This window comes from Ochotona princeps, chromosome 17, assembly GCF_030435755.1.
Source record: "Ochotona princeps isolate mOchPri1 chromosome 17, mOchPri1.hap1, whole genome shotgun sequence".
NCBI lineage: Eukaryota > Metazoa > Chordata > Mammalia > Lagomorpha > Ochotonidae > Ochotona > Ochotona princeps.
Window position 1 is genome coordinate 29,779,250 of NC_080848.1, and position 138,996 is coordinate 29,918,245.

A 138,996-nucleotide genomic window follows, 5' to 3' on the forward strand; every position below is an offset into this window, starting at 1 on the left:
CCTCATAAGCAGGCACTGTGCTGAGGACCTGGAGAGGAAACAGCTCAGCCACCAGGGCACCCAGGGCTGCTTGGGTCTAACTGGGAGGAGGAGCAGCTATCAGCTGCCTCTAGTTACTCCCCTGGAAAAGGGCAAAAAAAAGGTCAGGTAGAGGCAGATGGAATAATGCCACTAGAAATGGACGTGGGAGTGTGGTCCCAGTGTGTTTGAGTGCCATGTAGGAGAGTGGGTCGGAGTTCCAGGCTCCTGGCTGTGCCTAACTCAGTCCTGGCTGCTGTAGCCATTTGGGGAATAAACCAATGGACATAAGATCTCTCTTTCTCTTTTTCTTCTCTTCTGTCTGTCAAATCTTTTAAAAAGAATCATTTATCATTATGATACATTTTTAATATTTATGTATTTATTTGAAAGGCAGTTACATATAAAGGGAAAGAGACAGAGACATTATCCATCCTCTGGTTCGTTTCACAAATGGCTTCAATGGCCCAGATAAGGCCAGGCCAAACCCAGAAGCCAGGAGCTTCATCTGAGTCTCCCATGTGGGTGTAGGAGACTAAACACACGGACCATCATCAGCTGTCTTCCTAGGCCCATTAAAAGAGCTGTATCAAAAGTAGACAACTGGGGGCCCTGCGTGGTAGCTAAAGTCCTTGCCTAACAAGTACCGGGATCCCATATGGGCACCGGTTCTAATCCCGGCGGCTCCACTTCCCATCCAGCTCCCTGCTTGTGGCCTGGGAAGGCAGTTGAGGACAGCCCTAAGCCTAGGGACCCTGCACCCGTGTGGGAGACCTGGAGGAAGTTCCTGGCTCCTGGCTTCGGATCGGCTCAGCTCCAGTGGTTGCAGCTCACCTGGGGAGTGAACCATCGGATGGAAGATCTTGCTCTCTGTCTCTCCTCCTCTCTATATTTGCCTTTCTTTAAAAAAAAAAAAAGTGGACAGCTGGAACTCAAACTGGTGCTACTGTGGGAGATTGATATCACAGGCAGCAGCTTAACTTACTGTACCACAACACCAGCCCCTGGGTTTGTGTGTTTGAAGCCCACCAACCCAGCTTGTTCTCCACTGCTTTACAGTTTTGGCAGGAACAGCTGCCAAAACAGCTGTTTTTCTCTCAATAGGACAAGTTCAGGGCTGCATGCTCTGAAACAGAACTCAGGTGCCGGCCCCTCCAGGCTGGGAAGGAGACGGCCCCTCGCCGCCAAGGCAGCCTCTGTGTGGCAAGCACTCAGATGGCAGTAATGGAAGAGAGGAATGTGGAAGATCAAAGTTACGGTCACTAAAACGGAGCTCAGGAAGCACCTGAGACAGGTAGAAGGCCAGAGAAGGCCTACCTGATACACCCCACAAACTGATTTCTATCTTTTTTTGTTGTTGTTGTTTTTAAGGTTTATTTATTTTCATTGGAAAGTCAGATTTACAGAGAGAAGGAGAGACAGAAAGATCTTCCATCCATTTGTTCACTCTTCAAATGATCGCAGTGGCTGGAGCTGAGCCAATCCGAAGCCAGGAGCTTCTTCCGGGTCTACCATGCAGATGCAGGGTCTCAAGGCTTTGGGCTGTCCTCGACAGCTTTCCCAGGCCACCCAAGCTCCTGGGCCAGGCATGGTGCTGGCCACCTGGGGCACAGAGACCATCCGCAGTGCAGCCACAGTCTTATCAGGGAGGTACCTATTGGGACAGTCTGGGTTACAGTTTCAGGAAATGAAGAAACAGAATCAGGGAAAACCTAGAAGGACCTCAGTAAGTGCATTGTGTCTGTGCTGAACTTAGAGGATGAGAACTACTTCCCGGGGAGGTGCCCACCAGCACCTGTACAAGAATGATAAGGAACTGATAAGAAAATCTGAATAAGTAGAGAGACTTTATGTTCCTAACAAATGTTTAGTTTATTGTTACAGTTGCTGTTTTAAGACTTTTGTTATTCTTTAGTTTGAAAGCCAGAGTGACAGAGAGGGAAGTGAGAACAAAAGATCTTCCATTTGCTGGTTCACTCCCCAAATGGTCTCAATCAGGCAGAAGCCATGAGCCAGGAACTACCTGGGTGGCAGAAGTTCAAGCAGTTGGGCTCTCTGCTCCCTCTTCCCCTAGGGGCATTAACAGGGGGCTGGGTGAGAAATGGAGGAGCTGGGACTCTGATTTGGGATGCTGGAGCTGGGAGTGGCAGCTTAACCCACTGGCCCGGGGAAGAGATGCTGGCTCCCCCTCACTTTGTCTCTAAGTGCCAGTCTGGACGATGGGCTGATGGAGTTGTGGTGCTTGCTGTCCAGTCCTTGTGGTGCAGGGTTTCACTGAGCGTAAGTGGGGCCAAGTCAGAAGGCACAGGCAGCTGAGTGCCAAGTCAGGGTCTGGCAGGGGTGACAGGGTTGGTGCCTCTTGGGCGGGGGACACAAGACCTCATCACAAAGGACTTTACCTTGGCTGCCACGGGGAATTGGGTCCCACACAGTCTGGGTCTTGCTTTTTAAAAACTGCTGACAAGGTGATAAGGTAGAGAATGACCAAGCAGAGCACCACCTGGATTAGGAGCCTCTGGGTGTAGCAACCCTGAGGAATCAGGTTTGCATGTTCAGAAACATTTCCTGACAGCAATAGGGCCACTCATAAACGGGTCTCTCAGAGCCCACAGGGGTGGAGACCATTGTTCTGCCAAGGCCCATTTGTATATTTATAGCATCATATGTGTACCATACAACATAGCAACTTGAAATTTAGCCGGTAACACCTGCATTGTATTTTGAATTCTCTGCTGTTGCCTTGGCAGGATCAGACCCAATGCTTTCGTTGACCTCCTATGACCTTTGGGCTGGACATTCCCTGCCCCTGCCAGGGGTTTCACGGTGCTGCTGGGAGGTGGGGAGGACTGAGAAGGGGCTTGGGACCCCCCATAGACCATCACTGATTCTGTAAGAGCGCTGTCTCCTGTATGTTAGAGAGAAAGGTTGAAAATGACAGCTATACAGATAACTGTGAGGGTGGATCAGACTCAGGGCAATAGACACCCAAAAGAATGATTTAGCACAATTCAGTAGCACGAGGGCCTGGAAAGAACCCCTGAGAACTGAGAGGAAAGGTCAGGTTAAAGAAAAACAGTAATGCGGAGTTTAGTGGCCAGGCTTATGTGATGGGTGAGGAAAGGGTCACCAGGGCTGTGGCAAGGACAGCCACCCGTGATTGAAATTTTACTCGGAGTTGAGCTCTGCACTGGCTATGGCTCATGCAGAGCATCTTGCTTAACCTACAATGCAAGTGTCATTTCACTTAGAAGCAAACTGAGACTTCTGTGAAGTCAGAAACTGCTCGAAACCCCACAGCTAGAAAGTGTCAGAAACAGAATGTGAGCCAGCTCTGACTCGAAGGCTGTGCTAGCCAACCAAAGCAGGGGTGTGGACAGCTCCAGGACCGAAATAGAGAATTGTAGACTAGAGACGTGGACTTGAGAGTCCTCATAAAATAATTAAGTCCATGCAGCTCTGGATAACCATTAAGCAAATTAAACATGTACTTCTGATCCAACTTCCTGCTAATGTGCACCTTGGAAGGCAGCAGGTGATGGTTTAAGAGCTTGGGTCCCTGCCACTCAAGTAGGAGCCGTGAACTTCAAGTACGAGGGCTTTGGTTCCAGACTGGCCCAGCCCTGCTGATGTGGACATTTGCGGAGTGAACCTGTGGGTGGGAGATCCCTTTGTTTCTCTGCTTAAAAAAAAAAAGGTGGGAGGGGGTGCAGAGCAGTACATGGTCCCTGATAAGTGGGTGGAGCATGCAGGAAAACTTCCTGGAGAAGTCTACAGGGCAGCGTTAGTGCATCCAAATGTCCCAGGCACACGCTTCCCTCAGCAATAGCCATTCCAGCAGCCACTTTCAACAGGTTTGGGGGTTAGGCCTCAGTGGAGAGTGGCGGTCATTGAGGCAACAAGGCTTAATGAGCAAAAGTGCACCTGACTGAGTGGGCGGTCATCTCAGCAAAGACCCAAGCACCCAGTCTGCTAAGAGCTCACCCGGCAGAGCAGGCGAGAACCAAGCACCCAGCCTGTGTCCAGACTAGGGTCCAAGTTCGCCTCCCCTCCTCTCTCTAGGAAACTGTGGGTGAGGCTTTCTGGGTCTGCTCAGCATAGGACAATAGGACCTCACAGCCCCATGGGTGCTGGGCTTACAGGATTGCCCCGCACGTCCCCCAGAGGTGCCTGAGCCCGTACACCAGCGGGGCTGACCAAGAGAAGCAACTCCAGGGCCCGGCAGCCTGTGGCCTGGGAAAGCAGTCGAGGACGGCCCGAAGCATTGGGAGCCTGCACCCGCGTGGGAGACCCGGAAGAGGTTCCAGGTTCCCGGCATCGGATCGGCACGCACCTACGGTTGCGGCTCACTTGGGGAGTGAATCATCGGACGGAAGATCTTCCTCTCTGTCTCTCCTCCTCTCTATATATCTGACTGTAATAAAATAAATAAATCTTAAATAAACCTTTAAAAAAAATACCATGATAAAAGCAGTTTGTCTTCTTTTCTTTCTCACGTTCTTTTTTTTTTAAGATTTATTTATTTTATTACAGTCAGATATATAGAGAGGAGGAGAGACAGAGAGGAAGATCTTCCGTCCGATGATTCACTCCCCAAGTGAGCCGCAACCGTAGGTGCGTGCCGATCCGATGCCGGGAACCTGGAACCTCTTCCGGGTCTCCCACGCGGGTGCAGGCTCCCAATGCTTCGGGCCGTCCTCGACTGCTTTCCCAGGCCACAGGCAGGGAGCTGGATGGGAAGTGGAGCTGCCGGCGCCCATATGGGATCCCGGGGCTTTCAAGGTGAGGACTTTAGCCGCTAGGCCACGCCGCTGGGCCCTTTTATCATGGTATTACTGTCAAGGCTTTTTAAAGAGAAATCTGTCAGTGGTTACACAATCTCATTTTTTTTATATATAGAGATCAGGAGTGTGTTTACTGAGTTGTATAAGTGTGTGTTTCACTTTATGAGTAACTTCAGGTTGTTTTTGAGTTATATAACTGCTTCATTTTATGACGATTAGTATGTGAGACATCTAATTACTCTGCCTCTATGTCAGCATTTGACATTGCCAATCCTTTTACATATAATATATTGTCGCTGTCCCGCAGCGATGGACTTGGTGCACGGAGCCGATAATAACACGCGTGGACCCCTGACTGATGGTCAAAAGCCGAGGTTTATTAGTAGCATCAGACTTTATACTCTGAGGGTCATATAGGATAAGGGAGGAAGTGCTGAGCTTATCAACAAAACCATTAATGCTTGTTTGGAACTCCTTTTGTCTTGTATATTCCACCAGGTGTTTTCATATACATATGCAGATGATATCCAATAAGGTATACAAAAGGTAGCCATTTGGTTATTCTCCTCCAAATATTATCCAACCAACTGTAGTCCTGTGCTCACTGACCTTTTCGGGTCACAATGTCCTCCTACAATATATAATATAATATAATATAATATAATATATCCAATATTCACTTTATTTTCATTAAAAAGGTGGAGTTACAGAGAGAAGGAGAGACAGACAAAGGGCGGAGGGAGTTATCTTCCATCTGCTGGTTCACCCCCCCAAATGGCCACAATGGTTGGAGCTGGGCTGAACTGAAGCCAGAACCTAGACACTGCCTTCGGGTCTCCCACGTGGGTACAGGGTCCCAATGCTCCGGGCCGTCCTCTACTGCTTTGCCAGGCCACCAGCAGGGAGCTGGAGTCAAGCACTCCACTCTGGGCTGCTGTCTTCACCATGGGCTCCTGAACAGCCCAGCTGCTAGTCCTTCTCAGTCTTTTCCAGTTGCTCCTACCAGCGGTATGTGGTGGCTCCTGCCCACATTCTTAGAAGGACAGATTATGAGGAGGTTCTCTTGAGTTTATTTGCTGTACCTGTATCTATTCTTTGGTGATAAAAGATAAAAGGTCCTTATCTTGCAGTCCAGGCCCCATCCCCAGCCTTTTATGTTGACTTTATCAGGCCCTAATCTCTTTCCCTTAGCTTGTAATTCCTCTGACTCTACTCCTTTCTTTTAAAAAATAAATAAATAAAGAGCCTGGCGGCATGGCCTGGTGGCTAAGGTCCTTGCTTTGCATGTGTCAGCATCCCATATGGGCACCGGTTCTAGTCCCAGCAGCTCCACTTCCCATCCAGCTCCCTACTTGTGGTCTGGGAAAGCAGTTAAGGACAGCCCAAGGCTTTGGGACCCTGCACCCGCGTGGGAGACCCGGTGGAGGTTCCTGGTTCCCGGCTTCAGGTCGGCACAGCACCGGCCATTGCACTCACTTGGAGAGTGGATCATTGGATGGAGGATCTTCCTCTCTGTCTTTCCTCCTCTCTGTATATCTGACTTTGTAATAAAATAAATAAATCTTTAAAAAAAATGGTAGCCAAGTGGCTAAAGTCCTCCTGTATCCCAGCTGCCCTACTTCCCATCCAGCCCCCTGTCTGTGGCCTGGGAAAGCAGTAGAAGACGGCCCAAAGCTTTGGGACCAAGTGCCTGCGTGGGAAGAAGCTCCTGGCTTCAGATCAGCTCAGCTCAGCAGATGCAAGATCTTTCTGTCTTTCTCTCCTTCTCTCTGTAAATCTGACTTTCCAATAAAAATAAATAAATCTTAAAAAAAAGAATGGGGTGTGGAACAAATGGTGGCCCAACGTGACATCCCCCGACACCCCATCACAATGTTGCAGCACCAGCCTCTGTTGTGAGAGCTGACAGGCCTTCACCCAAAGCTGTCCAGCCAAAGAACTCCAAGAGATCAGAGCCCACTTCCCTGCCGGCCCCCAGCCCCTGCCCATTAGCTGCCCACCCAAGAGCCCATTCTGCCCTGCTCAAGCCCAGGTCCCACTGTAGGGCTCAGCCCCTGCACCCTCCCTCCTTCCGCGCCCTGAGCAAATGCTGCCCCAGCAGGGATTGGCTTGTGGGTGGGGAAGAGGGGAGTTTTGTAGTGATTTCTCCAATTATTTGGGGGGGAGTCTTTTATAACAATTGATATCTTTTGTTAGTCTTTTTTTTTTTTTTTTTGGCTACTCAAAAATGAATTTGTTAGACACAACACTGGGGAAGATGGGGAAGCATCTGTGTTCTGGGGAGCCACTGCCAGGCTCAGCAGCGGATTCCCATGCCAATGGCCATAACGGTCCCAAAGGTGCCACCACTCTGCATCATGGTCTTCCCAATGCCACCCATCAGCTCACAACCCCGCATTCCGATCCTCAGGCAGAAAAAGGTGCCAAGAGCGCCCTGGCCGCCACGCCCACGGCGCAACCCATCACAAAGCCCATCTTGACGCGGTTGAAGCAGCCGGGTGGGACTGTCCATGGGGACCCACGGCTACCGGCATCTCGCTCACGGCCTCGGAAGCTCAGCAACACTGGCTTATTATTGTTTTTTAATTGTCTTTGAATAAACAGGAATTTGATGTTTTTTAATGAATAGTTTTTCAGGTTTTTTTAAAGATTTGTTTATTTTTATTAGAAAGACACATATGCGTAGAGGAGAGACAGAGAGGAAGATCTGCTGATTCACTCCCCAAGTGGCAACAACAGCCGAAGCCGAGCCGATCCAAAGCAAGGAGCCAGGAACTTCTTCCAGATCTCCCGTGTGGGTACAGGGTCCCAAGGCTTTGGGCCGTCCTCAACTGCTTTCCCAGGCTACAAACAGGGAGTTGGAAGGGAAGCAAAATGACCAGGACACGAACTGGTGCCCATATGGGATCCCAGTGTGTGTAAGACAAGGACTTTAGCCACTATGCTACTGCACCAGGCCCAAGAAATAACACTCTTACCCACCAATATTCCCAACTACAACATCCAAAACTAGACCAGACAGGAGCCAGGAGCCAGGAATGCAAAGTCTCTCACACGAGTGGTAGGAATGCTACTACTTGGACTACCTGCTGCCTCCCAGGGTCCGCATGAGCAGGAAGCTGGAATCTGGAGCAAGACTTGGACACAGACCCAAGCACTCACGCAGGTGTCTGAAGCCGTGTCCTAACTGCTGGGCCAGATGCCTACCTGGACTTTCTGTGTGTGCCTTATCTAAGATTTCCAAAAAGGAAAAAGATCTTTGCCAGATTTAAGGTCACAAGATTTTCTGACATTTTTCTGTAAATGCTATTGGGATTATTTTTTTAAGATTTATTTATTTTTATTGGAAAGGCAGATATACAGAAAGGAGGAGAGACAGAGAGAAAGATCTTCCGTCCGATGATTCACTCCCCAAGTGACTGCAACGGCCAGATGAGCTGATCTGAAGCCAGGAGCCAGGAACTTCCTCCACGTCTCCCACACATGGGTGCAGGGTCCCAAGGCTTTGGGCCATCCTTGGCTGCTTTCCCAGGCCACAAGCAGGGAGCTGGATGGAAGCAAGGCTGCCAGAATTAGAATCAGCGTCCATATGGGATGCTGGCGCATGCAAGGCGAGAACTTTAGGCGACAGGCCACCATGCCAGGCTCCATGCTATTTTTTTTAAAGATTTATTTATTTTTATTGCAAAGTCAGATATACAGAGAGGAGGAGAGACAGAGAGGAAGATCTTCTGTCCGATGATTCACTCCCCAAGTGACCACAACAGCCGGTGCTGCGCCGATCCAAAGCCGGGAACCTGGAACTTCTTCCAGGTCTCCCACGCGGGTGCAGGGTCCCAAAGCATTGGGCCGTCCTCAACTGCTTTTCCAGGCCACAAGCAGGGAGCTGGATGGGAAGTGGAGCTGCTGGGACTAGAACCGGCGCCCATATGGGATGCTGACACATGCATTCAAGGCGAGGACTTTAGCCGCTAGGCCACGCCACCGGGCCCTCCATGCTATTATTTTTGTATTTATATACATACACCCTTTCTATGAATCATTTCAACTTATTATGTTATGATTTGTATAAGGAAGTTCCATTTTGCAATTGCTTTTCTGTTGCACGGACTTTTTGGTTGAAAACAACTGGCCAGCAGGTGTGGGTCTGCGCCGCTGGCGCCTTCCTTGTTTAGTTCTGCCCTGTGTGTCCTGTGTCACTATCCTAGGTGGAAGGTCTTGAAATTCTCTAACTTTGTGTTTTTTGAAGACTTGACTGTTTCCTTTAAAGCTTATTACAGTCTTGTTTTGAGGTAGGAAGATTAAGATTAGCCAATGTGTGAGAAGGGGACGGAAGGAAAGCAAAGTGCTTGGGAAAGGAATGGAGCCCCTTGGAAAGCAGCAGGAGCTTTCCAGCACAAAGTCCGGTAGCCTCCCCCTAACTTGATAGGGGGTTCCTAACGAGGATCCTCCGCCTGGCGCCTGGTAAGCCATGCAAGCAGATAACATATAGCAACTAAACCTCCCAGGGTTTTCACCCCTAGGAAATGCTCTCTTTGGAAGAGGGTTAGGAAGGAGAAAGGGGTAGGAAGAAGTAGACCCCACGCCCAGTGAACCCCAGGCTGAATGCATAACCTTGTTGTACTTCCTTTCCTCTTCTCATGGTTGTTTGTTTTTGTTTTTAAGATTTATTTATCTTCATTGAAAAGGCAGATACACAGAGAGGAGAGACAAAGAGAAAGATCTTCTGTCTGCTGGTTCACTCTCCAAGTGGCTGCAATGGCCAGAGATGAGCTGATCTGAAGTTAGGAGCCAGGAGCTCTTCCAGGTCTCCCACACGGGTGCAGGGTCCCAAGACTTTGGGCCGTCCTCCATTGCTTTTCCAGGCCACAGTCAGGGAGCTGGATGGAAAGTGGGACCACCGGGATTAGAATCAGTAACCATATGGGATCCCAGTGTATGTAAGACCAGGACTTTAGCTGCTAGGCTACTGTGCTGAGCCATTTTTGTTTTGTTTTAAGATTTTTATTTGATTTTATTAATATGACAGGCAGAGTTACAAAGAGAGGCAGAGAGGGAGGGAGAAATCTTCCACCCACTGGTTCATTCCCCAAATGGCTGTAATGGCCAGAGCTAGGCCATTGGAAGTCAGGAGCTTTATTCAGGTCTCCCACCTGGGTTCAGGGGCTCAAGCACTAGGGCCATCTTTTACTGCTTTCCCAGGTACATTACAGGGAGTTGGGTCAGAAGTGGAGCAGCTGGGATTGGAACTGGTGCCCAGATCATATAGGATGCTGGCACTGCAGGCAGAGGCTTAACCACAGTAGTACACCACCAACCACCACCACCAATTTATGTGTTTGGATAGCAAAGTGACAGAGAAAACACTTGGGCATCTTTCACTGCTTTTCCAGGTATATTAGCAAAGAGCTGGATTGGAAGTGGAGTAGCCAGGACCCTGGCATTGCAGGTGGCAGTGCCGGCCACCAGCACCTTTATTCCTTTCTAACCTTGGTAACTCACAGTGCACTTGGTACTATGCATTGTGGGAGAAAATGCATCTTGCTCTGCTTTTCAGCTTTTAATTAACAAAAGTTGACTGGGAGGTGACCAAACAAAAGAGCCCAGATAAGAGGAATTTGTGACAGACTGCAGGGTGCCCAGCCTTTGTCACATCAGAGGAGTCCCTGTTTAACCAATCCCCCCTTCTCAGCGCTTTTCCCCTGTAGTTAGTTTACCAAGGCTAAGAGTACATCAGGGACGCTGGAGCCCCCCTTCCCCGGGTGGGGGCCCTCTGGTGAGCGCACTGTTTCCTGTGTCTGTCCACTCTCTGGTGTACCGTCCACGTCCAATAGCTGGGCCTAACTTGGTACAGGAATGAAGTAGATTGGGCACACACCTCAGTCATCTGAACATGCGCATCTGCTATTTTGCTCGTAGCTATTCTCTATCTCACATCTCAAATCCTTCTCTTTCATAGGAAGGCCTCTGCCCACAACGTCTCTGCTAACATGGCCAGTTTCACCACAAGAGCCTTGTCATATTTTGAGAAAGATTGTGTTATTTGGGGTGGGCGTTACGGTGCAGTGGATTAAGCTGCTGCTTGGGAATCCTGGCATTGACTCCTGCCTCAGTTTCCTAAGCCAGTGTGCACCCTGGGAGGCAGCAGGTCAAGTACTTGGGTCCCTACCACCCACCTGGGAGCCTGGGTGGAGTTCCTGGCTCCTGACTTCGGTTTACCCCAATGCCAGTTGTCGTCATTGTGGAGTGAACCAGTAGATGGTTTGCTCTCTCTCTCTCTCCTTCCCTCTCTCTGCTTTCTAAATAAATAAAAATAAATAAGCATTTTTGAAAAGTATGTTGCATTGTTATGTTTTTATTGGGAAGTCAGATATATAGAGGGGAGGAGAGACAGAGAGGAAGATCTTCTGTCCACTTCCCAAGTGGCTGCGATGGTTGGAGTTGAGCTGATCCGAAGCGAGGAGGGAGCCTCCTCCAGGTCTCCTGTGTGGGTGCACGCTCTCAAGGCTTTGGGCTGTCCTCGACTGCTTTCCCAGGCCACATGCAGGGAGCTGGATGGGAGTGGGACTGCCGGGAGATGAACTGGCACCCATATGGGATCCTGGTCCATACAAGGCGAGGACTTTAGCTGCTGGGCTATGCGCCTGGCCCTGTTGCATTATTTTATAGCTCATTTTGGAGAAAATATTGACATTACACAAAACTGACTAATCTAATCCATATGTCAGCAGTGAAATAGGTTCTTGTCTTTACACAAGAAAGAACGCAGGCTTGAAACAAGGTAGCGGTGAGCAAGCCGGAAGGTTTTCTAGGGTAGGACGTCTGAGAGAACAGGCGGATGGGCCCTCCCCAGAGGCCATGTGAAGACAGCCCAGCCATACCGACCGACCGAGGACAGCCAAGTGAGAGAGCTGGGATTGAAGGCTGCCAGCGGGCGTCCGGCCTGTTCTCAGTGGACACTTCCAAGGAGGGGGCCTAGTTCTCCCTGCCCGTCCTTCAGCACCTCCCTCTTCTCCTGTACAGAGGGTTTGCTGGGTGTGCAGCAGACAGAATTTCCCAGCATTGTCAGGCTGGGCAGCCCCCTTGGCACCTGGCAGAGCAGATTCTCCCAGGGTGTCTGTCTTGGGGGGGATGTCTGTACTTACCTGTAGGGTCATGGGGATCTGGACAGGACTCTGGTTGGAGCCCTGAGCCACTTCCCAGCTGTGCTGCTGCTGTGCATCCAAAGCCATACTGATCTCCAGAGGCACAGCACACAAGGGTGATGCCTGACTGCCCCGCCCCTCACACACACACACACCCCAGATGCCTTCCTCCCCTCCCCCATCCCTCCTTTCTCATTTTTATCCTTCTTAATCTGGTTGCAGATTTATCAATTTCATTGACTTTTCTTCCAAGACCCAGTTTTGAGTCTGATTTTCAGTTTCATTCCTTTCTATTGTAGTTATATTTTTCATTTCTTTCACTTACTTTATTATTTTTTTAAATTAATTTTGCTTAGAGTCATAATTATACAGGGTGGGAGAAAAAGAGGGAAAGAAAGAGAGAGAGAAAGAAAGATCTTCATCCACTGGTTCACTTCTCAAATGGTCACCACAGTCAGAGAGCTTCCTGAAGCTCTTGGGCCAGTCTTAAAACAGGAGCTTCTTCTTAGTCTCCCACATGGTTCAGGGGCCAGAGGCCTTGGGCCATCCTCTGCTGCTTTCCCAGGCCACAAGCAGGGAGCTGGACCTGAAGTGGAGCAGCTGGGACTAGAACTAGCGGCCATATGGGAGGCTGGTTCGGCTGGTGGAGGGTTAGCCTAAGTCGTGGTGCTGGCCCTGTTTTTGTTGTTGTTGTTTACTTTTCTTTTGTTTGTTTTACTAGCTGCTTTATGAAGAAGCCTTAGCCTCTTATTATAGACCTTCTAACACCACATGGATATTGGGGTCTGTGTAATCCCTGGCACTGTAGAGTGCTGCACAGTGTCCCTGGCCTCTAGTTGCTTGGTTTTGCAGCACCTAGCCGCTTCTGTGACAGCCCCAGGTGTCTTCAGATGTGGCCAGCTGTCCTGGTATTCAGGGAACAGACCTGGTGGAAAGCCACTGCCGTATCAAACATCTTAGTGCTATGAGCTTCAGTTGCGTCCAACACATTTTGACTTCTCATTCAGCTACATTCTGAAGTCAAGTGGTTCAGCTGGTGACTAAGACACTTGTATCTAGGCTGTGTAAAGCTGCCAGCTGTGGTGCCAGGATCCTATATGGGCACTGGTTGTAGTCTAAGCTGCTCCACTTGCCACCCAGCTCCCTGCTAATATGCCTGGGAAGGCAGCAGAGGGTGATCCAAGTGCTTGGGCCTCTGTACTCCTGGGGGAAATCCAGAAGAAGTTCCTGGTCCAGCCCGAGCTGTTACAGTCTTCTGGGAGGCATGAACCAGCAAATGGAAGAAATGTCTCTCTCTCTCTCTAATTCTGCCTTTGAAATAAATTAAAATAAATAAATAAATAAAATTCCATCCTGCGGCAGAGGACCTGTGATTGGTTCTTGGCCGTTGCTCCTGACCCAGCTTCCTGCTGGTAAGGTACTGGTGATGGCTCAGATGCTTGAGTCCCTGCTACCCAGGTGGGGGACCTGCACTGCTCTTGGCTCCTGGCTTCAGCCACCGGGGGCATCTGAGGAGTGAACCACTGTACATTACTCCCTGAGGCCCACTGGGCTTTCACCAGGCACCAGCTCTGAGCAGCCATTCTCATTTTGAGGCCAGCTCAGGCCCTGCTTTCCCGCAGGGAAACTGTGCACCCAGTGGGGACCACGCTCTCCACTGCCTCTCCTGGCCGCCAGCAATGCTCCCAGGGTGAGGGTCAGTGTCTGGGCTCCCTGGGCCCTGCCAGGGCTGCAGACACCAGGGGCCGCAGCGCCCTCTGGCGGCGCTGGGCGGGTCTGGCCCTCCCTGCGCCGTCCGGGCTCGCCGCTGAATCTGCGGACACTGCTGCCCTCTAGTGGAGCCCTGGAAACTGCACCCATCGGCGAGCTTCTCTCCTGGTCCAGCTTCTGGGTGTCAGCTTGGACGGTCCACAGAGAAGCAGGGGACCGGCGGGCGGCCGCATCAGGGCACGAAGGACGTGCCTGGGCCTTTCCTGAGCCGGTCACTGTCACAGGACCTATGTGTTGGGCTTCACTGCCACCACACAGAGGCCCGCCCCTCTCCTGGGTACTGGAGGAGAGGGTGCGGTGGGTGCAGGCTGAGGCGTTTTCCCTGCATGCAGTGTGCACAGGAGGACCCCAGCGAACTTCTTTCTCTTTGTTTTTTTCGTGGTAGAGTCACCTCTCCTCAGTTTGGTGGTCGGCAGAGAGGAAGCAGCCAAGCTCTGAGACAGCCCCAGTCTCTTCGTTCTCACACAACTAACAGGAGAAAATGGACCCAGTCCTCCACTGTGAGGACATTTGGTGCCAGACAAGGCCAGGGTCAGGCCTTCCTAGAGAAGCTTGGAGCCCAAACCAGCACTGTCACAACAGCTCTGAAACAAAAAAAAAAAAAGCGGGGATTGGAGGGGTTGGTGCGGCGCCGTGGCCTCGTGGCTAAAGTCCTCGCCTTGAACTCATTGGGGTCCCATATGGGCGCCAGTTCTAGTCCTGGCAGCTCCACTTCCCATCCAGCTCCCTTCTTGTGGCCTGGGAAAGCAGTCGAGGACGGCCCAAAGCCTTGGGACCCTGCACCTGTGTGGGAGATGGAAGAAGTTCCTGGCTCCTGGCTTGGATTGGCGCGCACCAGCTGTTGCAGTCACTTGGGAAGTGAATCATCAGACAGAAGATCTTCCTCTCTGTCTCTCCTCCTCTCTGTGTATCTGACTTTGCAATAAATAAAAAATAAATAGATAAATCTTTCTGAAAAAGAAAAGAAAGTCACAATGGTCCACCTGAGCCGGGACCTCAGTGGAGGCTTTTGCGAGGTGAGAGTAGTGCCTGTCACTTCAGCATCAGGGGCTGGACTGTGTCGTTTCCACAGTGCCAGGACCCTGTAAGGTCTGCCATCCGTCCCCTCTGAGCCCAGCACACCCAGGCCAAATGCCTGAGCCGTGAGGCCTGCTGTGTTGGGGTCAGAATGGAGACCCAGAAATTAGGCTTTTTCTGTGTGCCGCAGAGAGCCCTCTGTGTTGACACCTGGCCTCCTCTCTGCCTTCCCACTGCCAGACAAACGCCCAGCCATTCTTGCTAATTAGATGAAGGTGCCCTTGAGGGGCCAAGTCACACAGGGGGCAGGTTTCCCCTTGTTCTTGTGGGTTCCCAGAAGTGGAACGACCAACATACAAGGGATTCTTTTTTTTTTTTTTAATATTTATTTATTTTTATTGGAAAGCCAGATATACAGAGAAGAGGAGAGAGAGAGAAAGATCTTCCATTTGCTCATTCACTCTCCAAGTGGCCGCAACGGCTGGAGCCAATCTGAAGCCAAGAGCCAGGGGTTTCTTCCAGGTCTCCCATGCGGGTGCAGGGTCCCAAGGCTTTGAGTTGTCCTTGACTGCTTTCCCAGGCCACAAGCAGGGAGCTGGATGCGAAGCCTGGCCACCAGGATTAAAACTGGTGCCTATATGGATCCGGCACTTACAAGGCGAGGACTTTAGCCATTAGGCTACTGCGTTGGGCCCAAGAAGCTGTTCTTGCAGATGAGGGGACGCTGCTGGCATTGAGATCGCCAAGAGTTCTCTGTCCAGCAGCGAGGGACTTGGTGCACTGAGTCAATGATAATCATATGCAGGGACTTCTGACTTGTGGTCAACAGCCAAAGTTCATTAGCAGCAAAAAACTTTTAAAGACTGAGGGACAGGTAGGCATACAAATGGAGGGTTTGAAACAGGATGTGGTTTATTTGCTAGCATGCAGGGGAGTCAATCAGTACACAATGTGTTCCTCTAGCGGCTACTAATAATTAACAGCATGCAGAGAAGCAGCACCTTTGTTTGATCTGTTATCAAAGCTTGAGGATCAGTGAGTTCTGGCAGTCTAACTGCCTCAGAACCTTTGCCCCGAGGCTCCCCACATCCTCTCTTAAACAGTTGTCATCCTCTCTTAAACAGCTGTCTTCCTTGGGTTCCTAAATTCCCCGGAGCTTCCTTCCAAGCTTACAGTTCCTTAGGCCTTTAGCTCAGCAGGATTGCCCAGGCAGATTCCTTTTTCTTTCCACAGCCCAGAGCAGGTGGAGGGAGCCATGGAGATGGTGTGTCTTTCCCAGGGCTGTAAAGAGAAGGAAGCCCTTGAAAAACATGAATCTTCCAACGCATGACTGCTCATCTCTCCAGATCCACCTGCTGGGAACCCCCTCCATCAAGCCACTGGGTCCTTGGTCAGTGAAATCCATCAGGGGCTAGTGTGAGGGTGAGGCAATTGGGGGGTCCCTAGAATGTAAGACTGTAACATTCCAGGAGTTCTCATTCTCTCTCTCTCCCTCTCTCTCTCTCTCTCTCTCCCTCTCTCTCTCTCTCTCTCTCTCTCAGATTTATTTATTCTTATTGGCAAAGCAGATTTACAGAGTGACAGAAAAATGTTCCATCCAGTATTTCATTCCTCAAGTGGCTGTAATGGCCACAGCTGAGCTCATCCGAAGCCAGAAGCCTCAAGCCTCCTCTGGGTCTCCCACTCAGGTGTAGGGTCCCAAGGCTTTGGGCCATCCTTGACTGCTTTCCCAGGCCACGGGCAGGGAGCTGGATGGGAAGTGGAGCAGCTAGCATATGAACTGGTGCCCATATGAGATTCATTGTGTGCATGGCAAGGGCCCCAAGGTGTCATGCTTGTAGTTGAGATGTGCTAACTAATGCCAACACAGCCCTGAGAGTGAATCATTTGTCTCTGCCGCCTTGTCCTGTTCTCACTCCATGCCCTCAGCTCCTGGAGGACAGAGATTGTGACTTCCAATCTGAGGAGTCCCCAGAGCCAGAGCAAGGCAGGGCTCGTGGCCAGTGCTCAGTAGTCATCTGTTAGTATTATGGCAAGGTATGTTATGGTATGTTGTGTCAGGCACAGCAGGTCAAGCTGCAGCTTGAAACGTTGGCTGCCCATGTCATAGTCCCTGATACTCTGCTTCCAAATGGCTTCTGGCCAATGTGCCTGGAAGGTGACAGATAATGGCCCAAGTGCTTAGGTCCCTACTGCCCACCTGGGGGACCAGGATAGTGCCCCTGGCTTCAGCCTGGCCCAGCCCCAGATGTGGCAGACTTCTGGGGAGTGAACCAGCGGCTGCAAATTCTTTCTCTGCCTCTCTCTGTCACTCATTCAAATAGAGTAGCTAAAAATAAGAAAACAGGGCCTGGCGTGGTGGCCTAGAGGCAGCAAAAGTCCTTGCTTTGCACGCACTTGGATCCCATATGGGTGCCAGTTCTAATTCTGGCAGCCACACTTCCCATCCAGCTCCCTGCTTGTGGCCTGGGAAAGCAGTCAAGGATGGCCCAAAGCCTTGGGACCCTGTACTCATGTGGGAAACCGGGAAGAAGCTCCTGGCTCCTGGCTTTGGATCAGCTCAGCTCTAGCTGTTGTTGTCACTTGGGAAGTGAATCATTGGACGGAAGATATTCCTTTCTGTCTCTCCTCCTCTGTGTATCTGCCTTTCCAATAAAAAATAAGTAATAAATCTTTAAGAAGTGAAAGAAGAACACAACAGCCCACATTTGTGCCATCAGCCCTCATCTGTCTTTCCTCAAGGAAGAATGGCCTAGGTGGGGCAGAGCAGTTGTCCCTGTAGCTCGTGACCCTCTGACTGGCTGGTCTGCTCTCCCTTCAGGTAAGCTGAGCAGACAGGTGTTAGAGTGTTGGTATAATGTTAGTATGTTAGAATGTTAAGAATATTAGCGTTAGGCGATATTAGGCACATTAGGGTGAGAAGCCACTACTTTGCTAGGTCAGGAGGCACCTGGGAAAGCTCCACTTTAGTGATAAATCTGTCTCCCTTGTTTCTTTGTAACCTTATCCATCAACTAACCCAGGTGCAGGAAGGCAGGGGCACAGTTCCCCGGTCCCAGTCCCAGGGACTGGAGGAGCCATAAAGATAAGGGTGCCAGGATGGGATGAGCCATAAATAATAAGTGTGGGAATGTAAATAATGAGTGTGAGAACAGAATAGACTGCTTGCACCCAGGAGCCACATAAGTCTAAATTTGTTACTTTTGAGTTGACTTTGATATATGTTACAGCCAAAAAGGGGTATATAATCTCCAGCCTTATGCTAGGTCGGGGTCCGATCCTCTTGGCTGGCCCCAGCATGCTGGCACAATAAACTCTGTTTGCTTTTTGCATTACCAGCGAGGCTCTTTGTCATTTTCTGGGGGTTGACTAGCTGGCACCCTAACGTCTGGGGGAAGCTCTGGCCCGGACTCTAACATAGGCAGGAAGATCCAAGGTCCTGGCAAGATTCACAAAGCTCGAGCTGGAATGTGAAGGGAGTGTTGCTCTTGATTCTTTCCGACCTGCTTGCTCCCCACAGCCACGTGAGGACGGGGACAGGACCTTTCAAACGTGACCTCACCAGGGACAGCCTGAGAATCTGCACTCAGGCGCGCATGGAGTGCATCGGCGCTCATCTCATCACGACTGGGCCCGCACGCGGGCGCAATCTATTGCTTTTGCCTGTGCATGCTGAGCGCTGATTGGCCCCGGTTTAGAAGGCGGAAGGAGTAGCGCATGCGGAATCGCGGCGGGAGGCGCCGACAGCGGGGAGGGCATGGCGTCGCTGCGGTGCAGCTCGGTGGTCTGCGTGGTCTGCCTGGAGAAGCCCAAGTACCGCTGCCCGGCCTGCCGCGCGCCCTAGTGAGCGGGGCGCCCGGGGGAGGGAGGGCCGAGGGACCGGGCGTGGATCCCGGGAGGCCCAGGGGAGGGCGGCTGGGAGCTCCGGGGGGAAGGCGGGAGGCTTTGGGGTCCGGCGGGGTTCGCTGCTGACGCCTGCCCGTCTCCTCGCAGCTGCTCGCTCGCCTGCTTCCGGACGCACCGAGGTGAGCCCCCCGCGCCCTGGGCTCCGCGCTCGGCTTCTCCCCGGCCCCGGGGCCCCCTCTCCCGTGTCCGAGCCGCTGGCCGGTCCGAGCATCCCTCGCCGGCGCGGAGGCCGAGGCCGAGCTCCTCTCTAAGCCGTGTGTTGGTGGCAACAACGGGTTTGACTGAAAGCGCTAAACCTGGTCAGAATAAAGAGAAGCCACGGGCCAGTTAGAGAGGGATGTTTATCTGCATCTAGAGAAGCCCAGACGTTTTTTCTTTTCTTTTTTTTTTAAAGATTTATTCATTTTATTACAGCCAGATATACAGAGAGGAGGAGAGACAGAGAGGAAGATCTTCCGTCCGATGATTCACTCCCCAAGTGAGCCGCAATGGGCCGGTGCTGCGCCGATCCGATGCCGGGAACCTGGAACCTCTTCCCGGTCTCCCACGCGGGTGCAGTGTCCCAATGCATTGGGCCGTCCTCGACTGCTTTTCCAGGCCACAAGCAGGGAGCTGGATGGGAAGTGGAGCTGCCAGGCTTAGAACCGGCGCCCATATGGGATCCCGGGGCTTTCAAGCCGAGGACTTTAGCCGCTAGGCCACGCCGCCGAGCCCACACTTTTTAAAGATTTAATTCGAAAGAGTGTGCCGGGGGGTGGAGACAGATGTTCACCTGCTGGTTCCCTCCCCAATTGGCGGCACCGGCCCTGGCTGCGTTAGGCCAAGCCAGGAACTTTCTCTTGCCTCCCATCTGGGTGCAAAGGCCCAAGCACCTGGGGCTACCCTGCACCGCTTTCCCAGGCCGTAGGGAAGTGGAGCAGCTGGGACCCTGCGCATCTAATTCTTAAAAGTTTTTAAGTTCCTTAAAAAGTGAAGCTCATTAGACGGAATGAGACATAGTAATTTGTAAGATTTATTGGCGCTGGCGTTGTGCTGCAGCGTGTTAAGCCGCTGCTTGCCAGCTGGCATGTTGGATCTGAGCACCAGTGCACCTGGTCAGCGGGCAGTTGCTCTGGGCCATGTGCTTGTGCCTGACCCATCCTTTCCAGCCCTGGCCCATTCCCACTGCCAGGAATGTTTTCCTTCCCACGGCAGAGCCTCTTGGAGGCCTGCGGTGTTGTGTCCTGGCCTCCTTGAGGGACCTAGACCAGCTCTCTCCCTTACCTCTAGCATTGCTCCGTGGCTTCCATTGGAAGCCCGGGGGGGGGGGGGGAGAGGGCACACACACCCACCTGCAAGTTTGGCTTGATGTTTTTGAAGTCTGTGTGCCACTCAGGGGGCAGCCCTGCAGGATAAGGAGTCCCCAGGCGACCTGTTGCCTCAGCCCTGTGTCTCCCTAGCTGGCCTGCTTGCTGAGATGGCTCACTCCCCCCGCAACACACATACACGTGCCACAGGGTGCGGCGGCCTCCTTGGCCTGCCTGGGAGAGCTGATGCCTGAAATGTGTCTCTTTCAGAGAAGTGCACTCCTGAAACTCGACCCGTTGAGAGAAAACGATCAGCTGTTGCTGCTAAAACTGTGAAGCCGGTGGAGAACCAGGGTGAGTTAGTTGGTGGGCTTCAGACAAACACACCAGGCAGGATTTCCTATAGGCTAAGTGGGCCACAAGGTGCGCGAGTGGGGGAGGGCGAGCTGCAGGAGATGACTCTGTGAGGCAGTGCCAGGTGGGCAGAGAGGCAGGGCAGTGCTGGGGCTGGGACCCTGTCAGTTTTTTGGGGGGCATAGATTTATTTATTATTGTTTTATTGGAAAGTAATTTACAAAGAGGAGAGGTAGAAAGATTTTTCCATCCACTGGTTCACTCCATAAGTGGCTGCAGCTGCCAGAGCTGAGCCAATTTGAAGCTAGGAGCCAGAAGCGTCATCTGGGTCTCCCACATGGGTGCAGGATCCCTAGGCTTTGGACTGTCCTCAACTGCTTTCCCAGGCCACAAGCAGGGAGCTGGAGGGGAAGTGGAGCTGCCAGGATTAGAACCGGTGCCCATATGGGATCCTGGCTTGTGCAAGGCTGGACTTTAGTCACTAGGCTACAGGGCCCGGCTCCCTATAAGAACCTTTTTAAACAAGATTTATTCATTTGAAGGTGACAGAGAAAAATGTTTCCTTGGCTGGTTCACTCCCCAAATGGCGCAGTGTTCCAGTGGTCTGGAGCTCCACCTGGCAGGGGCCCTGCTTTCCCAGGTGGCTTAGAAGGAAGGAAGGGAGGAAGGGAGGAAGGGAGGGAGGAAGGAAGCAGAGCAGCTGCAGTGATAGCCTAGCCTACTGTACCATGCTGCTGGTCTCGGGCGCCGCCCTGAGTCACAGCCACAGCGGGGGCTCCTCCCAGGCCCCAGCATCAGGCTGAAGCCAGGAACTCCATTCTCGCCTGCCACATGGGTGACAGATGCCTAAATGTTTGGGTCATCATCTGCTGCCTTCCCCAGCACCCCAGAAGGAAGTAGCCCCTAGGGTTTGAACCCATCCTCCACTGTGGGATGCTGGGTCACTGTGTCAGAATGTCAGCCCAGGCTTTTCCTGTTGGAACTGCTGCTCAGATGTGGCCCATGATAAGCAGTTAACTGTTCTGTATTCCTTAGGTGATGACGACTCCATAGCTGATTTTCTAAATAGTGATGAAGAGGAAGACAGAGTTTCTTTGCAGAATTTGAAAAGTTTAGGTAAGTCTGTTGTGTTTATTTCTCTGTCAGGCCTTGAGATACATTTCTCTGCTGTATGCAGCATGATTGTGAGTCATTAAATGGGGCCTGGCCCTGTAACCTAGTGGCTGAAGTGTCCCCTTGTTCATCTGAGAAGCACTGCGGTTAATTATGGGCATAAATGAGATACTGCAGTCAACTTGCAGCCATCCCTCTGGTTCCCACTTAAATTTGCATTGGCTTTGTTACTTGTTAAGGGGACTCTGCTGCGTTAAGAAGCTTGCTGCTGAACCCGCACCTGAGAGAGCTGATCATCAACCTTGATCAGGGGGACAACAAAGCCAAGCTCATGAGAGACTACATGCAGGAGCCCCTGTTTGTGGAGTTTGCTGACTGCTGTTTGAGAATTGTGGAACCGTCCTGCAGTGACGAGTCTTGACGTGGATTGTTACGGTGTGCAACTCCCACTCCCGGAGACCAGCGAGTGAGGGGCCTGAAACAAGGCAGGGAGCGGCAGGACCCAGGCGCCTGAGGTAGGCTGGTCAGCTGCCGGGGCTCACATTTCAGGCACATGGAGTGGACTGCAAATGGCAAATCCTTTATACCGAGGAGACTTGACATTCAGATGGTGGTTTAAACTGTTTTATATTTGGTATACAGTTATGGTAGACATCAGTGGTAGTGTGGATCAAGTTTTATATCCACTGAGGTGAACAACAGTATTAAATAATATCAAGACAGAGTGCTTGTTAAATATGTTCATTGTCCTTGATTCTTAATGTGTTTGAAATTACATTAAATGAATACTATCATGAAATACTAAGATTTCATTCCTTTTATAAAAGGAATAAATGCAAAACCATCCCCAGCCACCTTGAGGCTGGCTTAGTTTTCTTCAAAAGTGCCTGTAGGGAATGAGGTGCCCTGGAGGTGACAGTCACTACTCCAGGCTGGTGGTCATGGCTTCCGCCAGTTTGATTTGTGCAGGTAGTGCAATGTCAGGTGCTGGGTGGCCCTAGCCCTGCCCCCTGGCCACTGCCGGAGCTGGAGCCTGGAGAGGGAGGCCTGTGGGGCCCTGGCTTTGCTGGCCACAGCTGTGAATGGAGCTGCTGTGGGAGTAGTTTGGCAGCTGTCTGTGGTTTCGATGTCTTTGGCAAGGCAGTTGGCAGGAACCCTGCAGAAACAAAGGCACCTAGGATCACCTGGCCAGGCGAGGGACGAGGCTGAGAAGAGGTCATGGCCTGTGTCTGTCCAGCAGAATCTGATTAAAGCCAGTAACATGGCAGGGCCGAGGCTCGGGGCAGATGTCAGCATGGCGCAGGGGAGACTTCTTGCAGTGAAACTTTATCGGGCCCTGGAGGGAGGGGTGGAGACAGAGCTTAACTGCAGTTCTCAGGCCTGCCAGGGCCTAAAGGCATCTTGCTGAGCGAATGCCAGGAATGGGGGTAGGGAAGTAAAAGCAGTAGCAAGATTAATGTTCTCTTTATCCTTACCTAGAACTCTAAAGCAGTTAGCTTACAGTTAACATTCTTGCTAATCTGCAAATTTTCTGGAAAGATTGTATCTAAATTTGACCTATACTAATCCCTCTGGGATGGCAATTCTGTTTCCTTCACTTCCTTGCAATGACCCCGTGGATAGACTGAGTATTAGCCCATTCTGTAGGTAAAGAAGTAGGATACTGGAGAGATGTTGCTCCTTGGGCAATGTCACCCAGTGACTGGGACACAGGCCCCAGTCCCTGGGCTTTGGGTAGCACAGCTTTCCCCTCTCCTGAGGCCTGGCTTGCTGGGCTGACAGAAAGGTCCAAGTGTGCTGGCCGAGTCTTCCTTGGCCACTCATACAAGACTCAGAACAGGTGCTGTCATATGTAGGGGCAGTTTTTAAAAAGCAAAAGGCTCTGCAATATTCTCTGTTAAAGCAGAAGAAATGACCCCCTCCTGCAGTGGGCTGGCTTTCCAGCAGGACTGAGGCTCCCCCCCCCCCCCAGGATGCTGAGCTTGGTCTCCGCCTTTCTCAGTGGGGTGGGAGGAGGAAGCCAGAACTATTGGGCCAGGGTGGCTATTCTGTCAAATGTGGCTTACCTGAGGCAGTGCTCGGATGGATGTGACCCCAGCCTGGTCTTGTGCTGTCTGGATAGTGTAGCCACGGGGGCTGCCTCTGGGAAGCTGAAGGCAAGCACAGACCACTAGTTTCCTCTGAAGGCCATGGACACCCACACACGCGTTAGCCAGGACCAGTCCGAGGGGCCAGAAGCGGACAATTGCCCCCTGGAGCTTGGGCTGCTCTGGGTGCAGTAAGGAGACGCTCCGGGATGGGGGAGCCACAGCCAAGTATTTTTCTTCTACACCATCCAGTTCTTCAGACACAAGAAAGGCCATTCTCATCTTAAAAAGAAAACATCCCGTTATTGGTATAACTTAAAGCTGCTATGCTACATGGAATTATGGAGAGGGAGATCATCTGTTTGACTCTTCAGATGGCCACAATGGCCAGCACTGGGCCAGGCCGAAGCCAGGAGCTTCTTCCAGTCTCCCACGTGGATGGCAGAGGCCCAGTCACTTGGGCCATCCTTGACTGGGAGCTCATGTGAAACAGCCAAAATTCAAGTACCCATGCTGGTGTTGTGGGTGGCAGCTTTATGCACTGTACCACAATCATGACTCCTTATCTCACCTTTAGTGGAGGCTTTCTCTTTGTTGCAAATTCTTACATATCAGCCTCACAGAGTGAAACCATCTGGCTGCCAGCAGCTGGATGTCCTCAAGTGCCCTGGGCATCCTTGCCAGGCGAATTGGTAAGTTCACAGAAAATGAAATTAAAAGCTTATTTTGGAGCAAGCAATGTTGAAATCTGCAGTTTTTTCATAATACTCTCCCTGAATATTATAGAGGTTTTTACATATCTGAGACAGCTGTGTCTAAGCCTTACGTATGTTTTAGCCTTATTGGGAAATAATCATGTACTTAATATAAAATCTGGTTCTTAAAAATATTTGAGGTACTCACTCTCTAAATGCCTCCTAGGACCAGGTAGAAGCTGGGGGTTCAGAAGTGAGTGGCAGGGACCAGTTTATTTGGGCCATCAGTGGCAGGAAGCTGCAGCCAGGTACTGAATGAACGCAGGCAGGCACTCATATTTCATGTGGCTACCTTGATGACTAGTTTAAATTTGCTTAACCCAGTGACTGCGCTTCCACAGCTCAGTATAGGCTCTTTCAAACTTCCCTGAAGGAGCCAGCACTATGATACAGTGAGTTAAGATGTCACTTGTAACGGTGGCATCCCTTATCAGAACACTGGTTCCAATCCAGCTCCTGCTAGTGTGCCTGGGAAAGCAGCAAAGGTGGCCCAAGAACCTGGGTCCTGCCACCTGTGTGGGAGACCTGGCTGGGTTTCCTGAGCTCCTGGCTCAGCTGTGGCTGCTATGGTCATTTAGACACCAGCAGATGGAAGATCTCTTGTATCCTTTTAACTTTGCCTTTTAAATAAGCAAAGAAATCATTAAAAACCAGCCAGAGCTACCTTACAGTGTCAGAGGTGTTTGGTCTGACAGGAACACGAGGCCCAGGTAGCTGAAGGGTCTGCCTGAGGCATCACTGTTACTGCTCCAGATCCAGCCTTCCAGACCCACCTGGCCCCCGAATCTCCACCTCCCCACCCTATGTCTCTGTCGTACTTACTCTCCACTGCCGCCATGCGTGCTTGATGATCGTGGCAGCTTTGTGCAGCCTCTGGATGTGTTTCCGAGTTAACCAGGAACGAGCAGCTAAGAGGGTCCCCAGGAACATGAAAGAGTAGGCAAAGTTAGCTGGTGCTGGAACAGTGCCAGTGTGACTGTGAAATGTGAAATGTTATTGCAGTGAATGGCCACCTTATGCTACAAGGCCCATGGCATGGTGTGGTCTAGCCTTGCCAAGGCAACCCCAGGCTTGCTCAGAATTCAGTGAATCCACAGCATGCTAATGTGTAAGCTGGTGATTTTGTATGCTCCATGAGACATTACAGATACCTAAATGGCTCTTGGCAGGAAAAAAGGCTTCCAACTCCTAAGGTTTTAAAGTCAAGCCTAGGAACAGTGTCCAGACACCTGGCGTTTTGGCTGGCGGCAGGCCCAGCAGAGTCTCCTCCCCTCTCTGGCTCTTCAAGGGCAAGGCCCAGAGAGCAGGTGGTCCATATCTTTTATAACTACATGTCTCTCTTTAAAAAGGATTTATTTCTATTGGAAAGGCAAACAGAGAAAAAAAAAGGGGGGGAGGGATCAGCAGGAATTTCCGTCCACTGGTTCAGTCCCCAGGTAGCCACAATGGCTAGAGCCAAGACGGGAGCCAGGAGCCAGGAGTTTCTTCCAGGTCTCCCACGCGGGTACACAATCCCAAGGCACTGGACCATCCTCTACTGCTTTCCTAGGCCACAAGCAGGGAGTGGGATGGAAGTGGATCAGCCAGGACACAAACTGGCATCCATATGGGATCCTGGTACGTGCGAGACAAGTATTAGCCACTGAGCCATTATGCCGTCCCTTTTTTAAATGCTCAAATGTCACGCTTATTCAGGAATCCATGGGGCAATGCACCACATACCCAAATGCTAACAAAGTAACTACTCACTGGGGGGAACCATCCATTCTGTTAATCCTACAAAAAGAGCTATTTTGGTGGCAGGGCAAGCTTAAGCTTCCACTTGCACTGTCGGAATTCTCATGTGCATGCCATTTTGAGTCCAGGCTGCTCCACTTCCAATCCAGTTCCCTGCTTATGGCAGAGGAGGATGATTCAAGTTCTTGGGCCTCTGCACCCATGTGGAAACCTAGAAGAAACTCCTGGCTTCAGGTCAGCTCAGCTCTGCTCTGGCTGTTGTGGCCATCTGGGAAGTGAACCAGTGGACTAAAGTTCTCTGAAACAAAACTGTTCCATTCTGTGCTAATAAGACATTTGAACTCTAGATTTATAAAAGTTTCCTGTTGGGCCTGGTGTGGTAGCCTAGCAGCTTAAGTCATTGCCTTGAACATGCTGGTATCCCATATGGGCGCTGGTTCTAATCCTGGCAGCTCCACTTCCCATCCAGCTCCCTGCTTGTGGCCTGGGAAAGCAGTCGAGGACGGCCCAAAGCCAGGGACCCTGCACCTGCTTGGGAGACCCGGAAGAAGCTCCTGGCTCCTTGCTTCAGATCGGTGCAGCTCCATTTGTTGCAGTAATTTGGGGAGTAAATCAACGGATGGAAGTCCTCTTTGTAAATCTGACTTTGCAACAAAAATAAATCTTTTAAAAAAAGTTCCCCATTACTTCACCAACCCAGGCAACTTTACAGCATTGTCCAGTTCATCTGTAGGTGCAAATACACCTTTCAGAGGTGGAGGTGGTGTCAGCTTTCTAGGTGGATTTAGCATCCAGGTTTGAACATGTTATTGAAAGCAGTTTTCTATTTGTCAAAATCTTCATAGGAAAGGCCCATTTCCTAGCCATAACTCCATCACTGACAGGTATCTGGACTGTTTCTCATGTTTTTTGAGTGAATGTCTTATTTTGATTATTCTAATTCATGTGGTTTTCGTTTTTTTTTGGCCTCTTTCAAAACCCTGTGCCTTGCAGGTGGTGATGGATTTGTCAGAAAGGGGGAGAAGGCCTGTGAAGGGGGAGCTATAGGCCAGTTTTCACCCCCCACTACCTGTGGAGCAGGTTACCACAGAACTGGATAGCTTGGAACAAGAATGATAATCCCAGGGAGCCACAGGCAGCCACTTGTCCTGCAGGAGGTGGAACCTGTACACTGCAATGGATGGGCCTCGATGGGGCGTGAACAGCCCGTGTGCAGCCGCTGATCAATAGCCCCACTCACCTGCCTGAATGCGCACAGCGGCCTGCCTTTGCCGCTCCTGCTTTCGGTGCTGGTGGCGCTTCCAGCCACGCTGGATGCAGCGGGCACATTGCTCTAGCACCTGGACACGCCTATGTTCCAGAAGCTCCAGCTGCGAGAAAGGGCATCTGCTGAGGCCCTTGGCTCCTTCCCTGGCCCAAGGAGCAGTCAGACTGAACTGTTGAGCATGTACCTCTGCCACTGAGAGGCTCCCCATCCCAGACCAGCTTACCACGGAGTTGGTCATGAACACCTTGGTCTTGCCGCAGTGCACTGAAGCTGCCATGGCATCGGCAGGCTGGACAGCTGTGGCCGCCATCTGAGTTAGAGCTGGCAGGATATGGAGAATGTCCTGGAGCAGAGACAGCAGCATGGCCGACTCTGCCTGTGGGGTCTGTTCTGGGGATGACAGGTGGCCCAGTCAGTGCCTAGTCACCTCCACAAGCTGGCTGTAGCCTCCCCAGCACCCTGCAGGCTCCAGTACTGCAGTTCTTGCCTCCAGCCTAACTCCTTTTTGGGGGGAGGCTCAAAGAGTCTCCTCTGTTGTCCTTCAAGGCTCTGGTTATGCCAGGGAGACTTAGGACTCCCCCCTTGGGGCTGTGCCGTGCAGCTTCCATTGCCATGGGTTCCTTGGGCAGGCTGAAAAAAGGGGACTTGGCCCTGCCAAAGTAACTGTAGGTCACTGTCCAGCATGTTACCCAGTCTCTGTCCCCCCACTCCCCATCATGCATGGGAAAAGGAGACAAATTGCAGCCCTGTGAGGACCCAGGAGTTCTCGCTGCCTGCTATCTGCCATCCCACAGCACCAACTCCTGCAGAGGATGCATTACCTGAGGCTCTGCCCACCGTTAGGGCCCTGTGCCTCTCTGGCTGCCAGAGAAAGAGGCTGGAGAATGAAGAAGAATAGCACAGTCACCCAGGGGCCAAAGTGGTTTGGTAAGAGACAGGAGAGCCAACCATGGAGAGAAGAGAGAAAGGGAGAAAGGTGAAAGGAAACAATGTTTCCGGGGGTCTCCTGGACCCTGAGGAAAGCTGTGAGGTGTGGGGAGCATGTGGCTGGGCTGGGGTCCTTGGGGGCTTGTACCTCTTGAGGCTCCTCCCCACCGCCTGTCCTAAGCCTCAGTTATGTGCATCTGCAGTCAGCAACCCTCACGTAAGACCTCAAGTCAGACCTCTTCCCAGGCCTAAAGGTTGCCCAGGTGCATCTCAGACACATCCACTCGACAAGTCCAGGGGCCTGGAGCTCGGCTGGCCTCTGCAGGGCTCATCACTACCCTACCACCTCTTCCTTTGGCTTTCTCCACTGACTGGGCCAACTTACTTCTCCCTCGATCTAGTCAGGCATGTCCCACCAGTTTTTTCCGAACAGTTCCCAACTGTCCTCACATCCCAGGCCTCTTGAGTGGCTTTCAGCCATACTCCCAGGGCATTCCACGAGGCCCTGTGTGGTCTCTAGAAAGTATGAGGCTGACTAAGTCCTCCAGCCATCTTAGTGGCACATCCTCATCTGCCCAAAGAATAAAGTCTGGGTTCTTCCACTCCCTCCATCACAATCCCGGTCTCACTTCCCACCACCTCCTGTCCTGAAGAGCTGCACTGAGCGACACTGTCACCTCCTGCCTTCAGGCCTCTGTCAGGTGACCTCAGCCACGTAGAAAGCCTCTACCTGACTGACAGGCCTCCTCTAGGAACCCATTCCCTAGCCACACCTCAGCACAGTGCTGCCTTTTGCTTTCCATGCTCTTAGATTCCTCGCTGAGTCCAGGACCCCAAGAGCAAGGCTGATTTGCTCATCTTTGAACTCACAGCCCCAATGTCTGGGAGGACTCAGAGTGGGTGCTGGGTGTCCTGTGGTTGAACAAATGGCTCACACATGAGCCCCACTCACCAGAGCGCCCCTTGGCAGGATCTGGGCTGTGGAGGCCTGAGGATGTACGAGGACAGAGCCTTCTCAGTAACCCATATCTTTCCACAAAGTTCTGGTGAGAGATCCTAGAACCAAAGCAAGAGAATGACTTCAACGTTTGCAGGTACATGGCTGAGATGAGCAGTAACACTGTCAGGGGCTGTCCCAGCCCCACCACAGGGATCAGGTTATCTTCTGGAGAGGAGACTAGGCTCACTCAGTGGGGAGCTTGTGCAGTATATATTTGTTTGAAAGGCAGAGATAGAGGATATATATAAAGAGAATGCACACTTTCATCTGCTCATTCAGACCTCAAATGGCAGGTCCAGTGCAGTAGCCTAGAGGCTGAAGTCCTAGCATTGAACGCAATAGGATCCCACATGGGCGCCGGTTCTTTTTTTTTTTTTCCTGGCATGTGCAAGGCAAGGACTTCAGCTGCTAGGCTACCGTGCTGGGCCCTGGACACCGGTTCTAATCCCTGTGGCCCCATTTCCCATCCTGCTCCCTGCTTGTGGCCTAGGAAGGTACAGCAGAATGGCCCAAAGCCTTGGGACCATGCACCTGCATGGGAGACCCGGAAGAGGTTCTGGGTTCCTGGTTTCAGAATGGCTCAGCTCCAGCCGCTGCGGCCACTTGGGGGTAAATCAGCAGACGAAAGATCTTTTCTGTCTCTTTCCCTCTGTATATCTTACTTTCCAATTAATAATAAAGCAAATCTTTAAAGAACGCGAGAAAAAGAGAAAAATGGCTGCTCTGGCTGGGACTCAACCAGTCCAAAGCCAGGAGCAAAGAACTCCATCTGAATCCTGCATACGGCTGGCAGCAGCCCAAGTACTTGAGCCATCCCCCGCTGCCTCCCAGGTACAACAACAGGGAGCTGCACTTGAAGTCGAGCAGCCAGGGCTAGAACTGGCATTCTTATATGGGACACTGATAGGGATACCCTCCTGTACCACAATACAGGCCCCCCTTTTTATTTTTATTTTTATTTTGAGAGTGTGAGAAGCAGTTCTACAAAAATCCTTCCATTGCTTTACTCTACACATGCACACAACAGCTGGGACTATACCAGGCTGAAATCAAGAGCTGGGAATTCAGTCCCTATCGCGTTGTTGGAAGAGACCCAAATACTGCTGCTTCCCAGGGGGCTGCTAGTTGGAAGCTGGATCCCAGTGGGGCTGAAACTCAAACCCAGGCACACTGACAAGGGATGTGAGTGTCTTGACCACCATGACAAATGAGACCATTTGTTCTTATTACCTGGCCCTATCCATTGGTTTACTGGCCAAATGCCTGCAAACCCCAGTCCAAGGAGGGCACTGAAAATTCAATGCTGCTTTCTAGCATGACTGACAGAGATCTAAGTAATCTGAACTATCACCTGCTGCCTTCTAGAATCCACATTAACAAGAAGATGGAACTGGGATTGGAGCTAGGACTAAAACTTAGATACTCTAATATGAAATATAGGCACCTCTTTTGGTTTTTTTTTTTTTAATGTATTTATTGGAAAAGCAGATTTACAGAGAGAAGAGACAGAATCTTCTACCTGCTTGTTCACTCCTCAAATGCATACAACCGCTGGAGCTGAGCCGATCAGGAGCTTCTTCCAGGTCTCCCACACGGGTGCAAGGTGCCAAGGCTTTGGGCCATCCTCGACTGATTTCCCAGGCCACAAGCAGGGAGCTGGATGGGAAGCAGGGCTGCCAGAACACGAATTGGTGCCCGTATGGGATCCCGGCAGTTACAAGGGGTGGATTAGCTAATTGAGCCATTGCTCTAGCCCAAGAGATGCAGGCATCTTAACCCTGAGCCTGTATATACCCTCCCTTCATCCCCTAAGGAGACCATGTTAAATACAACAGGACTTCCCACTCTTATTGGGGTGTTTGCATCCTGCCTCCTTCCAACACAGTTGATGGGCCTGAGACAGACCGACTGCTTCTACCACGCGCACATGCTTGGGCATGTCTCTCACATCTGACTTGTGACCCCAAAGCTTCCTCCTGGTTTTTCTGCTCCCTATCATGGTAATAGCTGATGACATCTGATGTTGTTAATTCTCCCAGTCACTTCTCAAGACTGGTTTCTGTCCCTAACTACACTGCCAGGACTCTTGGATCTGATCAATTATGTAACCAAATCCAGGGGCCAGTTCCTAGCCACCTCTTTTTCTGGCCTCTGAGCAGAAGCTGAACTCATCTCTTTGTAGAGAAAGCATTTTCTTTAATTAAAACAAATCTTAGGGCCTGGTGTGGTAGCCTAGCAGCTAAAGTCCTCACCTTGAACACGCCGGGATCCTATATGGGTGCCAGTTCTAATCCCGGCGGCTCCACTTCCCATCCAGCTCCCTGCTTATGGCATGGAAAAGCAGTTGAGGACAGCCCAAAGCCTTGGGACCCTGCACCCACGTGGGAGACCTGGAAGAAGCTCCTGGCTCCTGGATTTGGATGAGCTCAGCTCCAGCCACTGCAGCTACTTGGGGAGTGGACCAGTGGATGGAAGAGCTTTCCCTATGTCTCCCCTCTCTGTAGATCCTACTTTCCAATAAAAATAGAAATGTCTTAAAAATTGTATATACAAAAAATAATGGAAAGAGGAAAATATACCACCCTAGCATTAAAGACAGCCAAAGCAGTAAATACATGTATATTTGAATAACAGATCTGTAGGTTTATCCCTGCTGTGCCCCACCCCACTCACCGAATGGGGAAGCCAGCCGCACTGATGTGGATGGTCTCCACCAGGCCACAAGCCTCCAGCTGGCTCAGGACCTGCAGTGTGGAGAGATCAGGTAGGTTGCAGTGGTATGGGGGCCAGCAGGCCAGAAATGCTATCCTCTCTGCTCAGGCCCACAGCAGCAGGGAGCTGGAGGCAGTGGGGGGAATGTCTTGGGGAGGCAGCAAGAACTTATAGGACCTTGAGAAAATGTCCCTACTTGAAAGGGCCCTGTGGGTCCCACATCCCTGTGTTGTTGCATGGCTTCTGACACAACAGAAGTGGGGGTCCTGGTTCTGTATCCCACCCCCAGTGCATATGCGACCTCACAAGTGGCTGTGCAGCACGCGTTCTGAGTGTTTTTATTTTTGCCAGGCAATACAGTTGTTCTGAGGGGCCAGGAAGCCCACACTATGAAGATCCTGAAAGGATCTGAGTCCAGGCCTTCACTAAACTGCCCAATGTTCCTGACTAGACACCAAGGTCAAGTCTACCTGGCAATGCTGGGACACTCTTAAACACTGTCCACCAGCACTCATACCTCCACCATACCCCTCAGGGCTTCAAGATCCAAGCAAAGGACAGCTGCTGACTGTGGTGCTTTTGTGCAAACTGAGAAAATCAGAAGTTGCCACCTGTGTATGAATTATCAAAAAGTAAGACTTGTAGTTTGCTATGAGACACCTATTTGGACTCCTTCAGTCTCTTGTAGGGCACATTGCTTATTGAGCAGAAAGCAAGATGCACTGAAGGCCTTCTTAGCTAACAACGACCTCCTAGAAGTGCACAGACCACACAACCATATGTGACTGCCCTCCTAGACAGGAATGCTCTGTCAGGCCCAGCCTGAGATACCCACTCTGGTCATCCCACTTGGCAGTGTCCTACCCTGATGTCCCCAAGGGCCTTGGCCACATGGACTCAATACAGAGTGGTTTTGACCCAAATGAATTACCTCTTCCTGGAGGAAGGTCTGTGCCTGGCCCTGGCTGTTGGGCTTGATACAGCGAATGTAGTGTGGGGTAGTGCTGTGCAGGACCTGCAGGAGCTGCTCCAGAGAGGCCTGCAGATGGGGAGATCCGGAATCAATTAGGGATGGGGCCTGCCTGGAGCCACAGTTGGGCCCTGCATAGAGGCCATGTCAGCATCACCAGGATCCTCATGTGCCTTGGGGTGAACTGCCAGGGAATGCTCAAGGGCAAAGCACACACCTCTGCTGAGCTCTGCACACTTCTCTCCCCGGCCTTCAGGGGCCGTGCTGGATGACCGACCCTCACTGAACATGTCAGCCTTCTCCCCCAACAATTATCCTGAAGAGAACAGCCTCAACCCCCACATTCATTCACACAACAGCTGTCACTGATGGCCATCCTGTGTGAGTGGCCAAAGTTGGGCCACAAAAATGCTAATCGAACCTGGTTCCTCTGGGTGCTACTCACGGAGGTGATGGTGAAGCTGAGACTTGCCAGTCAGGATGGTGGGAGTGAGGAGAGTTCAAAGGACAAGGGTCAAGAGCACCCCAGGAAGGTGGCGCAGCATGCACAAGGGCTGAGCCAAGCTAGAAAGCAGCCCAGCAGGAGAGGAGTGGGTCGGCTGTCACTGGAGGTAGGAGTTATATGGGAAGAGGGCAGGTCACAGAGGTTTAGATGACTGGCACCCATGTCAACATAACTGAGAGAACCCTGGGCTTCCTGCGATGGCATCACACCTGAGGGACTGCTGCCTTCCACACTGAGGAACAGATCTCATGGGGACCAGGACTCTGCTTTACTCACCGCTGCTGCCCAGCTAGAACCAATCCTGGGAGGCGCCTGTGAGTGAACTGGGCACCTCCTGTCGGCACCACCAGACCTACCTTGAATTTGGATACCACAGTCAATGCTGGGGCCCTGCCCTGGCCTGAGGGCTCCTCCTGGGTCTTCTCTTCAGGGTCAGGAGGAAACAGTACCCGGAGCAAGAGGTCCTGGGATTGTTGCAGGAGTTTATTCAGCTCAGGGGGAACAGAGTCCTGTTGGGGAGGCACAGGGTGGCAGGAAGAGTTGTTCCCAGAGATCCCATGGGCCTGTCCCCCGCCCAGCCCAGCCCTGCAGGATGGCTTTCAGGGAAGTCAAGAGGAGCTGGTCCACTCCGGAAGCCAAGAGGCAAACCAGCATAATGTGAGTCACTGCAAGGTCACACTTGAGCTCCAGAGATCTCAGGCACAGGGGCCCAAGCTGGTGACGCTGGACTCTGGCAGGAAGCTCAGGAAGACAGCGCAGGATGGGAAACAGCATGGGTGGTGGTGACTCCAGCCAGGCCTACCTTGTTCTTCTCTACCAGGCCTGCTGTGTGGTACCGCACAGGCCCCGCGTAATGCATCACAATGAAGCTGGGCTCCCGGCTGAGCTTGTCGTGGCCCAGGCAGGGACTTCCTGCCAGGGCACTCTCAATGCGCGTCTGGAGTTGGGCCGCACTGCTTGGACGATTCAAGCGGCACTCCTGTGATGGGAGTGGGCAGGCCACCATGGGCTCAGTGCAACCCTCACCATCCCCTCCCACCGAGAGGCAACAGTTACCCCAAGAGTCCAGTGGACAGAGCAAGAGGCCCAGAAAGGGTAAAGGAGAGTCATCAGGACCCAGAAGAGCTCCCTGGCTGGCCTGCCCACCTCATTTATGAGGGAGCAGATGCTGATGGGGCTCCCCTCGATGAGATCCAAGCATGTCTGGTTGTCCCGGTAGTTGACAAATGACCACTCCAGTCCCTCCAGTGCATATTCTTCCTAGGGTCAGACAAGGAACAGGCTGGGAGAGGGCAGCTGTGGCCTGGATGGACCATCCACAAGGGGCTTCGCCCCATACCACTGTCCAGAATGGTGTGGTAGAGTATCTCACAAATACAATTATTACTAGTCAATTAAAAATGGGGAATAGCAATGGTCTTACCCACTTTCCTGTAGCCCTTGACCCTCTGAGCCCTAATCAACTATGTAAAGATCATCAAAATTAAAAAAAAAATTAAAATAAAAATCGGGAATAGCACTGTGTTATAGCATGCTAAACCTCTACCTGTAATGCTGGCTTTCCAATAAAAATAAGCCTTAAAAAAAAAAAACAAGAGGGGAATAAATAAATCATATTAACAATAATAAAATAAAATGAATCAAAATGCTCTTAGTGAGAAGTGGCCAGGACCAGAGGGCCAGGAGAAGGTGCCCCCCAGACCCCATTTGTCTATCCCTCACCTGCTGAGCTCTTAGGTAGTGGGCCACAAAGTGCTGCTGCAGCTTCTCATTGGTGTAATTGATGCACAACTGTTCCAGACTGTTGTGAGGAAATGACTCAAACCCGTACACGTCCAGCAGGCCTGGGAGGATGGGGGAGAGCCACGGGGCCGCTCAGGAAGCTGGGGGTTGGGGCAGTGCAGGCGCACAGGGCAGCTCACACTTGGCAGCCTGGGGATGAGGCTGCACGTGAGGCACCAGCAAGTAGCAAAGCGACTTGCCCATCCCTGCCTCCCACACATCCGCTTCCCCCAGAGCTCTGAGCAGACAAAACACCCAAATGGCAGGTGGGTGGCCCACATTTGGGTCTGAAGACAGTCCTGATAGATCCCTCTTGCAGGAAAACCAGGTCCCAGGGAGCATTTTCCTTCTCAAATCCAGCTAGGTAGGCCTTGGGCTGACCAGCCTAACTCAGGCCTCTAAGCTTTACTCTCTTCCCTAGCTGCTGGCCACACCAGGGTCACAGCTACTTTAGCCTCAGTCATGCCTCTGTGTCCCTGTTAATCATGCACTCTGGGGCCCGGCGGTGTGTCCTAGCAGCTAAAGTCCTCGCCTTGAACACACTGGGATCCCATATGGGTGCCAGTTCTAATCCCGGCAGCTCCACTTCCCATCCAGCTCCCTGCTTGTGGCCTAGGAAAGCAGTCGAGGATAGCCCAAAGCCTTGGGACCCTGCACCCACGTGGGAAACCCAGAAGAGGTTCCTGGTTCCCGGCTTCAGATCGACGCAGCACCAGCCATTGTGGTCACTTGGGGAGTGAATCATTGGACGGAAGATCTTCCTCTCTGTCTCTCCTCCTCTCTGTTCTGACTTTGTAATAAAAATAAATAAATCTTTAAAAAAAAATCATGGGGCCCGGCGGTGTGGCCTAGCGGCTAAAGTCCTTGCCTTGAACGCACCGGGATCCCATATGGGTACCGGTTCTAATCCCGGCAGCTCCACTTCCCATCCAGCTCCCTGCTTGTGGCCTGGGAAAGCAGTCGAGGACGGCCCAATGCATTGGGACCCTGCACCCGCGTGGGAGACCTGGAAAGAGTTTCCTGGTTCTTGGCATCGGATCGGCATGCATCGGCCCGTTGCGGCTCACTTGGGGAGTGAAACATTGGACGAAAGATCTTCCTCTCTGTCTCTCCTCCTCTCTCTATGTATCTGACTTTGTAATAAAAATAAATAAATCTAAAAAAAAAAAAAAAATCATGCACTCTGATCCTCTCCCCTCAACAACTGTCTTGCAATGGGAGCTGGGGACCTGGGGGAGAAATGGAGCTCCCATAAATGAGTCTAGACAGCTATGGATGGGTTAGACATGGGCAGTGGACAGCAAAAATCTCGTTTGTGGGCAGGGCAGACAGGCACGGGGGGAAGATACACAGTGGCCACAGGCTCCTGTCTGCCTGCCCTCAGCTTCTCTTTGCTGGAGTGCGCCCAGCAGGACGAGCACCTGCTACCTATAAAAGTGGTCCAGGAGTCAGGGTCTGCGCAGATGCTGCTGTTGATCACCGACACCAGCCAGTCAAAGAGCCTGTAGGGGAAAGAGCAGGGGTGCTGCTGAGGGTGACGGAAGGCAGGGCTGCTCCCTTAGCCAGCGTGCTCTGCTCTGGAGGGTCCTGTGTGCTGTGCCTGGCAGGTCAAAGGTGAAATCCTCTCCTGCTCCTTGCTGCTGATCCTGCCTGAACTACAGAGATGCAGACTGTGGGCACGCCTGTCTCCAAGTGCGCACAAACCTGGCCTGTGCTGGCTCCTGGACAGGCAGGGCTGATGGGCAGGCATGGGTATGGTTTTTAAAGGACTGGTCTCACTCAACTCTCTGGACACTCCACCTCTGCAGCCAAGAGCCTAAGGTTCTGTTACATTCCTGGAGCCACCAGTCTGGAGGTCAACAATGGCGTGCCCCACTTTGGGACCATCCCAGCCCAGAGAAGGCAAAGAACAAGGTGGAAATATGCACAGCACCATTCAAGGTTTCTTCTTTACTACATTCCTTAGAGTAATTATAACTTTTTCAGTTTTACAAAGAAAATGGTTTCTCTTTTTGCCAGTGATTAGGACAGTAAGTACTAGGGCTGGAGGGCCCGGTTTCGTGGCCTAGCGGCTAAAGTCCCTGTCCTGAAAAATGGGGGTGCAGGAGTCACAGGAGCCAATCATGCAGGGGTATGCACTGTGAAGGCCAAGATCACCTTTGGGGCCTGCTTTGTGAGTCAAGAGCAGAGTAGGGTTTCCTTACCAATTCATGGTCAAGGTCAAAGCAGGCTCCTATATTTTAATAGTGAACTGGATCTCAGCCAGGAACGTGACAACTCCTCTATTCAGTACTCAGAAGGAGAGGCCAGCTCTGCCCAGGTAAGTCCTGGACACTGTGCCTTGCTGTCCCAGGGGCCTGAAATCTGCTTCATTTGGCACCACACTACCACCCCCGTTTTCTGGGCCTGTGCCTGTTGTTTGACAATGTTTGGTCCAATCCCAAAGCGGGGAGACTGTAGGGGAAGGCAGGGCCCAGGGTAACTGCTCACCGGGAGTAGACCAGCTTGGCCAGACAGTCTCTGCGGGTGTCGCACTCGGCTCGGGAGCAGGGCTTCTGGAACACCTGCCTCTGCCTGCCTGCCCTGATGGTCCTAATCCGCAGGGTCTCCAGCAGTGTGTCCTCGGGGAGTTGCAGCAGCAAGGCTGACGTCCTGATGGGGCCTAGGAGGGGTGAGTCCTCCTTAAGCAAACCACCCTGCATCCTAGCAGTCCTCTTCCCGAGGCACTGTGGTAAAGCCGGACAGAAGAAACCGAAGTTCTGATAGGCACGCTGCTGTAAGGTCTCCGTAAGGGGCAGAAGCAGGGACCAATCACTTCAGAAACTCTCCAAGTCTTGACTTCCCATGTGTAAAGCAGCAATGAAATGGTCTCACCAGCGATGGGGAGAGGAGTCAGTCACCCAGGGCAGGGCCTACAGTGCACAGCCTGATCAAGGGAACCTCAAGAGAACTCTGACCCATTGGCCTCCCACCTAATCCCAGCAATGCTGGCTACTTTCCTGGCAGGTCCTGCCTTGCCCCCCAGCCTTGCCCCTTACATTTGTCACTGTCCATCAGGCGGCAGGTCTGGGCTTCATCCTCTGAGTCAGCAAACAAGATATTGCCAAGGTGCAGCAGCCCAGCTAGGACCTAGGGGCAGAAAAGAGTGATTCAGGAGCAGGATTGGACAGGATGAGGGCTGAGCCGGCAAAGAGCGGCTCCCCTGCTGAGTGTCCTGAGGACAACAGAACAAGAAGCCCCAGCATGGCCCGTGCAATTTTTTTTTAAGGACTATTTTATTTTTATAGAAAGGCAGATATACAGAGAGGAGGAAAGAGAGGAAGATCTTTCATCTGCCAATTCACTCCCCAAGTGGCCACAACAGCTAGAGCTGAGCCAATCCTAAGCAGGAGCCAGGAGACTCTTACAGGTCTCCCACATGGGTACAGGGTCCCAAGGCTTTGGGCTGTCCTCGACTGCCTTCCCAGGCCACAAGCAGGGAGCTGGATGGGAAGCAGGGCTGCCGGGACATGAACTGGCATCCTGTGGGATCCTGGAGCATACAAGGCAAGGACTTCAGCCATTAGGCTACCGCACTGGGCCCAGCTGGGTGCAGTTCTATACCCATTACATGCAACCCCTCAGTGTTTTCAACAAGCAAGAAGACCTATGCTACAATGATGCCCATAACACAGACATGACTGCAGGGGGTTAAATTCCAAGCCTGAGAAGACCTTTTTGAGAGGCAGGATTAGAACCAGGCAGTCTATGGGCTTGGCACAAAGGCTCAGTGGCTAAATCCTCACCTTGCATATGCCGGGATCCCATATGGATGCCAGCTTGTGTCCTGGCTGCTCCATTTCCCATCTAGTTCCCTGTTGGTAGCCTGGGAAAGCAGCAGAGGATGGTCCAAAGCCTTAGGACCCTGCACCTGTGTGGGAGATCCAGAGGAGGCTCAAGGCTCCTGGCTCCGGGTGAGTTCAGCTCTAGCTGATGCGGCTACTTGGAGAGTGAAAGAGTGGATGGAAGATCTTTCTATCTCCCTGTCTGTACATCTGCCTTTCCAATAAAAACAAATAAAGCTTAAAACAAACAAAAAAAGAGCCAGGCAGTCTAACTTCAGATGCCTCCCAGGCCCACCCACCAACTGTCCCTTTACACCTCTCCAGGACCACACCTGTTGGCTGTGGACAGGGTTACCTATGTGGCACCTAAGAGCTCAGTCCTGGCCCCCTCTCTGCACTCTTGGGATCCGACGGCCCAGGCCGGAGGGAGTGGTAATCTCAGTACACAGGGTGCCTCTGTGCCTTCACACTCAGTGCTCCACAAGGGTGAACCCTTGAAGCCTTAGACTGGTACTGAGCAAGTAGGACCCTCCCTGTTACCTTGTATGACACCTGACACGCACCTCCACCTGCTGCTGGCTTTTTGGCCATAACCACACAGGCGAGGACTGATGTGGCTGTGGCAGAGGTTCCAGTCACCCCTAATGCAGCACGCCTTGGGCCTGTGCCTACATGCTGTCCTTCTGGCTAAGCTCTAAGCTAGCAGTACCCACACTGGATATAACTCCTTACTGCCAGAGGCAAAGGAAGTCAGTTTCCACTCACTGCCCCCTCTCTGCATTGGCCTTGCTGTCCCCGCTGCTAACCTGTGCTATTTCCTCCCATTGCTCTGGGGTTGGGAAGAGAGAAGTAAGGGAACGCAGTCTTTGCAGTAGCAAAGACCAGGAGAAGAGAGGACAGATGAGAAAATTTCAGCCCACCAGGGTCAGAAACAGTCAAGAGACATGGGCTTGGGGAGAGAGGAACACACAGAAGGGGAGGATCCAGGGGCCAGCACTGCATAGGCTGCTGCTTACAGAGCCAACATCCCATACTAGAGAAAAATTGACTCCTGGCAGTTCCATTTCTGATCCAATCGCCTGCTAGTGTGCCTAGGAATGCAGTGGAAGATGGACTTGGGTTCCTGCCAGCCACATGAGAGACCAGGATGGAGTTCCTGGCTTTTGGCTTCAGCCTGGTCCAGATCTGTGTTGTTGCCATTTGGGGAGTGAACAAGATTCCCCCGTCACCCGTTTCTTTTTGTTGCTTTGCCTTTTGAACAAACTACTCAATCTTAAACAACAAGAGCCAGTAAAACAAAACAACTGGTAGGAATTACTGAAGTTACTACAACCAGAACTCTGACTCAAGGGCTTTCTGGCCGACATGTGTCACTACACAATGACCTGTGGCCCAACCAGCACAATGCGCTGGATCACTGTCCTCGGTGCTTGTCTTGGCCCTGATTCAGGCTCCCTGGAGATTGCACAGCACGGCCCTACATCCTGGATGCTCAGTGATGGGTGTCACAAGCCCAGGGAAGGCCCTGGTGCAAGGAGCTCCTGTCATCTCTGCCAAATATAAGTGACACATGCGGACTTTTCTCTGACCTGAAAGATGTTGTTCTGGGTGGAGGTGTTGATGCCCAAATGCAGCATGGCTTCCCGGGTCACCTCGAAGCAATCCTCTGAAAAATAATCCATCACAGCCTGGGATCAGAGCCCCAGATCAGCAAGGGTTGTGAGGGGTAAGGGAGGCAGTCCTCATGCAGGGGAGGGGTTGGGGGGTCTGTTAAGTCAGGCCAGGACACTGGCTGAGGTTCCCCTACCTTCCAAGGTCCTGTCCAGATTAGGCAGCCAGGAAAAGGCAGCTCCTTTGGGGAGGTGCCAGCGAACCCTCTCATCCTCACTGGCTCCTTTGCAGATCTGAGGGGAGAGATGGGTAGGTGACTGAGTTGGCAGATGGGGGTGCAAGGAAAGCTGAGGCCCCCGTGAGCCTGGAGATGGACAGAGGAACAAGGAATGGCAACAGCATCCTAAGGCTGAAAGGTCCCTGGAGAACGCCTAGGCAGGCACAAGGGCAGGATACAGAGCTTTGAACTTCTCCAACTCAATGCAAGACATCCTCCAGGAAAGCCTTTAGTCGAAGTCAGCACAGCCCCTGCTCAGAGCATAGGCGGCCTAGAGTGGCAGACCCTAGCATGCTCCTAATCTGACAGCCGTGGAGCACTAGGCTAGCAGGAAAAAGCATAAGTCTGGGGGAGCCAGCATTTTGTGAGACAATGGCCATCACAGGGAAGCCCTTGGTCTGGCAACAGTAACAAGGCTTCATCCAGAAACACTCCCAACTCTCAAAGACATGCTGGAAGCAAAGTCCAGTTCGGGCCAGAGATGCTGCATACTGGCGCTGGGGATGTAGTACAGCATGTGAAGCAGCCACTTAGGACATTTGTATCCAATATGAGCTTTAGTTCAAATCGCAGGTCTTCTGTTTCTGATCTAACTCCCCACTAATATGTCTGGAAAAGCATAAGATGGTATGAGCGCTTGGGCCCTTGCCACCCCTATACAATCTGAGAGTTCTGAACTTCTGGCTTCAGCCTAGCCAGTCCTCACCTTTATGGTCGCTTAGAGAGTAGACCAGTGATAGAAGAGTTCTTCCTCTGTCTTTAAAATATTTTTAAGTGCTGCATAAACTTGGAATGAATTAGCAGCATGTAAAATGGCCAGACATGGAACATGCTCAGGGCTTAGAGGCAAATCCACAGACCCATCCCTGCCCTGTACCTCTGAGTCCTGCCTGGCACAAACCTGATAGAAGATGTGGAAGTTCCTCTCGCTGGAAGCCTGGGAGGACACTCGAGTTTTCTCTAGGAGATAGGTCTGGACTGCAGCTCCAGTCATCTGCTGGGCACTGAGCACATGTGGGCAACAGCCCATTAGCTGCCAATTCATTCCTTTGACATTTACTTGGCATTCACCGTGTAACAATAGACTGCAACTTAGCAAATCCCCCATGCAGCACAAATCCTCTCCGTCAGAGGGAGTCATGAGGGCTACAGTCCACTCAGAATGACTTTGGCGGCTCTGGGACACGCTGTATCCAGCGCAGGTGGTCAGGGCCAACAACCCTGGGCTTTTATCACTTCTGGCCTATCCCAATGTAGGAGTACCAATCCCAGCTTGAAGCTTGAGGGAATGGCCCAAAGAGGTGGCCATCTAGCCAGAAGTCCCTGGACAGGCTAAGAGAAAGGAGGAACACTGTCAAAGATCCCTACATGCACTCCTCTTGTTAGAAGACCACCCTCAGAATTCAGGCATCCCAGAGAATCCCACCAAAGATTTTTCTGCCCATAGAGGAGGTTCGGGCAGGAAGCTCCTGAGGCACTTTGACTTCCCACCCTCCACTGGCCAGGAGGCAGCAAGCATCACCTGTTCAGCTGGAGCTGGATGAACTTCCCAAAGCGACTGCTGTTGCTATTCCTCAGTGTGCACGCGTTCCCTGCAGATCACACTTATGTTCATGCCACTCCCCGAGGCTTAGAGTTCTCCTGGCCACAGGTCCACTGGAAGCCATTTCCCTATCCTCAAGTCCCCTATCTCAGTGTCACAAAGCGCAGGGCCAGGGGATGGGCTCTCAGGCTTCAGCCACAGCAGTTCATAAGAGCTTGTTTCCTGACAAGGAACTGGAGTGAGTGAGCCCCAGCAGCCAGGGGCTTTCTTCTCTGAAGGGGAAGCTGTCATTGGACAACATCTGGCCATTCAGGCCCCCACATGGGCACCGACAACTCTGTATCACAGAGAAGTTCCCTGGTTCTTTGAACCAGGAAACTGCATGGCAAGATAGGATTTGGACCACATGCACCACAATGTCCCTCCAGCACCATCTCACACATGCTTAGAGGGAAGATAATGATCAAACAATATCTCTTAGGAGGTTGGGAGTCTGAGACACAGACATTCACCCTTAACCCCTAGAGGGTCTTAGAGCACCTGCTTCTCCCTGGAATGTAGCAAATACAGGGACATGGGACTGAAGTAGAGCTCACCGAAAGCTTCCATAACAGGATTGGAGTTGAGAATCCGCTGTTCGATCCTCTCTGCAATCTTGTGGCTCTCCCAGGATGTCGGTGAGGTGGCCACCACAGCATAGAATTTCATCAGGCAGCGAGACGTCCATGTCTGTGGCAGAAACAGTCCTGTGGGACCGAGTCCACAGGCCCTCCTGCAATTTTTTTCTGCTAAGATTTACTTATTTGAAAGATTTACAGAGAGAGAAAAAAACAGATCTTGTATCCATTGGTTCACTCTCGCAGATGGCTGTGATAGCTAAGGCTAGGCCAGGCCAAAGTCAGGAGCTTCATGCACATCTCTCACATAGGTAGCAAGGATCCCAATAAGTGGGCCATCTTCTGCTGCTTTCCCAGGCCCAAAAGAGCTGGATCAGAAGCAGAGCAGCTGGGACAAGAACTGGTATTGCAGGCAGCTAAGCCACTACTCCAGCTTCCTGCTGCTTTTTTTTTTTTAAAAAAGACTTATTTATTTATATTGGGAAATTGGATTTACAGAGAGGAGAGACAGAGAAAAAGATCTTTCATGCTCTGGTTCACTCCCCAAGCCAGAACTGAGCCGACCCAAAGCCCAAAGCCAGAAGCTTTTTCGGATCTCCCACGCGGGTTCAGGGTCCCAGAACTCTGGACCATCTTCAACTGCTTTCCCAGGCCACAAGCATGGAGCTGGATGGGGCCTCCAGGATTAGAACCAGGGCCTTTATGGGATCCCTGCACAGACAAGGCAAAGACCTTAGCCACAAGGCTACCGCTCTGGGCCCAAAATTCTTTTATTTCTAATCATCTGAAGTGGGCATATGTCTAATTTCCAATTTCTTTTTTTATTTTTTTGGTTTTTTTTCCTGTTATTCAATTTCTTGTGGAAAGACAACTAAACACAAGTGTTACCTATTGACTTTGTATCCTACTAACCTTGGTAAACTTCTCAGAACTTTTGCTGCTACAGTAGCAAGTGTTGATTTTCTAAGTTCTTTAAGTCTTTCTATGAGATAAAACATGTTCCTCTACTTCTATTGTTACAGAACTTGTGTAGAATCAGCAACTTTTCTTCTTTCAATGTTTGATAAAATTCACAAAGTAAAGCAACCTGATGCTAGGTCTTTATTTCTTTTTCAGATTTTTTTTTTTTTACATATACAGGTTATATTTCTTCATATATCAACTTCAGTAGTTGTTACTTGAAAATATTGCTCTATTTCATCTGAATTACAATTTGCTGGCAAAATATTTCACAAAATGTCCCATCAATATTTTTTTTTATTTTAAGGTTTGACTGCAGGGTTATCATATTATTCATCTTTTCCAAGTAATAGCTTGGATTTCATTTTTCTTCTATTGGTTTTGTTTGCTATTTTATTCATTTCCACTTTATTTCCTTCTGTTTTCTTTGGATATAGTCTTTTCCACCTTACTTTTGTACAGTCTGTTTTAAGCTGAAATGTGTTTCCCTCAAGTTTGCATGCTGAACTCACAACTCCTCATGAGAATACATGAGGGTGTCACGTGGAGGTGTCACAGCAAGTAAAGGCATCAACATCCTACCTGGAGACCAATCCGAGCCTCAGTGGCTCCACTTCCTATACAGCTCCCTTCAAATATGCCTGGGGAAGCAGAAGATAGCCAAGGTGCTTAGGCTCCTGTACCATGTGTGAAACACTGAAAAACCTCCAGGCTTTGGAACAGCCCAGTTCTGGACATCTGGAGTAAAACAGCAGCTGAAAGATCTCACTATCTTTCCATCTCTGTGTAACTCCGCCTTTCAAGCAAAGAAATAAATCTTTTGGGCCCGGCATGGTAGCCTAGCGGCTAAAGTCCTTGCCTTGAACACACTGGGATCCCATATGGGCCCCGGTTCTAATCCCAGTGGCCCCACTTCCCATCCAGCTCCCTGCTTGTGGCCTGGGAAAGTAGCAGAGGATGGCCCAAAGCATTGGGACCCTGCACCCACATGGGAGACCTGGAGGAGGTTCCTGGCTCCTGGTTTCGGATCGGCACAGAACCAGCCGTTACGCTCACGTGGGGAGTGAACCATTGGACGGAAGATCTTCCTCTCTGTCTCTCCTCCTCTCTGTATATCTGACTTTCCAATAAAAATAAATCTTAAAAAAAAAATTATAAATAAATAAATGAATAAATACATTTAAGACTTTAAGTCTATGGAGTGTTTGTATCAGGACCAGGCCTCCTCAGGTGCTGATGCCCGTGCAGTGGACAGCATGCTCAGATGCACACAGGGGACATCACAGCCAGCTCATCTACGCCAGAAGAGGACACAGAGTACCTTGTCAGAGGACGGAAAGCAAACAGGCTGGACCTCTCTCCTAGCCAAGCTTTGCAGCATGTTTCTGGGCCTAGGAATACGCTGATGTGGACCTGGTCATCCAATAGACCTTGGAAAGATTTTCTTAACCCTAGTGCCACAAAGCCGACAATGTCTCAGAGCTATTGAAACCACTGAAGTAACACCCTTGGAACACCCTTCATCATAGGAATGTCCTCTATTCCTGAGTGCCAATGCAGTTTGAGAACAAGAAGTGACCCCTTCTCCCTCCCCACTGCAGACACAGGAGAAGAAAGAAATTGAAACATGTGTCCCCTCTACCTTCCTCCATGCCTCGACCCTTCCACCCTATTCAGAGACCTATGTAGGTATATGTCTTTCTCAACTATATAAACTTAAAAAGGAAAAGGAAACAAAATACTAAAGAGGGGCCAGCCTGATGGCTCAATTGGCTGATCTTCTGCCTGCAACCACAGGCATCCCAAATTGGTACGAGTTCGTGTCCTGGCTGTTCCACTTCCCTTCCAGCTCCCTGCTTGTGGCCTGGGAAAGCAGTGGAGGATGGCTCGAGTGCTTGGGCCCCTGCACCCATGTAGGAGACCTGGAGGAGGCTCCTAGCTCTGAGCTTCAGATCAGCTCAGCTCAAGTCACTGCAGCCACTTGGGTGGGAAGTGAACTAGTAGATCGACAATCTTTCTCTCGGTCTCTCCTTCTCTTTGCAAATCCGCTTTTCCAAAAAAAAAATCTTAAAAAAAAAAAAAAAAATAGGGCCCAGCGGCGTGGCCTAGCGGCTAAAGTCCTCCCCTTGAACACCCCGGGATCCCATATGGGCGCCGGTTCTAGTCCCAGCAGCTCCACTTGCCATCCAGCTCCCTGCTTGTGGCCTGGGAAAGCAGTCGAGGACAGCCCAATGCATTGGGACACTGCACCCGCGTGGGAGACCCGGAAGAGGTTCCAGGTTCCCGGCTTCGGATCAGCGCAGCACCGGCCATTGCGGCTCACTTGGGGAGTGAATCATCGGATGGAAGATCTTCCTCTCTGTCTCTCCTCCTCTTTGTATATCTGACTTTGTAATAAAATAAATAAATCTTTAAAAAAAAAAAGAAGATACTAAAGAATACATTCCCTAAAATAAAGCAAGACGTGCTGGTGCCATAGCACAGTAGGTTAAGCTTCTATCTGTTCCTCCCTCTGCTACCCCTCACTGCCAACAGTCTAGAATGTAACAGGTATGCAGGGTTCAGCAATTCTCATATACCTGAAAGATGGTCCAAAGAAGCCCTATTAAATGTGCAAAAGCTAACCTGGGCCTGCAGCCCCCTTTGACCAGCTCTCTACTCTTTACTCAACCTCGTCCAATTTTGTGCCTTACTTGCTGCAGTTTTGCCATCTAGGAGGCTGTACCTCTGTCCTGCCCCACAGCCCAAAGGATTCAGATGGGCTAATCTAATAAACCCTTTCCCACAGTGGCACTGCTACGTGCCAGGCGTGCCACCAAGTGTTCTGTGTGCACTCACTCACTGAACTCTGACAGAAATCCTAAGACTCAGGTATTGATCTTCTTTCCCCTCAACTGCGTAAGTGAGAGAGCTGTGCTTTGCAGAAGCTCAGTACCTCTCAGGTATGTTCTTAGTCACCATGCTGCAATCACTCAGAGCTAACTTCTCTTTTATGATGTCAGAGCTGGGACAGACCTCTGATGAGCAAATAAATGAAGGCTCAGAGAAGAAAGCATCTGTCCTCCAGGCAGTCGCAGCGGCAAAGCCTGGACCGGAAAGAACCCCGCTCTCAAATTCCAGTCTAGTGCTTTTTCACCACTGCATCCTGATCCCAGGCTCAGGCAGTGACTCCATAACAGATCAGCTCTGCCTCCTGCTCCCTTCCCTTCCCCCCAGCCAGTTATAAGTTCATCCAGTGAGAAAAAGGTCCCCCTACCTTTCCAGCACCACTCTCTCCACTGACAACAATTGACTGGTTGACAGGCTCAATCAGGCTCTTGACATTCCTGTAGGTCTGTTCACCCACAGTGAAGATGTGAGGCTTTAGCTTCTGAAACATGAAGGGGTTAAAAATGATAGGAGGACATGCCTGAGTACAAGGAGTTGTGACATGATGATGACTGAAAAGAGGCTACTAACAGCAATCAATGCTAGATGCTTCCTCCAGAAAAAAAAAAAAAAAAAAGTTTGGATAAAACTGTTGCTGAATGAAAATTGTAGGAGGTCATGGATTTGGACAAAGGACCTGCACTGGAAGCAACAGACCTCACTTATATAGTTTTGCTCAGTAACTGAGCTTAGGCTAGCTGCCAGTTAAGAAAAGCGTAAACAGCTAACTGGTTAATCTATAACCAACTGACTGGTTGGCAGACTAGGAAGTAATTACTCAAGTTTTCTATACCACATTTCTCTTATTCTATAAATAGCATCTGATGTACATCTTTGCTGGGGGTTCTTTCTGGTCTTGAGCAGGCCCAATCCACAATTCTGTTATTTTCCGCACATTCACTATACTAAATTTAATGGGCCAAGCAATTTCCCATATAAGACAGTGTCAGGTCAGGTCCAACTCCAGAGCTCCAAAGGTGGTTTCACATATTTGCCTTCTCAGCCTAGAAGCAATGCTGGCCTTTGGCTAGTTCTCAATGTCATTAACACTTCCTGTACTCATTTTCTCTTGCTAAAGTAACCTCATTTTATTGTTAGTGTATGTTACTATATTTTGAAATTTATAAAAAACTTTCTCTAGAAATTAAAAAAACTTTTTCTAGAAATCACTAAAAGGTATGTGCATGTGCTATACAAAGAACTTAATGTTATATGGGGATCTGAGGTTCAGGGGAGTTAAATAACCTTTCAAAAGCCACTCAGCAAGTATGTACTTCCATGGCATCTGAATCCCAGAGCACCTGTTACTAACAGGCCTCTGCGTGCTAGGTATCCAGTTGAGGAAACTGGTAAAACCATGACCTGGCATCTGCGGTACAGAGAGGCTCCCAGGACAGCCTTCCTGGATTGCACTTGGACACGTCCCAGGGTAGGGACTCCTGGAGAGCTGGGCTGTGATCAGCTGTGATCTCTTTCTTGCACCTTCTTGAGGGAACGGGTGTCCTCTAGCTGCCTTTGTCCCACTCTCATCTGGGCTGTTAAACTTCCAACCATTGTGCCTCCTTGTCTCACTTCTCTGAATGCAGGTCCTAGAGGGCTCTGTTCAGCCCCCACTACCACCAGCACAAAGCAGCCCTGTGATGGTCCTTCAGGCCTTCACAGAGGGCCCAGTGGTCCCCCTCAGCACGCTCATCTTCTGCCTTTAGCCTGCCAACATCACCCCTGCCCGGGTCACACGATTTTAATACTGACAAGCCCATGCTCTGGCTGCACTACCAACCCCACTCCCATCCCTAAAGAATTTCTCTTCTTAGTAGAGAGGAACATCTTCTAAATGTGTAAGCAGTCCTTAGTTTTTTTTTCTAAAAATGGTATTTGCTATATACACAAATATACCTTTGTAAAGTCTTTCCTATTAATACATATAAAAATGCTTTCCTTTTTGTCTCTATTTTAGGTTTCAAACTCAGTGAAACCAATATTTATATCCCATTTTTGCAACTTCTGCTTGTGGTCAGTGCCCAAAATTCTAGGAGCTCCTGTTGGGCAGGGCTGTGGCAGCTGTGGGGAGGCAACAGAAGACGGCCGAGCCTTACCTGGGGCTGTGGTGCGGTGTGGTACTCTCTCATCAGTTGTGGCGTGTAGAGCTCAGGGACAGGCTTGAAGGGGTTCAGAGCCACTAGGGTGCAGCCAGCATTGGTGTAGAATGTGTCTGCCGAGTACCGGGCCTGCAGGCACCTCAGGACTGAGGCAGAGACACCTTTAGCAAGCTCCTGCTCAGCTACAAAACCACAGAGGCACATCTGCCTAACAGACCTCCCTCTGCAATTAACCAAGTGCCAGCAGATCCCAGCAGCTCTCTGGTGAACAGATACAAGATCTAATTAAGATGCGCCCCAAATGTCGAATGTCGAGGAAAGCCTGCCCTGGGGAGGCTGGGAGCAGCTGCCAGGCTCCCAGGAGTAGCAGCCTGGAACAGTCCACCTGGCTCCCAGTCAAGATTCTTGCCTGCCTCAGTCTAAATTTGAGGAAACTACATTCAACATCCTCATCACAACTGCACCCTACTGAAGATGGCACTCCAGAGCTGAGGGAGACCCATACCTGTCTCCAGTGTCACCGGATTCACTTTAGTGAGGTCGTCCAGCTGATGCAGTGGAGCCTCCCCACCCAGGAACTCCCACAGGTCTTCACTGAGGGATTCCATGCCTTGAGCACCAAAGCCTGGACTGCGGCCATTAACCTAGAAGTAAATAACATGCAAGTTGTAATTCACACCATGGCAGCTACACAAGGGCAGGAGCCTCTATAGCAGACAGAGAAGAGGTTTCCACAGTCCCAGTCTGGTGGAGGGTTCAAATCTCAGTCTCGTTAGTGCCTGGCCCAATGAGCCACAGCTTTCTTATTTACAAATAAAGGAAAATAAATGAAACTCACAGGTTATTGGGAAGAAAAGCAGAAGTATACAAAGTATTTTATCAGTGCCTTACACACAGTATGAACTTAATAAATGCTATCCCACTCATTTGTGAACTGTTCCAACCAGGTCAGGAGTAGGCCCACATGGAGGGCTGCTCTCTAAGTACTGCAGGGGAAAAAAAACAAGAGTTGGGTCCCTTTCCAAAGAGACCATTCAGCTTGCAATCAAAAACAGCTGTCTCAGTCCCGCTTCCCATCCAGCTCCCTGCTTGTGGCTTGGGAATGCAGTAGAGGATGCCCAAAGCCTTAGGACCCTGCAGCCGCATAGGAAACCCAGAACAGCGTCTGGCTCCTGGCTTCGGATAGGCACAGCACTGACCATTGTGGTCACTTGGGGAGTGAATCATCAGACGGAAGATATCTCTGCCTCTCCTCCTCGCTCTACATATATGACTTTGCAATAAAAATAAATAAAATCTTAAAAAAAAAAAAAACTCTCTGCAGAAAAACCAAACCAGGAACTTCCTCCGGGTCTCCCATGTGGGTGCAGGGTCCCAAGGCTTTGGGCCGTCCTCTACTGCTTTCCCAGGCCACAAGCAGGGAGCTGGATGGGAAGTAGGGCTGTGGGGATTAGACCAGGTGCCCATATTGGATCCAAGTGTGTCCAAGGCAAGGACTTTAGCCACTAGGTTATTGCAGCGGGTCCTCAGCTGCTCTACTTCTGATCCAGCTCCCTGCTAATGCACCCAAGAAAGCAGCAGATGGCCAAAGTGTTTCAGCTCCGGCACCAACATGAGCGATCCGGATGGAGCTCCTGCCTAGCCCAGCCCTTGCTGCTGTGGCCATTTGCAGAATGAACTATCAGACAGAAGACCTCTCTATAACTCAGCCTTTCAAATAAATATTCAAAAAGTATGCCTTTAACTGTTTTAAAATACATCTTGGAGCAGGCATTTAGTCTCCTGGTTGAGATGTCTGTGTCCCGATCAAAGTACCTGGATTTAATTAGTGGCCCTGACAACCGATTCTTGCCAACATGAACCCAGGGAGGCAGCAAATGATGAATCATCATCCCTGCCACCCATCAGAGAGACTTCCACTGAACTGCCAACTCCAGGCTTGGCCCAGGCACTCTCCCAGCCATTGTAGGTATTTCGGGAGTAAATGAATGGATGAAGATTCTGTCTCTCAGATGAAAAATAAATAGGAAGCAGGCATTTGGTACAGTGGTAGAGATGCTGCTGTGGCACCTGCATGTTCTGTTGCAGGGCTGGGTTTGAGTCCTGGCTATGCTTCAGATTACAACTTCATGCTCATGAGCACTGTGGGAAGTAGCTGGTGATGGCTCAAGTATTTGGGTCCCTGGCACTCGTATAGAAGACCTGCATGAAATTCCAGACTCCTGGCTTTGGCTTGGTTACCCCTTGGCTGTTGCAGACATTTGGGAAGTAAATCTCTCTCTGCATTTCTTCCTTTTAGATGAAAATAAATTTTTAATATATTTGGAAAAATATCTATATTCTCTAAAATATTGGTCTATCTCTGGGTTATGATTTTTTTAAATTATGGATAATTTTAGGGCCCAGCACAACGGCTAAGTGGTGCTGGTATCCCATATGGACACTGTTTCTTTTTTTTTTTTTATTTTAAAGATTTTATTTTTATTACAAAGTCAGATACACCAAGAGGAGGAGAAATAGAGGAAGATCTTCTGTCTGATGATTCACTCCCCAGGTGACCGCAACAGCCAGTGCTGCCCCGATCCTAAGCCAGGAGCCAGGAACTTCTTCCAGGTCTCCCACACAGGTGCAAGATCCCAAAGCATTGGGCCGTCCTCAACTGCTTTCCCAGGCCACAAGCAGGGAGCTGGATGGGAAGTGGAGCTGCTGGGATTAGAACCGGCGCCCATATGGGATCCCGGCCTGTTCAAGGCAAGGACTTTAGCCACTAGGCCACTGTGCCGGGCCCTGGACACTGTTTCTGACCCAGCTGCTCAACTTCCCATCCAGCTCCCTGCTGGTAGCTTGAGAAACAGTAAGGGATGCCCAAAGACTTGGGACCCTGTACCCATGTGGGAGACCCAGAAGCAGCTCCCGACTCCTGGCATTCGATTTGCTCAGCTCCAGCTGTTGCAGCCACTTGGGGAGTGAACCAGTGGATGGAAGATCTTTCTATCTCTCCTCTCTGTAAATCTGCTTTTCTAATAAAAGTGAATCTAAAAATATATATATGGGGCCCGGCGCAATAGCGTAGCAGTTAGGGTCCTCACCTTGAACACGCCAGGATCCCATATGGGTGCCGGTTCTAATCCTGGCAGCTCCACTTAACATTCAGCTCCCTGATTGTGGCCTGGGAAAGACGTTGAGGACGACCCAAATCCTTGGGACCCTGCACCCACATGGGAGACCTGGAGGAGCTCCTGGCTCCTAGCTTCGCATTGTCTCAGCTCCAGCTGTTGCAGCTGCTTGGGGAGTGAACCATCGGATGGAAGATCTTCCTCTCTGCACATCTGCCTTTCCAATAAAAACAAAAATAAATCTTAAAAAATATATATATATATTTATTTATATATGTAATTTTAAAGATGATTTGAGAGGCAAAAAAAAAAAAAAAAGAGAAAGAATGACCAAGCCCCTATCCACTGGTTTACTCCCTAATCTCCTATAACAGTCATTCAATGAGTTGGAAGCCAGAAGCCAGGAATTGAATCCAAGTTTCCCACAAGGGTGACAGGGATCCATTTGAGCCATCACTGCTACCTCTCAGCACGAAACTAATTATGAAACAGAATTAGGTATTGAACCCAGACACTAAGGAAAGCAATTGTCTTAATGTTCTGTTATCTTACCTTATAAATTTATTTTTCAGATTTATTTGAAAGACAGTTACAGGTTGAGACACACAGACCTTCCATTCATTGCTTTACTCCCTAAATGGCCAAAACAGCCAGGGCTGGCCCAGGCTGAAGTCAGGAACCAGGAGCTTCTTCCAGGTCTCTTAAATGGTAGCAGGGGTCCAAACACCAGGGAGCTGAACTGGAAGTGGAACAGTCAAAACACAAAACCAGCACCTCTATGGGACGCTGACACTGAGGTGGTGACCCTACCCACTATGCCACAATGCCAGCTTTGAAATTTCTGATACTGAATGTGTCCTTGAATAAACCACATAACCTTTCTGAGCCGTATCTTCAAAATGGTGATATCAGACTCTGTATATACAATACTGCATCTTCCTCACAGGGACATTGTAAGGATGAAACAAAATTTTATATGTGAAAAAAATGCTCACCGTACTGCATACTACAGCATGGTAGCCCAGTGACTAAGGTCCTTACCTTGCTTGCACCGGAATTCCATAAGCGTACCAGTTCTAATCCCAGCTGCTTCATTTCCTGTCCAGCTCCCTGCCTGTGGCCTGGGAAAGCAGTGGAAGATGGTCCAGGGCCTTGGGACCCTGTACCCACATGGGAGACCAGGAGGCTCCTGGCTCTGGATTGGCTCAGCCCCACTCGTTGTGGCCTCTTGGGGAGTGAGCCAGCAGATAGAGGATATTTCTCTCTGTATGTTTGCCTTTCCAATAAATATTCAAAAAAGGGCGGGGCACACAGAGCAACTACTAGTTTGCTTATGGTAACCATTACTACCTTTTTAATAAGAAAAAAAGAACAGGGCCCAGAACAATGGCTAAATCCTTGCCTTGCACATGCTGGGATACCATATGGGTGTTGGTTCCTGTCCCTGCTTCTCCACTTCCCAACCAGCTCCCTGCTTGTGGCCTGGGAAAGCAGTTGAGGATGGCTCAAAGCCTTGGGACCCTCACCTGCCTGGAAGACCCAGAAGAAGCTCCTGGCTCCTGGCTTCAGATTAGCACAGCTCCAGCTGTTATGGCCATGTGGGGAGTGAACCATCAGACAGACGATCTTCCTCTCTTTCCTCTTCTCTGTATATCTAACTTTCCAATGAAAATAAATACATAAAATCTTAAAAAAAAAAAATTAAACAATAAAAAGGCCAGAGCAGATAACCATGTGGGTTTCTTTTCTCTAACTTTCTGAGGTACTTCCCTACTCATGACTCCAATAGCCTGAGAGCACCTTAAAAGCAGTTAACATCTTATAGAGCTGCATCAGCCCAGTGTCTGTCCAAAATTAGTAAGAGGAAATTCCAGCAAACAAGGGTTGGTGTTCTGACCCAGTGGGTTACCTCACAGGCTGGAATCCCTATCCCTTAAAGGATCCCTGTTTTGAGTCCTAGTTGCTCTAGTTCTGACCCTACTAATGTGGTGGGAGGGCAACAGGAGACGGCCCAAATGCTTGGGGTCCCCGTACCCACATGGGAATCCTAGATGGAGTTCTTGGTTTCTGGCTTCACCCTGGCCCAGTCATGGCGATTGTGGCCATTTAAGGAGGAAAACTATCTCTAACTCTGCCTTTCAAATAAACAAATTTTTTAAAGAAATCTAGCAAGCATGCCCTGGCTTTATCTCTAGACAAGGCGCTGCACTTGCAGGTTGCCATGAAGAGGCTGAGCTCCACAGCAAAGGTGACTTGGAATCTAAGAGGCCTGGAATAAAGGAGCTTTCACACAGCCTGCAATTTAATAGCTCCCCTCTCTTTTTCTAAACAAGTGACCTCTGGCATTTTTATACAGACTGACCTCTTGACCTGGGCTGTTTATTCCTTTGTATTCTTATTTTAAATTACTTACTTTATTTATTATTATGTGAAAGGCAGACTTAGAGGAGACAGAGAGCTCTAACTGCTGGTTCACTCCCCAGATGGTTTAGATTAGAGCCAATCTGAAGCTAGGAGCTTCTTCCGGTTCTCATATGGGTGCAGGGGACCCCAAGGACTTGAGCTATTCTCCACTGCCTTTCCAGGTCATAAGCAGAAAGCTGAATCATAAGTGGAACAGTTGGGACATGAACCAGTACCCATATGGCATGCTGGTGCTGCAGGTAGAGGATTATCCTGTTGAATCACTGTGCCAGCTCCTTTTTATGGCATACCTCCTTTAGAAATTCGAGGCTTCCACTGAGCCTGAACAATTCCGTTGACAGGGAAAGGCATCAGGAATCCTTCCTGGAAAGCAGCCTGTGGAGTCCCTTACCCATCTCTAGGAAAAAGAGCTATAAACAACAAGAAGAAATTCAAATTAGGCACCAGGAAGAGCTTCTCGCTGATGAGTGAAAGGCAGTGGAATGACTATCATAAGACAGAAAAACAGACAGGTCTCCCACGTAAGCCTCAGGTGCTTGAAGGCTGAGACTTGACCTGTTGGAACATCCTGCTTCACTGTGGCCAGCCAGGGTTTGGGTTGCAGGCACAAGGCCTGCTGTCCACCTGGTCATGGGATCGTGGGCTGGAGCATGGCTTCCATCCAGGACTGGAGAAATCTGAAAGGAGTCATCCCAGAGCCTAAGGCGGGAAAGAGCAGACAAAAAACCCACACAGAGGAGGGCTTCTCCTGGATGACTCGGCCAGTCTGCTCCTCCCACTAAGCACAACTGCAATGAGAACTAGGGCAGGCCTGGGCAGAGTGAAAGTCTGTCCTTGCCAATTAGAGGACGGGAAAAACCTCTATAAGTGCCTCCAGAGGATCCCTGGGCTACTTCTTGATGTTTTCCCTGTAGTGAAATGCAAGGGCCAGTTTTATTACAGGTTTCTGCTTGGCATGGGTTGCAAATCTTCTGAGTCAGTGGAGGCTGTAGCATACACCAAGGAAACGGAGAGGTCTCCTGCCTTATCCTCTCCTCTGCACAATAATGTGCTTTTGCAGTACAGCCAACAGTTGGCGGGGAGAAGCTGGAATCAACTCTTGATACTCCAATTAACAGCTGATGGGTGGGAGAGAAATCCCAGCTGAATCCCAAGGTGTTTGACTTGGTTAAGCCATATCACCTGCCTTAATTCCTCACCTTGAAAACAGGGATAGTTGGGTTTAGCACGATGGTTCAACTGGCTAATCCTCTCCTTGCAATTGCTGAGATCCTATATGGGCATCAGCTCATGTCCTGGTGTTTCACTTCCGACCCAGCTCCCTGTGGCCTGGGAAAGCAGTAGAGAAGGGCCCAAAGTCTTGGGACCCTGAACACATGTGGGAAATCTGGAGGAAGCTCCTGGCTCCTGGCTTCGGATCGGCTCAGCTCTGGCCATTGAGGCCATTTGCGGAGTGAACCAGCAGATGAAAGAGTTTTCTATGTCACTCTTCTCTGTAAAATCTGCCTTCCCAATAAAAATAAAGCTTTAAAAGAAAAAAGAATCCCCCCCCAAAAAAGAAAATGGGGATTGTTAAATCAATCTCAGGAGGAATGGTTGTGAAGGTCAATGAAGTAGTGGTGTGAAAGCATAGGACAAAAGCAAGTGGGAACACTTAAAGGGTGAATCCTGCTTAGCACTGCAACCAAAAGTTGATAATCCATCAGGTGGAAAAGTCCATGACTCCAGGCAGGAGAATCTGAGAGGGGGTGTGGTTGGTAGGGCCTAGCTCTGTCTGAAGAGTGGTGCCCATCCCTGCTCCCCTCCTTACCCCCCCAACAAGGAGGAGCATGAGGGGTGTCTGAAATGTGTTCACCCTGCTGACTTTCCCTGAGGCTCTGAATATCGCTAGTGTTCAGAGAACACAGGGGTAGGGGCTGCCATGGAAACTGGAAAAGGAGCAATTTGGGCAGAAAGGGCCAGACACTGCCTATACGCTGTCCAAGAGACAGCCATAGCGAAGGCTCTGGACACTCAAAAGCAAAGTTCGCTCAACTGCAAGTTCATCTCAAGAAACAGGTCAAGAGCGGAGGGCAGGTTAGACACCAACGTTCTTAGCTCTAGTAGGCTAAAGCGTAAGAGCTCACCAGCCTCTCCTTGTTTGAAAGAACAGCTTAATATCGAGACCACATGTGCTAAAATAAGGATCAAATGTGCAAATGTCGGTGATTACCATGCAGTGGCAGTTTCCAGCCGAAGTCAAGTCAGATGAAAGCAGTTTTCTCCAGTTCTTTCAGCTTCAGCTCCAGCTCCTGTCTGCTTTGTGGTTACCAGCCAAGCATTTCTGGAAAGGGTGTGACCACAGTGGGCAGAGGATTCGGTAATGAACGGGTGGAACACAGGGCAAGTGCCAACCTGATGTACGCTCCGCCTCCACCCAGACTCAGTTTCTTTCTTCCCTAGGACAAGGTCAGTGGGAGGGCAGACACTGAGATTTGGGAAGGGTCCTGGCAGGACAGCCGATCCCGCCCCCATTCCTGGCGTGAAGCTGGGACTCCCTGAACCGGCGTGGCCAGGGCTGTGATGCCGCTCCGGAAGCACCTGGTACGGGGAACGCACGTCCTTCCCGGGAAGGTGGATATGACCCCAGCCAAGGACACGGCGGTCCTGATGCTTCCCTGGGTCAGCCGTCCCCTCCCTGGCCCGAGTAGGGCGAGAGCAGGCGCCCAGCCTCAGCCCGCAGGGACCCTCCCCCGCCAGCACGCTGGAGAGTGACCAGCAAAGGTCCATGCTGCGGGCTAGAGTCATGAGCTGTGCTAGCTTCTTCTAGGACACGACAGGGTCCCAAGGAAAGAGGAGAGGCAAAACGGTGGCGAAGGGGTTCGGATCTGGACTGCAGGTGGCACTCACCGGTCCCACGGCGCAGGCAGCCGAGCGCACAGCCCACGGGCGGGCCGCGTGAGGCGGCGGGAAGAGGCTGGGCGGCCCTGGGAAGGGGCGGGAGCGCCTGGGACAGGAGCGCGGGAACCGGCGAGCCGCGGCCAGCCTGGCTCAGCCGAGACCCGGGGCCGGCGGCCGGCTCCTCCCCCGGGGCGGGGCGCGAACACGCGGAGCCGGGCGCACGTGGCCCACCCGGGACGCGCCGGAGCCGGCTGGCGGGCTCCGTCCCGGAGGAAACGGCTTCTCTAGCGTTAAGATAAGGGTGACTCGGCAGCCTTCTGCGTTGTCTGGGAAGCCACAGTGTTGTTCGGGCCGCGGGTTCTTTCAGAGGAGCTCGTCGCGGCCGAATGTGGCGCATGTCCCTCAGACCCCATTACCCTGAAGGGGAGTGCTGTGAGGCGACAGACGGGCCCCGTCAGGGGCCAGCCCGAAGCCGGCTCCCGCAAGAACCCGGGCTTTTTGAGTCCCAAGCCGGACAGCGGGGAGGAGGCGGCGGCCTGTAGGGAACGGGCGGCCACTGCGCGGGTGCGCGCGAAGCCTCCCTGCCCGGAAGAGCTGCGGGACCCGCCTCGGCCGGAAGTGCTGCTAGCCCAGGCGGAAGCCGCTCGCTTCCGGGTGGTCAGCGCGGCGTCCCCAGCCTCCTGGGCGACCACTTGGAACACGCGAGGCATCAGGGCCGGGCGGAGCGGAGGCAGACGAAAAGGGCTTTTGTTTTTAAAGATCAGCCGGTTACGGTGAGGGGGTTGTTGCAGGGCCCAGACAGCCCAAAATGCATGTGTGCATTCATTTTGTAGATTCAGCGTGGTTCGTACTGACTAGCACATTGCAGAGTAATGCTTTTCCGGCTTTGGCATGGGACAGCGCTGCAGTGTGACGGGTTGAACTACCTGCAGTGGCTGGATGTCGGTTTGACACCCGGCTGCACCATTTCCTATCCAGTTCCCTGCTAATACTGCTGGGAAAGCCGTGGAAGATGGCTCACTTTAGCCCCTGCACCTGCGTGGGAGACCCGGGAAAAGCTCCTGGCTTCGGCCTGATTCAGCCCGGGTGCTTGTGGTCATTTGGGGAGAGAACCAGCACGTGGAGGATTCCTGTCTGCCGCTCTATGTAACTCTGCCGGTCAGATAAATCTTTGAAAAAAGAAAAGAAAAGCAGTTACACTAGTATGTACTGTTATGCTTCCATTTTATGTACCTGTATCTTAGCCAGAAAAATGTGGCTGGTTGAAAACCAGGAAAGGAGTAACCTGAGATTCGGGTCACTGAATGACTTGGAATTTGTACCAGACTCGTCTAGCAGACCCCAAAGTGCCAATGCACCCGCCTTTCTCCTCCTGCCTGCCATTTAATTGAAAGGCATGGTGCAGGCTATTTTCATAGCCGATCTTCACAGCATTTAGTACTATGCTGTGTAACAGCAGTCCCTGTCTGGTGCCATTCTCAAGTTTACATTTTAAAGTCATCTTTGTGTTTCTACCCTATGTGGACTATACCTGAAGCTTTCTAAACAACAGCAGTCTGGTAGTGTTAGTGTGACGTGCCTCTCCTAAGGCATCAGTGTTAAAAGTTCATCCCACAAGCCTTGGAAGGAGGAACAACAGGTCGCAGCTTCTGCTCATGATGTGAGATCATTAGGGTGTAAAGTTCTGCTCTGGAACCTTAGGGATGATGGTACAGTCGTCAGGTGTGTAAATATGCCAGTTCCACTCAAGTGTGGCTTTCCCCCAGTTCATTCCTTTGCTCTTGTTTTTTACAGGAGGAAAAAAAAAAATAAAACATGTCTCAAAAGCAGATGAAGGAGGCCTTTGTGAGTAACCACAATGGAACCAGCGTGCTGGAAATCACCCAGGGCTTGTGCTATCCGGCGCTCTGCATCCTGTGCAGGGGGCTCCTCGTCGTTTTCTTGCAGCTCGTGGGTTCTCCTTCAGATACCCGGAGCATGCGATTCTTCATTGACTTTGTCAGCTTCGTAGTTCCTATGGTGGCCACTTTAACTGTTTTGTCTGACTTTATCGTCCTTGAGAATCTCACTGTAATTCTCCTTGGGGCAGGGCTGTTCTATCAAATATACTGGAAAAGGACTTGCTATCCCAGATTACCTGTCCAGAAAATTCTTGAGAAATTCTTGAAAATTAGCCTAGAATCAGAATACATTCCGGCCGTGTCTTGTTTCCGTGTAGTTAACAGTGTCTTTACTGCCATTGCCATTTTGGCTGTGGACTTCCCACTTTTTCCTAGAAGGTTTGCTAAAGCTGAGCTCTATGGGACAGGAGCAATGGATTATGGAGTGGGCGCCTTTGTTTTCGGAACTGCAATTGTTTGTCCAGAGGTCAGAAAGAGAAAATATTTGGATGGGTCCAGATTTTACTATTTTACAAAGTCCTTGTACTCTGTTTGGCCATTACTCTTACTTGGAATGGGACGGTTAGTCATTATAAAATCCATAGGCTATCAGGAACATGTAACTGAGTATGGAGTTCACTGGAACTTTTTCTTTACCTTAATTGTCGTGAAAGTGTTAACATCATTGCTTTTGATTGTTTTCCCTCTAAATAAGTCCTGGTTTGCAGCCATTAGCACTATTGTATTGTATCAACTAGCCCTTGACTTTACTCCACTGAAGAGGTTAATTCTATATGGCACTGATGGCAATGGCTCAAGAGTTGGTTTATTTAATGCCAACCGGGAAGGAATAATCTCTACCTTGGGATATGTGGCGATCCACATGGCTGGCGTGCAGACGGGGTTGTTTGTGCTAAAACGCAGATCAGATACCAAATATTGGATAAAAACAGGATGTTGTCTTCTTCTGGCAGCCATTAGCCTATTTGTGTCTCTTCACATCGTTCAAGTAAGCATAGAACCAGTGTCTAGAAGAATGGCCAATTTAGCTTTTTGTATTTGGATAGTTGCTTCTAGCTTGATCCTTCTTGGTTGTTTATTACTAGGTGATATGATTTTGAGTTTTGCAAAATTTCTAATGAAAGCAGCTCTGGTACCCTGTTCTTGGGAACTTACCCAATCACCGGCTACAAGTAAGAAGCATGCAAGGTCTCTAGTCCCTGAAGCTGATAGAAAAGAACCCAGTTTTTGTTTAATCACAGCTCTGAACAAAAACCAGCTGACTTTTTTCTTGCTCTCAAATGTAACCACTGGCCTGGTCAATCTGACAGTAGACACGTTACACAGCAGTACTTTGGGGGCTTTATTTGTTCTTACCTTCTATATGTTCATCAACTGTTTAATTATATACATACTTTATTTGCAAGATAAGACTATTAAGTTCTGGTGAGCAACAGGATGTATGCTAATTTGAGCAGTATTTTATTCGGAAAGAATAAATGAAAAGGTGCTTTGGAACCCAATCTCAACAATTTTATTATATAGAGTGTCAGGCCTTTAACTTCAGTGAGGCTGAATATTTTAATATATGTCCACAGTGCATAAACCAAATCAATAAAAAGAAACGTAACCTTGTGATTTATTGTGATTTATTATGATTTATTAAACAGTTACAATTTGGAAGATTGGAGAGTGGAAAGAAGGAATTTTAGTTTCTATCTTAATATTACCTTTTGCCACTTCGTATATTTTCACTGTATTTTACAATGTTTATATTAAATGAAATGTTTGTATTTATTTCAGTGTGAACTGTAGATTGTCAATATTTCTTTGCAGCTCTATTTTAATCTTAATAAAACCTGTGAATAAGAAAGAAGTGTTTAAAATCAAATATTTAACATTCTATGAAGTCAGAAAACAGCATAAACTGGATTGTATAATGTGGTTCACACACAATACAATGTTTCACTTTAGGACTAATTACAAATTTTTGGTATAGTTTGTTTAGGGATACAATGAGAAAGTTTGCCTGCATTGGATAGCTACTTTCCTGCTATCTTAGAGCTTGCAATGTGGCAGGGAAAGCAGACAATAAACAACTATTACAAACCTTAATCATAAGGTTGTAGAGTGTCTAATCAACTCACCTAGTCAGAAGTCAAAGTGTTGCCACTGATGAAGCCAGGAGCTTCCTGCTGGTCTCCCACACTGCTGCAGGATCCCCCAAGGCTTTGGGCTGTCCTCTACTATTGTCTGAGGCTGCAAGCAGAAAGCTGGATGGGAAGTAGAGCCACCGGGATTAGAACTAGTGCCAATATGGGATCCTGGCGTGTTCAAGGTAAGGATTTAGCCATTGAGCCATCACGCTGGGCCCTATTTGGCAGGTTATTAAGCCATTTGTACTTGCAACACTAGCACTGGGCTGTCAGCATACTGGTTTGAGTCCTATTGATTCTACTTGTCATTTTTCACTAATGCACCTGAGAAAGTACATGGACCCCATCATCCGCGTGGGAAACCCAGCTGTAGTCTAGTCTACCCCCCAGATGGAAGATTTCTCTTTTTCAAGTTAAATAAATTATTATTTAATTTACTTGAAAGTCAGAATTGGTGAGAGAGGAAAAGAGATTGTCCATCTGCTGGTTTATTCCCCAAATGACCATAATTGCCAGACCCGGGCTGGTTCAAAACTTGGAGCCAAGAGCTGCTTCCAGGTCCCCACATGGGTAAAGGGTCCCAAGGATTTGGGCCATCTTTCACTGTTTTCTCAGGCCACTCACGTAGAGCTGGATCTTCTGATGTTTCTGTGAAACAGCTGAGACAAACCAGTACCTAGGGCATACTGGACCACATATGGAGAATTATCCTAAGCCACCATGCCAATCCCAAGTAGGTAAATCTTTATATATTTTTTTAGTTCTGTTTTCCAGTAGAAATCCAGTTACTAAAGAAATGGCCATGGGTCAGAGTGTTTAGATTATTTTGGTGGGACTGGTGCTGTGGCATAGTGAGTAAAGCCCCCCATTTTTTAAGATTTATTTTTATTGGAAAGGCGAATATATAGAGAGGAGGAGAGACAGGAAGATCTTCTGTCTGATGATTCACTCCCCAAGTGAGTGCAATGGCTGGTGCTGCGCTGATCCAAAGCCAGGAGCCAGGAGTCTCCCACGCGAGGGCAGGGTCCCAAGGCTTTGGGCCGTCCTCAACTGCTTTCCCAGGCCACAAGCAGGGAGTTGGATGGGAAGAAGGGCCACCGGGATTAGAACCAGCAACCATATGGGATCCCAGCATGTTCAAGATGAGGACTTTAACCACTACGCCATCACGCTGGGCCCGGGTAAAGCCTCTTAATCTGGAATCCCATATGAGCACCGGTTTCAGTCCCAGCTGCTCCTCCCACTGTCGGCTCATAAAAAAATAGAAATCCTAATATATCTCCAGGTAACTGTGGCAATTTAATATCCTGTGGGGCCAGTGCAATAGCTCAGCAAGCTAATCCTCTGCCTACAGCATTGACTTCCCATATGGATCTTGGTTTGAGTCTCTGCTGATTCATGCTTATAGCCTGTGAAAGCAGTGGAAGATGATTTAAGTCCTTGGGCCCCTGTGCCCTCATGGTAGAACCAAAAGAAGCTTCTGGCTCCTGGCTTCAGATCAGCCCAATTCTGGCCATTACAATCATTTGGGGAGTGAAGCAGCAGATTGAAGATTTCTTCTTCTTTCTCTATAAATCTGCCTCTCAAATAAAATAAAAAACAAATTTATTTTAAAAAATGCTGTTGGTTTTACTACTACATAAAACAATCCTAATACTTTTCTTTGTACCCATTGAATTTTTTTTTTTAATTGGAAAGTCAGATATACAGAGAGAAAGACCTTCCATCCACTGATTTGCTCCCCAAGTGGCCACAACATCCAGAGCTGAGCCAATTTGAAGCCAAGAGCCTGAAGCATCCTCCAGGTCTCCCACATGGGTTCAGGGTCCCAAGGCCTTGGGGCTATGCTTGATTGCCAGGCCACAAGCAGGGAACTGGACAGGAAGCAGGGCTGCTGAGATACAAACCAGCACACAAATGGGATCCCAACGTATGCAAGGCTGCCATGCTGGGCATGTACCCATCAATTTTGTTTTTGTTTTTTTTTTTAAATATTTAATTATTTTTGATGATTTTGACATAGTTGATTAGGATAAAAATGGTCAAGGGCTACAGGAATTTCCACATTCTCTTTTTCCTTCTTGCAACTGGCACAAGAGGGGGAGATTGGGGAGAAGCCACTCCCAGTCTCCCTACCACCTCCATATCCTGGGATGGAGGACAGCTACCCAATGCCATCCCAGTGTCCCCGAAGTGGGGCATTCTTTGAGGGTCCTGCTCAAGAGGTTTTGATAGGGCCCAGCACAGTGGCCTAGCAGTTAAAGTCCTCGCCTTGCATGTGCAGGTATCCAATATGGATGCTGGTTCTAACCCATGCAGCCCCGCTTCCCATTAAGCTCTCTGCTTGTGGCCTGAGAAAGCAGTCAAGGATGGCCCAAAGCCTTGGGACCCTGCACCTGCATGGGAGACCCAGAGGAGGTTTCTGCCTCTGGCTTTGGATTGGCTTTGCTCCTGTCATTGTGGTCGCTTGGGGAGTGAATCATCAGATGGAAGATCTTTTTCTCTGTGTATCTGACTTTCCAATAAAAATAAATAAATCTTTTTTTTTTTTTACACAGGTTTTTGATAGTTCAAGAGTTTGGAATTACTGCTGATGTCACCACTCCAAGCATGATGAAATCTCTCCCAAATCCACTGGTTGTCCATAGCTCACCTTAGAGTCTCCGTTTGCTCCGATATTCACTGTCAACACTTGGCTGCAGTAGTTGATCAATTTGTTCTGTCCTCTGTTATTGTACCAAGTGTCTTCTGCAGACACCAATGTACTGCCATATCCTCCCTATGCACCTGGATATGCTGTCCACTGCTCCATCTAAGCCCAGCTCTGACACATGCACTTCACGGTCAGACCATGGAACCTGCAATTCTCTCCTTGATTGGAGTTCTCACTCCAGCAATTCAGTTGAGGGGATCCTCACAAAAACTTCATCTGAGGTGATTCCAGACTTTATTCTTTTGTGTGCTTGCCAGTACAGGTCTGGCACAGTCCGTCACACACTGGTGGTTGCCATTGCTGGATCAGTTCTGTCTCCAGCCCTGTCTTCTGTGCAAATTAATGAGTGTTGGAGCCCAGCTCAATCCTGCCCACCGCATACTCGGCCCTCATGTAAACCAATGGGAGCTACAGTTTAAATCAGAGCTGAATTGGTTCCTGTGCTGGCCAGTATTTAGGGCAGACTGGTCCAGTGTATCCCACATTCTATTCATACATGTCAATACACATTGCAGCCTAGTTCAACCCAACCAGCCCCACTATCCAGCCCATATGCCTGCTGGCAGGTACCACTCTCTATCTGGCCATACCTGCTCCAGTCCTGGTTCTCATGCTCACCAGTCGAAGTGGCAACCCAAGAGGGAGGAGCCCACTATTTCCCTACTGGGTCCACTCCCACATCATGCACTCTCCAGGTGGTTCTGCAGTTTAACTTGACAGAATTGCCCCCCAAGTCAGCCTATGCCAGCTGATGCCATGGCAAAGCCCAACCAACCTACATTCACTCTGACTTGTCCATGCACCAGTAGGAACAGTCAACCCAGCCTGCCTTCCTCCCAATTCAACTCACATGCAGGCCAACAGATGTTATAGCCCTGCCTGGTCTGGTCTGTTCCTAATCCCAGCTCTCAAACTAATCAGTGGGAGTCGTGTCCAGCAGAGGAGCCCCATGCAGCCCCCCTGCCAGGTTCACCTCCTCCCCCCGGGTCTTACGTGTGCTGGTTGGGTGCTGCAGCCCTGTCTGGCATGGCCCACCTCACCTCAGCATTTGCCAGCGGGTGCTATATCCTGGCCCAGCCTGTTCCACCCCAATTCCAGCTCACTATGGTGGGGGATACAGCCTAGTTCAGCCCAGCCGTCCCCCAGCCCTGGCACTCATGTGAACTGGCTTGTGCTGCAGCCTGACCCAGCCTGACCCAGACTCTGTTCTGATGCTCAGATTCACTAGTGCATGATATGAACTGGCCTGGCCTGGTTTGCCCCAGACCTATGCCAAATGTATGCCGGTGAGTATCATTACCTGGCCTGGTCTGGGCTGCTCTCTTTTTTGGTTCTTGCACTTACCTGCAGGGACTGTGTCTCAATAGAGGAGACCCCCAAACTCCTCCATCAGAATCTCTCCCAATGCCAGATCTTGCACACACTGGTGGGTCCACAGGCCAGACCTACTTAGTCTACCTCCTGTCCTAGCCATAACAGTAGCCTTTCCTGACTGGCCCTCACCCATTCTGGTTCTTACTGTTGGGTGCTAAGCCCAGCTAATCTTGGCCCACACCCAGACAGCTCATACAAGGTTCAGCAGGGGAAAGAGACCTAGACCAGCCTGTCTTATACCTACCCTGGTTCTCACAAGCACAAGTGGCTGCTGGAATCTAGCCAAGTCTGGCACATTCCAGACCCAGTTCACACTTGTGCCAAGGGAAACTGCAGCCATGTCCAGATGAGATCGCATCCCCCACTGTGGCCCCGGGACACACCAGTGGGAAGCACAACCCAGCCAGGATGTCCCCTTAGCTCCCCCAACCAGGCTTGTTCCCAGCCACAAGATCTCGCATGACCCAGTGGTTCCTCTGACCCAGCTTGGCATAGTCCCTCACCTTTGTTGGCTTTTGCCTTTGGATGCTGGGGCCTGGTCTGATCTGGCCAGCCCCAAGTCCCAACTCTCACTGGCGGGTGCCAACACCTGGCCCTACTCAGTCTGCTCCCATCCCTGGCTCATACAAACTGGCAAGCGTGAGAGCTTAGTCCAGAATGACCTGTGCTCCAGCCTTGTTTCTACATTTGTCAGTGAGCTGAGGTTTGCTTGGCTGTACCCAGTTTGCTCTCTTCCAAGACCAACCCACACACTTGCCAATGGATGCAGCTACCTTGCGCAGCTTGCCTGACCCCCAGGCCTGGACCATGTACTCACCAGGGGAGCTATGACCCCATAGGAGAACGCTCCAGGTTCCCCCACTCGGCCCACTCCTAGACCCAGATCTCACACATGCCAGTGGGTGTTAGGCCTGCCCCTTCATCCTGGCCTTCGTACAGACAGATGAATGTTGTGGCTTGGCCCACCTCATACCCTGTTTCAGGATGCACATGTGGGTGCTGCAGCCTGGACCTGGCTAGCCTTTCTCTGTCCCAGTATCTGTGAGTGTTAGTGGGTTCCATGGTCACACCTAGCTCAGCCCATCACTACCCCAACTCTTAAGTTAAACAGGGGATTTGTATTTCCATGGGGTTGATTGATCTTTTCCAAGATTTATTTAATTGGAAAGGCAGATTTACAGAGAGAAGGAGAGATACAGAGATCTTCCATCCACTGATTTCCTCCCTAAGTGGCCATAATCAGGAGCCAGGAGCCTTTTCTGGGTCTCCCACACAGGTGCAGGGTTCCAAGGTTTTGGACCATTCTCCACTGCTTTCCCAGGCCACAAGCAGGGAGCTGGATGGGAAGCAGGGCTGATAGGATTAGAACTGCTATCTATATGGGATGCCGGCCCTTGCAAGGCAAGGACTTCAGCCACAAGGCTACCGCACTGGGCCCCATACCCATAGATTTTTAAGGGCAGAAAAGAAAGTGGTGATTGAGTTTAGGAAGGTTGTGAAGTAGGACTTTAGCCCATATATGATCTTAAGAAAGTGACTCACTCTTGGGGGGGGTATAGCTCAGGGGTAGAGCATTTGACTGCAGATCAAGAAAGTGACTCACTCATAGTTTTTTTTTAAATTTTATAGTTAGAAACTCAGGATTACCTACCACAAGTGTCAGAAGACAGTCAGTTTTATTTTTATTGAGCATTATGATCAATTGGTTATATGAACCACACAGAAACAATTTGCTCCCTACGAGCTTACCTTGGCTCTGTGAGAATAAAAATCCATTCTGTTTCTTTTAAATGGAGGTGGCATGAAGAATTACATATCATATAAGCCTGACTTTTCTGGGCCTTACGAAGAAAAAGTGGTATTTCTGATGATAATTTTTCATAGTTTAAAAGTTAATATTTTAAGAGTTAATATTTTTCACTTGAAAGGAAGACCTTGAGAGAGAGAGCATGCCCTTCCATCTGTTGGTTCACCCTCCAAATGGCTGCAATGGCCAGGGCTGGGCCAGGCAGGAGCCAGGAGCCAGGAGTTTCATCTGGGGCTTCCAACATCAATGCAAGTGCCCAAGCACTTCAGCCTTCCTTCACTACTCTCCTAGGAGCATTAGCAGGGAGCAAATTAGAAGAGGAGTAACTGGGGGCCCAGAGTGGTAGCCTAGTGACTAAAGTCCTCACGTTACATGCACCAGTATCCCATATGGGCACTGACTCTAATCCCAGCAGCCCCACTTCCCATCTAGCTCTCTGAGGCCTGGGAAAGCAGTCGAGGATGGCCCAAAGTCTTGGGATCCTGCACCCGCATGGAGACCTGGAAGAGGTTCCTGGCTCCTAACTTTGGATTGGCTCAACTCTGTCCGTTGCAGTCACTTTTGGGAATAAACCAGTGAATGGAAGATCTTCCTCTCTGTCCCTCCTCCTCTGTAAAATACACTTTCCAATAAAAATAAATAAATCTTTGGCCCGGTGGCGTGGCCTAGTGGCTAAAGTCCTTGCCTTGAACGCCCCGGGATCCCCTATGGGAGCCGGTTCTAATCCTGGCAGCTCCACTTCCCATCCAGCTCCCTGCTTGTGGCCTGGGAAAGCAGTCGAGGCCGGCCCAAAGCTTTGGGACACTGCACCCGTGTGGGAGACCTGGAAGAGGTTCCAGGTTCCCGGCTTCAGATCAGCGCGCACACCAGCCGTTGCGGCTCACTTGGGGTGTGAAACATCGGACGGAAAATCTTCCTCTCTGTCTCTCCTCAGCTCTGTATATCCGGCTTTCCAATAATAATTAATCTTTAAAAAATAAATAAATAAATAAATAAATAAAAATCTTTTTTAAAAAGCACTCTAAAATCTAGCAGGATGAAAAGCTTCTGAAAATTATTATTATTATTATTATTTTAAAGATTTATTCATTTTATTACAGTCAGATATACACAGAGGAGGAGAGACAGAGAGGAAGACCTTCCGTCCGATGATTCACTCCCCAAGTGAGCCGCAATGGGCCGATGCGTGCTGATCCGAAGCCGGGAACCTGGAACCTCTTCCGGGTCTCCCACACGGTGCAGTATCCCAATGCATTGGGCCGTCCTCGACTGCTTTCCCAGGCCACAAGCAGGGAGCTGGATGGGAAGTGGAGCTGCCGGGATTAGAACCGGCGCCCATATGGGATCCCGGGGTTTTCAAGGCGAGGACTTTAGCTGCTAGGCCACGCCACCGGGTCCTATTATTATTATTTTTAAGGAGTTATTTTATTTATTACATAGTCAGATATACAGAGAGGAGGACAGATAGAGAGGAAGATCTTCCGTCCTATGATTCACTCCCCGAGTGACCACAATGGCCGGTGCTGCACCGATCTGAAGCCAGCAGCCAGGAGTTTCCACCCAGTCTCCCTCATGGGTGCAGGGTCCCAAGGCTTTGGGCCATTTTTGACTGCTTTCCCAGGCCACAAGCAGTTAGCCGGATGGGAAGTGTTGCTGCTGGGATTAGAACCGTTGCCCATATGGGATCCCAGCGTGTTCAAAGTGAGGAGTTTCGCCACCTGGCCATGGTGCTGGGCCCTTGAAGATTATTTTTTAGTGCAGTAATTTTTTAAACATTTCCACTTTATAGTACTGATTTTTTAAAGATCTATTTTATTTTTATTGGAAAGGTAGATATACAGAGAGGAGGAGAGACAGAGAGGAAGGTCTTCTGTCCAATGATTCTCTCCCCAAGCAGCTGCAGTGGTCAGAGCTGAGCTGTTCTGAAGCCAGAAGCCCGGAGCCTTTTCCAGGTCCCCCACACAAGTGTAGGGTCCCAAGGCTTCGGACCATCCTTTTTGTTTTTTTAAGATTTATTTATTTTTATTGGAAAGGCGGATATACAGAGAGGAGGAAAGACAAAGAGGAAGATCTTTGGTCCAATGGTTTACTCCCCAAGTGGCCGCAGTGGTTGGGGCTGAGCCAATTCGAAGTCCGAAGCCAGGAGCTCTACTGGGTCTCCCACATGGGTGCAGGGTCCCAAAGCTTTGGGCCATCCTTGCTGCTTTCCCAGGCCACAAGCAGGGAGGTAGATGGGGAAGCGGGGCTGCTGGGATTAGAACCAGTGCCCCTATGGGATCCTGGTGCGGGCAAGGCAAAGATTTTAGCTTCTAGGCCACCAGGCTGGGCCCTACAGTACTGATTTTTATCATAACTGTAGCACTCATGCTACCTCCCTCAGAAAGAGAAATATAATTAACAAACCCTTCTCTTTTTAGCCTTACAGTATCTATTCCCTGGATGTCTACACTTGTGCCGCATTTCTTAAGACATCTGAAAGTGTGCTCAGGGTCTAAAAGAAAACCAAGCAGGGAGAGCAAGCTCAGGTGGCTCAAGATTGTTGCAGTTTCATTTTATTGTATCCTGACATCTGGCTTGGACTGCCTTTGCAGTCCTCTAGATAAACACAACCTTCTTTGCCATTACTTTGGCATGTATTCAGTCATAAAAGTAGCACATATTCTGATCATCTGGGCCTTATCCTTCTCCATGTTCCTTACCAAACCTAATACAAAGTTTCAAAGGTTTCAGGACAGTAACCAGCTCTCCTACCATTGTCACAGGAGCATCTCTGGATTGCAGAACCATTGCTGCCTCTTTTCTTGAGAAGCTTTGCAGGAGACACAAGGTTCTCTAGAAGCCATCAATACTTTGATCAGGTGTTCCCCCGTGTCAGGTGCTGCATGCCCGTCCCATGGGCTCACCACCCCGCTGTTCTGCCATCCTACCATGGCCCAGAGGCATCCATCCTGACTGGGTAATCACAGCTCTGGGACTGAACAATGCTTCTTCCGAGCTTTATTATGTCACCTGCTCAACAGTGACCACACAATGTCCTCGGTCAACATGGCTACAATGGCACTCTGGGGTTTTCTGCTGTTGAATTTCTAAGCTTTCCTGTGATGATCAAAACACTTTTTCCAAGGTCAGTGTCACAGCCCTGGCCCACTCTACCAGGAAACATTGCTCCGCTGTTAAGATCAATCAATTCCAAGAGCAGTAAATGGATTTATCTTTAAAATCCTCAAGACGTACATGGGCAGAACTCTTCTCGGCAACCATTTTGGCTTTACAGCGGGCCTCTGAAGCCTTCGAGGTAAGTCCTGCGCACCTAGCAGAGGACAGCCTTTACAGCCGCTCTGTCTCTCGGGAGATGGCAAGGGGGAAGGCCTTTGGCCTGCAGCAGGACTTTATCAAGTTAATATTAACCAAACCCCCAGAAGCTCCTCTGGCTAGGATATAGGATCCACTTTCCCATTCACCTCTTACATTGTCTGTGCCCTTGGAGGGATTGCAACGTCCACGACTAACAGAATTATTCAGGGGGTCCAGCTGCTGGGGCGTGACACGCTTCCACGTTCCTTGTCATGCATCAGTCCTCCAGCCGGGGAAGGCAGATTAACAGGCCTCCAGTCTTGGACAACAAGGCGCGAGCCTGCCTCTTACCCCTCTTACCCCTCGGTGCGGCCTCCGGTTCTCCCAGGCCTCAGCTGCCTATCACTTACCCCAGTCCTGCTTGGGGGACGACCCTCAGTCAGCTCGGCTCCCCTCGCCCATCGCTGGAGCGATGGTTCCCAGCCCCTGGAGCAGGAGCAGCCGCCCGGGGAGGGGAGGTTTCGCTGAGGCAGCCCTATTTCGGATTAATTGGGAGTGGCGGTGGGGGGCAGTCCCCAGAACCTAGAGCGTGGCCACTCGGCCGGCCCCGAGGATGTCCAGGGCCCAGTCTCGCGAGAGGAGGCGGGGCCCGGCCGGCGTTCTCAACCTCCCCGTCCTCCCTTCCCTCCTCCCTCCCTCCCCCACGCCCCGTGGCGCGAGCGGCTGAGCCTGGAGAGGAAACGGCATTCGGAGCCGCGCTCCCGCCCAGGCCGGCCCTGACGCGGGCCTCGTCAGCCGGTAACGGGGAGCAGAAGTGGGGGTCAGGGAGGCGACCACGAAAAACGGTGAAGGTCAGAACCTAGCAGGGTGAGGAAAGGGTCTGAGCCTTCCCACCCCACCACCCTACAGCCCTCCTCCAGGGGACTCCGCAGAACTGAGGCGGGGTCGACCCCTCCCAGGGGCGGGGTCGCGCTGGGCAACTGCAGCCCTGGGGACTGCCTGGGCGGGGCGCGCCGAGGAAGCAGAGGTGGAGAGGGAGTGGAGAAGGGGGTCAGCTAGCTGTGGGGCTGGAGGGTGCCTCGGCGGCGGCGGGAAGCGGGCGGGCGGCGGGCCGGAGTGGAGGTGCGAGTGGGTGGGGGGTCCCCGGGGCTGGGCGTGGGGATGCCTCCCCCTCCCCGACCTTCTTCCGACCCGGGACCACGCTGGGTCCTTCCGCCTCTCCTTTGGACCCTGACTGGAGAGGCCGGCGGACCGGGGTGGGGGTGGGAGAGGGACAGGCGAGGGGGGCGGTCCCGGTTCTGCCCGGCGCGGATTGGCTGTGCGCGTGTAGAATCGGGTGATGGGAAACGCAGCCCGGCTCTCCCGTCCCCTCCGGCTCGGCTCCTTCCCCCCCCTCCTCCCCGTGGCGAATGTGCTGCGCGGCGGCGGGCGCTGACGCTCGCGGGGTTTGGCTGTTGCAGGCTGGAGCTGGGAGGAGGAGGAGGAGGCGGCGGCAGCAGGAGCAGCAGCTGGATCCCCAGCAGCAGCAGCAGCGGCGGCGGCGGCAGCTGGGAGGAGGAGGAGGCGGTGGTGACGGTGGCAACGGCAACGTCGGGGACGATGGCGCGACTGGTGGCAGTGTGCAGGGACGCGGAGGAGGAGTTCCCGTTCGAGAGGAGGCAGATTCCCCTCTACATAGACGACACCCTCACGGTGAGCGCGGGCCGGGCCGCTCCCCTGGCAGCTGTTTCCCCTCCTCCCCCCTCCCCCAGGCCGAGCGCTCGCTGCGCGCCGGAGAGTGTGTTGCAACTCCTAGGCGAGGCCTGCTCTCTGGCGAGGCCCCACGAACACGCCTTTGCAGTGGGGTTAGCTCGGTAACCTCTGCCGGCCCCGATCTTCAGACGCCCCTCTCTGCTCGGGTCTCTGTTCCTTAACAGACCCTCCTCTTGCTCGTCCTCCTCCTCTACCATGTCCTTGCCGCTTAGGAGACGCTGCTTCGGTTGGAGCACGCGCCTCGGAGAGGGCTGGAAGGCTCTGTTTAGGGCCTAACCCGTACCGGAGCCACCTCCCCTCCAGGAGGCTCGAGTGCCTGGAAATGTCGCAGCCGCCCCGCTGCCCGAGTGTTTGCAGGGTTAATACTAAGGCTCTCGCTGTAGGCTTGTGCCTCGGCAGGGCACTGTGACATGCACGGTAAAGATTCCACTGAAGTGATGGGCGTGCGTTGTCAGTAGGCTCGGCGTCGCTGCCTGGGTACATTGAAACTCTTGAAATGCTTGTGTTGCTAGGCCATGACTCTTAAAAATGGGCCTCCGTGGCACGAGTTATATTCTGGGTGATGGGGGGGTCTTGGTGGAGAGTTGGTGGCGGCACAATATGACATTTCCTTGAAAAGGAAATGGCAGAAATTTGAATTGAATCTGAACAGGAAATGAGTGTAGTTGCTTGCCACTCTTCAGAAATGAGACGATCCTTTTCTGAAGACTTTCTGGAATCTGTATTTTGATGTTCCGAAGCTTTGGAGCATGCATCTGCCTGTTTCGATAAGGTGTAGCTATGTGCATATCTTATCACCTTTGAATTTTTTTTTTTTTTTTTTTTTGCAATTTCAAGGCTGCAGAGCAGTTTTGTTACTACATTGTCTGCAGATACCTACTGAGGTCCCCCCCCCAAATTTAATATAAAATGCAAGTCATTGTGGAGATACCAGTCTATGGCTTTCTACTTGCCAGTCTCAATTAAGACTTAATTGAGCTGCAGCACTTTATTTAAAAACTGCAAGGGCTATTGAATGGCTTAATTCGTTAGAACTTTTCAGGTGAAGGCATCCACAATTATCCTAGTCCTAGTGCATGTTTTTCTTCGTAGGCTGACATAAAGTAAGTAGAATTTATATTATTGCCTTAGAAATTACGTGTATGCTCTGGTTATAATTTCTATACATTTTGCACTGCAAGCCTAATGGGCTTATATTTTAAGTAGTTTTTTTTTAAAACCCGGATCAAATTCTGTGTCTCATGTTGCGCTTGTATGGGAGGACATTCATTGATTGTTGTTGTTACTGATTTTTTTCCTTTGTTCTGCCCCTTCCAACATAAACATTTTTCTAAAGGGTATAGATTAATGTGGACCTTTTATGTTTACTGTCCCAGAACGGCCTTTTGTTTTTACACCTGAGTTTGGATATAATGTTTCTCTTGAGTGTAAAGTATCAGTATAAAAAACACACTAACATAAATGTGAGTACTGAAACATTTTTCAAGACTTTATTGATTCTCTTCCCCATCTTCATCTTTAATGTGACTGTAGCACATTAGTATCTCTTTGAGTCATTAACACTTCAATATGGCTGACTTTTGGGTGCTCTTATACCCTGTTCTTACCACGGTGCTGTGACTTTCCAAAATTTCCCACACAGATGTAGCCTTGCACTGTGTCTGGTGGTTGAATTTTGCATATACTGTTTTATGTACTGGGGACCTAGGCAAATAAAATGTCAGTTAATTTAATTGTCTCCAACTAACAGTTCACTTGAGTAAAAATAGTTTTTCTTTGTTTTGTAGTGGGTTTCCATTGTTAGCAAACAAGTGACAGATTTTATTTGGGTACTTCTGCACAGTCATTGGATGTTATGAAAATTCTCGTTATAGCTGCGCACAGTATTTCAGGACCATTCTTGCACAAAGCACCTGTTGGAAGAGGAGGGAAGCTCTCTGTGTTTTGTGCTGAGGTATTGATGGTTTGGCAACAGTGTGTGTATGAAGTTAACATTTGTTTTGATCTTCCTTCCAAGGGTCCTGTAGGTATTCATTGAGAAAATATTGTGGCTTTTTTTTTTTTTTTTGTAAAGTGCAAAAGCTTGCTAGCAACTAAATGTTACAGCCTATTTACAATGTTTACAGTTTATAGTTACAGATTTTTACCATTTTAGTAACTGATGGGTTGTGGGGAAAACCCTAGTCTTAGTTAAATTGGCAGTTGTAACTTGGATTTGTAAAATGAAATTAAGAAGCTGGTCTGTGAAGAAAACAGCCTCCTCTTTTATGTAATATGTTGTATCCATATTAAAAAGATTACTATGTTAGTTTAGTGGATTTGAATACTTGAGCATGGCGCTGATATATTAAAAAACCCTTTTAAATAAATAGGTGGACTATAAAGGAAGGTGTTATACTGTGTGATCAAAATGTTATTTACTGTTCTTAGAAATATAAAATAGGGGAAGGGGGATGGGAAATCCCAGAGCCTGTGAAACTGTATGAAAAAACAATGATAAAAATAATTTTTAAAAAAGTTTATGTTAATGTTTAAAGGCAGATATACAGAGAGGAGGAGAGATAGAGAGGAAGATCTTCTGTCCGATGGTTTACTCCCCAAGCAGCCACAACGGCTGGAGCTGAGACAATCCAAAGCCAGGAGCCAGGAGCCTCTTCCGGGTCTCCCATTCGGGTGCAGGGTCCCAAAGCTTTGGGCCGTCCTCCACTGCTTTCCCAGGCCACAAGCAGGGATCTGGATGGGAAGCAGGGCCACCAGGATTAGAACCGGCGCCCATAGGGGATCCTGGCGCGTTTAAGGTGAGGATGTTAACTGCTATGCTATGGCACCAGGCCCAATTAAAATAACTTTTAAAATATATTTTAAAAAATGTAAAATAGGGCCCAATGCGGCAGCCTGTTGGCTAAAGTCCTCGCCTTGGATGCACCAGGATCCCATATATGGGTATCGGTTTGTGCCCTGGCTGCTTCTCTTCCCATCCAGCTCCCTGCTTGTGGCCTGGGAAAACAATAGAGGATGGCCCAAAGCTTTGGGACCCTGCACCCTCATGGGAGACCTAGAGGAAGTTTGTGGCTCCTGGCTTCAGAGTGGCTTGGCTCTGGCCATTGCAGCCACTTCAGGAATGAACCAGCTGATGGAAGGTCTTTCTAGCTCTCCACTGTATATTTGCCTTTCCAGTAAAAATAAGTCTTAGGGGAAAAAAGGAAATATAAAACAATAGGACTGACGCCATGGCATAATAGGTTAAGCCAGCAGTGCCGGCATCCCATTTGAGCACTGCTTTGAGTTGAGTAGTTCCAGCTCCCTGTGGATAGCCTGGGAAAGCTGGTGGGGAGGGTCCAAGTGGCTGGGCCCCTGCATCCACAGCAGAGCCAGAAGACGCTCCAGGCTTCTGGCTTTGCACCTGTGCATTTCTGGCTGCTGTGACCATTTGGGAGGTGACCCAGTAGGTGGAAGATCTTTGTTACTTTGTCAACAAATAAAAATTCAATCAATGATTTTTGAAAATTTAAAAAAGTCTAAAGCAGATTTCATGTAGATTTTATTTTAGAGACATATTTAAAGAGGTGCAATTTATTTATTACTCTTTTTGAAGACAGAGACACAGAGATCTTACCACTGGTTTACTCTCAGACGTCTGCCACAGTCAGGTTCTGGGTCAGGCTCAAGCCAGGAGCCAGGGGCTTAGCACACATCTCCCTGGGGCTGACAGGGACCCACATACCTGTGCTATCGTCTATACTACCTTCCCAGGTGACACACAAGCAGGAAGCTGCATTGGAAGCAGAGCTGGAACTCCAGCCCAGGCACTGTTATCTGGGAGGTGATGTCCTCACTAACAATGATTAATCTAAACATCTATCCTAAGTGTGAGAATCAACTTTATTTTGCATTGTTATAGAGTATTTTTGTTTCTTATTGGAAAGGTAATTTCGAAGAGAAAGAAAAATTTTCCATCTGCTGTTTCACTCCCCAAGTGGCCTCAACAGCCAGTGCTGAGCCGATCCGAAGCCAGGAGCCAGGAGCCTCTTCCGGGTCTCCTATTCGGGTACAGGGTCCCAAAGCTTTGGGCCATCCTCAACTGCTTTCCCAGCCCACAAGCAGGGAGCTGGATGGAAAATGGAATAGCCTGGACATGAACTTGTGTCTATATTGCATTCTGGTACTTAAGGGGAGAGCGCCCATTGAACCATCACTCTAGGCCCTCTATTTTTTTTCCTAATATTTATTTTTTTATTAGGAAGACAGATCTACAGAGAGAAGGAGATACAGAGAGACAGAAAGATCTTCTATCTGCTCATTCTCCCCAAGTGGATCGGAAGTTGAGTAGCAAGGACTCAAACTGACTATAATTTGGGAAGCTGGTGTGGCAGGTGGCAGCTTTACTCTGCTACAGTTTGTTTTGCTTTTTTTTGTTTTTTATTTTATTATTTTTTTAAGATTTATTTATTTATTTATTTATTTTTTTGGGGGGGTTATTTATTTTTATTACAAAGTCAGATATACAGAGAGGAGAGACAGAGAGGAAGATCTTCCGTACCAAGAGTCACTCCCCAAGTGACTGCAACAGCCGGTGCTGCGCGGATCCAAAGCCGGGAACCTGGAACCTCTTCCAGGTCTCCCACGCGGGTGCAGGGTCCCAAAGCATTGGGCCATCCTCAACTGCTTTCCCAGGCCACAGGCAGGGAGCTGGATGGGAAGTGGAGCTGCCAGGACTAGAACCGGTGCCCATATGGGATCCCGGGGCTTTCAAGGCGAGGACTTTAGCCACTAGGCCACGCCGCTGGGCCCTTTTTTCTTGTTTTTTAAATAATTTAAGTACATGCTTCTGATAATCATAAAACATAATCACAGAACAAATTGCTTGGCGCATTCCTTGTAGCACAGCAGGTAAGCCTTGCTCTGGATACTGTTCCTCATGCTGGGATGCCTGGTTTGAGTTTTAGCTACCCCATGCTTGTGAACCAGATTCCTGCTAGTGTTCCTGAGAGGCAGGAGGTGGAACTGGGAGCACACGTGTGCCTGCTGACCACACGACCACACAGGAGGCAGCCGGAGAGCCTGCCTGCTGACTTCAGCCAGTCCCTGTCCTGGCTCTCCCTCTCTCTGCCATTCTGCCCTTCAAATCAACGGATATATATTTGTAAAAGATTTATTTATTTTTATTGGAAAGTCAGATTTGCAGAGAGGAGAGAGGAAAGATCTTCTGTCTGCTGATTCACTCCCAAGTGGCTGCAATAGCTGGGGCTGAGCCGATCCGAAGCCAGGAGCCAGGAGCTTCTTTCGAGTCTCCCACGCAGTTGCAGGGTCCCAAGGCTTTGGGTTGTCCTTGATTGCTTTCCCAGGCCACAAGCAGGGAGCTGGATGGGAAGTGGAACAGTTGGGACACAAACTGGTCCCCATATGGGATCCTAGTGGATGCAAGGCAAGAAATTTTGCCACTTGGCTATCTCGCCGGGCCCAAGGATAAATCTTTAAAAACACATTACAGTTAGTTCTACTTTCTAGAGATTAGCAGAATTTGGTATAATTCTGCATGGATACACACATTGTTGTGGAATTGATACATTCTGTAACATTTTGTGGTCTGTTTTTTTCTGCCAGATATATTGAGAACACTTTGTCGTCCTTAAATATTTTTAATGAGTGTATGATGTTCTGCTTTATTACATTCCATAATAATTCTTCCATTATGGACATAGAGAGATTGTAGCCTTATTTGATTGATTGTTTAAATCTACTTAATTGGAAGGTAGAGTTACAGAGAGAAAAATAATGAAAGATAGATTTTTTCATCTACTGAGTAAGTCCCTAAATGGCCACAATGGCCGAGGCTGTGCCAATCCAAATCCAGTAGCCTGAAATTCCATTTGGATACTGTATATGGGTGGCAAGAGTTTAAGCTCTTGGTCTTTTTTTTTTTTTTTTAAGATTTATTTATTATTTTTTATTGGAAAGCTGGATATACAGAGAGGAGGAGAGACAGAGAGGAAGATCTTCCATCCGATGTTTCACTCCCCAAGTGAGCCGCAACGGCCGGTACGCGCCAATCCGATGCTGGGACCTGGAACCTCTTCCAGGTCTCCCACACGGGTGCAGGGTCCCAAAGCCTTGGGCCATCCTCGACTGCTTTCCCAGGCCACAAGCAGGGAGCTGGATGGGAAGTGGAACTGCCGGGATTAGAACCGGCTCCCATATGGGATCCCGGGGCTTTCAAGGCGAGGACTTTAGCCGCTAGGCCACGCCGCTGGGCCCTCTGCTCCACTTCTGATCCAGTTCCCTGCTTATGGCCTGGGAAAGCAGTCGAGGACGGCCCAATGCATTGGGACCCTGCACCCGTGTGGGAGACCTGGAAGAGGTTCCTGGTTCTTGGCATCGGATTGGCGCGCACCGGCCCGTTGTGGCTCACTTGGGGAGTGAAACATCGGATGGAAGATCTTCCTCTCTGTCTCTCCTCCTCTCTGTATATCCGGCTTTCCAATAATAATAATAAAAAAAAAGAAGTGGAGCAGATAGGATTCGAACTGATGCCCAGATGGGATCCAGGCATCACTGGTCAAAGTTTAACTTGCACACCACTACACTGGCCCCTTATGTGTAAATCTTAGGTTACAATTTGTTTTCTCAGATTTCTGTGTGGAGTTTCTGGATCAGTGGATCAATGGATAAGAGCCTTTTATAACATTGTTGATATGTACCACCAAACTGCAATATTTCTGGAATGTGTGGTTTACCCTGTAATTAAAACTAATGTAAAAGGAACTAGAAACTGATACATTTTTAACTGCGAGTTTATAAAAGATAATAAATGGCAGCCTATGTATGGCGGGATTTAGTGGTTAACATTTGTTAAAAGTTTAGCATTGAATGTTTTCTTTCAGCTCTTGATATTTAATTTTGCTGCACAGATGCTGAGGCACCACCCTAGCCCCATTGGATTGTTAATGAACCCTCAGGAGTGCTTTAAGGTTCTCATTTCTAACGTGGAGGGAAAGAATTGGTTGTTTCTGTTAAAGAAGTGGATCTTGGTGGTGTTGGTTGGAGAAGGACAGGCTCTAGGAGTGCATCAGTCAAGTGGGATTCTGTTTGTTTTTGCCTCAAAGTGTTCTCTATCCTAGTTTCACTCTGAGTATGTAGGAGTTTCCAGTTCTTATTGTCTAGAAATGCTTGTTCTAGCACAGTGTGTTTGCTATCTAGAATATTGTTTTAGTTAACATCTGAGAATGGTACTTTATTTTGTTGTTCTGAAGGCATGTGTTTTAACACTTCTCAAATTGGATTTTTTCTTTCCTGGCTTTTTTCTGTTGAAGTAGCTCTTTCCTTGATGATATTTGTCTGTGATACTTCTTAAAATCTGGTGTCACAGATCAGTGATTATGCTAATTTCTGGTTTCCATTACATGACACCTTGAAACAGCTTTAATTTGAAATCCCATCTTCCTTTACAGTGAATTCTTTTTTTTTTTTTAAGTTAAAAAATTAATTTATTTACAGTGAATTCTTAAGTGTATAATTTAAAAAATTTATTTCTCATTTATTATATTTTTTTATTATTGGAAAGTCAGATTTATAGAGTAGGAAAAACTAGAGAGGAAGATCTTCCATCTGTTGATTACTCCTCAAGTGGCTGCAACAGCTGGAGTTGAGATAATCTGGAACCAGGATCTTCTGGGTCTCTCATATGGGTGCAGGGTGCCAAGGCTCTGGGCCATCTTCGACTGGTTTCCCAGGCCACAGGCAGGGAGCTGGGTGAAAAGTGGAACAGCTGGGGTATGAACCAGTACCCATATGGGATCCAGCACTTGCAAGACAAGGACTTTAGCCACTAGGCTATTGTATCCAGGCCTGACAGTGAATTAAAAATAAAAGATTTATATATTTGTTTGAAAGGCAGAGTTAGAGAGAGAGATCTTCCATCTATTTACTCCCCAAATGGCTGCAACATTTGGGGCTGGAATAGGCCATAGCCAGCAACTTCTTCCTGATCTTCACTGTGCTTCCCTGTGAGTAGTAGAAACCCTCGTACTTGGGCCAAATTTTGCTTTCCCAGGCAGGTTAACAGGTAGCTGAATTGGAAGTGGAGCAGAGATGCTGACTTTATAGGCAGTGACTTTGCAATACTGGTCCCATAAGTTTTAAAAATTCATTCTTTTGTTTTCTTTTCTTTTTTTCTTTCTTTCTTTTTCTATTTTTTAACATTTATTTATGATTATTTGAAAGTCCGATATACAGTAAGAAGGAGAGACAGAGAGAAAGATCTTCTGTCCGCTGATTCACTCCCCAAGTGGCCACAATAGCTGGAGTTGCACCGATCTGAAGCTAGGAGCCAGGAGCCTTCTCTGGGTCTCCCACACAGGTGCAGGGTCCGACACAATCCATCCTCGACTGCTTTCCCAGGCCACAAGCAGGGAGCTGAATGGGAAGCGTGGTGTCCAGGATTAGAACCAGTGCCTATATGGGATCCCAGCCCGTGCAGGACGAGGACTTCAGCTGCTAGGCTACCGTGCTGGGTCCATCATTTTCTTATATATGAAAACAAAGAAAGATCACCTGTTCTTCATAGACGACTGTAAGAGCCAGTTCTGAATCAAGCCCAAGCCAGGAGCCTGGAACTCCATCTAGGTCTCCCATTTGGGTGGCAGGGTTTCAAGTACTTGGGTCATCAGCTGATGCCTTCCCAGGCACATTAATAGGAAGCTGACTTAAAAGTGAAGCAGCCAAGACTCCATTGCAAACATTTGCTTAGCCACTTTGCAAACAACTGACAGTGAACTTTGCTTGTGATTTTGCTAAATAATTTTGCTAATACCTCAGTGTGTCATTTTTGTTCCTAATTAAAAGCAAGGATTTTTTATGTCCAGGCCTATTATGACCCACATAGATTTTGTTGAAAGATTGTTTATTTGAGAGTGAGAAAAGCTTTGAGCAGAAGTTCCATTCTAAATGCTGGCTCACCCTTCGTAAATGCTCAGAATGGTTAGGACTGGAGCTCGGAGCTGGGAGCGCAGTCCAGGTTTCCCATATTGGTGACAGTAACTGTCACCACTGCCTCCTAAGGCCTACATCAGCAGGACGCTGGAGTGAAGGCCCATAAGCCAACAAAAACCCAGCTACTTTGATGTTGGACACAGGTCTCTAAACCATTGGACCAAACACCTGCCGCAGAGGCATGTATTTTTAAAACAATTGAAGATTTACACGTATTCCATAGGTACAAAGAATGACAGAAAGTAATAGATTATTTTACTTAAAAATGATGTTAGTGGTCATTGTAACAAACACTTGAAAATATAATCCTAAAACAGTACTGTGAGATGCCTACTTAAAAAATATTACCTAAGGGGGCCCGGCGGCGTGGCCTAGCGGCTAAAGTCCTCACCTTGAATGCCCTGGGATCCCATATGGGCACCGGTTCTGGTCCCGGCAGCTCCACTTCCCATCCAGCTCCCTGCTTGTGGCCTGGGAAAGCAGTCGAGGACGGCCCAATGCATTGGGACCCTGCACCCACGTGGGAGACCCGGAGGAGGTTCCTGGTTCCTGGCTTCGGATCAGCGCGCATCGGCCCGTTGCGGCTCACTTGGGGAGTGAAACATCGGATGGAAGATCTTCCTCTCTGTCTCTCCTCCTCTGTGTATATCTGGCTGTAATAAAATGAATAAATCTTTAAAAAAAAAAAATATTACCTAAGGGCCCAGAGCCGTGGCGCAGCAGCTAAAGTCCTCGCCTTGAACACACCGGGATCCTCTATGGGCGCCGGTTCTAATCCTGGCAGCTCAATACCCATCCAGGTTCCTGCTGGTGGCCTTGGAAAACAATAGTGGACGGTCCAAAGCCTTGGGACCCTGCATGCGTGTGGGAGACCTAGAGGAAGTTCATGGCTCCTGGCTTAGGATCAGCGTAGCACTGGACATTGGGGTCACTTGGGGAGTGAATCATTGGACAGAAGATCTTCCTTTCTGTCTCTCCTGCTCTCTGTATATCTGACTTTGCAAAAAAATAAAATAAATCTTAAAAAAAAACTAAAGTATTACCTAATCTCATTGTATAAATAAGGAAGTGAGGAAGACTAAATTATGTATATCAAGTTAAATTTTCTTTTGCTGTGCTGATATCCCATTCTGGCACTGATCAAGTAACCACTGCTTCACTTCCACTCCAGCTCCCTGCTAATGTGCCTTAGAAATCAGTGGAAGATGGCCTAAATGCTTGGGCTCCTGCTCGCATGTGGCAGACCAGCTTGACTCAGCTCTGACTGTAGCAGTCATGTAGGGAGTAAACCAATAGATGGAAGATTTCTGTTTCTCTTGCCTCTGCCCCTATAAATCTGCCTTTCAAATAAATAAAATAATTTTTTTTTGAAATTAAAAAGAGAAAGAGAGAAAGGGACCTTCCATCTGCCAGTTGGGTGCTCAGATGGCCACAACAGCTGGAGTTGAGCTGGTTTAAAGCCTGGGACCTGGATCTTCCTTCAGGTCTCCCACATGAGGGAGTACAGGGGCCCAAGGACTTGGATCATCCTCTGCTGCTTTCCCAGGCACCTTAGCAGGAAGCTGGATCAGAATTGGAACAACTGGGACTCAAACCAATGTTTGTATGGGATGCTGACACCACAGGTAAAGGGTTAAATTCAAGAAACGAGTTAGTTTCCTAGATTTATAAATTGTTTCAATGTTAGAGCTTGGATCTGAAGTCTTGTCTAACTTCAGTGTCCTTGTTCCTAATGACTGTAGCATTTAGAAACTTGTATGCTTTAGATTTTTTAAAAAATAATTTTGTAGGGTGAGGGCAATTCTAGCTTTTGGGGTCTGTTTTTGGCCTAGGACTTAATAAAATAGGCTACATCAGATGTTGGAAGAGGATGAAATAGTTTATTTCTGTTCTATTTGCTTTTTCAGATGGTGATGGAATTTCCTGACAATGTGTTAAACCTCGATGGGCATCAGAACAATGGTGCGCAACTAAAGCAATTCATTCAGGTAACTTTTACAATTGGTGCTTTTGTTGGGGGGGGTGTGTTAAAGTTAGTTATTAATAATAATTTTTCCGAGTACTCCCCATGTCTGCAGGGTACACTGACACTGCTTTCTCTTTGACTGTTGCTACAGTCAGTACAGTTATGTACCTGACTTCTGGACCTGTTGGGATTGTGCAGTTCTTAATTTCAGCAGGCCATCTTTCCGAGTTCTTTAAAGAGTATGCAGCTTTTTGTTAAGAATCTGTAGGTTTTCCTCCATAGTAATTATTTTAAGTTTATAAAGTTAGACCATTGGGAAGGGAAAGCCCAGGACCAACTATATTATATCAAAAAACAATTAAAAAAAGTTAATTCATTGTGAACTGATTTTTATATATCTCCTGAGAAATGAAGTATTTTAAAAATATGCTTAAAAAATATGCTTAAGATAGAGAAAGTAACTTGTTTGTTTATTTTAAAACTGTTGTTTTCTTTAAAGAAAGTAGAATGAAATACAAATAGTAAATATTTTAGTAAATGTGACAGTGTTGATTTTAGTACAACTTTTAACTCCCGTCAGTTAGAAGCTGCTGACTGGAGTTTTACCCATTTCTCTCCAGCCGTGATCTTCAGTCACTTTTTTTAAAAAAAATTTTTTTTTAATTTTATTTTTTATATTGATTACATGGTGGATCAGGGTGGAAAGGGTCGGGGTTTAAGGAAGATTGGGTGTACTTATTGCTTCTAAATTTGCTATTTCTTGTTTCTGGGGGGAGGGGAGAGACAGGGGGAAAACACTTATGACTTTTTTTTTTTAAGATTTATTTATTTTTATTACAAAGTCAGATATACAGAGAGGAGAGACAGAGAGGAAGATCTTCCGTACCAAGAGTCACTCCCCAAGTGAGCACAACGGCCAGTGCTGAGCCCATCCAAAGCCGGGAACCAGGAACCTCTTCCAGGTCTCCCACACGGGTGCAGGGTCCCAAAGCTTTGGGCCGTCCTCGACTGCTTTCCTAGGCCACAGCAGGGAGCTGGATTGGAATTGGAGCTGCCAGAATTAGAACCGGCACCCATATGGGATCCCGGGGCGTTCAAGGCAAGGACTTTAGCCGCTAGGCCATGACGCTAGGCCCCACTTATGACTTTCTACACGTCCCAGTTCCCAGGGATGAGGAACTGCCACCTCATCTCAACCCAGAGCCTCAGTGTGTACATGTTCCCAGGGTTCTGTCCCGGTGGTTTGGGTAGTTCTGAAATGCTGCCGATTTCACCGATCTGAGGATGATGTCACCCTCCCAATGTCCATTGGCTCCATTCACCGAGATTTTTTTGCTGTCATTGTTTGGGGTAGTTGTTCAGTTAGTTGTTTTTCTTCTGCTACAGCACTGAATGAGCTTCCATATTCTCCTTTTACAACAGGGCCTGTGTCCACTGCTCCACCTTTTTCATTAAGTAGGACATGTTCTTGCAGGCGAGTCCAACGACCCAGGCTAGGCATGTCAAGCATTGCTGGATTCTCTACCCCTGTGGCTCATGAACTCGACACCCACCAAAAAGGCAGGCCACAGGATCTGGGCCTGATGACCTAAGCCCCACCAGTTCCCCCATCCCTGGGGCTCAGAAACCCAGCCCCCACCATGCAGGTGGACCCCAGGACATGAGCCAAACTATCTGAGCCCTGGGATCCCCCATTCCTGGGACCCACAAACCCAGGCTCCACTGGACCCAGGCTGGCATGACCCTCACCTCAGTGTCTGCAATCTTATTGTGCAGCCTGGCCTAGTCTAGTCTGCCCCCTGTTCCAGCTCCTGTTGGGGGGTGCTGCAGCCTATCCAATACCGTCTGCTGTTGCGGTCCTAATGTGAACTGGCTGGTGTTGTGGCTCCTCCTGCTCCCTGCCCTGGTTTCTCAGTCACTTTCCTGCTTTGTTAAACCAACAGATAACATTCACACATACCATCATGTTAGTTACTCACTGCAGGCTCCTGCGTAGGTAAGATAGGCTTTATATCCCGCTAATCAATAATACAGCTGTCCAGACCTCCAGGTTGAGAATTACTGCTCTTCATGATCACCATCCTAACTTGACTTCTGTGGTTAAACATAGTGTGTTGGTGAGCAAGAAAGAAGAAAAGGCATAATAAAGCTGATTTGTGCCTGTATTTTTTTTAAATCTTTCTTTACTTCCTCTTTTTTTTTTTTCCAAGTGAGAGTGCTAGACTTAATTCTTGTAATACAAGCCGTTAATTTCCAGATGCAGGCTTCCTTTTGCTGTGCTGGGACACATGCTGTTTAATGTTGGCATTCTAAGCAGAATTTCTTACATTCTAAGTTATACATTAGGGAAACTTATGTTACCTTGCTTTTTAAAATTCAGTTGCAAATACAGGTGGCAAGCATTGTCCAGACTATTTTGCATGGGATAGGAAGCAGTATAGTGACGAATAATTTTATGTCTTTCTTAAGGCCTTTTCATTTTTCTCTCTCTCTTTTTTCTCAGCGACATAGTATGCTTAAACAACAAGACCTAGGTATTGCCATGGTGGTGACATCACGTGAAGTCCTAAGTGCACTTTCTCAGCTTGTGCCATGTGTTGGCTGTCGGCGCAGTGTGGAGCGCCTCTTTTCCCAGCTTGTAGAATCCGGAAATCCTGCCCTGGAACCACTGACAGTGGGACCCAAGGGGGTCCTATCTGTAACCCGAAGTTGCATGACAGATGCAAAGAAGCTTTATACGTTATTTTACGTACATGGGTAGGTATAATCATTGAGTGGAAAATGAATTAGTTAAATTTTTTAAAACAGCTTGATGACAGTGGTAGCTTTCTTTTTTTTTTTTTTTTAAAGGTTTATTCTTTTTATTACAAAGTCAGATATACAGAGAGGAGAAGAGACAGAGAGATCTTCCGTCCCATGAGTCACTCCCCAAGTGAGCCGCAATGGTCGGTGCGCGCCGATCCGAAGCCGGGAACCAGGAACCTCCTCCGGGTCTCCCACGTGGGTACAGGGTCCCAATGCCTTGGGCCGTCCTCGACTGCCCTCCCAGGCCACAAGCAGGGAGCTGGATGGGAAGTGGAGCTGCCGGGACCAGAACCGGCGCCCACATGGGATCCCGGGGCGTTCAAGGCGAGGCCATGCCACCGGGCCCGGTAGCTTTCTTTTTTAAGGGGGCGAGGAGGGAATTATTTTATGATTTCTATGTGCCAGTGAATATAAAGCTTGTGCTTTCATACGAGGTGAGAGAGATATAAACAAATCATTTATTAGGCATGTTAACTTAGGAAAAAGTAAACAGTAAAAGGACTAGAGAATGAGTGACAAGCATTCAATTTTGAGGGCAATTAGGAAAGACTTTTCTGATAAAATGACCTTGATTATAGCTTGAATGAGGAGAAAGGGAGCCGTATAGTGATCTGGAGGTAGACAGAGAAGAAATTAAGAAGTGATGGGTGAGGTGTTGCTTTTGTGTCCATGTGTGACACATCTAAGAAAAAGCAGGGAAGCTGCTCTAGCTGCAGCCAGATTAATGAAGGGAACAGTGGTAAAAGATGATCCCGAAGACCTTTGTTTTTCCTTGTAGTGAGACAGGAAACTTTGGTAGAGTCCTGAGCAGGTGGGAGTGATACAATGTGACTTGAAGTTTGTCTGACTCTGGCTTCAGTACCGAGAAGAAGGTGATGTGGGGCGGAAGTGGACAGAGGCAGGGCTGGGAGCACAGAAATAGAAGGCATTCAGTGCCCAGTGCCTGCCATAGTGGGGATGGAGACCAGGAGCGGCCGTGAAGGGAGTGAGACTTGGTGGAATCGTGGATATAGTTTGAGGAATAAGCCAACAAGGTATTTGGTAGATTAGTTGTGAAGAAAGGCATTGAGAATAATTAATTTGTTATCTGTAAGGTAGACAGTTTCTGTGTACTGAGATTAGCAAGACTTAAGGAGCAGTTTTCCAGGTCTCACTTTCAAATGTGTTAAGTTTGAGGTACCAGTTGGGCATTTATGAAAAGTTCAGAGAAGTATGGCCTAGACTATAAATTTGTTGTGATTCATAGCTATCATTCAGTGAATATGAATAAGATGGGAGAAGTGGTCTACGAACTAAACCCGGAGTAGATAGGAGGCACTCTGGAATTTTGTTTTAAGATTTGTTTGTTTATTTGAGTTAGGGAGGAAGGGCTTCCATCTGCTGGTTCATTACCCAGATGGCTGCTCAATAGCCAAGACGGGGCCAAGCAAATGCCAACAGCTTCATCTAGGTCTGCTATGTGGGTAGCAGGTGCCCAAAAGCTTGGTTCGTCTTTTGCTGCTTTCCGAGGCAGGGAGCTGGATCAGAAGTGGCACAGCCAGAACACAAAGCGCCACTGATACGGAATGCTGGCATCACAGATGGCAGCTTTACCTGCCCAATGCTGGCCCAAGGTTTTGGGGTTTGATTTTGTCTAGGGAAAGAAGCCTTGAAGTTTTTTTTTTTTTTTCAACATTTATTTTTATTGGAAAGTTAGATTTACAGAGAGGAGGAGAGACAGAAAAATCTTCGAACTGCTGGTTAACTCCCCAGATGGTTGCAACAGCTGGAGCCAAACCAGCTTCCTCGGGGTTTCCCATGTGGGTGCAGGGTTCCAAGGCCTTGGGCCATCTTTGACTGCTTTCCCAGACCACAAGCAGGGAGCTGGATGGGAAGTGTAGCAGCTGGGACACAAACTGGTGCCCATATGGGATCTCGGTGCTTGAAAGAGGAGGATTAGCTAGTTGAACCATTGCTGGGCCCACCTTAGAGATGTCTTAGCAGAGGAATCACATAATCTGTGTTGATGTTTTAAAAGAGATTCACTGGGGCCCGGCGCCATGGCCTAGTGGCTAAAGTCCTCACCTTGCACGCCCCGGGATCCCATATGGGCGCCGGTTCTAATCCCGGCAGCTCCACTTCTCATTCAGCTCCCTGCTGTGGCCTGGTAAAGCAGTAGAGTACGGCCCAATGCATTGGGACCCTGCACCCGCGTGGGAGATCTGGAAGAGGTTCTTGGCTCCTGGCTTTGGATCGGCACAGCGCCGGCTGTTGCACTTACTTGGGGAGTGACTCATGGGACGGAAGATCTTCCTCTCTGTCTCTCCTCCTCTCTGTATATCTGACTTTGTAATGAAAATAAAATAAATCTTTAAAAAAAATAAAAGAGATTCACTAGCTGCTAGAATGTAAAGGCAAGAGTTAGCACAAGGAGACCCTGTAGGAGGCTGCCAATTACAGTTGGCTAAGCAAGGGGTTGAGAGGTTGGACAAGCATGTTGATGGAGGTGATAAGTGATTAAATTCTAGATTTATTTAAAAGAGTTGGTGTGTTTTGCTCTTTGCTTGGATGTAGAGTGTACATACCAGCAGTAATAGTCCATATTTATATAAAATTTCCATTGATGGCACATGAGTGGTGATATTACGTCTTTAGATAATGATGTCAACTCAGGACAGGTAGCCAAGAGCCGAGTAGCAGTTTCTAAAGGACGTGAATTCCCGCTAGGGACACTGGGAGTGAGAGACAGCGTGGAGAAAAAGTGCAGAGAAGAATAAGGTCAGCCTCTGAACTAATTTGATATTCTGGGAATAGAGATGAAGGATGAATGTGGAAGTTGTTTGGGTTTAGAATTTTTTTAATAAGAAATATTCAAGGTAGATGTTATATGTACTTTAAATATACATCAGACCCTTATGGTGTGTTTTTAATCAGGTCCAAACTAAATGACATGATAGATGCTATTCCAAAAAGTAAGAAGAACAAAAGATGTCAGTTGCACTCCTTAGATACGCATAAGCCAAAACCTTTGGGGTAAGTAGAATTGAATAATAAGATAGTTTGTCGTCATTAAAGTTATAGATGTTCATGTTTTGTTTTAAAAATGCACTGCTAGTTTTAGTTGCTAAATTTATAGTCTGTGACATGGGTTGAAATTATTATGTCGCCTATGACCTGTAGTCCTTTTTGCATTGAAATGTAGAGGATCACCAAACAGTTTTGATTTTATTAAACTTTTTTCTTTGTATAAGTATGTTTAGAGGAAAATGGTTGAAATCTTTGTGTTGATATTTATATAAGTAATAGTAAAGTTTTCAAAATAGTGATACCATTCTTTGTATTATAGTCATAATATATAAACAATTTTTCTTTCTTTTTTCTGTCCTTTATAATTGAACAAGGATTTTTAAAAAATCTGAGTCATTTATAGCTGTTTGTCTTTATGTAACTAATTTGCAGTTTTCTTATTGGTCAGTTGCTACGGTATTCAAGGCCAGTAACAGAATATGCCTTACAAAATTGCGTGGGGAGGGGGTGGTAAGGAGAACTCATGGAATTTGAAGGGAGTTTCTAAAAAAAGTAACATTTTTTCCCTAAGAGAATGTGGTGATTCAAAACTGTAGTTATGAATTAATTTTAAGTTAATTTTTTAATAACTCACTGGTGTCAATGGCAGCACTGTCATAGACATTTTCTTCTCTAATATAAAGACTTGGATGTTTAAGTAGTAGTGTGTTAATCTTTTACCTTGCTTTGGCTTGTTCTTGAAACAGGAAAACTGTTAGGAAATTTAACTTTGACTACTGACAAACAGAAAATCTAAAGACAAACCGAACTGTGTATCTTCACCCAGATTCAGTAGTTACCAAGATTTGTCACATTGGTTTCATTTATATACCTTTTTATTTGTTCAAGTATTTTAAAGCAGATCTGAAGGCTCATGTATTCTACCTATGTCCATGTCTCTCAATACAGGGACATTTTCTTTCATAACCATACTGTCATTATAACAGTTAATAGGTTTAACTGTAATATTCTAACACATCATTCATATTCCTATTTCCCATGTCTGAAAAAGCCTTTTTATGGTAGTGAGTGGCCAATAGCCACTCATTGCATGATCCCTAATTGTAGAAGAACGCGAAAGCCAGTGAAGCTCCTTGCAGCCTAAAGTCGGTTTCTAAGAATACTTACTGTCTACACACTGGATCTATCAACATTTAGAGAATTTCTGACCCTCTTAAATGCAAAATTTAGTGTGATTTTCTTGCTTAGAGAATAACCTGTTGGCTCGAAGCACAGGGTGGTGGTATGGTGCAGTGGAAGCTTGCCTTATACTTGTTGCATTATTTGTTGAGGAGCTAAAATGCAGTAGAAACCCCCATGTCTTGCACATTTGTACTATTGCTTCCACCCTTTGCAGACTAGTCCTTCCACCTTTGCTCTCAAGTCCATCTCCTGTTTTGTCTTCAGTGATTTTGCTTTGTTAGGCAGTCTACCTGTTAAATTGATGTTCAGCTATGCTTTCATATCTTTCAACTTAAAAATTCAGGAAGCAAACCCCCACAAGTCTTCATAACCTCCTCTGTCTACGATCCTATTACATGGGAAGTCGAATGTTTTCGAAGGTTATTTGCTGGATATGGAATCAGTATGGAGTTTATTTTAAGCAGTGTCTCTTAATCAAGAGAGGTGCCTTTATTCCCACGTGCTTTGTGGATGGCAGGCTAGTCAGTAGTTTGCTTCACCAAGACTCCTCCAACTTGGCTTCCATGACCTTCAGTTTGGTGTGTTTCCACTGTTAAGACCTCATTGCCGAGTTTTTTTGTTTAGACTTTTTTCAGGAAAACGATGAAAGGGTTGATAAGTTTTCTGCCTAATAATTAGCAGCCATCTAAGTCATCATGTTTGGGAGTATGTTCACATCCATCCAAGTAAACCTAGGTGGTTGTCATTTGAGAATAAGTTTGAGATCCAAAGGAGAAGACTAGACCAAAGTTGTAGGATTAAAGCTAATAATTCTGGATTGTTTTAGAGAGTGATATACAAGATAACCTAGAGGGAAAGAGGAGAATAAAAGGATGAATGTGAAGGAACATTCAAATGGATGGTGGAGGAAAAGCCAGGAAAAGAGACTTGAGAGTGGCCATGTACAGTTGTGTTCCTAGGAGGTCTGATCAGCAGTATCGAGGACTCGAAAATGGACTTTGGACTTGGCAACACTGTGGTAACTGGTGGTCTTGATGGGCAGAGCTAGTGGTTGAATGGAAGCAGATGCCAGATCAGATGGATGGAAAAGTGAATGCAGTGTAATGTATTGGATTAAGCTGAAAATGGAAAACACTGGCAGATAGAACAAGGAAGTGGAAGGGAAGGATATGTTTTCAGAAAGCTTAATTTCATAGGAGTTTCATAAAATAAGATTTATAAGGTGAAACTTTTACAAAGCTTAATTTTACAGTGATGCAATAATATTTTGATAAATATTCCCCAGTTCCAATTGTGCTTGATGAACCTTTTGCTCGATTACAGGAAACTTGAGTTTGAAAGTTAATTCAGCTCCAGGATATTACTCCAGCTTTACTAGATAAAGAGGAAGTATGCAAATTGAGAGTAGGAGGGAGTAAAACACAAGATAGAGCAGGAGATGAGCTTTTAGTTGCCGAAAGTAAGGGAAGCTAAAACTTGGCATGAGCTATGTTGAGAGGGCGTAGGGAATTGTGCGTGTGACTTTGTGTATTGGGCAGGAGATTGAGAAGGTACCTGCTAAGCTGTACAGAGTAGGGTAATTCAAGATTTGCTGATTTTTTCCATCTCAAGTATCCAGGATATGGAACTAGGACTGTAGTGAGATCTACAGGTGATGAGGCAGGAGGAGCCTGATGTTCAGAATCACGAAAAATCATCTTTTGCTTGAGGGGAATACAAACAGTTCTCTTAGAATGCATATCTGCCAATGAACAAACTATATGAGCAGTACCACATTGCAGCCTATAGGGCAGGGGAGTCAGGGAAGTTTTCACTAATTTTTTTTTTTTCAAGTTATTTGTGTAGCACTCAACTACTAATTTAGGCTCTGTGTTCTTTGTAGTATGCTATCTGCATTTTAGTAAATCTAAGATTTATTTAATTTGATTAGATTAACCTGTTGTTTTTTTCCTCCCACCACCATATTTGTAAATGTAAATGAAGAGTTATGTTGTCTTGTACTAGCTATAAGAATGATAGAAATAAATAATTTCTAATCATACTGAATCAGTTAAGACCTCTTAGAATTTTCAGTTTGTGGAAGATTGTTTAGAGATGAAAATAGTTTGTCATTTCTTTCAGTGTTTTTGACGTCAGAATATTCTTAGTATATTTACTCATTAAATACTTAAAATATATTAAACAGTTGCTATCTGGATAACTAAAATGTTACTAAATGTTATCAGGTAAACATGATAGTTAAGTAAAAATTTTTATATTAAGATATAAACATGTTTAACATTTAATATGATTAATCAATTCATAAGCTAATATTTTAATGCATTAAATAATTAATTTAGATTGTAGACATTATTGCTTCAGTTTATCTCAGTGTCACTAAGTTTTGTACTGTACTGCAGTGAAGGGAGCAGTAGCAGTGTCAGTTCAGAGAAGTTAAGTACAGATAAGAGAAGTAGTGAAGACCACAGGAAGGACAGCAAGTGTAGGATCATTTTCCATTATGGACCTTTCCAGGGAACAGCCAGGTAAAATCAAGCAATTCTTTACTCTTGCCTTTTTTAAATGTTTTGCCCTTTGATATTTTTTTCTTTTCACTAATACTTGCTCTTCCTGCAGAGGTTGTTGGATGGATGTATGGGAACTAATGTCCCAGGAATGCAGAGATGAAGTAGTTTTAATTGACTCTAGTTGTCTTTTAGAAACTCTAGAAACATACCTGCGGAAGCACAGGTAAGTCTGAAGGCCATTACAGTACAATATGGAAATTACTGTCAGTCATCAAGAAGTGCCCTCTGACCTCCTTTATATAACAGTATTCTAACCATTCCATTAATACTTACTACTAGGCAGAGCTTAATGCAGTGAGCGTAGGCTGTTCCTCTATGGAAAGACTCTCAGTATTTTCTTAAATTAGGCTAGTATATCTCTCTCCTTTTCTTTTTTGCAATTTTTACCTGATGTTTCCAGATTATTCTTTCAAGAAACAGAATAAATGAATTGAATGAAGTATATTTCATTACTTGGGAAACTCTGATACTACTTTTTTTTTTTTTTAAAGATTTATTTATTTATTTTCATTACAAAGTCAGATATACAGAGAGGAGGAGAGACAGAGAGGAAGATCTTCCATCCGATGAATCACTACCCAAGTGAGCCGCAACGGCCGGTGCTGTGCCAATCCAAAGCCGGGAACCAGGAACCTCTTCCAGGTCTCCCACATGGGTGCAGGGTCCCAAAGCTTTGGGCCTTCCTCGACTGCTTTCCCAGGCCACAGCAGGGAGCTGGATGGGAAGTGGAGCTGCCGGGATTAGAACCGGCTCCCATATGGGATGCTGGCGCGTTCAAGGCAAGGACTTTAGCCACTAGGCCATGGCGCCGGGCCCCATGATACTAGTTTTTGATAGATTCATTTGATGATAATGTTCTTCAAAGTTAAAATAGGGTTTTGGTGTTTTTTCTGTAAGATTTATTTCCCTACTTTATTTGAAAGCCAGAATTACAGAGAGAGGAGAGACAGATCTTCCATCTGCTGGTTCACTCCCCACAGGACCACAACAGCCAGGGCTGGGCCTGTATGAGCTAGCTGCAGGAGCCAGGAGCTTCTTCTGGATCTTCCTCATGGGTAAAGGGGCCCAAGAACTTGGGCTATCCTCCACTGCTTTCCCAGGCACCTTAGCAGGGTGCTGGACTGGAAGTAGAGCAGCTGCGACATGAACCAGTGCCCCTCTGGGATGTTGACAAAGCCATGGTGCTGGCCTCAAAAGAGCAGTTTTTTGCTTAGTATTTTGAAGTATTTTATAATTGTCAAAAGATTTGTAGAGTTGGAAAATATGTGCTTCATATACTAAAAAAGTAACTTCAGATTTTTCTTTTTAGAATACTACTTTTACAAAGGAATTTTCTAAGTGTCATTAACATTTGGAAATTCGTAGGGAGGGAGAGTGCAGTAGGAAAGGAAACTGGTAAGGGAGCCATCTAGAAATGGCATTCTTGGGGGGGAGTTCTGTTATAAGTTTGTCATATGTTGGATTTGTGGTTATGTGTTTTTTGACTTTGAGACAGTTTTACTTTGGGGGTGTTTCTCAAAAACATAACAGAATGATAAAAACTGTTATTACTGGGATTAATATTTATTTACATGGCAATGAATAAATGACTACTGCATACTAACTTTATTAGATGTTTTTCATTTCTTAATTAAAAACTTCTGTATTTGCCTTTTTAGTTGATAGTAGATTACTTGAAATTTTAGGAGACGTTATAGATATAAAACAGACACTTCTTCTGTGTTAATTGAAAGATTAACACTGTTGAATGATATTACTACTAATCATAATAATAACATTATAGAGTTTTTTAGAATTGTTAGATGTTTTCTTTGTTTTTTTACAATAGTTTTTTATATTTTTAAAGATTTCATGTATTTGTTTCAAATATAGACTTATTGAGAAAGGGAGAGTCAGAGATTTTCCATCTTGCGTCTGCTGGTTTACTCCCCAAATTGCTTCAACGGTTGGGGCTGGGCCAGGTCAAAGCCAGAAGCCTGGAACTCTATCCAGGCCTCCTGTGTGGGTTGCAGGGAGCCAAGCATTTGGGCCATCTTCCACTGCTTTTTAGGCACATTAGCAGGGAGCTGAATTGGAAGTGGATCAGCCAGGACCTGAACCAATGCTTGTGTGGGATGTCAGTGTCACAGACAGTGGCTTAATATACTGCACCTCAGCACCAGCCCAATGTTTTACATTTTTAAGAAGGTAGAATCCATTTTATAAATATCATAAGGAGGGGGAAACAGTATTATCAAGAGAATAATTAATGGAGATTACATCGAATCTGGATTCTGTTAATTATAGCTTTGTATGAGGTACTTGACTTTTCTGTGTACAAGCGCTTGGGTCTGCTTTCCCAGGCACATTAGTAGGGAACATGGATTGGAAGTGAGTCAGCTGTAACTTGAGGCAGTGCACATATAGGATGGTGGCAATGCCAGCATCAATTTAATCAGCTGTTCTACAATACCATTCTGTTGTTATTTCTGTGTTCACTTTTTCATCCCCTGAAATACTTTCTTGTTGTTATTATTTTGTTTTCCTTTTAAATATGTATTTTAGTTATTTGAAAGGCAGAGTTACAAAGAGAGAGGTAGAGTCATAGAGATCTTCCAATTTGCTGGTTCATTCCTCAGATGACTGGACCAGGCCAGACCAAAGCCAGGAGCCAGGTCTACCACATGGGTGCAGGACCTGAGCTTTAAAGTTATCCTTTGTTTCTTTCCCAACACATTACCAGAGAGTTGGATCAGAAGTTGGGACTCAAACCATTGTTCGTGGGATGCCAGCATTGGAGGCAGCAGTTTAATTTGCTGCATCACAATGCTATTCTGTTGTTCTTTTTTTTTTTTTCTCCTTAAAATATTTACTACTTTTTTATTTTAAAAAGAGAGAGAGAGAGATCTTCTATTAGCTGGTTTATTCCCCAAATGGCTACAATGGCTACAATGGCTGAAGCCAGGGACTTCCTCCAAGTCTCCTGTGGGTGCAGGAGCTCAAACACTTGATCCGTCCTCCACTGCTTTCCCAGACCAATAACAAGGAGTTGGATTGGAAGTGGAACAGCTGGGAATTGAACCAGTACCCCTATGGAATGTTAGTGCCACAGACAGTGCCATGACTCTGGCCTCTGCTTTGTTTGTTTGTTTTTATTAATTTTACTTATTTGAAAAGCTGAAAGAGAAATTTCTCATGTATTGGTTCAGGACCCTCAGATCTTCCCTATCACTAGGAATGGCACGGGCTGATAACTCAATGTATGTTTCCCTTGTGAGTAGCAATATGAAGTATTTGCAGTAATACAAATAGAAGAGAGATCAGGGCCAGGACTTAAATTCAGGCATTTCAATAGGGAACATGAGCATCCCAAGCAGCGTCTTAACATTTACACCAAAATCTTGGAAGGCAGCATAGATCAACCATCTGCTGGTTTCTCACAAAATGGTCGTAATAGTTAAGTCTTCACTATGCTGAGAACAGGAATCAGGAACTCCATCTAGGTGTGTTAACATGGGTGGCAGGAACCCAAGTACTTGGACTAACATCTGCTGCCTCCTAGGTGCGTTAGCAGGAAGCTGGATCAGAAGTGAAGTTGGGCCTGTGCTAGGCACTGATACGAAGATGTCAGTATCCCAAGAGGTTGCTCAACTCCCATGATTATTTTAGATACCTCAATGTAGATAGAATCATACTGTGTTGGAATTTCTGTGATGGCTTATTTCAGTGGGTATGATGTACCCAAGGTTCATTTGTGTTGTAACCATATGACAGAACTTCCCTGTTTTAAAGGTGAAAAATATTCTGTTTTGTCACAATTTCTTAGGCTTGTTGATTATTTGTATGTTATTAGCAGAGAAATGTCTGTTTAATCCCTGTGCTCACTTTAAAATTGGATTATTTATTTATTTTGGATACCAAATTGCAGAAGTTTTATATCATTATTTCTCCCCAGTTCTAGAAGGTTTATGGTTTCATGATTTTCAGTCAATTTTGAGCTTATTTTAAAGTTTCTTTTATTTAGAGACAGAGAGATGGCTCAGATTTGCTGGCATACTTCCCAAATGCTCTCCATAGCTGGGATGTTTCAGGTCAAGTCTAGAAATCAGAAATGCAATTGGGTCTACCGTGTGGGTGGTTGAGATCCAGTCTGTTAGCTCCCACAGTCTGCATTAGTAGGAGCTGGAATTGGAAGAAGAGCCAAGACTCTGACACTTCCCTATGGGATTTGGATTTTTTTTATATAAGTATGATTTATTTATTTATATTGGAAAATCAGATATACAGAGAGAAAGATCTTCCTTATACTGGTTCACTCGCTAAGTGGCCACAATGGCCAGAGTTGAGCTGACTGAGCTAGGAGCCAGGAGCCTCTTCTGGGTCTCCCATGGGGGTGCAGGGTCCCAAGGTCTTGGACTGTCCTCCACTGCTTTTCCAGGCCACAAACAGCTGGCTGGAAAGTGGAGCAGTCAGGATACAAACCAGTGCCCATAAGGGATCCTGGCACACGTACAAGGCAAAGATTGGGATGTGGATGTTCTAAGCAGTGGTTTAATCATTAGCCTAAAGGTGCCTCTCCTGCTCAGTTTTTACAGATTGATTTATTTGAAAGGCAGAGAGTTGCACAGATACAGAGAAGTAAAGAAGTTTTCCATCTGGTGGTTCACTCCCACAATGACCAGGGCTGGGCCAGGCTGAACCTAGGAACTTCATCTATGTATCCCATGTGAGTGGCAGGGTCCCAAACACATAGACCATCTTTTGCTGCTTTTCCCAAGCTATTAGCCTGGGACCTGGATTGGAAGTGGAGCAGTCTGGACTCCCAAGTGGAGAGTGTGTGATATGCTACCATCACAGGTAGCAGTGAACCAGCAGATGGAAAAATTGGAAGGAGAGAGATATCTTCCATCCATTGGTTATTCACCAGATGGGCACAACAGCTACAGTTGAGCTAGTCAGCAGCCAGGAACAACTTCTGGGTTTCCTGCGTGAATGCAGGGTACCAAGGACATGAGCCATCCTCTGCTGCTTTCCTAGGCTGTAGCAGGGACCTAGGTTGGAAGTATAGCAATTAGGACAAGAATTGGCACCTTATGTGGGTTGCTGCTGCCACAGGCAGAGGCTTAGACCTAATATGCCATGGCGCTGAACCTGGAAACTTAATTTTTCTACTGTTGGATCGAAAAGATGTGCTTTACTAATGCATGGCAGTGAAAGGCTACATGTTACAGTAAAAAGTAGGGGGAAAAAAGCAGAGTTGTAGGAATGCAGAGGAGGAGGAATTTAAAGATGAAAAAGATAATACATATTTGCTTTAGAAAAATTACTTGAGTGTGAAAGAAGCATTAATAGTAGGAAGAGTTATAAATAAGTCATTTAAGACTTAGACCAAGGTGGTGGGAATTAATTGATAGGAAGAGAGCTACAGGTAATACAGCAACAACAGAATTGATACAGGTTGACTCTAACTTCTGCTGTGGGGCCTAGGGAGAAGTTGCAATGAATTGATTTCCAGCCAGGGTAATTTTGTGAATAGTATTATCCTAAACAGACACTACACTTGATCTTAGCCAAAAGGCCGAAAAGTGATTGTTACTCTGGGCAGAAAGTGAAAGGAACATAGAAACAGAGAATAATGTTGCCTTACAGCAGTGAGTTTAAGGTGTTGCCTGTTTTTTTCAACAAGTCCAGCCCTCAGTAAAATTAGAGACTAGAGGGTCCAGTGCAGTGGCTTAATTGACTAATCCCCTTCAATCCCATATGCTTACTGGTTCCCCAATCCTGATTGCTCCAGTTCCCATCCAGCTCCCTGCTTATAGTCTGGGAAAGCAGTGGAGGATGGCTCAAAGCCTTGAGACCCTGAACCAGTGTGGGAGGCTCAGAAAAAGCTCCTGGCTTCGCATCAGCCTAACTAACCATTGCAGCTATTTGGGGAGTAAACCAGGGGATGGACGCTCTTTCTTCTGTCTCTCTTCTCTGAAAATCTGCCTTTCCAATAAAAATAAATAAACCTTTAAAAGCAAAATGAATAGGCTTGAATATAGGCTACTGAGTTATCTTAACAATTAGGGAGTGGTAGTGCAGTAGCCTAGTGGCTAAAGTCCTTATCTTGCACGCAGCAGGATCCCATATTAGCACCATCCAGCTCTCTGCCTGTGTCCTGGGAAAGCAGTCGAAGACAGCCCAAAACCTTGGGACCCTGTAGTCACATGGGAGACCTGATAGAAGCTACTGGCTCCTGCCTTCGGATCCACTCAGCTCCAGCTGTTGATTTTCCAATAGAAATAAATAAATCTTAAGAACAATTTTTTTTAAAATGTATTTATTTGGGGCTTGATATGGTGGCTTTATGGCTAAATCCTTACCTTGTAAATGCTAAGATCCAGTGTGGGCACTGATTCATGTCCTGGCTACTCCCTTCTCATCAAGCTCCCTGCTTATGGCCTGGGAAAGCAGTTGAGGACGGCCCAAAGCCTTGGGACTCTGCACCCACTTGGGAGACCTGGAAGAAGCTCCTAGCTCCTGGCTTCGGATCTGCTCAGCCCTGGCGATTGTGGCTGCTTGGGGAGTGAACCAGCAGATGGAGGATTTTTCTGTCTCTGCTGCTCTCCGTGAATCTGCCTTTCCTATAAAAATAAATATATCGGGCTTGGCAGCGTGGCCTAGTGGCTAAGGTCCTCGCCTTGATCCCATATGGCCGTTGGTTCTAATCCCGGCAGCTCCACTTCCTCTCTATCTCTCCTCCTCTCAGTATATCTGACTTTGTAATAAAAATAAAATAAAAAAAAAAAAAATAAATAAATAAATATATCTTAGGCCATTCTCCAATGCTTTTTCAGGTGTATAAGTGGGAAACTGGATTGGAAGTAGAGCTTCCTGGACTCAAATTAGTCCAATGCGGGATTCCAGCATTGCAGCTGTTGACTGTAACCCACTATACCAGGACTCTGGTCCCTTTGTGAATGTCCTAAAGCTAGGGAAGTGCGGAGCCCACATGGCAGATGTGTTTTAGCCGAAGGGATCACAGTTTCCTTCCTCTTTTACAACTAATCTCAGAGAGCTATTTGCTCATACTGGTTTTGAGTAGCTCTATCTGAAATGCTTAGAACTAGAATAATTTTGAATTTTAGATTTTTTTTCTTTTGTGATACTTGCATATACGTATGAGCCAGAATGCGATAGGCCCAAGGTCTAAGTACAAAATACATTGGTTTAGTACAGACCTTACACGACTTGCTTACCTGTCACTTCAGCTCAAAGTGCAGTAAGTTGTAGGGTTTTATATATTTTCAGATGAGGAACGCTCAGTTTGTGTTGGGAGTCTGGTGTTTCACCACATCAGCTTCTTTCTTTAGGAATTTTAAGTTACAGAAACAATGTTATTTTTTCTTTATGGCTGATCAATTTTTGGTTTCTGAAAAAGATGTCTTTTGTAGGCTCTTCTTTTGTCATAAGAAAGATAACACCTTATTTATTTATTTTAAGATTTATTTTTATTGGAAAGTCAGATATAAAAAGAGTAGGAGAGACAGAAAAGATCTTCCGTCCGTTTATTCACTCCCCAAGTGGCCGCAATGGCCGGTGCTGCGCCAATCGGAAGCCAGGAGCCCAGACCCTTTTCTGGGTCTCCCACATGGGTGCAGGGTCCCAATGCTTTGAGTCATCCTCATCTGCTTTCCTAAGGCACAAGCAGGGAGCTGGATGGGAAGTGGGACTAGAACCGGTGCCCATATGGGATCCCAGTGTGTTCAAGGCGAGGAATTTAGCTAGGCTACGGCCCTGGGACCAGAAACCACACTGTAAATCTTTGAATATTATCTGTGTTTTGTGTTGAGAAATATGTAATTTTTTTGAAAGAATTTCACATTTAGAAATAATTAGTAAATCAAATTTTATTTTATTTTTGTTAGTGTATTCTCACTTTTTTAAAAAAGATATATGGAAAAAGTTAAGGCCCCCTTTTTTTTTCCTCCAGATTTATTTGTTTTTATTAGCAAGGCAGATTTACAGAGAAAAGGAGAGACAGAAAAGATCTTCCATCTGCTGCTTCACTCCCTAAGTGGCTGCAACAGCCGGAGCTGAGCCGATCTAAAGCCAGGAGCCAAGAGCTAGGAGCTTCTTCCAGGTCTCCCGTGAGGGAGTAGAGTCCAAGACTTTGGACCATCCTCTTCTTTCCCAGCCACGAGCAGGGAACTGGACGAGAAGTAGAGCAGCTGGGACGTGAACTGGCATCCATATGGGATCTTGGTGTGTGCAAGGCAAGGACTTTAGGCTTCTGTGCTGGGTCCTCTCTTCACTCTTATAACCTCATCACAAATGCTAAACTAGTGTTGTATTAAAATGCAGTAAAAATTTGAATCAAGATTTATGGGCTGAAGATAGCAGTTATTTCAGAGACAGGAAGGAGAGGGCGCTTTCCTAACAGTCAGTAACTTGTTTCCTCTGCTTTATATCTGACTTGTGTGAACAGCTCCGGAATTGTTGTTTTGGGTCTTGGTAGCTGTTATGTGTTGGGCATGTGTTTTATGAAATAGCAGGTATATACTGCCTCATTCTTTTAGTCCACATGCTTCTCTAGTTTAAAAGGCATTTGTCATTGAGGATTTAGCTATAATCATATGCTACCTGAATTTGTGTTTACCTTAAGTTTATGTGTTTTAATGTGTGTATGGAGGTTTTAAAAATGCTGGAGGTGGTTGGGGCATGCCATTGTCTAGTCCACTGTTGTTGTCTGTTGCATGAAATGATTTCATAGCCAGTTCTTTAATTTTGAGATTTTTCTTTTCAATAGGTTTTGTACTGATTGCAAAAACAAAGTCCTCCGAGCCTACAATATCCTTATTGGTGAACTTGATTGCAGCAAAGAAAAAGGCTACTGTGCTGCACTTTATGAAGGCTTACGGTGCTGTCCACATGAACGCCACATACATGTCTGCTGTGAAACAGACTTCATTGCACATCTTTTGGGTCGTGCTGAGCCAGAGTTCGCAGGAGGGTATGAGTATGTAGTTTGCTAGAATGGGCTATCTAGCGCTTTGCTTCATTTTATTACTGAAAGTTCATTTCCATCACCACCTGTATCAATACATATGACATGTATAAATTAAGGTGTGCCTGTAATTATTTTGCTTTTTAAAGATATGCATTTAATTGAATTCAAATAGGGAACAACTATATTCATGATGTTGGGTTCAGTCCCCTGCACCGTCTTGCTTGAAGTCAGACAGGCTTTTTTGGCTTTCATTATTATTATTATCATTTTCCCTCAAATGATTAAAACGAACTTTTTTCCTATCTGTGCATTACTGTATTTACATCTGTTCACATTGATTTTTTTGCATAGAAGTGAGATCTTTGCAGCATGGGTTAAGAAATGCTTTACTTACTGTAATTCATGAACTGTATTATGTTTGTTGTCTAAGATACCAACATGCCATCACTGGCATGGTTGTGAAAATAAAATATTTTAGAAAAAGTTGTTCACAGAATAAAATACCTGTTTACCTTTGTGTTTTATGTTTAAATATCTGCTTTCTGGTCGACATTTTAAAAAACAGAAACTCTTTTCCCATTGAAGTTCTGTGAACCTTTATACAAAGGCTGGCCTGAAGGCTTTTGTCCACAATGGAATCATTCCAAATTTGTCTTTTTCTGTTGTATTTCAAAACAAGCATGCCAAACAAGAAAACAAGTAGGCATCTTGCTATAATTGAAGACGAAAACAATTCTCATGCCTGTGCATGAGTTCTTATGCCCTAATCTGCTTAGAACCAGTTCCTGAATTGCCTTGTTTTTAGCAGTATTAGGACTGAATTCTATCTGCATGTGTATTCCTCATTGGTTATATCTATTTATATATTACTATTTACATATATATTTAAAATGAGTGTAAGTGTATTGTCATGAAGTTATTATAGGTGATAAAAATATATTTAAAGTCAGAACTTACAGATGGGTTGCCCATCTTTTACTGCCTTAAGAAGGTTTTAGGAATTAATGTGTGGTTTGTTCTCGAAGGCGAAGAGAAAGACATGCTAAGACAATAGATATAGCTCAAGAAGAAGTTCTGACCTGCTTGGGAATACATCTTTATGAACGATTGCATCGAATCTGGCAAAAGCTACGGGCGGAAGAGCAGACATGGCAAATGCTTTTCTATCTCGGCGTTGATGCTTTACGCAAGAGTTTTGAGGTAGGCGCTCTGCACTGCTAATAATCAGGATTGCTTCTCAGATGTTGTGCCTTGGAAGGCAGCAGGTGGCTGTGCAAGTACATGAGTGCTGTCACCTGTAGAAAAGACTGGAAACAGTGTCTGGGTTCCTGGTTTTGAACTGGCCCAGGTCTGACTGTGGCGGATATTTGGAGAATGAACTAACAGATGGAAAATCTCACTGTCTACTTTTCAAACAACAATAAATGTAGGGCCCGGCACAGTAGCCTAGCAGCAAAAGTCCTTGCCTTCGTGCGCCAGGATCCCATATGGGCACTAGTTCTAATCCCGGCGGCCCTGCTTCCCATCCAGCTCCCTGCCTGTGGCCTGAGAAAGCAATAGAGGACAGCCCAAAGCCTTGGAACTCTGTGTCTATAGAAGACCCTATGGAAGATGCTCCCAGTTCCTGGCTTCAGATCGGCGTAACTCCCGCAGTTGGGGCTACTTGTGGAGTGAACCAGGGGATGAAGATCTTCCTCTCTGTCTGGACAAAATAAATCTTTAAAAACAAATGTAGATTGCACAGTCAAGTTATTGGGTTAAATTTTCATGTAAACCCTGAATTGCTGAGGAGGCTTTGTTCTATTAATGTAGTTTTGTGGCTTTGCATGAAGTTATGGAGAACAGATTTGGAAGTTTGTAGATTTTTTTTTTAAGATTTATTTATTTTTATTGTAAAATCAGATATACAGAGAGAAGGAGAGACAGAGAGGGAGGCTTCCGTTCGCTGATTCATTCCCCAAGTGGCCTGAGTGGAGCTGAACTGAGCTGATCTAATCTGGAGCCAGGAGCCTCTTCCAGGTCTCCCATGTGGGTGCAGGGTCCCAAGATTTTGGGCTATACTCGACTGCTTTCCCAGGCCATGAGCAGGGAGCTGGATGGGAAGCGGGGCTGCCGGGAATAGAACCGGTGTCCACAGGAGATCTGGGCACTTACAAGGTGAAGACTAGCCTCTAGGCTATGGCACTGGGCCCAAATTTTTCTTTTTTTTAATTTATTACTCTCCAGCCTTGTTTTTTGGACTTTCTCTGAGTAGAAAACTGAAATTATTGATTAAAAAGATACTGTTAATGACAATATAGTGGTTGAATGACTACTTGGGATGCCCACATGCCATATTGGAATGCCTGGTTTGAGTCTTGGCTGTTTGATTTCCACTTCAGCTTCCTGATAATGTGCACCTAGGGAAGTGTATGTTGATTACCCAAGGACTTGGATCCATTCTACCCATATAGGAGACTCAAAATGAGCGCCAAGGTCCTGGTAGAAACATGTTTTTGGAAGTCACAGAGAAGGAGGGGAGGAGAAAGCAAGAATTGATCTTCTTTCTGTCCGCTAGTTCTCTCCTCAGATGACCACAGTAGCTAGGCCTGAGTCATGTGGAAGCCAGGAATTTCATGACTTTATCAAATGAGTGGCAAGAAGTCCAAACACTTGGGCCATTTTCTGTTGCTTTTCCCAGGCCGTTGAGTGGGCAACTGGGTTGGAAGTGAGCAGCTGGGATCCAAAATCATGCCCATATGGGATGTAAGCATTGCAGATGCCAACTTAAACCACTACCACCACAAAGCCAGCCCCTTTAATATGCTTCTAAAAAGGAGCTTTATGGCCTACAGAAGAAGTGCTTTATCCCACTGGACATCAGCAGGCATAGAATCATGGAAGTCCTCTAATCTTGTGTAGTATAGTATTGTTTTTAGTGCTTATATTCTACACTATGAAATAAAGATTTGGCTAGAGAATATTTTGTATATACCAAGGTCTGATTGTAAAGTTTTAACTAGCTCAGCAGTACCTTTTGAGAATGGGCTGTAAACTGCGAACGTGTTGTGGAGAGTCAGAAGGTTTTTAATATGTGAACAGACATCTGTTGTGCCTTCAGAGATTAGATTGTGTGATCAAGTTAGATTTTCTTCACTGTATGGTAAGTGAAGGATTGTTTTGGTGTGTTGAAATTCTGGTTTTAAAACTAGAATGCTGTCTGTTTGGCGTCGGAGTGCATGTAAGTATGCGTGTCCCATAGGGATTCATATTACTGGTTGACTTTTAATACTGTGTCATCATTTAATATATGACAACTTAAGCTCTTTATGTGGATTCTCTGGCAAAATTGTAACATGAAGTATTAGTTCTGTATTCATAGTATCATTTAAGTTTGACCAGTAGGCACCCCATGGAAAAATAAATGAAGTTTGGGCCAGTATTGACTCAGAACTTTTTTTTTTCCCTTTGCAGATGACTGTGGAAAAAGTGCAGGGTATTAGCCGACTGGAACAGCTCTGTGAAGAATTCTCAGAGGAGGAACGAGTAAGAGAACTCAAGCAAGAGAAGAAACGCCAGAAACGAAAGAACAGACGAAAAAATAAGTGTGTGTGTGATATTCCTACTCCCTTACAAACAGCAGATGAAAAGGAAGTAAGCCAAGAGAAGGTAGTGTTCCTTAATACCTGCTTGTAAATGTGTCACTTCAAATGGAAGTATTGCCTTTGCTGGAGTTGGGCATTTTCACTTGGCTTTTCTAGATGTGAACTCCCACTGCTGGCTTCCTGACTTTTTTCCCACTGAAATGTTACTATATTTGCTTTTATAAAGGCCGTGCTGAGTGGTTGCCTGTTCACCTGATCTTCTGTTAGATCAAAGACAAAATGTTGTGAAAAGTGAAGTTCTTTGTGACTTAGAGCAGTACCAGATTTCCATCTAGAATCTGTTTACATTCTTAAAATTTAAACTGACTAATAAGTTTTTGTTTATTTGGGTTGTACTAATATTTATTATATTAGAAGTTAAGATGGGGGTCCGGCACAATGGTGTAGCGGTTAAGGTCCTCGCCTCGAACGCACCGAGATCCCATGTGGGTGCTAGTTCTAATCCCAGCAGCTCCACTTCCGATCCAGCTCCCCGCTTATGGCCTGGGAAAGCAGTAGAAGACGGCCCAGAGCATTGGGACCCTGCACCCGTGTGGGAGATCTGGAAAGATCTGGAAAGAAGTTCCTGGCTCCTGGCTTCGGATTGGAAAGGGCAAATTTCTGGAGAGGAGAGACAGATAAAGATTGTCCATGAGGCCCAACACAATGACTCAGTTGGTTAATCCTCCCTCCTGAAAGCATGGGACCCCATATAAGTACTGATTTGGTGTGCTCGCTGATCCACTTACTTTTTCAAATACGTTTTTTTAATGTTTATTTTTATTGGAAAGGCAGATATACAGAGAGGAGGAGAGACAAAGAGGAAGATCATCTGTCCGTTGAATCACTCCCCAAGGGGCCACAACAGCCGGAGATGAGCTGATCAAAAGCCAGGAGTCCGGAGCTTCTTCCCGACTGTTGGGATTAGAACCGGTGCCCATATGGGATCCTGATGCATACAAGGCGAGGACTTTAGCCGCTAGGCTATTGTGCCAGGCCCCAAAAGTGCTTAAATGAAGAACACAGTGATTTTTAGTACACTTTGGTTCCCATTGCTCTGATTTGTGCCAGGGCATCATCTGGTTTGCCCACCATTGCTTTTTTATTATCCTCCTGATGAAAAGGTCAGATACTATCTTAGAATTACGATAAAAGGTAATTTTTGTATGGGTATTTGGCCTACTGGTTATGCTGTTGGTTGGAACAGCTGTGTATTTCACATTGGAGTACCTGAGTTCCTGGATCTCCCTCCCTGTTCCAACTTCCCTCTACTGCACGCCTCCTGGGAGAAACAGGTCCCTGTCACCCACTCAGGAGAATCGGGTTGAGTTTCTGGCTGCTGACTTCTGCTATTGTGGGCATTTGGGAAATTAACTGGCAGATAAGAGTTCTCTGTCTGTGTCTCCAACTCTGACTCATACCAAAAGAAGAACTAATTTTGATGTAGGAAGTGTCTCTTTCTGTGATGAATAGACCAGACTGCTGTCCATTAACTCTTGCCTTATAGTCTTATATGGGCTTAATGATTTTTCATGAGAATAGTCCCTTAAACTGTTAGCTTTGTAACTTTTATCTAATTTGTTAATATTAAGGAAATTAAAATGTAACCATTCTGGTTAATATATGTAAAACTTTTACTCTCTCTTAATATTGATTCTCAAAGGAAACAGACTTTATAGAGAATAGCTGCAAAGCCTGTGGTAGCGCTGAAGATGGTAATAGTTGCGTAGAAGTAATTGTTACCAATGAAAATACATCATGTACCTGTCCCAGCAGTGGCAATCTTTTGGGGTCCCCTAAAATAAAGAAAGGTATGTAAAATAGTTCTTTTTTTTTTTTTTTTCACAAATTAACTCTTCACACCCTAATCAACTATGTAGAAATCATCAAAAATAAAATAAATAAATAAATAACTCTTCAGTCTGTTCTCTTAAATATAAGAATTTACCCAAGATTATGGAATCTAGAAAACTGCTTTGTAAGCCCCAAAATGCCTTGTTATTTAACTAGATGCTTATTTGTGTTCTTTGATTTATTATTTGACAGAAACAATAAAGTATAAATCCCTAATCATACCTTTGTTTAAATTACTTTCTACTTGCAATAAGTCACTAATTTTGAAATTTTTCTGTGGTTCCCAGGTTGTTCTCTCCTTGTCCTAATATATGTACTGGTATGTTAATTGCAACTCTCCCCTGATTTGTCCTCAGGGTTATCTCCCCACTGTAATGGCAGTGATTGCGGCTATTCATCTAGCATGGAAGGAAGTGAAACAGGCTCTCGAGAGGGTTCCGATGTTGCCTGCACTGAAGGCATTTGTAATCATGATGAACACGGTAAGGGCGTTTCTGGTGAGGGCAGCGCTTTCTTCTGCGTGGCTGATTGAAACACGCAAACGAGCATTGTTGACTCCTGCAGGTGACGATTCCTGTGTCCATCACTGCGAAGACAAAGAGGAGGACGGTGATAGTTGTGTTGAATGTTGGGCAAATTCTGAGGAGAACAATACAAAAGGAAAAAATAAAAAGAAGAAAAAGAAAAGCAAGATGTTGAAATGTGATGAACATGTAAGTGTCATAATTTGTAGTTTTAAACCTTTGCTATTAAGAGGAGACCAACATATTTTCCTTGAAGTGACACATGTGCCACTTAGCTGCTAGGATTTATGCTTTTTAAGGGGGTGAATGTTCTGTGTAGTTCCATTGGTTGCTTCTCTTGTAATTGTGGAAAATGGGTAAGGACCGTGAAGAGGGAAAGGAGGGAGAGGAGGTGATCATTTATTTGTCCAACAGCCCATCTAAGTCATTCATCCAAATCTTCTCATGATTTGTTTTGAAGAGTTATTTATTTTTATTGGAAAGTCAGATATACAGAGAGGAAGTTCTTCATTCGCTGATTTTACTCCTCAAGTGGCCGCAACAGCCAGAGCTGTGCCGATGCAAAGCCTGGAGCCAGGAACTTCTTCCAGGTCTCCCACGCGGGTGCAGGGCCCAAGGCTGCTTTCCCGGGCCACAAGCAGGGAGCTGGATGGGAAGTGGAGCTGTTGGGATTAGAACCAGCGCCCATACGGGATCCCAGCAGATGCAAGGCAAGGACTTTAACCACTAGGCTACTGCAGTGGGCCCCATAAATTTTTTTTTGAAATAGCTGTGTATACTCTGGTTTCTCTTCAGATTGTATAAATCTTCCACCTTTTAATTAGCTGTGTTTGTACAGTTTCTCTTTTCCCATCTATAAAATAGGATAATTGTTCCTATCATGTAAGGTTCGATAAAGATGAAGTGTTTCTGTATTGGCAAGTTAGCATAGTGTTTGGCAGACAATAAGTGCCTAGTAAACACTGGCTGCTACTACTTAATATTCCTGCTAAAGATTTCACACTCGGTCACCGCAGTCTCCGCAGAATAATCATTGTTAGTTCCTGCTTTTTCGTTCTCTGATTTCAGATCCAAAAGCTTGGAGGCTGTCTTACAGATCCTGGTCATCGAGAGAGCTCAGCAAACACCGTGCACACAGTGTTCCATCGCGATAAGACCAAAGACGCACATCCCGAGAGCTGCTGCAGCTCTGACAAGGCTGGACAGCCACTGCCTTGGTTTGAGCATAGGAAAAATGTACCCCAGTTTTCTGAACCTCCAGAAACGTCATTTGGTCCTGATTCCGGAAAAGGTGCCAAGAGTTTAGTTGAACTCCTTGTAAGTAATCTGTGATGTGTTACAGGTGATTGCTTGTACGTGGTAGGGAAGAGAAGAGCTTGAGAAATGAGAAGTAGTATTTCCTTATTCTTTAATGACTTCATTTCTGCCCTTCCACACGCGGTCTACTCAGAAGCATCTGCTGAGCACATTTTCCTGGCTGCTTCTGTTACAAAGGTGTGGAAGAGACTGGTTGGGAGAAGTGATAGCATTATGCCTAAGAATGTGCCTTCCGAGGGCTGATTTATGGTCCCTCTTGGGACCAGGAAAGAATGTGGAATCTGAAATAGAGCCTGCTTTCTAGGTTGGAAAACAAACTGACTCCAGTTCCTAGGAATTAAATGAATTATCTGAAGTACACAGTGCAGTGTGTGACCTTTTGAAGAACAGGAACAGGAGGAGAATGGCTAAGTCTTCTTAAAATTTAGTAACCAGTTATAGTCATCTTTTCAAGGCAAATATATAGTGCTAAAATACATATGTATGTATGTAAAGATAAGTTCAGTTCGGGTTTTATTCTCAATACTTTTGCAGATGGAATGACATGATGTTTATTCTGTGACTGAATTGAACTGGCAAAGCTTCAATTTTTAGCTGTTCTCTATCAGTATAGCATTTTTGCATTCTTAAATCGTAGTCTTAACTATTACTACTTTAATTTGCAGGATGAATCTGAATGTACTTCAGATGAGGAAATCTTTATCTCACAAGATGAAATACAGTCGTTTATGGCTAATAACCAGTCGTTCTACAGCAATAGAGAACAATACCGACAGCATCTGAAGGAGAAATTTAATAAATACTGCCGCTTAAATGATCACAAGAGGCCCATCTGTAGTGGCTGGTTGACAACGGCTGGAGCAAATTAAATAAATAAAATAGCTCTGTCTTTCAATGAAACACTCAAGATGACTACTGCGCCTTCTCTTTCAAACAAAAACTCTTAATTTAGTGACTTATGGCAAAATTTCATCTTAAATCAATGTGATTCTTTGTTGTTTTGGGAGACGGTGGCGGTATCCTCATTAGTTTGTTCCTTCTTCAGGCTTGTGTCTCTAGTTGCGTGGCTGCACAGGCCTACCATATGATTTAAGCCATCTCTTCTCATTAAATGTTTCTCTTCCTGTGAGACTTACTAAAGCAACTTAGTGGCAAAAAGTAATGTTGTACTTATACTTCTGTACAGAAATGACAATGAGCTGAATATATGGTTTTACAAAGTAGACATCCATTTGCGAAATGTTTGGATGTAATGTTAAAGCGCAATGTGCAAAAATTTAAAATAAAGAATATTTATTAATACTCATAGTAGAATCTGGTGTACATGTTTTTATTTCATATCTGGCAGTACCTCAGTATTTGCCACTTGTGGACTTGGTGTACTTAGCTAACTAGTGTAGACTCTAGGGCGAAGAACAGATAAATATAAAGATAACAGGTTGTTGAAGACAGAATCTTTCCCTTAATGAGAATCAGCACCTGAGAAAAGCTGTTTCCAGTCTTTTGAAAAGAATAAATTTGTTGTGATAACTTTAAATGCTGGCTAGCATCTTTTTACTGGAACTTCAACGGCTAATATTTAAAGTTCCCTAATCATGTACCTCTAAGCACCTCTTAAATTTATAAGTTAATATTGAAGAGTGAAAAACAACTGAACAGAATTACAGCCATGGGTTGTATGATAAGTAGTTACTCAGTGGACCAGCAGTGGTTACTAAGATGGATCAGAAAGTTGCAGAGAACTGACTACATTGTGGCCTGTGTAAGTATGAACTTGCACTGAATTGTGAACTGACACTGAACTGTACCTGGTTGCCAACAGTAGAGTCTCTGGTCTGACAGTTGACTGCTGTCATTACTGAATGAGATTCCCCTAGGAGGAGATTTGCTGCCATGTGGGTTTCAGTAAACACGTGTGCTTCATATTTGGTGTCAGATGATAAAGACGGTGAATGCTTCTGGGAAGAGGGGACAGCTTTGATTTTGAAAAGCAGAGTTAGAGAAAGTGACAGAGTGACATTGTCCATGTCCTGGTTCATTCTCCAAATGGCTTCAGTGGCTAGGGCTGGGCCAGGCCAAAACTATTAGCTGGAACCTTTATCTGGGGTTCCCAAGGGAGTGCAGGGGCACACAAACTTGGATCCTGTTGTGCTGATTTCCCAGGTGCATTAACAAGGAGCTGGATCAGAAATGGAACAGCTGGGTCTTGAACCAGTACCCACAGGGAAATGCCAGCATGACAGAGAGCGGCTATACCTGCCACGCCATTATAGCATTTCCTTTAATCAGATTTCGAGTAGAAAGCCAGCAGAAGTTTAGATTTGATTTTTGTAGTTGTGGCATCTCTTTTATCAAGTCTTTCAGACACATAAGTGTTGTGTACGAATTAGGACAGAGGAAAAAATGAGCCTTGGTTCTCTTCTGGCCCTTGTTTGCTTTCATGCTGGAATCCATGAAGCACAACTGTGGACTTCTGCAGCTATTGGTTCTGAGACCATTACAGTCCAGGGTTGGTTTTGTTTTCTTTGGGGCCAAACGGGGTAGGTAAAATGCTGATTGAGTGAGAGGCAAGCCATGTTTTACATCTACTTCATTGCTGTCTGGCAAGAAGTTTAGTTATTCAGAAAGATGAGGAAGTACTTGAAAAAGTTCCTGGAAGGGTGGGCAGGTAGTATAGCAGTTAAGTCACTTCTTGAGATGCCAAGTATGCCATATTGGACTGCCTGGTTCAAGCCTTGGCTGTTGTACCTCTAAGCCTTCTGTGAATGCCTGGGAGTAGCAAATGATGCAAGTCTTCAAGTCCCTGCCATCCATGCGCAAGACTGATGAAGCTCCTGGTGTTCGGCTTCAGCCTGGCTCAGCCCCAGCTTTCAAGACTACTTGGGGAGTATACAAGCAAGTAGCAGAGTGTCACTGCATCTCCCACCTAACTGCCTTTCAAATAAACCTTAAAAATTAAGTCCATGCAGTTTCTTCATGCCATTTTTCATAGAATTATTAAAAACCTATTATTGAGGATGGGGTTCTGGCATAGTTGGCTAAGCTTTGCCCTGCGGTATCAGCATCCCACATAGATGCCTGTTTAAGTCCCAGCTGCTCCCCTTACCATCCAGCTCCCTGCTTTATGCCTGGGAAAGTAGCATAGGATGGTCCCAGTCCTTGGCCCCATGCACCGTTGTAGGAGACCTAGAAGAAGCTCCTGGCTTCAGATTGGCTGAAGCTCTGGTCATTGCAACTGTTGAGAAGTGAACCAGCAAACTGAGGATTCTCTTTCTACAATTCTGCCTTTCAAAAACAAAACAAAACTTTAAGAAGACCTTTTTGTTTAAGATTTCAAGTACTTTGATAGACCACTCCAAATGACCAGAGTAAAGTGAACTGTACTCGGAACAAAAATAACCCCAAGAAGGATGGAAATAAGGACTGTTTAGCACATCCTTGGCCTAATTGGACTGTGCTGGGTCCAACTATGCTTCATCTTGCTGTCTTAATATACTTATCTTTTTAATTTTTAAAAAGATTTATCTTTTTATTAGAAAGTCAGATCTACAGAGAGGAGAGATAGAATAATCTTCCATCTGCTAAATCACTCCCTAAATGATCCAAAACCAGGAGCCAGGAGTTTCTTCTAGGTCTCCCACACAGGTGCAGCATCCCAAGGGTTCAGGCCATCCTCCATTGCCCTCCCAGGCTACAAGCAGGAAGCTGGATAGGAAGTGAAACTGCTGGGTTGAACCGGTGCCCATGTGGGATCCCTGAACATGTAAAGCAAGGACTTTAGCCACTAGGCTTCCATGCCGGGTCCTGTTTTTAAAATTTTAAAAAGGTTTTTTTTTTTTTAAATGATGATATTAGTGTGAAGACAATGGTATTACCCTCTTTCCTGTAGCCCTTGACCCTTTGTACCCTAAGTAACTAAGTAAGATTATTAAATAAATTTTTAAAAGGTTTATTTTTGTTAGGCAAATTTATAGAGGACAGATTCACCTACTGGTTCACTCCCCAAATGGCTGGCTAGAACTGAGCCAATCTGAAGCTAGGAGTCAGGAGCTTCTGGGTCTCACCCTCTACTGCTTTCCCAGGACACAAGCAGGGAGCTGGTTGGAAGTGCAGCAGCTGAGACAACTGGCATCACCCATGTTGCACCCTGCTTTTTTGCAAGGGGAGGGATAGCCAAATGAGCCATTGTGTTGGCCCTATGTATACTTCTCTTTAATGTGGAGATGACTTTTGCCTCATATGTGGCTGTGCAGATAGTTCATGCATTTAAAATGTCAAACAGAGTAAGCAGTAAATGTTAATTATGCATATCCTGATGGCTTTGCTGGGATGTTGGGCCATTTAGGGCCAGAATATTCCAGTACACGTGGTACCGTATGCTTCCATTTTTAACCATTCAACTCTCTTTGGCGAGGAGATAAGGTACAGAGTCCTTCCCAATGGTAAATTCAGCCTTTTCTGGGCATAATTCTTGCACAGCCACCGACCAGAGTCACTCTGAGTGTCCTGACCTCAGGAACAAGGAGGCCTGCCGCGCGCGTCCCCGGGGCTGCAGCAAGCCCAGCTGCACCAACTCCCCCAGAGCAAGAGCGCACAGGCCAAGCTGGACACAAACCGCCAGGACCGGTTCCCTGCGCCGGCCGGGGCGGGCGGGGCCGGAAGGGGCGGAGCGGCCGTCCTCGGGCGGGATGTGGCCGGGCGCCCAGGACCGGAGGGCGGAGGCCGGCCAGCATGGGGGCGGGTCGAGTCGCAGCGCGGACGCGATCGGGTTGGCGGCGGCCAGGGAGCGGCCGAGCCTCGGTGACCCTGGGCGGAGCTCCGCGGTGCCAGTGCTCGGCTTGCGGAGCGAAGTGGGAGGGCGGCTCGGGACCATGGCCAGGGCCGGCATGGAGCGGTGGCGTGACCGGCTGGCACTGGTGACGGGAGCCTCGGGGGGCATCGGCGCGGCCGTGGCTCGGGCCCTGGTCCAGCAGGGCCTGAAGGTGGTGGGTTGTGCCCGCACCGTGGGCAATATCGAGGTAAGGCCCGGCCTGGGAGCCGGGAGACGTTTCCGCGGGGTCGGGCCCTGGGCCATGGGGGAGGGGTGGGCCCGGAGCCGGGACGTGACCCTGTCCTCCCTTGCCAGCTGCCCAGGGTCAGCTGCAGCGGGCTCGAGGGCAGGCGGGAGGGATGCCTACTGGGGAAGGCCTGTTGGATCGCTTAGGGAGGACTTCTTCCTTAGCGTCAAGTCGTGACTGCCCCTGCTCCAGCGAACCAGATCTCTGACCCCTGACCCTGTCCGCCACTTCTGCCTGGAACATTGGCCTGAGGAAAGGTGGAGACAGAGCCCATGGCCTTGCTAGGCGGCCAGGGAACGGGAAAATGCTTTCCATTCTGGGTGACCGGGTTCGTTACTGAATTGCTGGTCCCAAGAGCTCCCTGAGTTCCCTAGTAGTAGTGGCTAGAGGTTTTGAGTTTGGATCCAGGAGTGGCCCAGGAGCTTTTCTGAGCTCCCCCCACCTCCACTTTCCTCATTGGAGAGTCAACCGTTGAGTGTGAGGGATCTGAGGGATGTGTGAGTCTTCCTCAAATTCATTGTCTCAGGTGGCACCCAATAGGTGGAAAGGACAGGGGGCATGTAGGCCCCAAGGCGTGAAAGCAGTGTGAAAGCAGAGTGAAAAGCTCTTGGCTTTTCCCATGGGGTGGGGACCCCCCAGGGAGCCCTCCCACCCCCCAACTATAAGCTGCAAGGGCCCAGAGAACAATGAAGTGAAGCGGGCTCTTTGGCAGCGAGGAGAGCACTTTCCATGCTGGGTTATCTTGGGGTTTGCCCTGGCAAGATTACCTTGAGGGTTCTGGCCAGTGCTTAGCTGCAGCGCTGTGTCTGCCACAGCTCAAAGTCCCGGGCGGGGAAAGAGTAAGGCCTCTTTGGGTGGGGGCAGGGGCAGAAGGTGTCCAGGAAGGAGGACTGTCCCCTCCCAAGCTACCGGCCAAAGGTATGCTTTACAACCTCCCAGATAATCCCAAGGTCACCTGGCTTCACCAGTGCCCCGCTCTGCCCCTGCCTGTCCCCTGACTCCCGAGGAACTCGGATCCCAGCCCCAACCAGCCCGGGGGTGGGACCTTCAGCTCCCCTCACTGTGAAGGCACTCTTGCCTTCTCTTCCTGCCCCCCTGCTCCTTCCCGGCCAGGAGCCCTGAGCCCCATGATGACTCCCCCATCATGACACCTCTGATGGGAGGGCGCTGAGAAGAGCTCAGATCCTGTGAGGTTGGGGTGGGCGGCGTGGGAGAAATGGGCCAGATGGCACAGGGCGCAGCGAGAAGGCAAGATGATAATCCCTGAGGTGGTTGTGAGAGAGGGTTTCCGAGGCCTAGAGGACACACCTTTTGAACTTAGGGAGTTAAAGCAGAAAAGGCACTCCTAAGTCACCTGGTTAGCCTGGGTTTATTCTTAGCTTGATTTGGGAGCAGGAAGGGACTCTGTGCCAGGACAGCTGGCCAAGCTGGCCTTCCTCTAGGGTGCCCTGCGCCACCCCCTCCCACACACCGAGGCCATCCCCTTCCCGGGGCTCGAGTGCCCAGTCCCTGGAGTCCAAGGCCAGGCAGCCGTGTTCTCCCAGCTTCCAAAGGCCAGCTCCCCTTGCGGTCAGCTGTCAGTGAAGCTGCTTTTTCAGAACTCCCTCAGTGAACAGAGGGGGGCACAGGAATAGCTCCACACCACCTGCCATTTGGCCGGCTTCGCAGCTTCTCCAGAAAAACCTTGGGGTGGAGGGTGGGGTGACAGGGCTTGGAGCGAGGAAGTCAGGGTCAGGGGGTGGGCAGGGAGAGCAGAGCCTGAAAGTCGTGGCTTTTCTGGAGGGTATGACTGAGAAGCCAGAGACACCCGTGTAGTCTGAGGGAAGGTGACAGTTCAGAGCTGAGCCCTTCAGGCAGGCTTGGTTGACACTGTGGGGAAGAGAATGTTGAGCTCTGGAGCTTGTGGCTCTTGGCACCCACAGGAGAAGCGTGAGATCAGGTGACAGGTGCCTCTTTGCCCAAGGGCAGAGAAGGCGCTTGTGCTGTGGAAGAGGTAGAAAAACTTGCCTGTTGCCAGGGCCCGGGCGCCCTCCTTAGACCCACAGCCGCTGCTGTCCTCACTCTGCTCCCTGCTGCCCTCACGGGGTAGTCTCATGCCCTGGACTGTGACCAAAGAGGATGAGCTCTGGACACGGGCAGTCCCGATGCCCTGTGGGGCTGAAAGGTGGCTGAGTGGCGGGGGAGGCGGGAGGTGTGTCTCGGGGTGTGGCGGTGTGGGAGTGAGCAGCTCACCCAGTTAGACCCCTGTTGGGTTTCATAGGAGCTGGCCGCTGAATGTAAGAGTGCAGGCTACCCCGGGACTTTGATCCCCTACAGATGCGACCTGTCCAACGAGGAGGACATCCTGTCTATGTTCTCGGCTATCCGCTCCCAGCACAGCGGCGTGGACATCTGCATCAACAATGCCGGCCTGGGGCGGCCTGACACGCTGCTCTCAGGCAGCACCAGCGGCTGGAAGGAAATGCTCAATGTAAGAGTTCCAGGCCTGGGGAGGAGGACCCCGGGGGCTTCTGGGAGCTGCAGGGGCCTAGCTGGGGCATCCCCTTGGCTCTTGCTGCTTGCCCAGCAGTCGATAGCTGATTGACCCCTTGCTTCGACTTGTTGTTTCCTGGGGTTGGTTCTCAGAGTCTGGGCTAATTTCTCTGTGTTTGAAGAGAGAACAGTGTGGGAGAGATGCTGACCATTTAGTGTCCCCACGTGTTGCTCTGTGGGCGTTTGGTAGCAAGGTTTTATGTGAAGACCAGGAACAAAGCCCCACCCATGAGTGTGACTTCAGGCAGCTTTGCCGTCCCCTCTGAGCCTCAGTCTCATCACACGTCACTGAAGTGGACACTTACGTCCACTCTGAGATCAGGCAGGTGGCTCAGGGAGGTCTGTAGGGACTGGAAGAACACGCAGCCCCTGCCCAAGGAGCTGCCCATGGCAGTGTGGGCACAGGGCGGCAGGCCAGACCTCAGTACCTCTCCCATAGGGGTGGCAAGTGTATTGGTTTGACACCTCACCTCTCCCATTCACTAAACAACATTTCCAGAAGGGCAGAATATTTTTGTTTTACTCTCTGCTTTAGCTCCAGCCTGTATTTCTGAGATGAACAAAGTTTTCTAGTGTGTATTGGGCAGGTATTAAAATGCTTCAAAGCTGTGCAGGGGCAAACACGGCCTTCAGGTCACAGGTTTTTCGCCTGACTGTGTGCTGTCAGGTGAGACCAGCACAGAAAGTATCCAGAAAACTTGAAAGCACAGTGTAAACACCATGCTCTCCCTCAGAATCCTTTATATCCGATAGATGCTCGCGGCTGGAGAGGAAGCCGCGGGCGGAGAAAGTGAAGCCCTCGTCCAGGAGAGCCTTCTAGGGGTGACCATCATGGTCCCTGCTGTTGTAGGAGCATCTGCAAACCTAGGCCCGCATTCACCCAGGTGTGACTGCAGACCGTGCAGGGCCCCTTCCAGCAGGAACACCGTCTGAGTCTGTTGGGGTCCTCCATCCCCTGGACACAGGAGATGCCCCAGCGTGGTCCCAAGGCATCTACTTCTGCTCCCTCCGCTCTCACAGATGGACGTTCATGTCCCACACAGCCACCCCACTAAGAAGATTAGCAGCAGGGCTGAGTAGGCCCCCATCCCAGGCCTCCTGGTCCTTTCTGCCATGAGCACTGAGCAGGTTCATACTGAGCGTGCCTTGTCCCTCGTGCCCCTGGCTCTGGCACCTGATAAAGTAGATGCATCTAATCTCTCAGGTACCCCCGCCCCCGCTTCCCCAGAGGAGAGGCCTGAGGACCTGCTGACAGCTTTATCTCTGCTGGCCTCACGGGTGGGGCTGCCCAGGCGCCACCAGCAGGCACTTCTTCAGGCCTCCATGCCAGCAAGGGCAGGGACCCGGAGCTTCTGTGCCTGGGCAGCAGAGTACAGGCCCCAGGGAGCAGGTCAGGTTGTCTGTGGGCACCTACGGGCAGGGTGGAGGAGCAGAAGGGGAGCATAGCTGAGGAGCTGAAGGGGCTTGTGACCATGCTTGCACAGGGAGGTGTCTCAGCTGTGTTAGGGAGGATGTCCAGCTTCCCAGGAGGGTGCGGGGCCAGAACTGGGGTAGAGAGTAGGGACTTGGGGAAGGGAAGATGGTTCCCTGGGGTAGAGGTCCCAGCCACTCTGTAGGGGAGACAGCTGGGAGTGTCTCAGCTCAGGGAAAGGTGTTTGCTGGAGTATGGAGCATCAGCCAGGAAGCAGCTGCTTCTGCTGGCAGCAGTGGGTGGTGGCTGCAGCAGGGCGTGTAGGGTCGGGATGACCCCGCACCCATCCCCTGCTGCTGCTCAGTGGCCCCCGGCTGGAGACATCCCATTGCCTCCCCTGGTCCACAGGTCAATGTGCTGGCCTTGAGCATCTGCACCCGGGAAGCCTACCAGTCCATGAAGGAGCGCGGGGTGGACGATGGGCACATCATCAACATCAACAGGTGAGGGCGGCCGGCATGACCTGCTGCAGCTCATCTAGGATCTTAATACCCATGTGGCACAATGCTGGTGGAGGGAAGGTATGACAGGGTCAAGTGTGAGTCGCTGGTTGGCTAGGGTAGGCCGCTCGGCCTGTCCCTCTAAATGCAATGTGGTGGTTGTCCCGGGGCTGATAGCCCCAGTGCTCAGGCCATGCCTCAGCCCTACTCCTGCTCAGAGCAAGGCTCAGGGGGTTGAGGGCAGATGTGGCCTGTGTTTGAACCACATCAGTGAACACCCACATAAGGCTAAGAGGCTAAGTGACACCCTGCATCCTGTGGTCAGTACAGGATGCCTTCAGGGAGGAAGAGGTGGTCAGGAGCTGCTTGAATAACAAGCTGGATGACTGGGCTGGAGCTGGCCCCAGAGAGCCCCTCTAGGTGGCTTCTGCTTGGTGGGGCTGGACTGATGGGTACACAGGGGACACCTCTGCTCTCCTTGGGGCCTCACCTGCTATCCCTCCCCTCCCTCCACCCAGCATGTCCGGCCACCGAGTGGTACCCCAATCTGTGACCCACTTCTATAGCGCCACCAAGTACGCTGTCACCGCGCTGACAGAGGGACTGAGGCAAGAGCTGCGGGAGGCCCAGAGCCACATCCGGGCCACGGTGAGGGTGTGGCTAGCCCTGATGGGGCCAGGGTGGGCAGAGACCTCCGCCCCACGCTCATGGATGCTTAGCAAGCCCACATCCAGGCCCTGGGCGGAGCCACAGTGGTGCTGGGCAGAGCATCTGTGCACCTGGCTCTGCACACCTTGAGTCTGCTCATTCCTCATTTCCCTCACTTGGAAGTCAGTGGCCAGACTTGGAATCCGGGTAGGAGGGGCTGACCTGAGGGGAACATGGTGGGAGGAACCTAGCAGAAGCAGGGGCCAGAACAGCAGGTGCACAGTGGCTAGAAACCAGGAAGACTGCATGACCCAGGGCAAATCCCTGAACCTCGTAGAGCCCCAGCCTTCTCATCCATCAAGTGGAGCTGATATTTACTTGGTTCCAAGGCTTCTAGGGACACGGTTTTGTAGAATCCGTACTTGCCACACAGGAAGGGCTCCGTAGCATGCATCACGGTCACTGTTGCAATGGCCGCATGGTGGGAGGCGGCAGTGGTGGGCCGCCGACCGGCTGTGCTGGCTGTGCTCTCCTGCGGTTCCCCCGACTCTTCCCACCACCTGGTAAAGTTCCGCCCCTGAGCAGCCCCTTCTGCTGGCCCAGTGTATCTCTCCAGGCCTGGTGGAGACACAGTTCGCCTTCAGACTCTATGACAAGGACCCTGAGAAAGCAGCCGCCACCTATGGGCACATCAAGGTGGGGCTTCCCTCTAGGCCTGATGACGCCACCTGATCCCTCAGTACAGGCAGAGGGAACCTGGCCAGCCAGCTTGTCACCCCTCCCCGAGGGCTGGGGTGGGAATGCAATGACCAGGGAAGGACTTGGGCACCGGAGGGGACGGGGTCCCCTGCATCCTGGTCTCAACCCCTGCCCGGTGCTCTCAGTGTCTGAAAGCCGAGGATGTGGCTGAGGCTGTTGTCTTCGTCCTCAGTGCCCCTCCGCACGTCCACGTGAGTGTCCTTGGGCATCTCCCTTGGAGGAGACCAGAGGAAGGGACCAGGGAGGTGTGAGGGGTGGGGAGCTGGGGGGCCCGGCTGCCCCAAGCCTTGTGCCTTCCACAGATCGGAGACATCCAGATGAGACCCACAGAGCAGGTGACCTAGTGTCCTGCCTGGAGTGCCTCCCGCCCCCACCCTTCAAAGCTTGGCTCCTGCCTCTGGATTTTAGATGTTGATTTCTGCACCCATGGATCTCATCCTGTCCCCACTCCCACCAAGGGCAAAAAAATTTGTTGGAGGTTTTTGTATCATCTTATCAAATTGTTTCCATTGCAGATGTGACAAAAATGAACTGGGAAGGGGGATTGACTGATTGTCCCCTTGCTCTTGAGCAGCCTTTGCTGTCCTCGTCTGTCCCTCTGCTCTGGGGGAGGGGCTGAGGTCCACAGGGGTGCTTCCTGTCCTCCTGCACTCCGTGGGGCAGAGGGAGGCCCTCACGTTCTCTTTGTTTTATTCTGTGCTCCAGGCTTCCTCTACTCCCTGCCCCACCGCTCCCACTGCACCCCCTCTCCCTCCTTCCCAGCTCTCCCTTCCAATCTTGGCATCTGGGCCACCTGAGGGGGTCATCACTCACTTCTGTCCATGGCGGCAGAGTGCCAGGGCCTGGCTCCCAGTGGATTTCACTGTGATCATTAAAAAAAATCACACCCACCCACCTTGGTTTCAGAAGTCTCTGTGTTCCAGGAGCCTGGCTGGCAGAATTTCCTCCAGGTGGTTCCCAGGCTTGCCCCCTGCGCGTGGGCAGCCTCAGGGGAGGGGCTGGGTTCCTATGGGTCTTTAGGATGGGTAGGAATTTGCTAAAGACACAGAGTAGACAGCTGAATGTGCAGGCCGCAGTCCAGGATGTGCAGGCGCTGTGCAGACACATAAGTCCATGTGGGAGCGGGGTGGGCTGGAAGAAACAGCTCCTGCCCGAATCACTCAGGACACTCGGCCGCCAAGGAATAGAAGGTTGTTGTTGGGGTCCTGCCGACTAGTGACAAGAGGTCCCCGGGGAAACCGCCATCCCCTGAAAGTGCCTCCGGCTAGTGTGTGGGGATCCCGGGGTCTCCAAGGTCACGGTGGAGGAGGACACCGCTGGGCGCGTGGAGGCCGTCGCCGCTCAGCCAGGCCCGCAGAGGGCGCTGTGGCTTCGCCCCGGAGGCCAGGCCTGTGCGAGACGCCGCCTGACACGGAAGCGGCGGAGGGGCCCTGGGCCGGGCCCTGGAGGTGTCGGGGTGCGTCTCTGTCGGGGCTCCGCATCCCGGGGTCTGGGGGTGAGCGCCGGGGAACCCAGGAGGGGCCCCCGAGCGCGCAGGGCCGCAGGTGCCATGGCTCTGCTCCTGGCCCTCCGGGCTGGCCTGGGCACCCGCCCCTTGTCCCAGGCGGCGCGGCGTGGGCCGCGGCCTGGCGGGGAGGAGCTCGGCCGCCTGGCGATGGATGACCTGGCGCCCGGCCCGCGGCGGGAGCTGCTGTTCGGCCTGTCCCCGTGCCTCCTGGCCCTGCGGGCCGCCCGCCGCCGCGTGGCGCGGCTCCTGCTGCAAGCCGGCCGGGCCGGGCTGCAGGGGGAGCGGGCTGAGCTGCTCCGGGAAGCCGAGGCGCGGGACATCCCGGTTCTACGGGCCAGGCGGCAGAAGTTGGACGCCCTGTGCGGCTATCAGGTCCACCAGGGCGTGTGCATGGAAGTGAGCCCTCTGCGGCCCCGGCCCTGGACGGAGACCATGGAGGCGGGCCCAGGCGACGTCCCCCAGCAGCTGTGGCTCGTCCTCGAGGGGCTCCAGGACCCCCGGAATCTGGGGGCGGTGTTGCGCTCCGCTCACTTCCTCGGGGTGGATAAGATCGTCATCAGCCGGAGAAACAGGCACGAAGGCCCCTGCGCCTCCCTGGGGGGCCCCAACAGGGGCGCAGCCGTAGTCCTCACCCCCGTGGCCCCTTGGCCCCTTCCGCAGCCAGTCCCCTCGTGGTCCCTAACATTCTCCCCTAGTCTTGGGGGTCCGGGGCGGGAAAGGCGCTGGGCCGGAGGCCACCCAGCCTAACGTGAGAAATGGGGACCCTTGCAGCTGCCCGCTCACCCCTGTGGTCAGCAAGGCCAGCGCGGGGGCTGTGGAGGTGATGGACGTGTTCTCTACCGATGACCTAGCCGGTTTTTTACAGGTAATGGCGGGCGACAGGGGGAAGGCACCGAGGTGAGCTGCCGGAGCCCCTGCAAGGGCTTTCGGCCGGCACTGACGGGTTAGGGGACGCAGTAGGGACTTTGCTGTCCCTTTGGGAAGGGGAGCGTGCTAGACGCAGGGAGCCCTGTATGAAGGTGGAGACTTGAGGGTGGGATGCAGGGCTTCCCTAGGCTCAGGCCTCTGCCGCTACCTCAGCCTTCTTGTTCCCTGCCTAGTCTTCAGCAGAGGACAGAAAGTCTGGGACACCCCGAAAGGATCTTTGAACGAAGGGAGCTATCCGCCTTCCATCTAGGAAGGCGCCCAGATGTTTTAAACGACGCGGGTTTGGAGGAGTGCCTGCACCTGTCCTCAGCTGCACTCTCCGTGGTGGACACCAGGGGGCAGCGTTGCTCCGCACTGGCTGCGCCCCCTAACCTGGTCTGTCAGGAATCCCGTGTGTGCATGTGTGTAGCGCACATCCCTGATTTCAGATTTTTTTTTTTCTAGTAACAGTTGAAAAAATAAAAACAGGCAAAATAACTTCAATCATGTATTTTGACATGTAGGCATCAGGAATATTAGCAGCAGGTTATTTTATAGTTCTCTGTAAAAACGTTAACCCACACGTTCCCATTGCTGAGTAACCACCTGCGGCTGCTGGCCACTGCTGTGTCTCTGGCTTTGCCTTCGTGTAGGGGGGACCCCCTTCAGGGGGACTCTGGCCAAGCTTGATGGGAGATGGGATTCACTGTCCTCACTTCCCTGGACAAGTGAACAAAAATAAACAAACCAAAGACGCCTGTCTGAGCCCCCCTATCTGAGCACCAGGCGCCACACCTGCCCCTTCCCCTGGCCGTCTGGGCCCTTGGGGCCTGGCTCCTCCTGGAGGTGCCCATCCACCTGCCACAGGATGCAGTGCCCCTCCCTCTGTTCATCTCCTCTGAGCCAAAGCCTGTCCCTGTCACCAGGCCCTCCCCCTCCCCCTCCCCCTTTGCTGCAGCCTCGGGGGCGTCCTCAGCCCACGCCTTTCCTCTCGGGGTGCTCTCTCCCAGTCACCTTTGCTGATTCCAGCAGATGCTAGTGGTCTCCTGATCGGAGCCCTTTGCTGCTGTCTCTTCGTTTCTCTCGCATCTCCTGTGTCTGGAGAACCTGAGTGCCACTGTGCCTCCTTCCCCCTCACAGGCCAGAGCACGGCAGGGCTGGCTGGTGACCGGCACGGTCAGGCCGCTGGGGCCCGAGACTGCCCACGCCCCTGAAAGCCCCGTCACCAGTTGCCTGGAGTTCCTGTGGGACCAGCCCACACTGCTAGTCCTGGGTAGGTGACTGCCCCCACACCCCTGTGCTCAGCAGCAAGGGTTCTGGGTTCTGAGCCCCAGGGGGAGTCCCATTGGGGCACCCTAACCCTGCGCCTTGCGCCTCGCAGGGAACGAGGGCTCTGGGCTGTCCCCTGAGGTGCAGGCCTGCTGCCAGGTGCTTCTTACCATCCTGCCTGGCCGCCCGCTGCCCGCTGGGCTCGAGTCGCTCAATGTCTCCGTGGCTGCAGGTGAGTCGGGTTCCACCCCTGCTGGTCACACGGCTACAGCTTCTCTCCCCTGCCCTCAGCAGCCCACCTCACTGTGCCTGGGTTGCTGTGCACAGTGGAGAACAGCTTCTTGGGCTGAAACAAGGGGCTTCCTGCGTGCCCCTTCTGCTCCCCACCTGCCTTTTTCCCCCACATCCTCCTATCTCCAGGGATTCTTCTGCACTCCATCTGCAGCCAGAGGAAGATGTTTCCTGCGCACAGGGAGAGAGGGCAGCTTCTTACAGAACCCCCCCCACACAGCTGAAGGACCAAGAGCAGCCTGGTGGGCAGGGCTGCCGTCAGGCTCAGGCAAGCCAGGCCCAAGTGGCGACTGTCCCTGGGCGGTCAGGATGTGTGCTCGCAGCCCCCAGCGGCCTGTGCCTCGTCTGGGCATTGACCACAGGCCCCAGAAGTGCAGTCTCCTGCTTTGGTGTTGGACTTGCCACTGGAGCTGGGAGTTTATTCATTCCTGGGATGGGCCAGGACAGCGAGGAAGTGTCCTCCCAAGCATCGCTGGACGCCACAGGGGAGTGGCAGGGGCCAGGGTGATAAAGGTATGAGTGCCATGGAGCCTGAGGCCTTCTGGTGTGGAGGCCACCACAGTGTGGCCTTGGGTTCATGTCCTTACATCTGTGTGCCTGGTGGCCTGCACCTACCTCACAGACTGTTCCACTGAACCAATAAAGCCTGGCAGGCAGCTCAGCGAGTGGGTGATTCTCTCTGATCTCCATTAGGTGGCAGCCTCGCTCTGTGGCCCACAGCCTTTGAGGTCACCTGGAGCATGGGGGGCAAGAAGCCAGAGGCCAGCAGCAACCACCTCCCATCCACCAGTTCTGCGGTAGCCAGTCCAGCTCAGCCCAGGGAACCATCCAACGGGCAAAGCCCTGTCCCTGGCGGCTGTGAGGACCGTGAGGTACCCAGACCAGTTATCCCACCTCCCTGAGGTGCCACAGACAGGGCAGGAGCCCCAGTGTGAGCACTGAAGCTCGGGACAGCACCAGGGTGGACGCCAGAGGTGGAATGCGATAGAGCCAGGCCACATCTCGGCATCAGGATTCATCCTGTTTGAAAAGGCAGAGGGATTGAGATCTGTATCTGTTGCTTCTCTTTGCCCAGACACGCTCAGCAGGGCAGAGCCAGGCCAAAGCCGGGAGTCCCACCCCGAGGGGCAGGGACCCAAGTACTTGAGCCACCACCTGCTGCTTCCCAGGGTGCAGGACTTGACCAGGAATCCGACTCACCTGCAGCTTGACCTGGTGCGGCATGTAGGCATCCCAAGTGGCATGTTGATGGCCGTGCCCAGTGTCCATCCTGACTTCAGCGTGCACTCGAGACACTGTCACCAGAGATGTCACACCTGCAGCGTCTGGGCTCGCTGCACTGTGTGCTGGAGGACACTGCCATCCCTGGTGCCACTGCCCTACCCAGGAAGCTGCCTCATTCCCACCCTTGTATCTGGGTCTGTGCCGGGACTGCCTTCCTACATGCCTAAGGGGCTTCCCAGGTGTTTTGCATGGCTTCTTTCTCAACAGGAGACTCGGAAAATGAGAGAACAATGTCAGAGTGTTCTGCGCACCTCAGGATCAGCACTGATAATCTGGGCCCACTGTGCCCATTAGTTTTACATACTAGCTGGACTGGGCCACTGGGTGCCCAGATGTTGGGGTAAGGGCCTGTGAGGGTGATTCTGGATGGAGATGAACATTGAAATCAGTAGGCTGGGCGAGTGTTGAGAATGCCAGTCAAGATGGCTACATCCAGTGTCAAAGTCACCTGGGTTTGAACTGGTTCCAGCTGCTTGCTAACACCCAGCGGAGGCAGTGGTCATGGCTGGAGTAGTGGGCTCCTTGCTGTCCACAGGATTCCAGTAGATGGTTGTTCCCACATCCCAGCTTCAGGCTGGCCCATGCCTCAGCATGGGGGGCATTTGGGCAGCAGACCAGCAGATGGAATCTAGCTGTGTGCTTCCCCGCCTCTCACATAAATGTAGGCATCAACAGACAGTAAAGCAGTGGGTAGCCCTCATGCGGGTGCAAGAAGGCCTATATTGAAGACAGATCGGAGGGAAGCCTCCCTGCTTTGGGGTCAAGTGCCTTCCTGGGTCCTGAGGCTCCTGGCCCTCCAATGAGACAGATACCAGGTGCACCTTGGCCTTGGAGCGTCGAGACTCAGACTGGAGCAAGACCTGAGGCTCATCTCCTCTGCCTCCTCGTCTGGAGGCTTGCCCGCCTGTGTAATGGGCCTGTTGCTTCTAGTAAATCTGCACACACACACACACACACACATCCCTGTTGTTTCTCTGGATGAGAACCAAGGCAGATGTTCCGATGACCCCTCCATGTAGGGGAGCAGCTACTGGGGCTCCAGGGCCCCTACCCTGCCGGTGAACTCCTGTCTCGCCTGCCCTGTGCATGATGTTCAGCAGCTTTTTGTGCCTGATGGTTTGGAAGGTCCTGACCCTGGGCTGATGGCCAGTCAGGCCTGGGGCTCTTCCCTGGGCAGTAGGCTCACTTCAACCAAAGGGAGTCTAACTGAGGCTGTAGATTCACACAGGCTCACACCAAGGCAGGTCATGCGGGCAGTTCACACCCAGGCAGTTCCAGGCAGTTCCAAGCTAGGAAAGGGTGAAGGTGGAAGGGGGTTGAGGGGGTGGGGAACAGGGATGAGATTGGAGTTCCGTCTGTGGCCTCTGCTGCCAGCTCAGTGCTGGCCTGAAGACACTGTTAGGTAAGGGTAAGTTCATGATCCAGGAGATGGAGTAGCTGGGGCCTTGTCTGCAGGGGCTGGGTGGGAGGTCCATCTGACCCCTGCAGGGCAGGCCCAGGACACAGCCAGAGGAGGTACAGCAGTGGCTATGAGCAAGCCCTGGTTCTTGCTTGGATTCCCATGGGGTACATGTGGGCACGCCCCTCAAGTTCCAACCCTGTCTTCTGTGAAATGAGGATAGCCAACAGTGTCCACTTCGGAGTCTGTGCTATAGGTTGTAGGAGACCACTACCCTGCAGAAATTCCCCAGGCCCGTGCGGCAGGCTGCTGGCCTTTCCCACCAGCACCTACCTGCCGTCCACCTTGAGTTGATGGTGTTGGGCAGTGCTCTCCTGCTTGCCTGGCCCCTTTCACCGGCCACACCCAATGGCTGGTTGACACTTGCAGGCGCCCTGAGAGAAGTCTGTGCCTAAAACACCCTTGCTAGGACTGGATTTTTTGGCAGGAAACTAAATTGTCAGCTCTCCAACCCCCAGGCTGGGGCTCTAAACCAGCTCCCTTCCCCGCAGAGGCAGGCACCAGGGAGCCCTGCAGTTTGTGAATGTAATCAACCCTGAGGTCTCTCACTTCCACAGGTGCAATTAGCATGCCCATCTGCTAATCCCTGATTAACCATGTTTACAAACAGGGGACTCCACTCAGCAGCTCAGCCCTTCTGCGTCCCAGAGTGAGGAGGCAGGGGTCTTCCAGCCACCTCTCCTGTTTCTTCAGACACCCCCCACAACACCAAGCAGAAACCCCTCTGCCTGGCGGTGGGCAGAGCTGGGGTGCCCTCCTCCTCTGCTCCCTGGCCCGGTTCTCACTGCACACACGTGGGAGGGAGATCTGCAAAGGGTTTCCAGGCAGCTGCGGGAGCCCAGATGTCAGTTAGGATCCTCCTCCTTGTTCCTGTCTTCCAGAACTTCAGGGCATGTTTAGTGGGCACACTGTCCACGCTCACCATCCCCATGCCGGCTCCAGGACCACACGCGAGTCTCCCATGTGGAATCCCAGTGCACGAGGAACGCTGGCTTCTGAGTAAGTCCTGAGTGTTGGGCCTGCTTTAGGCCAGTTGCTGGATGGCACCTGTCTCCCATCTGTACAATGGAGATGCGAATGGGACTTGACATACAGGTTGAAGGTTTCTAGGGGAAGACTGATGGTGGGATGGACACGCAAGATTTCACACAGTACTGGGCATAGTAGTTGCCCAGTAAATATGAAGTGTTTGTTTTGATGAAAATAACAGAATGAAAGGAGGCTTCTGACTCCCTCCCTGACTTTCCAACCCCAACCTCCTCCACCCCTCCCCCAGGGGAGGAGGGCAGGTCCCAGCTCATTACTGGTGGGACTGGGGTAGAGGTGTCAGATTGGAATCCTAGGTCTGTTCACAGCTTCTCCGTTTCATTAACACCTCCCCGGGGGTCTCCAGCTCATCCTGCTCAGGGAGCTGCTCCAGAAAGTTCTGCCTCCCACCCAGCCCAGAGCCCCTGGTTCCCAGCCTCCCCATAGAGGTCCCATAGAGGGAAGGGATTTTGTGTTTCCGCTCAAGGGCCTGTCACTGTTCCCCTCTCCTGAGAGTCATGGTGTCCCAGCTGCCCCTCCCCGACCAGCCTCTACCCTAATGGGTCTCCAGCTACCCCCATTTCCCCCATTCAGCCCTACTTTCTCTTCCTTGGGAAACTGAATTTCCAGCCAGGTGGCCCCAGCAGGTGCCTCTTCTGTTAGCCAGCACTGCACACTTTCCCAGGTTCAGCATGGTGCCTGCTAAACGTCAGCTCACCATAATTGGCACTCCTTGTTACAATTTCACCGTGGGCAAGACCACTGCTCTTGGAATTAACTTTCGAAACGAGGGCTGAATGAGAGCCTTGTTCAGTTGCCTGGGTGAGGGGGACAGCGACAGGAATAAGCGTGCTCTGCCCCCACATCCTTGTTCCAGCCTAGGAGAGCCTGGGGGCTGCCCCTACCAATCAGCACCCAGGAGATTTACTCTCCAGGGGCCTCTGCTAAACGAGCTTCCTGTCTAGCACACTCCAGGGAGGGCTTATGGAAATGCCTGTCCTTGGCCCCTGCCCTGGGCCTCTCGGTCACAAGATTACATTTCTAAGACCACCCTTCACCAGCTGCTTCCGGCGGCCAAGAAGGGCTGGGCTCCCTGACTTTCTGCTGAGGTCGTGTTTTATCTGCACCCCTCAAAGGCATGCCCATTTGGAGAGAGGTCTTGAGTCCGTGGGCTCAGACCCTTCCTGCCAGTGGTCTTCTGTGCCTCCACACCGTCCGCCAGCTCCCACAAGCTCTGCAGACACATGCCCCACCCCCTGGACTGTCCAGGCAGGAGCTGGCATGGCTCAGGCTATATTCCTGGATCCTAACACAGCGCCAGGTCTCGCCAGTATCTAAGCATGATCATGGACAAACAAGTGAATCCTGAGGTTGCAAACTGATTCCCTCAGCGCCTTTGCAGCCGGCTTGAACCTTGCACGTTCACAGAACACAGGAAGAGAAAGGTCACAACTGACCCCCCTCCCACTCCAAGCTGTAGCTGCTCTTGATTCCCGGAGACTCACGGGTCTCTCTGAGGGCTGGAAAACGGGTGTTGTATGGATCCTTTCCTCTACCCTGACACTCCTCTGGGGCCATTTGCTTTCAGGCCTTGCAGGGCTGTCCCACAGGCAAGGACATCTGATCTCATCCAGAGCAGAGCCCCAGCAGACTCACCACCTCAGTGGGTGGGTGTGGGGTGTTGGTGCTATGTGCTAAGAACACACACCATTGCCACTTTTAGTTTATAGACAGGAAGCTGAGCCCCTGCAGAGCAGGTGTTTAGCTTGCCCAGGACTGTGCCTTGAGGTCAGAAGGTTTGGCAGGTAAGACAGAGCGGGGCTTACTCGGGAAAAGGTCTGCAGCCCAGCTCCAGCAGTGAGGCCAGATCTGGTCTGGACACAACTGACTCCCCCTACCTTCCCTCCTGTCCCCTGCCTTGACCGTACCCTTGTCCCCCACACACAATACCACCCATGCCATCTCTAAGTGCAGCATGCAGGCCAGTGGTCAGGCAGGGCACAGTGCTACAAAAAGCTTTGACTCCCATGAACACTCGGCCTGGGTTCCAGTGTTTATTCCACTCCTCATAGTTTCCTCCCTGCGGCACGAAGCCAGGAACCACTTTCTCCAGGGTGTTGTGGGGCTTCAGAGATGATGTCCGCAACAGCCCGTCCTCAGTGCTCCTCAGCTGCCGTCCGGGGGCCTCCCTCTGGGTCTGCCACTTGGTCCATCCTGCTTCCTTTGTTCCCATCCCTCCCCACCCCGGGATTAGCTCCAGTTTCACTCTCTGTCCTGGGTGCCTACCATGGCTGGGTCACCCTGTGACTGCCCCCTGCTCCCTGTCGCTGGGCTGTAGCTACATACTCTGCCTACCCTGCCCCCTGCCCTCCCTGGGGCCCCCAATACCCCAGGGGCAGGTTGATGGCAGCCATGGCTTATCAATTGTGGTGGGCAGCCAAGTGTGGCTGCTTGCAGGGGGCGGGCAGTATTGACAGGCAAAGTTGGTGCTGAGCAACCACAGCAGCTAGGTGCCTAGGGCTGCAGGAGGGTCCCTCTCTTGCCCCACCGCTCTACCGCTGGGAGTCCTGAAACCTGCAGACCTCCACCAGGAGAAGAGTGGGCAGCAGGGGCAGAGGCCAGAAAGCCAAGGCTAGGCCTTGCTGCCATTTCACAGGTATTTATTGAGCACCTACTATGTGCCAACTTGAGGTTACAGCAGTGTGCATGTTGTAACAACAACCAATGTGTAAAACTGCATGGTAGGAGCAGGGGATTCGGTGCTGAGGTTGGGAAGCTCAGTATAGGCTCTAGGGAAGGTGGGCTTCAGGCAGAGACCTGTAGAGAGGGTCGTCCCAGCCCAGGCTCCTGGAGACCTGGAGCAGGAAAGGGGACAGGAAAGGTGAAGACACAGCTCTTGCCCGGCCATCCGGGTCCTGCTCGCCGGCAGAATGCAGGACATACAGGCTTGGGGAGCCTGGCACATGCTTGGTTCAGGTCCCAGCTGTGTGGCTTTGGGTAATTTCTGTAACTTCTCTAATCCTAAATTCTTCATCAAAGCAAGGGATTCCTGGCAGAGTTTTCTGAACTGATCTGAAGCCAGGAGCCTGGAGCTTTATCTGGGTCTCCCATGTGGGTGCAGGGTCCTAAAGCTTTGGGCTAAGAACACGCACCATTGCTGCAAGCAGGGAGTTGGATGGAAAGTGGGGCTTCCGGGATTAGAACCGTGACCCTGGCACGTGCAAGGTGAGGACTTTAGCCACTAGGCTACTGTGCTGGGCCCCTGTGACATCTTTCAGTGTGTCTCTGGATGCCTGGATCTGTCCACCTCTGTGGGAGTCTGTGTATGTGTGTCTGTCTGCAGGGTGGGTGGCTTGCCTGGCATTGAACTCTGCCTGCTGGGGAGCCAGTGAGTCCAGAGGAGGGACTGAACTCAGGATAGACCCAAGGGTTAGTTCCATCCTGGGGGCCAGGTGTCTCTGCCCCCTCCTCCCTGGCCATCTCTATGTCCTCTGATACTGGTGGGTATTTATTTGGGGTTTGGTTTGAGGGTGTTGATAGAAGATTGGGTGTGAATTCTTAGCTTGATCTAATGTTCTGTTGAATGATTTATTCATTTGAACAGCAGAATTACAGAGGGAGAGCTTCTATCTGCTGATTCACTCCCCAGATGGCCGCAATGGCCAGAGGTGAGCCAGGCCAAAGCCAGGAGCCTCTTCCTGCATTTGGGCCATTCTCCACCATTTTCCCAGGCACACTGGCAGGGAGCTGGATGGAAAGCAGAACTAGCATTCCGATTTGGGATGCTGGTGTTGCATGCAGCAACTTAACCTGCAGCTCCAGCACTAGCCCTGGAGGCGTGTCCTGGTGGACCTACTCTACTGCAGTCTGAAGGGTGAGGTGCAGCCCCAGCATGGGCGTTGTGTGGACTCCCTGTGGCTGCCCTAGCTAGCCGCGCATGGGTGGTCCCATGAGTTCACAGACAGGTCCACGTGCTCCTCCTGCTGCCCTACACAGAGGAGAGGAAGCCGTTCTCCCAGTTCCAGGGACAGGCCAGATTTATGGTGCTGGGAGACATAGTTAGGCCTGAGACACTTTGGTTGTGTTAATTATGGAAATCTAAAGATAATCTATATTTAATGCTGAATTTTGTCAAATTTGCTAAAGAATTAGGGGAGCGTGTGCAAACAGTGACACTTCAATGAAGAACAAGGTGCAATTAAACTCTGAAATTTACAGTGGAATAATTGGAGAGCGTGACAAATACAGTTATCAGCAGCAACGAATTAGGGGTCTGCTCGAGGTTTCTGGGCTTGATTAATCTCGCCTGGATGCTAATAAGTTCTGTGGGGCAGATGGGCTGGGCTGCCAGTTGCCTCCTTCGCACCCCTCTCTTGGGGTGACAGTGTGAGCCGCTTGCTGTCTGTACAGCTGGGTCTGAATGGAGTCTGGTCCCCCACTCCTACCTCAGGACCCCCCTCTAAGCAGGGACTCTGTGGACATCTTGAGCGTCCCTGCCCCTCAGGCACACTGGGCTTGCACTGGTTGGTAAGTTCCACCTGGTATTTCATTTGGGCCTATCTGGGGTCAGGCAAGAGGGGATGGGAGCTGGGTTTTAGGGTCTTGCCATCTTAGTGCCTCTGCTGCCAAGTAGCTCATTCTGAGCCCTCCTCCTGTCCCCATATGATGGCCTGTTGGAAGGGGTGCAGAACCCTGCCCACCCCGGCACAGGACTCCCCAGCCAGGCCTCTACGGATCTTGCTTGCTGTGGACTGGGGTGACATAGGACCCTGCTGGAATGCGACAAGGGTCCTGAGCGCTGCCGGGAAGCCCAGGGTTGAATCTGGCACCACACCGACTGCTTGTCCCTGCCACCCTGTCCTGCAGCTGCCCTGGGGAGCCCCCTTTCTACAGCACTTCTGCCAACAACTGGCTGCTCAGTTGGGGCTTCCCTGGGCACGAGATGGGGTCTGCCAGTTCTGTACCTCGGCTGCCTCCTGAGTGGCCCCTGTGTCTGCGCCTGCCTTTGCTGCGATGGGCTGGGGGCCTGCAGCCAGTGCGGGGCGAGCTGCTCCTCCCTTCACCTGGCCCTGCAGGTCCAGGGCAAGAGGCTGACTTCCACAAGGAGGTAGGTGGCTTCCCTCTGCTCTCAGTTTCCCTTCCCACTTCCTGAGGAGTTTTGGGACCCCTGGTTGCATCCTTATTGGGTCAAGTCTTGTTTACCTCTGGTATAAGAAGGTTGCCCCCTCAGGGAGACTGCCCCGCACCCTTATGTCAAGAGCTGGGGGCCAGGCAGGACTGGCTCTCCACTCTCCCTCTGGACTCCAGCTCTCCCTCAACCTCTTTTCCTTTCTTACAATGAGGGCAAGGTTTACGTATTTGAAAGGCAGAGGGACACACAGAGAGGGGACAGATAAGCAGATGGAGGTCCCAGCTGCTGGTTCACTCCCCAGACGGCCAGGGTGAAAACAGGCATTCCTGCATGGCTGACAACGACACGGCCTGCTGAGCTCCCATGATGCACATTAGCATCAAGGGCCAAGCCGGGACTTGAACCTGGCCATTCCAATACGGGATGATCTAGGGGCCCAAAACTGCGGTGTAGCTCCTGAGCCCTGCCCCCGCAATGCTCAGAGTGAATGAAGGAGTCCTGGGTGAGATCCAGGGCTGAGGGTTTTACCCACCCCCCACCCCACCATCTGCATTCAGGCAGGGGGACCTGCTAGTTTGAGGCCTGGTAGGAAGGCAGGGGTAAGCAAAGAGCTTTGCAAAGTGCCTGGCGAGGCCAGAGGTATTGTTGCTGTTAATGAGGGACCTGTGCTGGGGTGGAACTGTGTGTGTGTGGGGTGGGGGGAGGTGCTCCCATCAGTCTCCTCGACTATATCCTACAATATCCTCTTGTGGAACAATATGCTTAGCATGGGAACCTGATTGTGGCCTGTCCCTGTTCAGAAACTTTCAATGAGGTGGTGCAGTGGTGCAGTACCTGAATCCTACGCCTGCTAAGACTGGCATCCCATATAGGTACTGATTCATATCCAGGCTGCTCCACTTCCTATCCAGCTCCCTACTTATGGCCTGGAAAAGCAATGCAGGATGGCTCAAGTTCTTGGGCCCCTGCACCCACGTGGGAGATCCTGAAGAAGCTCCTGGTTCCCAGCTTCGGATCAGCTCAGCCCTGGCTGTTGCAACCATTTGGGTTGAATCAGGAGATGGAAGATCTCTCTGTCTCTCTGTTTCAAAAAAATAAGTAAATCTCCCTGTTGGTACCAAATGAAGTACAAAATACTTCTTGGCCTGGCGGTCAGAGTTATCCACCATCTTCCTGCACCTGGTTCCTATGTGGCTACTTCCTCTTGGCCTTTTGAAGTCCCTTTGACCTTGAAGCTCCATTTAGCTCTGTGGGGGCTGGAAAGCAGAAATCCAAACATCTCCAGAGAGGCCCAGCTCAAGGCTCAGCGCCTTCCAGAGCCCCCAAGCTTGATGCTCCCAGGCACACCTGCCTATTCTCCCCCAGCCCCATCATCGGCCGCTGGCCCTCCTGGCGCCTTGTGTCCGCGTTGGCCACCTCCACCAGAGCGGACCCTAGGGTGGGCTGCTCACCTCTCCGGTCCGGCCTGCGCCTGCACTTGGGGATTGAGGGCCTAGGAGTGTGGAGAGAAGTGACAGGAGATGTCCCGTCCACTGTGTTCTCCTCAGGGATGCTTTGGCCAGCCCCTCTGAGGTGCCGGGCTTCTTCCTCAGGCGCCTCCGGCTTCTGGCGGCAGCTGGCAGCAATGGCGCCGTCGCCATGGAAACGCCGACTCGCCGCCTGCAGGGCCCGGCCTGTGCCAACCGCTGCCCGTTGACCTCACTTAGGATGATTACTTTTCGGCAAATAAAATGATTCTCTTAATAAAGAGGCTGCTCGTCCTCGCCCCTACCCCCAGGCTTGGCCTGTCCCCCATCTCTGCCCCTTGAAGTGAGTTATTCACTGAGGCCCTCCCTCTGTTTTTATAAAGCAACTTTATGTATTTACTGTCTATTTGAAAGCTGGGTACGGACAGAGGTCTTCCATCTGCTGGTTCACTCTTCAAATGCTGGCTGGGAGCTAGAACTCCAGCCAGCCCCTCTTGCCTCCCGGGGTGGGCATTAGGAGGGAGCAGGGACTCAAACCAGGCACTCCCACGTGGGCTGTGAACATCACGTGTGGTGTAACTGCCATGCCACAATGCCCTCTCCCCCTCACACTCAATCCTTACCTCTTGCTCCCCACCCTTTGTGGAAGTGGATGGGGTCTTGTTGGGGTAATGTTATTCATCCTGTCTTCCTTGGACAGGTGTGTGTGTGTGTGTGTGTAAAGATTTATTTATTTATTTGAAAGGAGAGAGAGGAAGTTCAGATCTTCCACCTGCTGATTTACTTCCCCAATGGGCCCTACAGCCAGAGCTGAGCCAGTCCAAAGCCAGGAGCCTCTTTCGGGTCCACCTCATGGGTGCAGGGTCCCAAGGCTTTGGGCCGTCCTCTGCTGCTTTCCATGCCACAAGCAGGGAGCTGGATGGCAAGTGGAGCAGCCAGGACACTAACTGGTGCCTGTATGGGAAGCAGGCACAGCAGGTGGAGGCCTCTGGACATGTGTGTAAACACCCAGGCCTCCCCAGCTGCTATCCATTCTGTTTGCTGAGGGTCTCCTGTGTGTCACACGCAGCAAACCGGGCAAATAAGCCTGAGAGGCTTCGGCTGAATCCCTCAAGATCCCACAGCTGGGCGGAGCTAGGATTCCAGCCAGGATTCTAACCATGAGTTGCCTGACCTTCCTGCCTGGCACACAGAGAGTTGGCAGAGGAGACTGAGCAGAAGAGGAAGGAGGGAGGGAGTGAGCGAGCCAGTGAGCTATCAGGTGTAAGGCTCAGGTTTCAGACACAGAGTGGGGCCTTTCCCAGGGATAAAGGGTGTCCCAGCCCCACTTGGGAGCTGAAATCAGGGCCCTGGGTGTTCTCATTCTGTGACCCGGCCTGTCCTTCCAAGGGGGGCGGGGCAGCCTACATCACCTCCTCGCTGGATTACAAGTGTCATGGAGACACTGTTGGAAATCCACTCATGAAACCCCAGGCTACCAACTCCTCTCCCTATTCCACTCCTCCATGCGGGGCTGGGAACCTTATTGCCATTAAAGGCCATTTGGCTATTTATGTCTTCATATCCGGGCCATACACAATTATCAACTTCAAACCCTGACTGCTAGAGAGCCACTGAACTTCCAGTGTGTTCCCCATCAGTTCCCCTGGCTCGCCCAGGAAGGTGAGTGGTGAGTGAGCAGGCAGGGGCTGGGGTGCCCAGCAAGCACACTAGGTGGCGCTCTGACACCGGCCAATGCCCCGAGCTCCCCGCAGCCCCGCGGCCAGAGGGCAGGGCGGGAAGGCTCTGAGGGAGAGCGGGCTCCTGGGGCCTGACACCCGGGATCAGAGGGGGCGCGGGGATACCTGCTGCCCCCACTCCTGGTCCCTTTCTGGGACCCTCGCCAGCAAGGGCTAAATTCGTGGCAGTGGGAGCGGCAGGGACCCTGGAGGAGAGGGCTGTACGCTAACGGGGCAGTGTGTGTGGGGGGAGCCCTCCATGCCCCACCTCCTGCAGGTGAGAGCGAGGGAGATTTGCCGCCTCCAGCTGGGACTGCAGCGGGCCTTGGCCACACTGCACCGGTGTTTGGTTGTGTCTTAGCCACAGGACATCGGCCATCTCCTTCAGACCCCAACTTGCTGCTCTGTGGAGCCGGCAGTGCCATCTCTGCTTTCAGACTGGCAGGCACGTTAAATTGGCTCTTTGCCCCTCCAGGCGTCACTGTGCCAACATGCAGCCCCTTCCCGGTGGCTTGCCATCTTGCAGAAGGAGCGCCTTGCCTCTGCCTGGCCGGTGGGCCCAGCTGACACTCAGGGTTGCTGGATGCCCTGGGAGATGGAGGCTGCTGGAGTAGGCTGGGGGGTGCTGAGTCTGCCCTGTGTCTCACCTCTCCTGTGCCTGGGCTGGGAGGATGGTTCCCAGCACCCCTTGGAGGTGGGGGGGAGGCTCAGGGGGCAATGTCTCTTTATGTCTGCTGCCCCCTTTCCCTCTTACCTGATACAGGTGGGGAGACTGAGGCACAGAGGTACCATGGGGATGAACCACAGATCCCTGAGTGCTGGTTGGCTTGTGGGGGCTAAGTCCCTAGCCCCCATTGGGGGCCTGAGGGGATCTAATGCCATGCACCCCCAGAGGAGAGGTCTCCTGGGCTGGCTGAAAGTGTGCCAGGGGTTAGGAGAGAGGTGATGGGGGAGGCTGGGGAGGGGCAAGGGTGGTGTGGCAGACTTTCCACAGAGGCTCCTCTAGTCTCCTGCTGTGGCTAAGTCCTTATCTCACCATCTGCATGGCTCCCCAGGGAGTGCTGGAAAGGCCACCTCAGGGGCTGCTGCTCTCTGAACCACTGTGTCAGTACTGTATGGCCCTGAGCAGCTCTGCTCATCATACTGCAGCTGCGGGCTCCTGGTTGGATAGGTGGGTTCCTCACCCCCATGGCCCCCTTTATGGTGTCCTGTGTGGTTCAAACCCATGCACAGAGCCACTTGCATGCAATGAAGGGGAGGCTATGCACGCCGATACCTGTGCTGGTGTGAGAAACCCCACTGCTGGCCCCAGTCCCTCTCACGGGTCTCCTGAACCCAGGTGAACCCCTGGTAGCTGTGCAGTGGCTGTGCAGCCCCCGGGTCCTTCAGGGCAGGCACCAGGGCACCGGGGGAGGCATGCAGCCAAAGGCCTGGCTCTGGCTGAGAACTGCTTCTCTGCAGAGGCCCTGGGGAAGTGAGGAGCTAAACCTTCCTCTGAGGCTGAGAAGGGCCAATTCCTTTCTCCACAGCCAGCTCCAAGCGGCGGGTGGGGGGGGGGGGGAGGTGGGAGGGTGACTGGCTGGGGCCTTGCTGCAGGGGCTGGAGCCCCATGCCCCTTGGTGCACTGTTTCCCCCCACGCACTACTCCCGTGCACCCTGCACCCTATGCCGCGTCTGCCCCCACCTGGCCCAATTCCTGCTACCAAGCTACAGAAAAACCCGGGGAGAGCAACCAGTTGTAGAGTTGGGGTCTGTCCCAGAGGTTTGCTCTGAAGTGATCTTAGTGCATAGGTGTAAGGCGTGCCACGGTGTTGCAGGAAATATTCAGGTAGTACAGTTGTCACTCTGCTGAGGCAGATGACACTCATGGAGTTACCCTGCTTTGTTTTGTGGCAAGAGCAACAGAAATATACTCAACTCTGTGAAAATCCCAAACTCAGAGAATTTTTTTTTGACTTGTTATCCTCAGGTTGTGCATTTGGTTTATGGACTTTTTGATTATTATTATTATCATTTTATGTTACAGTTTCATAGGCTCTGGGATTTCCCTTACTCCCATCCAATATCCCCTCCCCCACTGAGTTCCCCTATATTATTACTATAGTATAGTTCTTTATAAACAGTCATATGTCCATCATTGCAGGCATGGACAATGGCAGAGAGTCCAGCATCCTTTTGTTAACAGTTTCATAGGGAGTCCATCTTTGATCTGGAAGTAGAAATGCATACTGTGTTATATCCTCACATCTGGATATGATAATCTGGCTTATGGACTTTTATGAATGTTTTTCTTACAATTTTACAGGGAAAGAGAACCGATTAAGTGAGCTTCCACTCACAAGTTCACTCCCTAAGTGCCTGCAGCAGCTAGGGCTGAGACAGGCTGAAGCCAGGAAGCTGGGAGTTCATCTGGTTCTCCCAAATACTAGGGCCATCACCTCTGCTCCTCCCAGGAGGTATGTAGCAGAAAGTGTGAGACAGGGGTGGAGAGAAAAATGGAGAGAGATAATTCATTTTTATCCATGTTTTATTCCCCAGATGCTGAAGCTAAGAGCCAGGAACTCGGTCCAGGTTTTGCACATGGGTGGCGGGGACCCAAGTCCTTGGGCCACTACCTGTTACCTCCCAGTGGGTGCTTCAGTGGGAGCTGGCACCAGGAGTGGAGCTGAGACGAGCTCAGGCCTGTGAATTGGGTTGAGCACATCCCGGTGGCATCTTAGCAGCCACGTGAAGCTTGTGTCCTCCAGAGACTTGTAATGCAGTGCTCCTGGCTTCCCGTATCGATGAGAAGGTGGTTGCTCCCCTCCAGTGGTGCTTGCTGGTTCCTGTGGCTGCCCAGTCC

The 138,996-nt window shown here is 49.5% G+C and overlaps 6 protein-coding genes and 1 pseudogene across 14 annotated transcripts; 5 read left to right on the forward strand and 2 right to left on the reverse strand.

Moving 5' to 3' along the window:
- Positions 1-7,064: 7,064 nt before the first annotated feature.
- Positions 7,065-7,333, reverse strand: LOC118759673 (reactive oxygen species modulator 1-like; annotated as a pseudogene).
- Positions 7,334-18,267: 10,934 nt separating this feature from the next.
- Positions 18,268-21,833, forward strand: ZNHIT3 (zinc finger HIT-type containing 3). Its single transcript, XM_004590952.3, has 5 exons — positions 18,268-18,574; positions 18,725-18,756; positions 20,194-20,277; positions 21,313-21,393; positions 21,630-21,833. The coding sequence occupies exons 1-5, from the start codon at positions 18,489-18,491 to the stop codon at positions 21,809-21,811; spliced, it is 465 nt and encodes a 154-aa protein (XP_004591009.2). The 5' UTR covers positions 18,268-18,488; the 3' UTR covers positions 21,812-21,833.
- Positions 21,313-61,129, forward strand: PIGW (phosphatidylinositol glycan anchor biosynthesis class W). Its single transcript, XM_004590951.3, has 2 exons — positions 21,313-21,397; positions 59,209-61,129. The coding sequence occupies exon 2, from the start codon at positions 59,227-59,229 to the stop codon at positions 60,739-60,741; it is 1,515 nt and encodes a 504-aa protein (XP_004591008.2). The 5' UTR covers positions 21,313-21,397; positions 59,209-59,226; the 3' UTR covers positions 60,742-61,129.
- Positions 22,431-57,979, reverse strand: MYO19 (myosin XIX). 3 transcript variants are annotated; one of them, XM_058675448.1, is made up of 25 exons: positions 57,421-57,976; positions 56,744-56,854; positions 49,497-49,635; positions 48,989-49,137; positions 47,221-47,334; positions 42,984-43,116; positions 42,367-42,436; positions 41,746-41,848; positions 40,764-40,860; positions 40,546-40,622; positions 38,171-38,261; positions 37,623-37,794; positions 36,561-36,634; positions 35,073-35,194; positions 34,497-34,610; positions 34,153-34,329; positions 33,707-33,859; positions 32,807-32,914; positions 31,837-31,907; positions 29,116-29,219; positions 27,460-27,626; positions 27,210-27,339; positions 25,055-25,140; positions 23,457-23,759; positions 22,431-22,726 (listed from the first exon to the last, which is right to left on the reverse strand). In XM_058675448.1, exons 2-25 carry the CDS (start codon positions 56,744-56,746, stop codon positions 22,607-22,609), a joined length of 2,877 nt encoding a protein of 958 aa, XP_058531431.1. In that variant the 5' UTR covers positions 56,747-56,854; positions 57,421-57,976; the 3' UTR covers positions 22,431-22,606. The 3 variants fall into 3 exon arrangements, 2 of the variants coding, with proteins under 2 accessions (XP_058531431.1, XP_058531432.1); XM_058675449.1 differs by lacking the exons at positions 47,221-47,334; positions 48,989-49,137; positions 49,497-49,635; positions 56,744-56,854; positions 57,421-57,976 and adding an exon at positions 46,590-46,815; XR_009246897.1 differs by lacking the exons at positions 22,431-22,726; positions 23,457-23,759; positions 25,055-25,140; ... (6 more) ...; positions 34,153-34,329; positions 36,561-36,634 and having other exon boundaries at positions 57,421-57,979.
- Positions 61,130-70,391: 9,262 nt separating the features above from the next.
- On the forward strand, positions 70,392-110,504 carry GGNBP2 (gametogenetin binding protein 2). 7 transcript variants are annotated; one of them, XM_058675452.1, is made up of 15 exons: positions 70,392-70,636; positions 72,096-72,327; positions 83,283-83,363; positions 85,845-86,098; positions 89,060-89,158; positions 92,734-92,859; positions 92,951-93,064; positions 101,672-101,881; positions 102,898-103,072; positions 105,326-105,520; positions 107,159-107,306; positions 107,706-107,831; positions 107,914-108,062; positions 108,942-109,190; positions 109,856-110,504. In XM_058675452.1, the coding sequence occupies exons 2-15, from the start codon at positions 72,235-72,237 to the stop codon at positions 110,057-110,059; spliced, it is 2,223 nt and encodes a 740-aa protein (XP_058531435.1). In that variant the 5' UTR covers positions 70,392-70,636; positions 72,096-72,234; the 3' UTR covers positions 110,060-110,504. The 7 variants fall into 7 exon arrangements, with proteins under 7 accessions (XP_058531435.1, XP_058531437.1, XP_058531433.1 ...); XM_058675454.1 differs by lacking the exon at positions 70,392-70,636 and adding an exon at positions 71,322-71,502 and having other exon boundaries at positions 105,326-105,505; XM_058675450.1 differs by lacking the exon at positions 70,392-70,636 and adding an exon at positions 71,325-71,502.
- A 3,421-nt stretch (positions 110,505-113,925) lies between these two features.
- Positions 113,926-120,991, forward strand: DHRS11 (dehydrogenase/reductase 11). The gene is made up of 7 exons (XM_004590950.4): positions 113,926-114,208; positions 116,508-116,717; positions 118,599-118,693; positions 119,209-119,338; positions 119,942-120,034; positions 120,223-120,288; positions 120,400-120,991. Exons 1-7 carry the CDS (start codon positions 114,062-114,064, stop codon positions 120,439-120,441), a joined length of 783 nt encoding a protein of 260 aa, XP_004591007.1. The 5' UTR covers positions 113,926-114,061; the 3' UTR covers positions 120,442-120,991.
- A 597-nt stretch (positions 120,992-121,588) lies between these two features.
- Positions 121,589-124,735, forward strand: MRM1 (mitochondrial rRNA methyltransferase 1). The gene is made up of 5 exons (XM_004591184.2): positions 121,589-122,176; positions 122,376-122,469; positions 123,651-123,783; positions 123,892-124,011; positions 124,200-124,735. The coding sequence occupies exons 1-5, from the start codon at positions 121,647-121,649 to the stop codon at positions 124,292-124,294; spliced, it is 972 nt and encodes a 323-aa protein (XP_004591241.2). The 5' UTR covers positions 121,589-121,646; the 3' UTR covers positions 124,295-124,735.
- The last annotated feature ends 14,261 nt before the right edge of the window (positions 124,736-138,996 follow it).

Bases quoted from the DNA above. Each gene is read 5' to 3' on its own strand.
- ZNHIT3 (XM_004590952.3), top strand. From the start codon at position 18,489: ATGGCGTCGCTGCGGTGCAGCTCGGTGGTCTGCGTGGTCTGCCTGGAG. The intron at 18,575-18,724 runs GTGAGCGGGGCG...GTCTCCTCGCAG, and splicing joins CCGGCCTGCCGCGCGCCCTA to CTGCTCGCTCGCCTGCTTCC. The intron at 21,394-21,629 runs GTAAGTCTGTTG...TTACTTGTTAAG, and splicing joins GCAGAATTTGAAAAGTTTAG to GGGACTCTGCTGCGTTAAGA.
- MYO19 (XM_058675448.1), bottom strand. The intron at 36,635-37,622 runs GTGAGCAGTTAC...TTTCCCCTACAG, and splicing joins GCCAAGCTGGTCTACTCCCG to GCTCTTTGACTGGCTGGTGT. The intron at 34,611-35,072 runs GTGAGGGATAGA...GTCTGACCCTAG, and splicing joins ACTACCTAAGAGCTCAGCAG to GAAGAATATGCACTGGAGGG.
- PIGW (XM_004590951.3), top strand. From the start codon at position 59,227: ATGTCTCAAAAGCAGATGAAGGAGGCCTTTGTGAGTAACCACAATGGA.
- GGNBP2 (XM_058675452.1), top strand. From the start codon at position 72,235: ATGGCGCGACTGGTGGCAGTGTGCAGGGACGCGGAGGAGGAGTTCCCG. The intron at 92,860-92,950 runs GTAAAATCAAGC...CTCTTCCTGCAG, and splicing joins CCTTTCCAGGGAACAGCCAG to AGGTTGTTGGATGGATGTAT. The intron at 101,882-102,897 runs GTATGTAGTTTG...TTGTTCTCGAAG, and splicing joins GAGTTCGCAGGAGGGTATGA to GCGAAGAGAAAGACATGCTA.
- DHRS11 (XM_004590950.4), top strand. From the start codon at position 114,062: ATGGCCAGGGCCGGCATGGAGCGGTGGCGTGACCGGCTGGCACTGGTG. The intron at 116,718-118,598 runs GTAAGAGTTCCA...CCTGGTCCACAG, and splicing joins GCTGGAAGGAAATGCTCAAT to GTCAATGTGCTGGCCTTGAG. The intron at 120,035-120,222 runs GTGGGGCTTCCC...CGGTGCTCTCAG, and splicing joins CCACCTATGGGCACATCAAG to TGTCTGAAAGCCGAGGATGT.
- MRM1 (XM_004591184.2), top strand. From the start codon at position 121,647: ATGGCTCTGCTCCTGGCCCTCCGGGCTGGCCTGGGCACCCGCCCCTTG. The intron at 122,177-122,375 runs GCACGAAGGCCC...GGACCCTTGCAG, and splicing joins GTCATCAGCCGGAGAAACAG to CTGCCCGCTCACCCCTGTGG. The intron at 124,012-124,199 runs GTGAGTCGGGTT...TCCTATCTCCAG, and splicing joins CAATGTCTCCGTGGCTGCAG to GGATTCTTCTGCACTCCATC.